Source organism: Agelaius phoeniceus, chromosome 6 (assembly GCF_051311805.1).
Source record: "Agelaius phoeniceus isolate bAgePho1 chromosome 6, bAgePho1.hap1, whole genome shotgun sequence".
Taxonomy (NCBI): domain Eukaryota; kingdom Metazoa; phylum Chordata; class Aves; order Passeriformes; family Icteridae; genus Agelaius; species Agelaius phoeniceus.
Window position 1 is genome coordinate 61,563,199 of NC_135270.1, and position 125,961 is coordinate 61,689,159.

General features: G+C 46.6%; 1 protein-coding gene across 2 annotated transcripts; it reads left to right on the top strand.

Moving 5' to 3' along the window:
• Positions 1–42,096: 42,096 nt before the first annotated feature.
• DDHD1 (DDHD domain containing 1) lies at positions 42,097–108,883 on the top strand. 2 transcript variants are annotated; one of them, XM_054634840.2, is made up of 13 exons: positions 42,097–42,916; positions 56,024–56,197; positions 61,197–61,298; positions 67,999–68,127; positions 70,083–70,230; positions 82,836–82,942; positions 83,213–83,319; positions 95,134–95,396; positions 96,728–96,803; positions 100,990–101,139; positions 102,822–103,074; positions 105,499–105,678; positions 107,788–108,883. In XM_054634840.2, exons 1-13 carry the CDS (start codon positions 42,226–42,228, stop codon positions 107,967–107,969), a joined length of 2,562 nt encoding a protein of 853 aa, XP_054490815.1. In that variant the 5' UTR covers positions 42,097–42,225; the 3' UTR covers positions 107,970–108,883. The 2 variants fall into 2 exon arrangements, with proteins under 2 accessions (XP_054490815.1, XP_077036982.1); XM_077180867.1 differs by lacking the exon at positions 61,197–61,298 and having other exon boundaries at positions 42,099–42,916.
• Positions 108,884–125,961: the final 17,078 nt, after the last annotated feature.

Sequence of the window (125,961 nt, forward strand, 5' to 3'; positions counted from 1 at the left end):
GGGTATGTGGAGTTTGGCACTCACCTGGTACATGAGATGGGCTCCAATCTACACATTTTGGCTTTTTTACCACAAAACTTCCTGACAGTAGTGCTGGGGGAAGGGAGAAAAAAGGTAGAGGGTGGAGGGGGTAAAACACATTTCTTCACGTTTAGGACTCAAACCTTTCAAATCACTGACATTATTAAATTTACTATCACATGCAGCCAGAGATCTTATTATTCATCAGCAAAAAAAAGACTGATATTTCATGGCTTTTGAGTTAGATCATTTTGGTTCATGCCAATGAAAACAAAGCATTAGTGTTTTGATGTTTTAATATAATGATTTAATTCTCTCATTGATATTAGAATCCAGAAACACAACAAACACGAAGACCCCTTCAAAATCCTTGAGTCAGAGCAAAGGCTCTTAAATCACTTCAGCACTCTGACCTCCTGTTTTACAGAGTGTATTTTATGCCAGGGCCTTGGAGAAGAAGGGGTCCTTCCCAAACATGCAGCATGACAGTGCTAACCTGCCTTCAGCGAGCTCGCCTGTGTAAATTGAAAAACATCTGGGCTCTTTTTGCTGGCAAAAGCAGCAGGTCCTTGACCTCAGAGCAGAGCCATCAACTTAAGCTGCAAACGGAGCCTTTTCAACAATTCATCCCCAATTTTCCACCCTCTGGGCAATGCTACCCAGGAGGAAACCCAGCACCCCTGGGGTGGGAGCAGGCATGGAGATACAAGCATGGGGACAAAGAAATTTTAATGGCATTAGTCCACCACCTATGTTTCAGTCCCCAGTTTACAGGGCTGGGGATGAAAAGTGCTCTCCATTTTCTCCAGCAGGAAATAAAAGACAGTTTTCCTCCAAGGAAGATGAAGGGAAGAAGCAGAGCAGGAACAGGCTTTCAGCACAGCAATAGGAAAATGCCCGCAAGTCTAATGGGGACATTTTGCTCTGTGCTACAATAGAAAATCATAAAATCTTAAGATCATAATGACAGAATAATTTGGGTTGGAAGGATCATCTCATTCCAACCCCTTACCATAGGCAGGAACACTTTCCACTGGACCAGGGTGCTCCAAGCCCCATCCAACCTGGCCTTGGACACTTCCAGGGATCCAGGGGCAGCCACAGCTCCTCTGGGCACCCTGTGCCAGGGCCTCCCCACCCTCACAGGGAAGAATTTCTTCCTAAAATCTAATCTAACCCTGCCCTCTGTCAGTGTGAAGCCAAAAATATGGGTAAAATAACACATGGGACTTACTAGAAACACCTTCCAGGAAGAGAAGCTCTCTGAGATGATGGGGACAGGCCCAGAGGTGGTGAAAATGGAAGATGCACGTGGTGCTGCAGGCCAAGAGCTGGGACATACAGTGGGTAGATGCAGAACCAGACCAGGCTGGCATCTTTGCACCAGCCTTGCCACATCCACCCCATTCCTGAGAGGCCACAGGGAACATCCCTTTCCTGATGCTTCTCTGCTGGGGCACAGCACAGGACACAGAGGTGTGGGTGCACGTAGGCCTTCCCATCTACTCATTTCATGTGTGAGGGAAGGGGCTATTTTTGGGTTGCAGCCTCTTTGCTGCAGCCAGGATCTGTCAGCGGGACGTGACGTACGGCGCTGTGGGACAGCTCTGCTCCCTGTGCTCCCCTCACACAGCAGGAATGTCTCTTGTTTTCTCTCCTCCAGACCATGTCAGAGCTGAGAGCATCCAGCCGGGACGGCTCAAGGCACAGGGAGATCAGGCAGCTGCCCAAAGCAGCCAGGGCCTCCCTGCCTGTGCTGGCTCCTGCCACTGGGGGAGGGCTGGGAATGAGCATCCATCACTTCCTGCACCCGCAGCCACCAGGGCAGCACACAAAGATCTTCTCCCACTCCCCTTCCTCACCCTGACTCTCCTCCTGAAGACTGACAGGCGTAGATTGAGAAGCTCTGAGCTGGATTTGTCCCTTGCCACACTGCTTAGACCTAAAGGTCTTGTGCTGCATGGTGGATTTTTTGGGTTTTCTCTCATGTCCATGTCCTTCATCCTCCATCCATAGGTCATTAATGGATGTAAAGCATAGAGTGTGTTTGTGATGATCAAGGTTTAATTCGTCCCACATCACACAGGCTGAGCCTGGGGTTGGACGCTATTCTTGGCCGGATACATCTGGGTTAGACAGAGCTGGGCTGAGCTGGTCCAAGACCTTGTCCAGCCCCAGCCTCTGGCTGTGCAAGGAGCAGGCACAGGTGAGGCTTTGCTGATCTCCTGGGCTCAGGGTGATACTGGAGTGAGCACCTGCAGCTTTGTAGTCCCTGGGATGCTCTTCTTGCTTGCCTCATCCCTGGGTTTCCACGGAAATTCCACTGACATCATCCAAGACCTGCAGAGGATGGCACTTGCTGGGGTTTATCCTCTGAGGTCTCCATTTTTTCTGTATTGACCATCTCAATCCAAATGATCAAAGTGTTCCCCAAAACTGGATTTGTTTCCATACTTGCCTTCACCCTCTTGCCACCACATTTTCCCAGCAGGACACAGATGATTCTCCCAGCACTGAGCTGCCCAGCAGGGCTGTCTCTGCCCAGGCCTCAAAACCAAACACTTCTGCTCCGAATTCCATTCGAGGTGGTGATGCCTCGTACAAAGCAGAGTTTTATCTGCTGAGGACCAGCATTGGTGCCTGAAGTCTGGAATGGTTGGAACATACTCATGGAAACAATCTGTCCCAGCCTGTATCAAATCAAAGGCAGACAACACAAGAGCACGGCTTTGCCTCATTTTGTGTTTTTAAAATCAAAACATGCACAAGCAGAGTTGCTTTTACCCAACAGGGAAACTCTGGCCATGACATCTGTCACCTTCTGTGTCTGTGCAATACCTGTCTCCCATCTCCTGCTCGTCACTAAAGAACCTGAGCCTGTGACTCCCACATCTTCAAAAAGAGATTCAGCATTTACATCTCATTGCAGGTGCGACACTCTGGTAACATCTAATGTTTCATGCTTCTCATGCAATGGGTGACAAGATGATTTAAAATGCTAATAAAATAAAATAAACAAGAAAGATTTAAAAATGCTAATAAAATAAACAAGAAAGGTCCTTTATGTTCCTCAATAATAATAATAATAATAATAATTGATGATGATGATGATGACGACGATGATGATGATGTTCTGGTTTAAGCCAGAAAGGTGGATTCTGTTGCTCTTTAGAGCAAAGATTCATAGCTGGAATAAAGAGTATTCAGCCCAGCTGTTTCTACTATGAGGCTGTATTTCAGTCTCATAGTAGAAACAGCCCCCCTGAAGGTCCTTCATGTTTTCACAGACAGCTGTCCTTGCACAGCCCAATAAATTCCATCAGTTCAGCTGGCCAAACAACCACAAGCTTCCAGGATACCAGCTAGCTTCAGGAGCTTTATTTTACACCTCCTCTTCTCCTAGTGAATATCCACCACCACCATAACTATGGATCTGTAACTGTGAATCACTGGCCTAATGTTTGTATCAGCCAGGAGGAGCTGCTCTGCCTGGCTGTCTGTCCCAGCCTCAGCACTGAGACTCCAAATGCCTCTACTTTGGCCCAATCCTTCCTGGGGCTGAGCATAAGAAGTTGTGCAGACAAAAGCAGGGATGGAATCTCGCCAGCCGTTTATCAACTCAGCAGCAAGACCTTGGTAACAGGTTGTTATCTTTAGCAGAAAGCAGCAGCAGAAAGGAGACACCAGATCACCAGCCCCAGGTCATGCCCCTGGTGGTGTCCTTACCAGTGATCAGTGTCTGCAGCTCTCCAGGAGCTCAGGGAGCAGGGATGCTCCTCACCACCTGCAGATCATCTTACCCATCCACCCAAGGCCACAGCCAGCTGTGTGCTCCTGCCCACCAGCACATGCCAAGGCACAGGGTGGGATTCCTGGGGAGGTGTCCTCTGCAGGGCCAGGAGCTGGACTTGGTGATCCTTGTGGGTCCTTTCCAGCCCGGGATATTTTGTGATTCTAAGGCTTTGGCCAGCCCAGGTTTCAGCTGCCTCCCTGATCCATGTGTGATTTAACCCAAAATAGATCTTCCCTCTGTCTACACTCCCAGTGCAAGGAACATGTTGCATCTACCCCAGCCCCCCTGCTTGTGTCTGATGGATCATGATGACCTTTTCAACATATTTCTTGGAGTATTATAAAACATTATCTGACAAAAAACAAAAAAAAAAGAAAAACAAACCAAAAAACAACAAACCAGTCCAAACTAAATCAATTTGGGTAATGATGGCCTTTTGTTCCAGTTTATCCTGCACCAAACTCCATAGATGGCAACTCTGAACATTTCCCAGACCTTCACAGTAGAGCTTGGAACTGTCTCTGTGATTTATTGGTTGTTTCATGACACATGCATTTCTCCTATATAATCCCAGTGTTTTGCTTATAAGCCATATTATAACTGTGAATCAATCTTCTTTATTTGAACATCTAGGACAGATTCACACATCATTTCACCATTAACTAGGATAGACTCAGCCTTGCAGATCTTTCAGGTTTCAAGCCTGGCTGTGTTGTTTCAGTTCTTTGCTGCTGCCTGTGTTTTGTGAAAAAAAAAAAAAATTAAATACCCAGACTTTGGGACTTTCTGTTTCGGCTTGAAGAAGAACACAGGTTGTTTCATCAGTGTTGTGAGACATGTGTTACCCGGCTCATTAATTCACAACAGTTCTTGTTTTCTCTGCCTTTTTCATGCTGATGTGATACATTTGTGAAGTCCAGGGTTGTACTGCAAGTGATTAATGCTGCAGTAAAGTCTAATAAACTGAGATTCCAACAAAAAAGTGTGAAAAATGTAATCTCTAAAGTTCTGAAAGCTCACATATGACAAAACCCATAAATCACCCCAGAAGCAGTCATTATGGTGAGTTACTAACTAGATTATACAGCTGCATTTGTCATAATTTCCCATTACGTAGAGAATAAACCTATCAGGCTGATTTATGGCAGAGGGCTCCACAATATGGGAACTGGGACCTGTGCTGTTCTGTGGAAAATGATGAGAAATGTTGTGTCTACTCAAGTGCTGAATGGAAAAGGAAGGAGGGGAGATAACTGTTATTTGAAGGCACTGATTCAGGGACAAAGATTCAGAGAGGAGTCATGCTTACACTCATGGGATGGCAGGAAGAGTATCCTGTCCCAACACCACCAGCAGCATCAGAATGTGCTCTCCACAGGTGGAGGGAAGAGAGGAGATAGGAGGTCTTTTGAGGGGAACAAAGTCAGTCATGGCGAAATCATGACTGGAATGACATAGAATCCTGAAATGGTTCGGGTCAGAAGGAATCTGAAAAACCATCTTGTTCCAACCCCTGACATGGGCCGTGACAAACTGAAGAACTGAATGCCTGGCTACTCAGGGGATACTCAAGGTTTTGGATTCCATGTCTGTGCATCTACCATGGAACAGCTGGACTGGGATCAGACGGCATCCACCTGACCTCAAAACAGGCAAAAAGATGGGCAGATGTGGGACACAGCAGGGCAAGGGACATCCCTGCACAGCAGCGCTCTGACAAGAGCAGCAGTGGCCTCCTCTCAGTGGCCTCCCAGTGCAGCAGCTGCTGAAGACCATCATGGCTACACAGATGCTTTTTGCTCTGCAATCCCTTTGTACTCAAAGGCCATGCTGGGCATTTCACCTGGGCTGGAAGGTCTGGGTGGGCATGGAACAGGCAAGAGGCACTGTGTGTGACCTCCATGTGTTCACTTCAATGCAATGAAGATTCTGTTCGTCCAAAGACCAACACAAGCAGCCAGGCCCTGCTAACACAGCAGTGCGGCTCTGTCCAAAGCAGCTCAAATTCTCTGCCAGAACCGTCCCCCTGCATCTTCTTGATCTGAAGGGGAACAGAAGTGGTTTCACTACAGATCTTTGTTTCTGATGTGTGATAATGGGAAAGTTTAACAGAGGTCTTCGATGGACTGGATCAGTCAAGCAAGAGAAACTGAGAAATCAACACCCAACCCCACTCACATAAGAAAAAGTCCCATTAGAAAAAGCAGCTCTGGTTTTTCATATATGATAATACGTATCCTACACAACATTATTGATTATAATATTTTCCCTATGGAAACTTATCAGTGGGAAAGGCTGCCTGCTTTGTGAAGGGAGCCCCTGGGCCCCATTCCCTCCCAGAGGGGCTGCACTTGCTGGGTGCCGGGGCTTTCATGTCTGGGCCCACTGGGAGCCCTTGAGCTGGGCTGGGGACCCATGTCAGGGCTGGCCCGGCTGTGATGCCTCTGGCCCCTGTGACATCAGGGCCAGCGTGTCACAATGGGGGCAGCTGGAAAAGGCCCCCGCAGGTAACGCTGGCCCAGCAATGCCTCGGCAAGCGGTGAGTGCGCACGTGGTGGGGCTGGGCTGGGCCAGGGCCGGGCCACAAGCACCAAACCCGGGCCTGCATTGTCCCCGTGCATCCAGGGCCAGCCCCTGGGGCCGGTGCTTTGGCCAGGGCACGGGGCTGCTGCTGGCCCACTGGCACAGGCCCGGCTGCCTGCCAGCTGCCTGGGGCCCTCTGCTTCCCACCCTCCCATCCCTGCGCCTCCGGGCCTCACTTCAGCCCCCACAAGCTCCCTTGGTAACCCCACTGAAACCCTTGTCTCTCTCCTCCTGCAGACCATGGCGAACAGACTCATCCTGGCCCTGGTTGTGCTGTGCATCTTCCCATTCCCACAATCACTGGTGAACAGATTTCATGGGGATGTGCAGAACCGTATGAAGGAAGTGAAACCGGCGCCCCCAGAACCGCCTGAGCCTGGCTGGGGATCCCGGCTCCTGGCTGCCTTCCAGTACCTTCCCCAGATCTGGCAAATTGCTCAGGCACTGCTCCTGCCTTTGGGGTGGTGGCTCCGGCGCAGAAGGGCAGCCGCCAGGCAGAGAGCAGCGGCCCAGAGAGCTGAAGAACAGGCCAGAAGGAGGAAGGTGAAAATCGAGCAGAGAAGGCGGCTCCTTAAAAAGAGAAACAAAGAAATGGAGCAAATGCGCCGGACCCTCAAAGTACTGGAAAAGCAAATGGCCAGGCTGATTCAAATGAATAGAGATACAAACAAGATGCTGAAGGTAGGCAGGGCAGGCTTTTGGAAGACCACAGGCAGTGGCCTGTGTGAAGAAAAGCTTCCTTGGGGCTGGCCAAGGCGAGCCGCACATCTTTGTGAGCAGCCAGCGCACAGAGCTGCGCTTGCTGCCCAGCACAGCCCTGCACCGGGGCACAGGCTCAGGCCTCCTGACACACCCTGCCCCTCTTCCCTCTATCTCTTCTCTGTATCTATAGTAACTGTATCTATATTCATGTCTCTCTTTCGCCTTTTCCCCGCAGAAGCTTTGCATTTGCTCGAGGATGGAGCCATTTGAAGGAAGATCCGGCCAAATGCCTCGAGATTGAGTCAAATAGTTAAATAGTTTAGGAATATTTAAAAACTTTAAAATATGTTATTTAAAAGATTTTTCAAAGTTGAAATAACTTTAAGGTAGAATAATTCTAGATAAATATTGTAATATTAAGTAATAATTCAGTAATGGCCCTTATTCTTTATATGATATAATTCCTATCATTCATCAAAACTAGTATGAATTATATTAATTAACAAAATTTAGGTATGCTATATTTTTATCTTAAGGAGTGAAATTTACATAACCTTCACTATTAAAATACTTAACTCTTTTATTAATTATCATATATAACAGTATATGAACTAGTTGCTTAGACAAGATTGACTGTAATCAGAATTTTTTATTTTCAATATTTAAAATATGTTTTTGTGATTTGAAAATGACACTGACTGCTCTCCTGTCTTGGGAGAGTGACTTCCCTCTGGGGGATGCAGTCAGTGCAAAGATGCAATAAAGGCAATGCCTAAACAAACGCTGTGTCTGTGAGTATTCGTGTTGGACTCAGGTGTCAGCTGTGGGGAATTCCTGACAGAGGGGCACCACAGCACCCCTGGGCCATGCAGAGGCTCCTTTCCTCCCCTCCGGCAGCTGATCCTGTGGTGCTGTGATCCAGCCTCTGCTCTGCGGGATGCCAAATGCAAGAGAACCAGGAGTGCCACCACTCAGACTGTCACTTAGGTCCCTGCAGAGCTCAGGAGACACCATGGCTCCTGTGTAGGCTGTGGAACGCTGCAGTAGGCCATGAGAGCAGGGACAGCAGGGACAGCAGGGACAGGGGGACACAGGGCAGGAATCACAGCCCCGCTGCCCTGGGACAGGCCCGACAGGCAGACAGGACACGGGGCAGGCAGGAGTCCCCATCCTCTCTGTGCCCTCCTGAACACAGGTACATAAGGGACAGGGGGAATGGGGACACAGCAGGCCCCTCTCCTCTGGGAATATCCCACCTGCCCAGGGCCCCTGACAGAACGCAGGGACTGAGGCACTGCAAGAGGAAACCAAGGATGAGCAGGAGGACCTCAAAGTTACATCTGCCCCCACTCTGCATGCAAACTGCTCCATGGAGGAGAAAACCAGAGGGGCCGGGCCCACAGCAGATCCCTTCAGAGGGAAGTTGTTCAATATTCGTGCACATGGTTGTCCCATGCAACAAGGAACACATGAATGCACTTTGACACCAGATTCTCACCCCTGCTCGAGCGTTCCCGCACAACAGCAGTGGCCATTCCCTAAAAACACATGGACACAACGCTTGTGCAAAGCAACACAAACTGTCTCTCTCCTCCTGCAGACCGTGGTGTCCAGATCAGTCCTTGCCCTGCTGCTGCTGCTTCTCTTCCACTGACCACGGCCCGTGGTGATCAGTTCACATGAGGATGCAGAGCTGAGCGAACAGGACATGCAGCAGGCTACCCCAGAGCCACCCGAGCTTGCCTGGGGACCACTGCCCTCGGCAGCCGTGCAGCAGGGGCCCTACTGGGCTGCTGCTGAGCTGCTCTTCCTGCCTTTCTTCCTCTGGCTCAGGCGCAGAAGGGCGGCCATGAAGCAGTGAGCAGCGGCTAGGAGAGCTGAAGAAGAGGCCAGAAGGCGCAGGATGGAAATGGAGCAGAGAAGGCTTTGCTTCAAGAGGACATTCAAAGCCTTGAAGGCCATGTGGAGGACCATGAAAATGATCAAGAAGAAAATGGCCTGGCAGATTTGAATGAATAGCAAGGTGTGCAGGATGCTCTTTGGGCTGGCCAAGGCGAGCCGCACATCTTTGTGAGCAGCCAGCGCACAGAGCTGCGCTTGCGGCCCAGCACAGCCCTGCACCGGGGCACAGGCTCAGGCCTCCTGACACACCCTGCCCCTCTTCGCTCTCTCTTACTCTATCTGAGTTAACTCTATCTATTTTCGCCTTTTCTCCGCAGAAGCTTTGCATTTGCTCCAGGATGGAGGCAATTGAAGGAGGCTCGGGCCGGATGGATGGATGTAGCAGGCACAGGGCCTGCAAGGCCTCCATGGTGTTCAGCAGCCTAAGACAGGAAATGCCGAGTCATGATGGCTGGGCCTAAGATGCCTCTCCACTGCTTTCGGACCCCTTGCTTATCTCTCTCTAGACTATAGGTCACTTTCACCTCGACCCTGAGTTTTGAACAATTGCTAAAACCCCTCTATGCCATAAAATCCTTCACTTTTGCCCAGTTTGGCAGAAGACGCTGTTCCTTGAAAACCTTCTCAGAAGACCCCAATAAAGACATCTCTGTGGAGCCTCACAAGCCTTCTCCTCTCTCTCCCTGCACCTGCCCAAGGCACTTAGCAAGCCAAAGAGCTGAAATCACAAATGAGCTGACAATCACTAAGGAGCTGATATCACCTAAGAGCTGAGCTCGCTAAGGTAGCCTGCAGCTGGAAGCTGCCTGGGAGTCCAGGCAGGCTCTGCTGGACAGGACTGTGCTATCCAGAGCAGCCACAGACCGCTGGGGATACCCTGAAAGGCGGCCGAGGCACGCATTAAATGGACATTGATTTACCTTGATGCTTCGATTAGAAATAATTTAGATATTTTATTTTGTTATCTACAAATCATTTCATTGTGTACTAATGCAATTGTCAATTTAGTCGGAATTATAATAGAAACAAATACTAATTCTCTTTATACAATTCTACATTCTCCTACATAGGCAATATCATTCATTGTATTAATCACTGCAAATTATGTGAATGAACCACAATTGATATATGTTAAATCATGTTTATACTAATTAGCTTTTCATATTCTTCAATGTCCAAACACCGTTGTCATTGTATTAACTCATAAATCTTTTATAACGCTATAGAAAAGAATTCTTAATGTAAGGATGAATATTTTTGTGATTTGATACTGAGGATGTTAAAAATATGTGATTGATTTTTTAAATTATACTGCCTGCCCTCACTTCTTGTGGGATTCCTTCCCTCTTAGAGCTGCACTCAGTGCAGAGTTTCAATAAAGGCGGTGCCTGAACAAACGCTGCGTCTGTGAGTGTCCAGAGTCACCTCCAAGGCCATCCAGTTCTACCCGTGCCATGGGCTGGGACACCTCTGGCTGGGCCAGGTTGCTCCAAGGCCCTTCCAGCCTGGACTGGAACACTTGCAGGGACGGGGCAGCCACAGCTGCTCTGAGCACCCTGTGCCAGGGCCTCACAGGCCTCACAGCCAAGGCTTCCTTGCCCACTGCCCTGCTCAGCCTGCCCTGTGGCAGGGGGAAGCCATTGGCCCTGGCGCCGGCCCTGCAGGCCCTTGCCAACAGCCCCTCTGCAGGTCTCTGCTGGGCCTGGTGCAGGCACTGAAAGGCCGCAGGAAGGTGCCCCTGGAGAAGCCCTTGGAGAGCGCTGGGGCCAGGAGTGCCACCGTGAGGGCAGCGAGCAGGGCCTGGCCTCTCCGTCCGTGCGCGAGGGCTCAGGGTGGGCCCTGAGGCCCTGCCAGCTGGAGCACGTGAATGGGCTCTGACCTGAGATTCCTGCACCTTGCTCAGCTGTTCCAGTACAGCACGAGGGGTCAATTTGGGCCACTCTTGTACAGAACAGCTGAAATTCGCTGCCAGACGCAGGCATGTGCTGCTTCTGGATCTAGAGTGGCCTGGAGGTGGTCTGGCTATTGTTCCATTTCAATGATGTCCAATAATGGGAACATTTCACAGCGGTGTTGGATGGACTGCATCTGGGAAGACTCAAGCAGGAAAAACCTAGCCAGCCACCCCTATTCCACTCAGAGAAAAACCAGTGCCATCACAAAAGCACCTCTGGTGCTTCCATACTTGATATTATGTATCCTATTCAACATTATCAGTTATATTCTTTTCCCTTGGACAAAATGTCCGGGCACTTCCGCCTGCTTTGTGAAGGGAGCCCCTGGGGCCCATTCCCTCCCAGAGGGGCTGCACTTGCTGGGTGCCGGGGCTTTCATGGCTGGGCCCACTGGGAGCCCTTGAACTGGGCTGGGGACCCATGTCAGGGCTGTCCCGGCTGTGATGCCTCTGGCCCCTGTGACATCAGGGGCAGCGTGTCACAATGGGGGCAGCTGGAAAAGGCCCCCGCAGGTAACGCTGGCCCAGCAATGCCTCGGCAAGCGGTGAGTGCGCACGTGGTGGGGCTGGGCTGGGCCAGGGCCGGGGCACAAGCACCAAACCCGGGCCTGCATTGTCCCCGTGCATCTAGGGCCAGCCCCTGGGGCTGGCGCCTTGGCCAGGGCACGGGGCTGCTGCTGGCCCACTGGCACAGGCCCTGCTGCCTGCCAGCTGCCTGGGGCCCTCTGCTTCCCGCCCTCCCATCCCTGCGCCTCCGGGCCTCACTTCAGCCCCCACAAGCTCCCTTGGTAACCCCACTGAAACCCTTGTCTCTCTCCTCCTGCAGACCATGGCGAACAGACTCGTCCTGGCCCTGGTTGTGCTGTGCATCTTCCCGTTCCCACAATCCGTGGTGAACAGATTTCATGGGGATGTGCAGCACCATGTGGAGGAAGTGAAACCGGCCCCCCCAGAACCGCCTGAGCCTGGCTGGGGATCCCGGCTCCTGGCTGCCTTCCGGTACCTGCCCCAGGTCTGGCAAATTGCTCAGGCACTGCTCCTGCCTTTGGGGTGGTGGCTCCGGCGCAGAAGGGCAGCCGCCAGGCAGAGAGCAGCGGCCCAGAGAGCTGAAGAACAGGCCAGAAGGAGGAAGGTGAAAATCGAGCAGAGAAGGCGGCTCCTTAAAAAGAGAAACAAAGAAATGGAGCAAATGCGCCGGACCCTCAAAGGATTGGAAAAGCAAATGGCCAGGCTGATTCAAATCAATATGGATACAAACAGGATGCTGAAGGTAGGCAGGGCAGGCTTTTGGAAGACCACAGGCAGTGGCCCTGTGTGAAGGAAAGCTTCCTGCTGGAGATGCTCTTTGGGCTGGCCAAGGCGAGCCGCACATCTTTGTGAGCAACCAGCGCACAGAGCTGCGCTTGCTGCCCAGCACAGCCCTGCACTGGGGCACAGGCTCAGGGCTCCTGACACTCCCTGCCCCTCTTCCCTCTATCTCTTCTCTGTATCTATAGTATCTATATTACTGTCTCTCTTTCCACTTTTCCATGCAGGAGCTTTGCATTTGCTCGAGGAGGGAGGCATTTGAAGGAAGATCCGGCCAAATGCCTCGAATTTGATTTAAATTGTTAAATAGTTTAGGAATATTTAAAAACTTTAAAATATGTTATTTAAAATATTTATCAAAGTTTTAATAACGTTAATGTAGTATAATTCTAGATTAATATTGTAATAATAAGTAATAATTAGGTAATGGCCCTTATCCTTTATATAATATAATTCCTATCATTCATCAAAACTAGTATGAATTATATTAATTAACAAAATTTAGGCATGCTGTATTTTTATCTTAAGCAGTGAAATTTACATAACCTTCACAATTAAAATACTTAACTCTTTTATTAATTATCATATATAACAGTATATGAACTAGTTGCTTAGATCAGATTGACTATAATCAGAATTTGTTATTTTCAATATTTAAAATATGTTTTTGTGATTTGAAAATGACACTGACTGCTCTCCTGTCTTGGGAGAGTGACTTCCCTCTGGGAGCTGCAGTCAGCGCAAAGATGCAATAAAGGCAATGCCTAAACAAACGCTGTGTCTGTGAGTGTCCATGTTGGACTCAGGTGTCAGCTGTGGGGAATTCCTGACAGAGGGGCACCACAGCACCCCTGGGCCATGCAGAGGCTCCTTTCCTCCCCTCCGGCAGCTGTTCCTGGGGTGCTGTGATCCAGCCTCTGCTCTGCGGGATGCCAAATGCAAGAGAACCAGGAGTGCCACCACTCAGACTGTCACTTAGGTCCCTGCAGAGCTCAGGAGACACCATGGCTCCTGTGTAGGCTGTGGAACGCTGCAGTAGGCCATGACAGCAGGGACAGCAGGGCCAGCAGAGACAGGGGAACACAGCACAGGAATCACAGCCCCGCTGCCCTGGGACAGGCCCGACAGGCAGACAGGACACGGGGCAGGCAGGAGTCCCCATCCTCTCTGTGCCCTCCTGAACACAGGCACATAAGGGACAGGGGGAATGGGGACACAGCAGGACCCTCTCCTCTGGGAATATCCCACCTGCCCAGGGCCCTGACAGAACACAGGGGCTGAGGCACTGCAAGGGGAACCCAAGGAGGAGGAGGAACAGGACATTGCCAAGGTTACATCTGGCCCTAATCTGCACACAAACAGCTCCATGGAGAATAAAAGCAGAGGGGTCCTTTCCACAGCAGATCCCTTCTGAGGGAAGGGATTCCTGCACAGAGGTGTCCTTTCTGAACTGCTGCTGAAGTGCTGGTCCTGCTCTCATCGCTGTGGAGTGTCTACACAACAGATGCAATGAGGCAGAGAGCAGAGTCCAGGAGAGTCGGTGCAGAAGACACAAGGCCTCAAGCAGAGGCTTACAGGAAGAAGTATGAAGGAGAAGCAAGAGGAATTTTGCTAAATAATAACTAACTCCACTGGGTGTAAATGTTTAGGTATAGGCCAGAAATTAAGCAGAAGGCCTAATTTCTAAAGCAAACTTTAGGCAAATTATCATGAAAAAGACCACAAAAAAGAAGAAAACCATTTTTCCTTGTCTTTCTCCAACATGTGCTCTTCCAGAATCTAGATTGTGCAAGTTCTTCCTGGACTCAACCACACCTACAGTTCTGAATTGGTTCTGATCCAAAGTTAAGCCAATTTGCACTCAGCCCTTCTGCTCCCTGAAGAGCAGAAAAGCAATTGGGCAAAGGGAAGTGGAAGTGGGACCATGCTGCCACTCTTCTGAAAACTAAGAGAAGGTTTTTCAAGAGCAATCCCTGAGGTGAGCACACTCTGTCTGTGCTTGCTCTAGTGACAGCAAACAAGCAACAGGCAAGTGTAACCTGAGCAAAGCACCTTATCTCTGTGACACCTGGAAGGCGACTTTCGAGACGTTATCACTGAGCAATACTTTGATCTACCAGGTGGGAGCAAAATGAAGTGATGCCACTTGTTTTTCAAGAGCCTTCTTCACTCCCAGCTCTCCTGGCCCACCCGAGCCCACCTGCGACATCCAGCTCTGTCTCAGATTCCTTTCCCAGCCAAACAGCTGTGGAGCTGAAATCTACCTTGAAAAACAGCTGAAATAAACTCAAGCTGAAGAAGAAACTTTCTTTTGTGGCAGACAGAGAGGTTTGGCCAGGCAGCAGAGCCCTCTTCAGTCCGGTGATGGGTAGTGAAGAGCTGTTTGAACCAACATGACCTTGCAGGCACTGGCAAGCTCCCAGCTGGGCCAAACTGGAGTTTATCTGCTATAAAATGGGTACAGCAGGCACCAGACAAATACACCCAGTCAGGCTGCTCTCACTGAAGGTAAAAGACAAGGATCAGTCAAAAGCAGAGGGTGCAAAATGCATCATATAATTACAGATAGCAATTTTTGGAAGAAGGATTTTTGCATGGAGAAATTTGGGGTGGAGAAGGAAAAAGAGGGAGGGAAGGGAGGGAACTCACACTCCAAAGCTAATAAATAATTTTTTTTAAGTGATTTGGCAAAACACGTCACCATGTGACAAGGTAGTTTCTCTTGCAAACAGGTGCATCACAGTTTTACAAATATTAAATCTTAAGAGGTTTGCATTGCACAATAGATGGCAGCCAGAAAGCATGTTGATGTTTTTTGGCAGTGTTTCAGATGTCATGGTATTTTTTTTTTCTTTAAAGCTTCCATCAGCAGGAGGCAAAGCCATGCCAAGGAAAAGGAATCAAATCTGGATGCAGCAAGTCTCACATTCAGACAGAGGCTCCCTGCCAGATGCTACGGGGCCAAATCGGAAACAACCACACTGAGTTCATTATGAAAACTGCATAATCAAAAGCCTGCAAAAAGGCAAAAAAAAATTAATCTATTTAATACTTAGCTAAATTCTCAACTGTTGAAACAGATTTGAAGAAAAATTCATCATAATCCCCTCTTCCTTTTGAGGAATTCCTCCCTGTTCATGAAATGTCCATGAGATGGCAGGAGTGCACTATCCTCTGGAGGTCGAAGGAACATCACAATGGTGACATTTCCACACCAAGAATTTTACTCTGCCCGTGGGCACTGCAGACAAAACACTGATTTATCTGTCTATTTATTGCTCATGGAAAGAGATAAGGAAGTGGCATCAATGGGCACATCTTCAGAGAAACAATTGACTGGCCCGATTTCCCGTGGGTGAGAATGACTCTGTTTCACAGAAAGATTTGAATATTGGGAGGGACCTTAAAGTTTATCTCATTCCAAGTTGAAGGGACATCTTCCACTAGCCCAGGTTGCTCCAAGCCCCATCCAGCCTGGCCTTTCACTCCTCTTGTTTTCAGCAGCCTCTTGCTTTGGTTGACAGAACCCTGCTCACTGCAGGCCCTGGGTCTAAAAACTCATCCCATGCTGTGCACAGGAATTTGTGAGCAGGCACTGCAAAAAGTGCACTGAAAGAGTGCAATGAGAAAAGAACCCAGACATCTGCCAGAAAGAAATCTGGAGGATGGGATATAGAAATCACAGACCTCATATTTATGTCTGGGGATGACTGTGGAAACAAACCCTCAGGGGTCTCCCAGTTTCCAGCTCTTTTTATGATCCCAAGTTCTCCACACAACTGGGGCACAGCTGTGAGCCCCTGGTCAGACAGGATCCATGGCAGCCCAAGCTCTGTGAGCTGGGCCAAGGGATGGGCTGGCAAGTTGTGCAAGTGCTTCCCTGAGCCAGGCTGCAGAAGCAACATCCCAACAAGAGACAGATGCTTGTGTCTGAAGAGATCTCAGCTGCCTCAGCAGCTTCAGGAGAGCAGGTTGCAGGATGGAGCTACTCTCTGCATGCTCCTGGTCTTAAGCCAGGACATCTTCCAAGTTTTTGTCTACACTACCCGAACAGGAAAGCAAAAATAATCAGAATGGTTTGGGTCAGAAGAGATGTTAAAGATCATTTAGTTCTGACCCCACTTCCATGAAGCACTCCCTCAGTCTCACACTGGATCATCTCTAGCAGAGGGTATAATTGTGATGTTACAGCCCACAGCTCTTCCCACTGATCCTCGCACTGCATCTGCTCTGGGCGAGCAGAACTGGAGCAGTTTTGCTGTTCTTGGAGCTCCCTGTGCACCTGTGAGCTCTCACCTACAGGCACTGCTGTGATGGAACAGGTCTGCCTCATACTGAGCAGGGGAGGAGGGCTTAGGAGCTGCTGAAGGACACCCCAAAGTGTCACTTGATCTGTTTGCTTTAGCACAGCAAAGGCTCATTCCCTTTCCAGTGTCCCATCCCACAGCAAGCCAGCCATTCCCAGTGACATCACTGGAGCCTGCAAACAGCTCTGCTGCAGGGAGACACTGCCCTCTGCAATGACCAAGGCATGATGTTGGTTAACTTTTCTCACTGCATACTTTCAATTTCTTGTAGATGTGGCACTTGGGGACATGGGTTAGTAGTGGCCTTGGCAGTGCTGGGGGAACCATGGGACTCAACAATCTTAGAGGGATTTTCAAACTTAAATTATTTTATGATTCCTTACTTTCAAATTTTCAAAGCTTTCCTGGCTTTCAGATTCTGTAGTTCACAATCCCTGATATGATCTATAAGGTCACTTTCCTGTTTTTTAATTCCCTCCTTCTCCTGCATGGGACATCAAGTGGTATCCCAGCTCCTGGCTGCAAAAGCACTTTCACATCAAGACACACAGACCCAATGCATTCCATTGCACAGGTGAACCATCTCCAGAAGCTGAGGTTTATCTGCAGCTGATGGTTATGGACAATGCTCTGAAAGCAGCAGGACAGGAACAGTATGAACCCATCAGTGTGAGACCTGATTAGGAAGAAATTCTTCCCTGTGAGGGTGGTGAGGCCCTGCCACAGGGTGCCCAGGGAAGCTGTGGCTGCCCCATCCCTGGAAATGTTCAATGCCAGGCTGGAGCCACCTGGGATAGTGGGAGGTGTCCCTGCCTATGGCAGAGGGTTGGAATGAGATGTTCTTTAAAGCCCCTTCCAACTCAAACCATTCCATGATTCTATGATCTGGCTCCTGAGAGCCCACAGAGCCCCAGGGACAGCAAGGGGATGTCACTGGGATACAAAAACTTTGAAGATGAGGGGAGAATTGGGTGGGAATTGTCCCTTTCTCCTGAGGACTGTACCATTCCCAAGGTTAGTGCCCCATTTCCAAAGTACATGCAAATCCACAGGTCTTGGCATTCCTCTTGAGTGCTAATCTTGAGCCCTCAGCCTGACTTGAATCACTGTTGCTCTCTCCAGTGTTTAAATAAATTATTAGAAAACCTCTCCCAAATGCATAAATCCCATCCTAATGCCCTCTGATGTCAGAGGGAAGGTGCCTGGTAACATAGCTGGTCCTTGGATCAGGCCTCAGAAAAGCAGCTGCAAAATATAAACCTGCAGGCTCCTAAATTCATCTTTGCTTTAACTTGGTCTAAACCTTTGTCAATGACTCACAATGGGGCAGGGGAGACAGAATTGAACAGCTCTGATCTGGCTGTGTTCCCCTATCCCATAAAATCAGCTTACACCCTTTGGAAGGAGGAAAACTCACTAAAATTCACCCACAGCAGTGGCAGCTCCCATCCCACAAACCAAGCTGTTTGAGAAGTGCAGAAATCATTGTGATGTTTCTCCACCTTTTTCCAGGGCCCATAACAATTTCCTCCTTGTTCTGCTCAGCATTCCCCCTGCAACTTCTTACCACTGCCTCCCAATTGCCAAGAAATCCCTCCTGCTGTTGTGAGAAACATGAGAGATCCTAGGAAATATGTCCTTGTTGCATGTGAAAGCAAAGGGGGAGAGGAGCAGGGATGTTTTCTTCTAGCAGGAGATATCATGGGCAGCATGGTCATCTTGGGGGGTACCAGGCTTTAGGGGTTGGGTCTGTCCTAGCTTGGGATGTGGGTAAATCATTCCATCTTCCTCTGGCTCCAGTAGTGCCAACCAGCACAATAAACAGGAATTACAAACTGAATACCATTTTCCTTTGTTCTTTAAGGTGGTTCTGAAGTGGCAGGTGCTGTTACCTGGCTCAGCTGAGAAATTGCTCAGCTTTTGTCATGATTATCTTCCCCCCCAGCTGGGAGAACAACAGCTCAGCAGGGAATTACAGAGCTGGAAGGGAGTAAAGATGGGCAGTGATGGCTGAACACCACGTGAAGATTTCCCACAGGCAGAAATATGGAAATTTTATCATGTTTTCCATTATGCAAAGGGCAGAATTCCTGTGCAGCATTGGCATATGCAGAACAGCTGGGGAAGGTGGGGATAGAGTGTACCAAGCTGTCACTTCTGGGGAAAGCAGCCAAGTGCATTGACATTTCTCACATAGGCTGACTCCAAACCAAATGGCTGCACAGCAGGATTTCCAAATTACTACCTTGACCACTCCACGTGCTTCTTCCACAGTCTTAAAATCCACCTATGGAAGGGATCATTCCTTCCTTCTTCCAGGATAATTAATTTCTGCCCTAAAGCACCACTTCCCAGTTCACATTTCTCTGGTCTCTGTGAGGATTTTAACAAGGCTGAGAAACCTCAGGCCTCACACTGCCTTCATCCAGGTGTTGTTCAACTGCTTGTGAATCCTCTCTCAAATCTTGGTGGGGCATCTCCCCCAGAGCTTTGCAGAGCCTGAGCCCAAGCAAATTGCACTGCAGGGATGAAGGGCATCCAAGGGCCTGCTTAAACTGCTGCTGAAATGTGGCCACACATAATCAGCCATTGAAAGTCCAGCTCCAGAAGAAATTGCAGGCAGGAGTGGTGGTGGCACGAGGTGGGCAGAGCATCAGGCTCCAGGTCTCTGTTGAATTAGGTGTCAGAGCAGACTGGAGCCTAACAGCAGTGTCAGACCAGATGTGCTGCTGTTTTCATATCAGCAGGGATTACTTTGCTTAAAACCATTTATTTGATACTGACTAATGGAGGAAGGCTCAGAGGAGCAGGGAAATGAAAGGGGTAATCAGATATTCCAGAGCACACATGCAAAATGTTCAAAGCCAACACGGTGCAGGTGCATATTCCCAAATGTGGGCTGGGTTGGCAAATGACTTGGTTTTCCAGAGGAGCTACTGTGTCTGCAAAGGACTTCCCAGGCTCCAGCTGCCATCTCGTGGTCATACAAGACATCTGCCTAATTTTTTCCCTCTGATTACCACCATTCAGGGCTCAAGAAGTACTTTTCCAAGATTGGTAACATCAAAAATTTCTGGGAAATGTTTTCCCCAGGAAAGCCCTGGTCGGAAGTATTATATTCCCAAATTGCATTGGGTTTGACCTTTTCACCACACATTAGAGAGGATTCTTTATTTTCCATTCTGTGGAAAATAGTGATGTTTGGAAAAGGGGGACTTTAGGATGTTTGACATCCCTCCTCATCCTTGAAATCTCCAGGGAATTTCAAGCAGTGCTCAGCAACACTCTCGGGTTTGAATTTTGCTGCTGTCTTCCCCTGCTTCCTGATGGATCCCCTCTTGGCCACCCCCCAGGCAGGGTGGATCTGGAGGGATTTAGGATCTGCAAAGCCAATGGGCAGCCCAGCAGCCCCTCTGAGCTGGACTCCCTGTTTGGTGGCTCCTTCCTCTGAGCACTTGCTCCAGCAGCAGATCCCAGAGCCATCTGCAGCCCCAGGAAAACCAGAGGAGCTTTGAAGAAGATCAGAGGTGCACCTGCATGGAACAGCTTGCAGTGTGGAGAGTCCCAGGGTAGCATCCTGGCTCTGAGGAAGATGATGGGAGCTTGGCTGTGTTTGCAGCAGGCAAGCTCCCATCCATTTTTTTTTTTCCAGCCTTATTCAGTGTGACTCAGAGTGTCAGCAGGACCTACAGCTGCTCTGGGCATAAAGCAGGGCACGTTCCAAAAGCTGCTCTGCTCCAGAAATTACCTAGTGTGAGTAAACACCACGTGGTACCCTGCTCTCGTGTCATGGAATCACAGAAAGGCTTGGATTGCAAGGAACCTTTAAAATCCATCCCATTGCACCCCTTGCCATGGCAGGGACACCTTCCACTACCCCAGGGTGCTCCAAAGCCCATCCAACCTGGCCTGGAGCACTTCCAGGGATCCAGGGGCAGCCACAGCTTCTCTGGGCAATCTGTGCCAAGGCCTCACCACCCTCAGAGCCAAGAATTCCTTCTCAAAAGCCAAGCCAGGATCATGTCCTGGCAGGACCCCTGGAGCAGCTGTTGTTACAAAATGTTCATGGCTTGTTGTGCAAGGTCCTCAGATCAGAAAAGGCCACTTTCTTTTTATACAGTGTTCTTGTTCAGAGTAGATTTTGGGTCAAACCTTCACAGCATATGATAACAATAAAATCCAATCATTTTCCCCTGTAAAACTGGGATCTGAAAACAATAAAATTAATGGGACCAACTGGTTGAAATAAGGAAGTAAATGTGTAAGGAGAGAAGAGGTCACTTAAACTGACTTCTAATGCCCCAGAGAGCTGGACTGGGTGAGATGTCATCAGAATTGGGTCAAATTTCTTCACTCAGAGGGTGATTGGGCACTGACCAGGCTCCCCAGGGAAGTGGTCACAGCCCCAAAGCTGCCAGAGCTCCAGAAACATTTGGACAACACTCTCAGGCACATGATGTGGCACTTGAGTGCCCTGTGCAGGGCCAGGAGTTGGACTCGATGATCCTTGAGTGTCCCTTCCAAGTCAGGACATTCCGTCATTCTGTGATTCTCAGAAATTTCATTGTCCAGCTCATGGGGACTGGAACAGGGCAAATAATGGGGCATTTTTTATTCATTTTATTTTGGTATTTTGTGTGTAATCAAAACATACACCAAAAAAAAAAAAAAAAAAAAAAAAAAGAAAAAAAAAAAAAAGGACAAGCCAGGGACTTGGTCCCATCAAAATTCACATCAGGTGCACCAGATAGATATTCTGGGGTGAGCCCTGATCATTGATTGCTTCTCACAGGCTTCATCAGCCACCTTGTTTGTGCAGGAGTGATGCAAAGTTCCTGTAATCTCCTTTGCATCTCACTGGCCAACCAGTTCCTTCTTATCTCTTCTTATCCTTCTTACCTGCTTCCCAAGCAGATGAAATCATATTCCATGTGCTTTGCTCAACTCAGAGATAAGAATCGCCAGTAAGAAAGGAGGTCAGATGCCAGGTAAGCAAGGTTTGCTGCAGAAATGGCTGAAAAAACTCTCATACAACACCAGTGAATTTGAATTCAGGAAAATACCTGCAGGGGTGAGCTCCAAAACACAAAATATCAGCAAAAAGATTTTGCAGGGCATTTCTGCCCTTTGGGTTTTTTGTTCTGCCATTGGTCTTGGCCATGAGACCTCATCCTCTCCTGGTGATTTCCAGCCACTAAAACAGCTCCAAGAATTCCTGAGATACCCTCCTGCAGAGCTGAGGGGCTGGTGAGCTGTGAGGAATCTCTTGGAAAACAGAATCGTGGACTCATTAGGGTTGGAAAAGCCCTCTAACATTATGGAGTCCAACCATTCCCCCAGCACTGCCCAGGCCACCATTGACTCATGTCCCAAGGTGCCACATCCACACAGCTTTTAAATCCCTCCAGGGATGGGAACTCCACCCCTGCCCTGCACATCCCCTTCCAATGCCTGACCACTCTTTCCATGAGGAAATTTTCCTTAATACCCAATCTAAACCTCCCCTGGTGCAATCTAGGGTCATTTCCCCTGTCCTGTCCCTGTTCCCTGGGAGAAGAGGCTGAAGCTCCCCCTGGCTGTCCCCTTCTGTCAGGAGCTGTGCAGAGCCACAAGGTCCCCCTGAGCCTCCTTTGCTCCAGGCTGAGCCCCTTCCCAGCTCCCTCAGCCTCTCCTGGGGCTCCAGACCCTTCCCCAGCTCCATTCCCTTCCTTGGACAGGCTCCAGCCCCTCAATGTCTCATCATGAGGGACCCAAAACTGCCCCTAGGGCTGGAGGTGCCTCAGCAGTGCCAGCACAGTGGGAATATGTGGGTGCACATCCCATCAGCATGTTTGGCTTTGTGCATCTTGACTTTGGAGCTTAAACAGGTGGCAGAAGGAAAATCTGCCTTTTTCCATTCTCTGTCTGGACTTGGTGGGAAGGTTTAACCAAGCTCAACTCTCTTGCAGAGCTCTCCAGGTCAATGCCAAGGCTGGGCATTGCTGGGGACCTCTGCCCATTTCCCAGCAGGGTTGTGCAAAGACACTGATGTTTTCCAGCACCACTGGTGGGGAATCTCCTCCTTTCTCTGGGCAAAATAGACTTTCCTGAGACACTGTAGTGTCGGGATCTTTGGCTTGTCACAGTGACCCCAAGAAAAGTTAGAAAGTCTCTTTTCCCAGCCCAGCGCCCGAAGAATGAGTCAGGGTTCTTCATTTCTCAGCCTCAAGGTTGTTTATTGTATCTTATCTGTAAAAAATTTTCTCCTGCCCTGCTGAGGTCCATCCAGCAGGACAGTTCCAGGCACTCTGCCTGCCCCCAGGGTGGTGTTATGTCTTTATACTCAAAACTTTATACTAAAAACTACGTGTACAATGTTTACAATTACTTCCCAATACCCATCACCTATGTTAGACAGTGAGCTTCTACTCTAAACCAATCTGGGAGTGCCACCATCACAGTAGGAGATGGAGGCCAAGAAGAAGAAGAAGGAGAAAGGCTGGACACACCCAGTTCCCTCCATCTTGCCTCCTGAACCCCCATATCAAAAACCCCAAAATCTACTTTTCCACCCCATGATAACTTCACTGTTATTCTGCCTAAACTGTTGTGGCTTGCTGCTCTTCATCCAAGGTTGGTGATTTGCTCCACAGGTCATAATCAAACCCACAGGTGTTCTGGGCTCTGTGCCAGGGCTTCTGAGCCCCCTGGCAGGGGTCTGGGCTGCTCAGGACAGCCAGAGGGATGTGCTGGGTTCCCACACTGTAGTATTCAGCACGAGCCCTGTGGCGGGGAGAAATGATGAGGAGGGCTCCATTGATATCAGAAGGCTAATTAATTACTTTATGATACTATATTATTCTATATTACATTACATCTAAACTGAATCTGCACAAGCACCCAACTCACTCAACTGCCCAGAATCTCGTGACTGTCAGCTGACAGTCCTGACACACACACACACACACACCTGGATTCAATTGGTCACTGAATCCAAACACTCCCAGCAGAATCCAATTACCAATTCCCTTCAGGTAAACAACCTTCCACGATGCATTCCACTTGTGAACAACACAGGGGCAGCAAATGAGATGAGAATTGTTTTGATCATTCTTTTCTCTGCTTCTCTCAGGTTCAGAGAATGTGAATCCCACAAGACACAACCCAAGGTTTTATTGTAAAACCATGGGTTTTACCATTTTATGGTAAACCCATGTGATGGGGGCTGCATGAATGAAATTCCAGCCTGGAAAAGCTCAGGCTGCACGCTCCCCATGCTGCTTTATGAGTTCCCCACACCATGATCCCAGTGCTGGCTCCTGCTGGCCAAGGCCACAGCCAATTTACTGCACCAGCCCCTGGTATGCAATTCCCTTCCTTTCCAAAGAGGTTTTTACAGCAAGCTTCATCTTGCCAGGTGCCACACTCCCAGTTCCCATGAATTTCAGAGGCAGCTCTTGGCAGCCTGCAGGGCTTGGCTCATGCTGGATGAAGGAATGTTTCAGCATCTCTGGCACTCGGATTAACAGGCTCTGTGCTGCCAAAGCCAACTCCTCACACCTTTGATTAGAGCAGTCTCAGTCTGATTAGTGTTGCCTAATAAAATAATTTCTATCTGTGGTCATTGACCTTCAAGAAATTCCAATTTTTGCACTGAAATATGTCTACGTGCCCTTTGCAGAGCAAGGATTCAGGTGCAATTCCAATTCCTCAGGACTACAATGTATTTAAATTTTCAATGTATTTTATTTTACATTTTCAATGTATTTTATGCTGTACATGATGTCTTTAGGATCGATTACTTTAGGAAAAAACCTCCACAAAAAGAAGGGTTCTAATTGCTTGTATATTTATTTTCTTTCACTAAGGATTCAGACTCCTGCAGAGACAAAAGGCACATGTAAAAAGCTCAGATTTGTATGTGAGGCCCAGAAAAGTGACCATTTTTTCTCATTAGCCCTACTACTACAATTTCTGTATGGATTTCTAAAGGCTGTAATATTTCCTGTTTCATTTAAGCTTCATGGCATGAAAAAAATCAGCATTTTACCAACAGTGATGCAGGACTGTCTTTCCATGAGCACTTCTTTCTGCCAAAGGGCAGATGTGGAAATGAAAATGTGGAGATTGGATGGGAAAAAAAGCAGTGTCTCATCATCAGAGGATAAGTTTGAAAAGCCTGCTTTTAATGACTCTTGTAAAGAGCCACAGGGGATAGGAAGTTTAAATCTCTGATCCCTCCATCACATCCCTTTGGACAATGTTGGATGTGCAGTGGCTGCAGATGGGTTCCAAATGCTTGGGATGGTCTTGCTGCAGAAAAACTAGCAAACTCCAGTAACAAAAAAAAAACAAAACAAAAAAAAAATCCAACAAAAAAAAAAGAAATTGAATCAAACAAAAATAAAATTACTCCTATGGCAGTCATTTAAACAGTTGGCAGCTTTTTATCAATCATTATTTATCTACCATGGAAGAGCAGCCAGCTCAGCTGTACTGACACAGGTCTGAGCTTGCTTTTCATGGGGCAAGGACACAGTTCCAAGCAAAACCAACCAAAGCTCCAGCCTGAGCTGCTTGGAAGGTCTGTGCATGCATCTCCTGCCTCCCCAGCATTAATGTTCTCCTCCTGCCTTTCCCTCAGCCCTTTCTTGCAGTGGTGTTTCCACCACGGTGATTTTTCCCTAATCCTTCTCTAAGAGGGGTCCTGAAGACAGATGTGAGAGAGAGCAGCTGTTATTTGGCTTGGGGATACCTTCTGATCTGGGTTTACATCCAGACTCTGTCCCCATGTGCCCTCCCACAGACCATTTGATCATTCCGTGTTTCACTTTATTCTCTGCATACATTTCCTTTTTCTTGATTTTTTTCAGTTTCTCCTTGAAGTTTGCACATTTTGGGGGGCAAACATGGTTACACTTCTTTATTTGGCCAGAGATTCTCTGTCTTGGTTAAGGCCTTTAAATCATACATAAGCATATTTATTCAGAGCTGTTAAAACATTCTGAACATTCTAGATATGTTATCATTTGAGCAGGTATATCTGGATCACCAGCTATGCTGTTGCCAAAAACGGGGGGAAAGAATGATGTGAAATAAATAAACACCACCTGTACAAATCAAATTTGACACAAAAGCTATTTCAGATCTTAAGGAAGAGTTAACCCAGGCTGAAATCAAGCCAGAAGGAAACTGAATTTCCAAAATTTACTGCCTTGAGCCATCCTTGTGGTTGTGGTGGGTTGCTGGTGGGGTTAAGGAGGAGGGGGAGCTGTATGGAGATGGTTTGGGTGATCTGTGCTGCTCTGCTTGTTTTCAGGGTGGCTTGCTCTTTGCACTTCCCTGTCCTTCTGGTCCCTGACTCCAAGGATGGTCCCTGCCAGCTCCCAGGGGAGCCCTCCTTCCTCCAGGAGAGGGGGTGGGAGAGGGCTGGGTGCTCATGGGGCAATCCTTCCAATCCTTCCTCCAGCAGGGGAGAGGGCTGGGTGCTCGTGGGGCAATCAATCCTTCCTCCATCAGGGGAGAGGGCTGGGTGCTCGTGGGGCAATCCTTCCAATCCATCCTCCATCAGGGGAGAGGGCTGGGTGCTCGTGGGGCAATCCCTCCTCCATCAGGGGAGAGGGCTGGGTGCTCATGGGGCAATCCTTCCAATCCTTCCTCCATCAGAGGAGAGGGCTGGGTGCTCGTGGGGCAATCCTTCCAATCCCTCCTCCATCAGAGGAGAGGGCTGGGTGCTCGTGGGGCAATCAATCCTTCCTCCATCAGGGGAGAGGGCTGGGTGCTCGTGGGGCAATCAATCCTTCCTCCATCAGGGGAGAGGGCTGGGTGCTCGTGGGGCAATCAATCCTTCCTCCATCAGGGGAGAGGGCTGGGTGCTCGTGGGGCAATCAATCCTTCCTCCATCAGGGGAGAGGGCTGGGTGCTCGTGGGGCAATCAATCCTTCCTCCAGCAGGGGAGAGGGCTGGGTGCTCATGGGGCAATCCCTCCTCCATCAGGGGAGAGGGCTGGGTGCTCGTGGGGCAATCAATCCTTCCTCCATCAGGGGAGAGGGCTGGGTGCTCATGGGGCAATCAATCCTTCCTCCAGCAGGGGAGAGGGCTGGGTGCTCATGGGGCAATCCCTCCTCCATCAGGGGAGAGGGCTGGGTGCTCGTGGGGCAATCAATCCTTCCTCCATCAGTTTCATGCCTCCAGGGCACTGGGTGGGGGATGGCTGCAAAGGGCCAGCTCTGACTTTTGCAGTGGGTGTGGAGGGAAACCCACAGCAAGCTTGGATGATGGCAAAAGAAAAGACCCCCATGTCATCTTCTCACCTTTGGAAGTGTCCCAGGCCAGGTTGGATGGGGCTTGGAGCAGCCTGGGGTAGTGGAAGTTGTCCCTGCCTGTGGCAGGGGTTGGAATGAGATGGTTTTTAAGGTCCCTTCCAGCCCAAACCATTCTGTGGTTCTGTGATTCTGTAATTCCAGGATTCTGTGATTCTCTCTTCAGGGTGCCTTAGGTACCAACAGCTGAGTAAAATAAAATAAAGCAAGAGCACACAGAAGCTCCTGGAGAGCCGTGACTGAATCAAACCCTCAGAGAAGCTCAGTGTTGGATCCACCTCAAGCCAAAGCATCTTTCCACTCGAGCTCTAGCAGCTGATTCATGACAGGCACAGGTGGTGCCAAGGAACTTCTCCTGTCTGCTGTGAGCAAAATGTTTCAAACTGAGCCAATGGAGTGACCCCAGAGGGGACGAGCTTCTTGTCAGAGGATGAGGCCACCCCCAAAAGCAGGAGCAGCAGAGCTGTGGGGAGCATTTTGTGGATGACAAGCAGACACAGAGATGGTTTTTGTTCCCCAGGACATCCGTGAGGTGAAAAATCCACAGGCCACATAGAGAGGAAAAGCTGGATGTGAGGGAAAGGGAGGCAGCATGGCCCTTGGGGAAGGTCACAAGGCAGAGGGATTTTTCCCCTAGGCATAGTGTTTAGTTTGGTTGAAATAAATGAGCTTGAGCAGACCAAGAAAATGACAAAAAATTAATTGTCAAAGGCCTTTTGGACTCGTGTTTGCCATGAAAAGACCAATAAAGGAGGAGGGATAATGTGTTTGCAGTTTCCTTGTGTAACTGACAGAGGATCCATGGAAAAAAGCCCAGATCCCTGCCTTTCCCCAGACAGTCCTTGCAATGGCCAAGAATTCCTTCCCAATCTCCCATCCATCCCTGCCCTCTGGCAGTGGGAAGCCATTCCCTGTGTCCTGTTACTCCAGGCTCTTGGCCCCAGTCCCTCTCCAGCTCTCCTGGAGCCCCTTCAGGCACTGGAAGAGGCTCTAAGATCTCCCTGGAGCCTTCTCCTCTCCAGGCTGAACAATCTTCCTTTCTTTCTACAAAAAGATTTGGTGAAAGCAACGTAAAGTAAAGAGTAAAGATGAATAAAAATAGAAATCACTTCTTGATTTCAACTGTCATTTATGATTTGGCTGCTGGGGAAACAGATCCTTTCCCCATCTTATCAGCAGTCCTGAAACCTGACATATTTTTGCTAGCTTTGGCCTCTTTCCTGGGGTATTGCTTTTCCAGCATACAAAACAGTTACAAGAGCTACAACAGTTACAAAATGTGGTTTCTTGGCTGGCTTTGCCTGGGCCTTCAGAAAGGAGAGAAGGGAAGCATATGGAATTGATGGAGAATTTTAAAAAATTCACAAGACTAGTAGCAATCCCAGAATTTGACAATGGTGGGGCTCAGAGGAGACCTTAAAGCCTGTCTTGTTCCACCCCCCCACCATGGCAGGGACACCTTCCACTGTCCCAAGTGGCTCTAATCCCTGTCCAGCCTGGCCTTGGGCACTTCCAGGGATCCAGGGGCAGCCACAGCTGCTCTGGGCATCTGTGCCAGGGCCTCACCACCCTCACAGCCAGGAATTCCCAGTTCCCAATCTCCCACCCATCCCTGCCCTCTGGCACTGGGAGCCATTCCCTGGCTCCTGTCCCTCCATCCCTTGTCCCCAGTCCCTCTCCAGCTCTCCTGGAGCCCCTTCAGGCCCTGCCAGGGGCTCTGAGCTCTCCCTGGAGCCTTCTCCTCTCCAGGATGAACAATCCCAGTTCTCCCAGCATTTCCTCTGTGGGAGAGGTGCTCCATCCTATTGTATTTGGATTGCCCCCAGATGAAGGAAGGAATGATGAATGTGACTCCATATTCTCAGAAGCTAATTTATTATTTTATGATACTATATTATATTAAAGAATGCTATACTACAGAATACAGAAAGGATACTTACACACTGCTAAAAAGACCATAATGAAAACTCATTACTCTTTTCAGAGTCCCAATCAGGTCAAGCCAGCTTGACCCTGATTGGCTATTGAGTCAAAACAATTCACAGAAAACCAATGAAACAATCACCTGTGGGTAAACAATTTCCAAATATATTCCACACGTGAGCACAACACAGGAGAAGCAAATGAGATAAGAATTTGTTTTCCTTTTTCTCTGAGGCTCCTCAGCTTCCCAGGAGAAAACTCCTGGGTGAAGGGATTTTTTCAGAAAATGTGACACCATCCCTTTGGTCTGCCCATGAGGAGGGGAAGGGCTCTCCTTGAGCAAGACAAGTTGTGCCTCTCACTTTCAGGCACGTTCAGGACACAGAAAAGCAGCAGAAAGGGCAGAACCTTGTGCTGGGTGACCCTTACTGGGCTCTGGTTCAGGCACGAGGCAGTGAAAGGTCAAATCTTCTCTCCATTCTCTTGAGGACCTGAGCAGAAGGTGGTGGATAAACAGACCCTCTGCTCAGGGTTTTGTCTGCCCACAGAGCTCTACCTGCCCCATATCCACCTTGGCTGACTCTGCTTTTCCTCCCCAAGCCACAGCCTGTGACCCTGGCTGCCCACTCAGGCCAGGAGGGAATACACAATGTAATTTTGGTTTTATTCTCTCCCCACGCAGAACTGCTGACTTAAAATCAGTGTGAAAATAGAGAGAGGCACAGGACACCATGGCTTGATGTCCATTTTTAGTTTTTTCTTACAGAAAAGTCTCCATAACATTAACAAAAAAACCTTCTCTCCCTAAGTAAACTAAAAACCAAATTATTTTAAAAGTAACAAACTGACTAGAAATTTTAAGTTTTGTTTCTTTACATTGTCAGTTAAATAGAAAAGCTTATATAGAGAAAAAAAAGTGTTCTAAAGAGTTTGTTTTAATTGCTATTACTTCGTTCTTGTAGTTGCTGTTAATAAAATTTTCTTTATACCCTTTTAAAATTTTAAACCTACTTTACCTTTCTCCTAATCCTATCTCACAACAAGGAGTACACTAATATTAAACTCACCACACTAATTAGTGCATTAACTAGAAAATAAAACAATAAAATCTTTAATTAACAGACCAAAACCACTACACCTGGGTAGGGATGTTCACTTCACTGACTCTGCCATTGCTGGTGCTGCTATCAGGCCGATGGCAGTGCTGACACCAGCTCTGGATGTGGTCCTGTGTCACCAGAACCTCCCTCCTGAAACACAAATCCCAGGTAACCACCCAGGGGTAGAAGTCCCGTGGCACAAACAAAGGCTCAGATCAGGGTGTGAGATCAGGTGCAGTGAGAGTGACACCAAACACGTGCTCCTCCCTCGCCCACCTGAAATTCCACACCTGCCCTGAGCCAATCTGAGAGGGCTGCTGCCTGTTTTCCTGAGCAAGCAGCTCTTTGGGGAGCAGGGCGATGGTCCTGGTTTGCAGCCCCACCCTGCTGTGCAAACATCATCCATTGCCCTGGAGGGAGAGGGCCACTGTGACCTGGGACTTAAATAAACAGCCAGCCTTTCCTTGGGAGCCTTTGGGATGCTTTGGGGTATGATTCAACCCGCTGAAGAATGGAAAATACTCGGAAAGGTTTTGGTTACTGCATTTGTGCCAGCTCAGGGACAGAAGCAGGAGGAACTCTGTCCTCTGAGTGGTCACAAGTGTCCCCAGCGCTGGCACTCGGACAGGAGGTGCTGGAAATGCTCTTGTATGTCACTGTTCATTATAGAAATGAGAAATTCTGAGACTGTACGTGGATGGAAGCGAATGCAAGTTGATGGGAAGCAAAAGGTCTGTTTCATGGTGAGATGATTGTCTGCCTCTGCAAAGAAACAGGGAGGAAATCTCCTCAAGTGACCTTTTCCACAATCCAGGTCCTTGGAAGTTTTCCACCACAGTCAGGTTTCCTACCAGAGTCATATTTTCTACACAGGAGGATTTTCCACATCAGATGTTTGTTCTTTCTCTCTCTTTTTATTTTTTTTTTCCCTCTTTTGATCCCTCTGTGCCATATGAGCACAGACTGCCCCAATTCAGCCCATAGGATCTTGGAAAATGTGAAAGTTAAATAAGTTTAACTGGAAGGAGCTTGCCTCTCCTGACTTTCCTTGCCAGGCTCTTCACTCCTTGCTAAAATAGAACTTCCACTATAAATAGAAAGGAGATCTCCTGCCTGCCCCACTGGCCTGGCTGAAGGAACACTTGGCCTTTAGTCCCTCTCAAAACTACAGCTCAATCCACCTTCCAGCTATGACATAAAAGAGGGAACCTCTTAACAGTGGAAGAAAATTAAATAAACTGGCACTGGAGGCAGAACAAAGCAGCTGGAATATTCATCAAAGAGCAAGACTGTAGTGTCCTGTTGGAGTTGGAGGCTTTTGATGGAAGCGTTTCCATGTAACAAGTGAAATATTTATAGCTGGAATGTGGTCCCAGCCAGCACCTGACAGTCCAGCAGCTCAGGACAGATGACAGCACTGTGGCTTTGGCTGCACAGCCCTCCTGCACAGCGGCACACAGGCAGCAAAGGTCCCCTCTAAAGCAGGAGTCACGAGGCCATTCCCTCGGGGTGACAGCGTCAGACGATCCAGGGTCACTCACCTGCTGTCTGACACCTCCCAGACACTGCAACCTCTTCATCTGCAGATTTGTACAGCCCTAAAGGTCTCCCCAATCAGGGGCTATTTCAGGCAGTATTTAAGGGATACCTGGCTGTATGTGAGGATTTCCAGGGCTGGGCTCATGCTGGGAGACATTTCCCTCAGGGCCTCCCTCCATGGAGGATGGGATGATGAGCATTGCTACCATGCTTTCCTAGAACAGAGTGCCATGAGGGGTGGGTAATACATTTAATATCTCTTATGATTCATTGTGCATAACAGTCATGGCAGGTTTGAGCCAGAAATACATCCAGTGCATTGGGATTGACAATAATAAACCTTTGGGAAGGGAAAGGATGAACCCCAGAGAGCAGGTGAATTTTTAACCCTGCTGAAATCAGTGGAAAGTCTCACTCCAGGGGTAGCAAAGCCAGGATTTCACACATGATCACACTGACAGTGACCTCAAAGTCACTTCAATGCCAAGTGTTCCCAGGGTCCTGCAGCTCCAGCACCACTTTGGGGTGTTACTGTGGGACAAACCATTCGTGTGTAACCTTCCAGGCCTTGTGACTCTGGCCCTGAGGGCATTAAAATGTCATTTTTCCTCATCTGGCCCCACTCTCATGATCCCCAGCTGTGAACTCTGGCACAGCCCCACACCCCTACAAAACCCTCCTCACCCTGTCCCTGTGTATTCCAGCCCTGTTCCAAGGGAATGAGGGAGGGATTTTCATTTGTTCCTTTTTTAATCTCTGTGTGCAGGAGCTTTTCACAACTTGTAACCATGTCTTGTTCTTGGCTTCTCAGTCACTCATCAGACAGAGGGTTTTGTGCAGAATAAAAGGGGTTTTATTTTCCCTTTAGGTGCTTCCAGCTCTTGCTCTGTGGGTTGTGTCCTTTCCGATGCCCAACAAGCAACGTGTGTGGGAGAGACAGTGACCTCTTACTCTTTACTTCAGCATCTCCAGAAAGGAGCCAGCTTCCCATTTTCCCAAAGGTCTGGGATGGTTTTCTCTGGAGGATCTCAGTGCTTTGTCTCCTGGCTTAGTGGTTGGCACTGTGAAAATGCAGAGCCTTTGATTCCAGTCTTGATCCCTTCAAGTCCACAGGCAACACTGACTGGAACACAACACCCCTCCCTTTGTCCCTAAAAAGCATCTGTGTCACCTTCATTTATTGTTCTTGGACCTAGAAAATTAATTATTTGCCCCCTTTGTGCCCAAAGTCTCAGTATCTCCTCTGAAAATAAAAATAGCCAAAAGAAAGACAAAATGCAAAGAAATAAATTTACTCTCAGATTATATTTTAAGGGCTTTGGCTAAATGAAAGACCTGAAGAAAGTGAAGTTTTGAGGAATTTCTGCATCTGTTTCAACTGGTTGAAAACACCAGAACCACCTTTTCTTCATTATTTTCATCCATCTATTCACCACCTCCAGCAAGGAAAATGAATCAGTGATAACAACACCTCTAACACTGGCAAGTGCCCCAGTCCCAGGGCCAAGAGCAGGTGACAAAGCTCTCCTGGAAGAGCAGTTTGCAAAGCAGGGACTTAGCTTGGGAGTGAGATGGCATCACCTGACCCTGCTCACAGAGTTGGTATCCTTGGACATGGGACACCTCAATGTTCTGTGAGAAGTGGAGAGGTTCCTGGGCTTGAAGGGTTTGAAGGGCTTGAAGGGCTTTCAGAACCTGAAGGAGGGGCCCAGAGATGGACCAGGCTCTTCTCAGTGGTGCTGAACAGCAGGACAAGAGGCAACACCCAGAGAATGGAACACAAAAAATTCCATCTGAATATGAGGAAGAATTTTATTGTGCAGGGACCCAGCACTGAACAGGCTGCCCAAAAAGGCTCTGGAGTCTCCCTCACCGCAGATATCCAGGAGCCACCTGGACACAATCCTGACCAAGAGGCTCTGGGGGACTCTGCTTGAGCAGGGGGCTTGGGCCAGGTGATTTCCAGTGGTCCCTTCCAACTTGAACCAGTCTGGGATTCTGTGACATTCTGTGACCCCAGACATGCATCTGTCACTGTCATATTTTCTGGAAAAATCCCTTTGCCGGGATTTCTTCTCCTGGGAAGCTGAAAAGCTCCAGAGAAAAATGAAACCAATAATTATCTGATTGCTTCTCCTGTGTTTTGCTGCTTTGGAATGTGGTTGGAGATTGTTTATCCAACATGTGCATTGTTTTTATTTAATGACCAATCACTGTCCAGGTGTGTCGGGATCTGGAGAGACTCATAGGTTTTTCATTATTGTCTTGTCAAGCCTTCTGTAAGTGCCCTTTCTCTATTCTTTAGTATAGTTTAGTACAGCATTCTTTAATATAATATAAGTCCATAAAATAATAAATTAGCCTTCTAAGAACATGGAGTAGGGTTCATCATTTCCTTCCTGCCACAGGGGACCCTGAAAATGCCACATGCATCTGGATTGCAATCCCATTTATGGGAGAGGTATTTTAACCACCTCTGTGAGCCTGCCTTGCAACCAACTTTTCAGTAGCAATCCTTAGAAAAATATTCAAGGGGTTTTGGCTGGAAGATTGAGTGCAGCCCAACATTTGAAGCTTTTCTACCTTTCATGTTTTGTCCCCTTCTTTTTAGGGGGACAATGCAGGACCTTTTTTTTTTTTAGAAAAAGAGGGAGCAATAATTCATGTCCCACATCTCTCTCACATTATTATTTTCCAGGCTCATGGTCAGAAATTCTTCCTCTACCCCACCAACTTTGTCATGTTGGCCAGGTTACCTTACTCCAAGGACAAAATCCACAATCCTGGAGATCCAGGATGAGGTGAGGAGGAGTCTGGAGTGGTGGCTGAGCCCACAGCAGCAGCAGCATCACATCTCCAGCTCCTTTGCCAGGAATCTCTCTGTGCCTGACTTTCCATGAGCCTCACCTGCACAAAGGTGAGCTCAACACCAGGTTTTCTCCAGATCAAAGCCTGAAAAAGCAAATATTCCTGTCAGGGATTGTTGCTTTCTTCCTTTGTTTGCCCTGGAACAATGGAGGGGGGAAAAGAAGGAAGAAAAAGGCTGCACAATTGAACAAAGCTGCATTGAGAGAGACAGGATTTGATATCCCAGGAATGACCTCTCCCTGCCTCCTAATCCTTGTCTTTTGGAGAAAGGGGGATATCCTGCTGCTGCTTGGAATAGGAGTAAAGGAATGTGGATCGGTGGCTTTGGAAGAACATTTCAGATCCAGCAAAAGGCACTTTGACCTTGGCATAAGAGCAGTGCCAATAGTGCTGGTGTTCAAGGAAAAAAAATTGTAAACAGACAAGCCTCACATGTCTGGCAGCAGAGAAAAACACTCACAAAGGGGATTTTAAAACCAGTTGACCAACATCCCTTCTAAACCAGCCACACAGTTAATGCTCCCTGTGCAGAAATTATCACATTGTACTCAAAGATTTCTTGGAACTCTGCTTAATTTGATGAACAATATTTTAGCAGAGTCCAGTTACCAATACTCTCTGTGTATCCAAATATATTTGGATAGCTGTGAAACAAAACAAAACAAGAGCAGAAGTGTTTGATAAATATTTCCTGCCTGTATTTGGGACAAAGTTGAATGCCATTTCCCTGTTATTTAATGATGATGAAATGCTTCCTACCCAAGCAACTTTAAAAAAAACATCAAAAGCACAACTAACATTTTGAGTCTAGAGGACATGTGTGTCATCATTTGCAGAGCTGGCTCTTCAGATGGCTGTTCTCACACTAGGTGGGAATGTGAGAGCTTTTGAACAGCCCAGGAGAGCTTTTCCAAGAAGAAAAACAGCACTGAGCCAATATTTGAAGAGTGTGACTCAGGTAAGTCCACAAAGTTTCAGGCTGGCCTGTCCAGCATCTCTCCTGCTGTGATGAAGTGGTTTGGAGCAGCTGAGAGGGAGATGGAGAGTGGGATGTGATGGGACAGCAATCAGCAGTTTTCATGGCAAATGGTTCCTGTCACAGAACAAACTTCATCTTTTTCTTTAATAAAATCACAAGCACAGTTGTTACCAGGAGTGCTCTTGGCTCAGTGCTGTGCAATACCCAGATTTGAAGGGGGAAAAAAAATAGCCAAAATCAATGTGAGTGCATAACAAATGGTTTAAAAATAGCTAATGGAAAGGTCTTAAAGTGGCTTGGAAATGAAGGATTCATCAATGAATAAAGGCTGTTTCTAATGGACCCTTGCAAGCACTTCCACTTGTGCCATTCATTGTGCTCTGTGTAGGAGCTGCAGGAAAATAAATGTTCCCATCATGAGAGAGTTTCCAAACTGTAAATATTTCACTACTTAAAATTGCACTGGTCAGAGCAGTTTATTTGTAAATAAAATGCTGCAAAAATGAGGAAAATTAGAAGAATGTGGTAAAATGAGTTCAGAGTCATGGAATCATTAAATTTGGAAAAGTCCTCTGGGATCACAGAGTCCAACCATTCCCCCAGCACTGCCAAGGCCACCACCCCTGTCCCCAAGTGCCACATCCACATGGATTTGAAATCCTCCCAGGGAGGAGTCCACTTCTTGTACAAACTTTTTTTTTAAGGTAACATTAAAAAATCAGTGGACATTCAGAGATTATTTGCAGTGCATTACTCTTTCAATTATACACATTCTCACTACTTTTCCTTTTCCTCTTGGACAAAGGGAGATCCTTAGGAGCTTCTCATGGAGTTCTTCCTTACCTCTTTCCCAGGAAATTCCCAACTGTATTAACTCTGCAGAGAGAAAAGATTGAAAAATAAAAATAAAAATAAAAATAAAAATAAAAATAAAATAAAAATACAATTACTATAAATATGACTATAAATATAGAATTAAATATAAATATAGATGTAGATATAAATAGAAGTATAAATAACTAAATCTAAATATAAAAATTATAACTAAAATATCATACATTATAAATATAAATTTATAAAATTAATTATATTTATCATTACCACTATAATGATATAGTGGTAATGATAAATGATAAATATATGTATAATTTATGGGTATAAATATAAATATAAGTATAAATATAAATATATGTTGAAGTCTTCTATGAAGGTCTCATTATAAAAGGATTCCAGGATCCACCACTCTTTATCTTAGGATAGAATATCCTGAGTTGGAAGGGACCTGTATGGAAATTCACAGTGCTCTACAAATGACTTTTCAAAATAAAAGTAACTTGGCTTTAAGACTTCCAGATTTATTCCACTCAAAGGAAAACTTCCCCTTCTGATGGTAAATGAAATTTATACTTCTGGTCTTATTTTTCATTTCATGTAACTCTGTGCTGATGGAGCCCAATCCCATGTCATGCCAGAAAGTTTCAAGCTCTTCCACATCTGTGTGCTCAGAGCTGCCAGAAGTAAAAATGGGGAAATAATCCATTTTTGAGCTCAAATGAGAGAAGTCTGGGATTCCAACATCATTCATAACAGCTCAGCCCAGACAAGACCTCCCAAAATCAAAGTGAAATCCATCAGAAATCCTTCAGGAGGGGCTCCTGGCTCTGGAATTCCCTTAATTTTGCCTTTGATAAACTGGTTTTGAGGCCATGTGTCCCCATGGGTCTGCAAGGAAGAAAAGTCACATCACAACTCTCTGTGCTGTGGTTCAGCTTGATGATGATGATGATGATGAGGAATGTCTGGTGCTCAATAAAGTCTATGATTGTTCATCCTGGAGGGGAGAAGGCTCCAGGGAGAGCTCAGATCCCCTGGCAGGGCCTGAAGGGGCTCCAGGAGAGCTGGAGAGGGACTGGGGACAAGGGATGGAGGGACAGGAGCCAGGGAATGGCTCCCACTGCCAGAGGGCAGGGATGGGTGGATGGATGGATAGATAGATAGATAGATAGATAGATAGATAGATAGATAGATAGATAGATAGATAGATAGATAGATAGATAGATGGATGGGATATTGGGAAGGAATTCCTGGCTGGGAGGATGGTGGGACCCTGGCACAGGGTGCCCAGAGCAGCTGTGGCTGCCCCTGGATCCCTGGAAGTGTTCAAGGCCAGGCTGGATGGGGCTTGGAACACTCTGGGATGGTGGAAGGTGCCCCTGCCTGTGGCAGGAGGTGGAACAAAATGATTTTGAATTTCCCTCCCAAACCATTCCATGATCTGAAAGAATACATGAGACAGGTAAAGACCATTTGGAGAGCCCCTTGTTCATTTGGAAAATCTTCCCTTGATCTCAGACAAGGAGAAAAAGGAAGGAGAATGTGAGCAGGATGACATGAAGGGTGAAACACTTGTCAGAGGAGAAAAGATGTTGAAATCACACTGGCATTGATGGAAATGGGGATAAAAAGTGAGAGTCCCACAGTCTGTGTCTAAAAATCAACCCACAACATAATGAAACATTCCCTTCTTCTTCCCCACTGTGGAGAAAAATCTGGGACAAGGCTTCAGGGTGAGGTTACCTCGTGCAGCTCATTAGAAATGCAAAAGATAAGTTAAACAAACAGATCATGTCCCAGTTGCTAAAACAATGGGGCCAAACAGCCTGGCACAGCCTCCTCCCCTGGCTTCTGGCCTGTTCCATGTTTGTCTCCTCTCTTTTCCCTCTTTCTCCATTTGGTAAGGTAGCAGAGGCATGCTCAGAGCTCCTTCAGCTGAATTCTTCACAATGTTCTTGGAGCTTTTAGGGTTGGAAAGAGCTGCTGATGCGCCCAAGGATCCGTGTGCAGCATTTCAGCAGGATTTCGATGACTCAGGGAAACACCACGCCAGCAGTGAACATTTTTAAAAGCTTCACCTCCCCCTCCAGCCTGAACTCAGTCTGGCCTCTCTCTGGGTTTTAACACACTCCATTAACAGGATTCCCCAGCTGAAAGAGAACGTAGGAGGTGGAGCACAAGCCTATTTTGGGACACCCAGCACCAGGCAATGCACAGAAGTCCCCTTGTCACTGCAGGCTGGAGGATGGAGACGAGCAGGATGTGTGGGAGAAGGGGGAATTAGGGAACACATGCTCTGTACCCTGCTTTCCCCCCCACCACCACAACTGACAGTGGGGCTGTGGGAGAGGTTTTGCTGAAAATTCAGGAGAATCACACACACAGGTTTGAGGGGTGGGAGCACGAGGATGTACAGGACACTCACACACACATTAGCTGTCTTTATTTTTATGTCTTTTCCACCACAAGCCAGCACAGGGAGATTCACAGGCAGAGGTGAATTCCAGCCATCCCCTTTCCCCTGTTCTTGCCCTAGAAAAGGTGTGCAGGTGTGGGAAGGTGGGGCTGGGGGTACAATCAGTGCAATCAGCTACAGCCCCTGCCAGGCTGTTGGTCACAACAACCCCATGGACTGCTCGAGGCTGGAGAACTGTCCTCTGGAAAAGGATCTGGAGGTGCTGCTTGAACATGAGCCAGAGGGTGCCCAGGTGGGCAAGGAGGCCAAGGGCACCTGGATTGTACCAGCCACAGAGTGGCCACAGGAGCAGGGCAGTGCCTGTCCCCTGTGCTGGCACTGCTGAGGCACCTCCAGCCCTGGGGACACCTCTGGGTCTCTTGGAACAAGACATTGAGAGGCTGGATCATCTCTGGAGAAGGGAATGGAGCTGGGGAAGGGTCTGGAGCCCCAGGAGAGGCTGAGGGAGCTGGAAAGGGGCTCAGCCTGGAGCAAAGGAGGCTCAGGGGGACCCTGTGGCTCTGCACAGCTCCTGACAGGAGGGGACAGCCAGGGGGTCAGGCTCTGCTCCAGGGAACAGGGACAAGACAAGGAGAAACGGCCTCAAGTTGTGCCAGAGAAGGTTTAGTTTGGATATTAGGAGGAATTTCTTCACAAAGGCTTGTCAGGCATTGGAATGGTCTCTCCATCCCTGGAAATGTCCAAGGAAGGTCTGGACATGGCTCTGGGCTGGGTGACAAGGTGGGGACTCAACATCTTGGAGGCCTTTTCCATCCTAAAGGATTCCATGGTTCTGTAGGGTGTGTCTGGCTCATGGGCACAGAGCAGCAGCCTGGCCTGGCTGTGATGTGTGTGTGTGGACATGTCACCATCATATTTCCTGAAAAATCCCTTTTGCCCAGGATGTTTCTCCTGGGAAGCTGAGAAGCCTCAGAGAAAAATGAAAACAATAATGATCTGATTTGCTTCTCCTGTGTTTTGCTGCTTTGGAATGTGGTTGGACATTTTTTACCAACAGGTGGTAAACAATGATTACAATTGTTTACAATTGTAAACATACCATGTAAATATGTACATGTTCAAAGGTGCAAATGTTTACAATTGTTTTAAACCAATTGTTTCATTGGTTTCTGCTGTGAATTGTTTTGATTCAATGGCCAATTGGGGCCAAGCTGTGTCAGACTCTGAAGAGAGAGTCACGAGTTTTTCATTAGTATCTTTCTAACCTTCTGTCTGTATCCTTTCTGTATGCTTTTGTATAGTTTAGTACAGTGTTCTTTTATATAATATAGATAAAAATAATAATAAATTAGCCTTCTGAGAACATGGAGTCAGATTCATCATTCCTTCCCTCATCAATTGTCCCTGAAAATACCACAGGGACACTGCACACCCAGGGGGGACAGAGGTGCAGCTATCAGCTCCCTGCCCATCCAGATGTCCCCAAGACAGCAGTATCACTCTGCCCTCCTCCCTCCTGGGCATGTTGCAAAAAGTGGGGGGTGTCTCATCAACAGGTGACCCCACCCCAGTAAGCCAGGGTGTGTTTCTGGGAGTCTCTCCTTCCCACACCAGCCCTCAGCCCATGGGAAAGGTGCTGGGGCACCTGGAGCTGATCCATGGCTGCCCCTCATCAGCTGTGGGGTGTGTGTTGGGGTGGGGAGCTGTCCCACACAGGTGTAAATCCTGGGAACCCTCCCTCGTCCTTTAGGGCTGCCAGGTGTTTTATCACACAGATAAGCATTTCAACACCCCCTTGCACTGATTACCAGGTGTGGATTGGGGGTGGAAGCAACTTTCTCTCTCTCACACACACAAACAAGCACAGGTGAACCCCACCTCCTTCACTTTTGGGGGGCATGGTGAGAATTTGGAGGAGTGGGGTTTCTCTCCCACCAGTGTGACTGCAGGTTGTTGACCCTGTGCTCCTAGGCAGGGTGACAGCAGGAGGAGTGCTGGGGTGTCAGGAACCCCAAAAGGCAGCAGGATGAGTTTCAGGGGTATCAGGAGCCCCACAAGGCAGCAGGATGAGTTTTGGGGGTATCAGGATGAGTGCTGGAGGTGTTTGATATCCCCCCCAAGGCAGCAGGATGAGTTTCAGGGGTATCAGGAGCCCACAAGGCAGCAGGATGAGTTTCAGGGGTATCAGGAGCCCCACAAGGCAACAGGATGAGTTTTGGGGGTGTCTCACCCCCCTCCTCAATCGCCCATGGGGCTGTGGGTTGTCACACAGGGACAGGGACACAGGCTGTGTCTGAGGGTGTCACACAGTTTTACACTCTCTGAGCACGTCACAGTGTCTGTCACACGCTATGTCACGCACATGGTGTGACGTTCTGTGTCTGAAGATGTCACACACTCAGTGTTACACATTGGTTTGTGGGTGTCACACAGTGTCACACTCCGTGCCACACTGTCACACACAGTGTCACACATGCGCCATGTTACATGCTATGTCACATGGCATCTCTGTCACATGCTGTCACACTGTTCTGTCACACTTTTTGTTACATGCTATGTCACACACTCAGTGTCACTGTCACACTCTCAGTGTCACATACTGTGTCTGAGCATGTCACACAGTGTCACACACTGTCTCTGTCACACTCACTGTTCACACACACTCGGTGTCACCTGCAGTGTGTGCCACACACTCCCAATGTCACACTCTGTCACATACAGTGTCACGTGCTGTGTCACACAGTCAGTGTCATATGCTGCGTCACACTCTTGGTGTCACATGCTGTCTCTGTCACACACTCACAGTGTCACACTCCATGTCACACTCTCAGTGTCACATGCTATATCTCACAGTGTCACGTGCTATGTCACACACTCACTGTTACACTCTGTGTCACATGGTCTCAGTGTGCCACACTCACTGACACTCTCGGTGTCCCTGCCATGTGTCCGTGTCACACACTCAGTGTCACACTCAGTGTCACACTGTGTCACACACTCTTAGTGTCACACACTATGTCCCACTCACATTGTCCCACACTATGTTCCACAGTCTTCATGTCACCAAGTCTGTGTCACACACTCTCACTGTCCCACACACTGTCACCCGCTGTCCATGTCACACACTCTGTGTCACACGCTCTCACTGTCCTACACTGTGTCCCACACTCTCAGTGCCACACACTACGTCACACTCACATTGTCCCACATTCTGTGTGTCACTCGCTGTCCGTGTCCCACACTCAGTGTCACATACTGTCCATGTCACACGGTTTCAGTGTCACATGCTCTCAGTGTCCCACACCGTGTCCCACACTCTCAGTGTCACCCGCTGTCCGTGTCACACACTCGCAGTGTCCCACACTGTGTCCCACACGCTCTGTGTCCCCTGCTGTCCGTGTCACTCTCAGTGTCCCGCGCAGTGTCGCCTACTCCCGCTGTCCCCGCCGTGTCCCCGTTCCGTTCCGTTCCGTTCCGTTCCGTTCCGTGCCCGCCCCGCCGCCGCTCCGCCCCCGCCCGCGTCGCGCCGCGCGTGACGAGGCGGCGCCGCCCCCGCCCGCTCGGAGCCGGCGGCGGCTGCGGCAGCGCGGCCGGGCCGGGGCGCGGAGCGGGAGCGGAGCGGGGCGGAGCCGGGGCGGGAGCGGGGGCGGGCGGGGCGAGGCCAGGCGGCCCCGCCGGGCAGGGCGCGCTGCGGCATGGATTACCCCGAGCCCGGCTCGCCGCAGGGCGCTCGGCACCTGCCCGGCCAAGCCGGCGGTTTCGGCAGCGGCGGTTACGAGCGGCCGAGCCGCGGCGAGGAGGAGGAAGCGGCGGAGGAGGAGGAGGAGGCGGCTGCCCGCGCCCGCCCGCTCCGCCGCCCGCAGCCGCCGCTCCGCGCCGCGCTCTCCACCTCCTCCTCCGAGGGCGACCCCGAGCCGGCGGCGCCGCCGCGGGAGCGCAGCCTCAGCGACGAGGCCGCCGCCGGAGACTTCGACTCGGCCGAGTCCGGCGCGTCGCTGCGGTACTCGACGGGCACGGGCGGCGAGGGCAGCGAGGGCGAGGGCGCGGGGCTGGGCAGCAGCGACAGCGGCGGCAGCGGCTTCTCGCTGGCGGCCACCGCGCTGCCCGAGAGGCGGCGGCCGGGCGGCGGCCGGCCCCGCTATGAGGTGGTGCGGGAGCTGGGCGCCGAGGAGGTGCGCTGGTTCTACCGCGAGGACCGCAAGACCTGGAAGCCCTTCATCGGCTACGACTCGCTGCGCATCGAGCTGGCCTTCCGCGCCCTGGGCGGCAGCGGCGGCGGCGGCGGCGGCGCGGGAGAGCCGGCGGCCGTGGAGCCGGTGTGCGTGAGGAGCGGGCTCTACGAGGTGGACGTGGCCAGCGCCGAGAGCTACCCCGTCTATTGGAACCGTGAGTGCCGCCGTGCCGGCCGCGGGGAGGCGGAGGGAGGGCGGTCGTGGTGCCCCGTGGTCCCCAGGAGGGATTCTGGGCATCCCCCGTGAGCACGGAGCCTGCGCGGGGTGACCCCGCCGCGGGGACAGCGGGTGACACACCGGGTGACACACCGGGTGAGACACCGGGTGGCCTTTGGTGCCCCGGCCGCGCTCGCTGCCGGTGTGTTCCTGTATAAGGGATTTAGGGTAAATTATCCAGGGAGAGAAGACTCGCGGTGCTCATCTCCAGCAGGTCCCTCAGCGAGGAGGGAGTGGGAATTCCCCTTCCGAGGCTCGGGGACACTTGTGAGGGAAAAGACTTGGGCATCCCTGAGAGAGGGGACTCTGAGCCATCCCCCTCCCCGAGGATGAGCGGTACCCCCCTCTCAGGGTGTTCCGAGCTCATCAGCCATTCCAGCAGCACGGGGAACTGAGCATCTTCCCCCTTCTCAGCTCCCCCTGCGCACAAACATGAAGGACACGATCTGGGGCATGCACACCTGGCACCAGAGACTTGGAAAAGGGAGGTCTGGGCATCTGCTCGGTTCTTGGCATGTGTGGAAGAAAGTGGGAGGGAAGGTGGCAGAGAACCTTCTCATGCTCTGGTTTTCCCAAGCAGAGGGTGAGTGAGGGTGGATATTTGCCTTCAGCACTCTCCCAGTTCCCTCCCTGCACATCTTTCCTTCAGAAGGAGCAGAGTGGAAACATCAGTTGTTTGTTCACTCCCTCCTCCCCACAGATGTGTCTTTGATCCCTCATCTTCAGTGAGGAATGGTGGAGGCAAGGGCTGTCCCTGTGTGACCCTTGTCCTCTGCACTAGGGAAATGATGATCTTGTGCTTTCTATGTCCTTTCTCATCACCTGCCCTCTGGGAGGAGGCATGAAGTGGGATTTCTCCTCCTTTCTCTTGGAGGAATTGCAACAGGCATCTCATACACACATAATCCTTAATTCCTACCCTTCCAATAAAGGGAAATTTCTTTCACCCCCTCAACTTTAAAACGAGGTGGGAACACACCCCCTGTGCCACCCTTCCCCTTGCATTTGTGTGTCCTTGTGGAGCAGCAGTGAAAGGGGGGCAGAGACCCCATTTCCCTGCAGTTTTCCCCTGGTGGGAAGGGCTCAGGGGTCTTGCTGGACAAGGGAACCCCTGTTTTCCTGAGGGTGACAAGCTGTGCTCACCTGCTGGTCCCGAGGATTTGCTTTCCAACTGCATTCCCTCAAGGACAAGGGGGATGTGGTGGAGTAGAGTGAGCTGCAGAGGAGCTGAGCATGTCCTGGCATGGGCTTGGCAGAGGGGCAGGCAGGTTTCTCTCATCTTGAGACTCAAGTGAGGGTCTCAGGGGAACAGCAGAGCTGTTTCAGAGATGAAAACCAGGGCTTTCTGTTGTTTTCCCTCTTGATTTATCAGCCTCTCTACAGGAGGGAGCTCCATAAATGACAATACAGTTCACTTGTGGGACAATTTGTCTTTCAAATCATCATCACCCCAGCAGACAGACACTGAGCCCCAGGAGTGAGCAGAGCTCTCAGCCCACACAAATTCTGACTTAGAGGAGCCTGGGCACAGCTTCTTGAGCAGAAACTGGAGCTGCTTCTCCCTGTCACCATGCTGAAGCCCCTTGCTGTTGGCACTGGCTGCAGCTGCCACACGGTTCCTGGGAAGAGAAGATGCACGGCAGCCAGGGGAGGAGGAATCTGCTGTAACTGTGCCCCTGGAGAGAGGGGAAGGAGTGAGCAGAGCTGTCAGGTGAGGCAGGATTGCTCCTGGTAATGGGAGCAAGAGGCTGCACTCGTCAGCAGCTTAAAGGTTTAATTTCTTGACACCGTGCCTTGTCCATTTTGGAAGCTGATTCAGTCTCATTAAGCCTGAGGAGCAGATGTTTCAGATGACAGCATGGGCTGTGCAGAGACGATTTCTGGTGCTGGGAAGGAGAGATTCCCAGAGGTTAGCACCAGAGGCAGGGAGGAATAAACTCCTGGGCCTGAGCAGACTAATGCCGGGGATGATTTCTAGCCCTCAGAAAGCTGATTAAGGGGAGTGCTCAAGCCTTTTCTTATTAGCAGGTCCAGTCCTTTGCAAGGCTGAGATCAACTTTTGGTCTTTCAAGGGGCTTCTGGTGTCTTCTGGTTTAACTTTCTCACTGCACATTTCCTTGCCTCTGTTCCCTGTGAGTGCCTTTCTCCCATTTTTCCTGACTGCTGCATGCAGATCTGAGAAAACAGCAAGGTCAGATCTCAGGATTCAGTCTTACCTGTGCCTTTGAAGGCCTTGCTGGAGCCATAATTCCCATATTATTCCCCTTTGGTAGCATGTGTGTAATTCTGGATCCAAAGGGTGGCTGCTGCCCTGACGTGGATGTGTCAAACCAGCTGTGAGTAAGGCAGGAGAATTCTCCTCTCTGACCACACAGGCATGAGGTATGATGAGTACAACTGCCTTAAAATGTGCTGAGGTGCCTGTTGGAGAGTACAGAAACTACTGGCTGGTTTTGCTGATTCATAGTTCAGCTCAGAGCAAAGGTCAAAAGCTTTTCTCTTTGTTTTTTTGCCCTTTTTCCTGTGTGTGCTGGACTCTCTCACAGCCACCACACTGAGCAGTTGGTTCCTCATCTGGCAGTTCCTGGGGCATCACAGCACCAGGGAAATGTTGGTTATAGCTTGGCATGTGCTGGAATATTTATTTTTATATCTGCATTTTAAGCTGGCTGCAGGATTCGTTGGTAACATGAGGAATACCAGCCTGAGTTACAATTTGAGCAGATTAATTACTGAGAATTTCATCCTTACCTTGTGACCTCTGGGATTTATTTAATTAGTGCTGTAGAACCAGTAAAAATGGTTCAAGAGGATGAAAATTATTAATGTAGGCTTTCAGATAAGTCAGTAATTTGGAGCAGGGCTGTTTTTTGTTTTCTGTGGAGATGAAGAGAGTGATATTTTATACAAGGGTCTTCTGTTTAAATCTTCAATTATCCAGCCCTTTTCAGCCCTCCCAGTTGAAGAGGGCTGCTTTACAACCATTTTGCTGTGGAGTTAGTCAGTGGAGTTTTCAAAGTCCTTTGTGAGTATGTTAAATCCATGGTCTGTGAATTTTTGGGTGACTCTCTCCTGTTTTCTGGCATGTGGGTTTGTCCCATGCAACCCTTGTTCTGTCAGGTATTTGCTTTTTCCAGGCTTTTTGAAATGGGTACTTTGTAAAGTTGCCTGTATTTATTTAAATTATTCCTCTCCAAGACAAAGGTTTGGTAAGGTTGGAATTTTTTTGTTTGCTTTTGTAATGTATATTATTTTCCTACCTAACAGTTGCTAAGTCTATTAAGTAAAAAGCCTATTTTTGTATTTAAAAACAAATTTGTTTAGTAGAACCATCCCTGAGTGAAGATGTACTGATATAATAGATATTTTACTGACTTTAATCTGGAAATACCTGTGAATAGAGAGTGGACCACTGGGTCTTAAAATTAAGATTTTTCTGCTCAGACTGGATTTGGGCTGCTTTAAAAAACCATTTTAGCTGCCTTCTTGATCAAGATGAAAATTAAGGGAATGAAATCAAGAGTTTATCATTGTTTGTGACTTTATTTGGTTTAGTCTTGTTTTAGCAGTGTTTTTTGTCATTTTACAGCACACTTAGAACGTTGGGTTTTGTGTGTTGGACGGTCTTTGAACTTGGTTGATAACAATTTCCATTCTATAAAAAACCTTTTGATTGAAGGCTGAAGTCCTGAATAGAATTTTATGGCTTTTTTTTTATCTCTAGATGTGTAATCCTTTGGCAAATAAAACACTGACAGTTCACTTTGTAAAGGTGAAATGTTGCTTTCACTACTCAAAATCTTTCTGGGTTCTTTTTTGTGCTGTTTTTACTGTGCCATCATTTCAAAAACATCTTGTAGCTTAATTTTTGGCCAATTCCTTCCTGACCAAAAGGCCTGGAAGTGTTCCAGGCCAGGCTGGACAGGCTTTGGAGCACCCTGGCATAGTGGAAGGTGTCCCTGCCATGGCAGGGATGGGATTTTAGGTTCTTTCCAACCCAAACCACTTTGGGATCCTGTGACCTAACACACCTAGATGAAATAACTTTCAGATTTGCAGAGTTCCATGTATTAAATCACATTTGTTTGTGTGTATTTTCAGGGTTTTTTTGTGGCCTCTCAGCAGAGAGAGCTTGAGACTTTTGAGATGCTTTCACTAGGCCAGGGTTGAGGTGGCAGCACTGGGGATGTGTCTCTGAGGTCAAGTTTCTTCCCTGAGCTCAGCTTTTATGTTTTATTTAAGCATATTTAATCAAAATTAATCTGTTGTCTTTCTCCTTTAAATGGGACCAAAATAATTTCCAATGGATGATTCAGCTACAGCAGAGTAGCTAAGGAAGGACATGGCTTGGGAAGTTGTGCTTGTCCTTTGATGTGGTCCAGCACTTCTCCTGCTGGATTTGGTCCACAAGGATGAAGGCAGAGGTGTAGGGAACATTTGGATTCCAAACTGTGGGTGAGAGGGGTGTTTTCTGCTGTAACTGTGGCAGCAGGAAATGTTTGTGGCATGAGAAGGATGAGGAGTTCTGCTCTGACTTCATTCAGGCCTCAAAATGGGTTGGGCAGTGCTGAGATCAAAGGAATAGGGTGGGATTGAATTGGAGGTGACAGAGTTGAATTAAGGACCAGTGACAGGTGAATTTTTGTGTGTGTGATGCTCTTTTAGGGAAAAACAACACTGAAAGCACCAACCAACACCTTGTCCAGAGCTCTTGGAGGAGCACAGGGATGTGTGAGAGCTGTGCCAGTTAGTGAGCAGAAGGCCTAGGTGGAAAAAAATCTGCAAAAGGGCAAGAAATTAAAATAAGCAGGAGCAAGAAATTAAAATAAGCAGGAGCAGTTCTCAGAGAATCTGTAAGGTTGAAAACAGTGAGGGTGAGGGATTGGTTTGAGAAAAGGTCACTGGTGTGGTGGGATCTGTGTGAGGGGCTGGGGAGGAGAAACTCCACAGATAATAAATGTAAATAGCAGGATTAGTGAACACATAAACACGAGGTTCAAGTGGGATCCCAGGCAGTGAAATTTACAATGAAAGAAACTAAAAGTGTTGCCCAGAGAAGCTGTGGCTGCCCCTGGAAGTGTCCCAGGCCAGGCTGGACAGGGCTTGGAGCCACCTGGGACAGTGGAAGTGTCCCTGACGTGGCGGGGGAGGTCTTCAAGGTCCCTCCCAAACAAAACCATTCTAGGTTTCTGTGAAAATCCTACTGGTTTTCTGGAAGGGGACACCCTACAGGGGTTGAAAATGAAGGAAAATTTCAACATGGGGATGAAGGGCTAGGGAATTCTGGAGTTGGCTTAGAGAAGATGGAGGAAGTGAATACAGGAGGAGAGCACAGAAAAAAAAGAATCCCTGTGGTGGAGAAGGGAGAAGTTGAAGCCATCCAAGGGCATAATAACCTTTGCTGTCATCTTGTTCATTAGTGGCAGGTCTGAGGTGTGCACTGAGACAATCTTGCTGTTCTTTATTTTGGAAGATATTCCAGGAACCTCTTGTTCCAAGTGTGCTGGTGGAACTGGGGAGCACAGCAGGGTTTTCAGGAGAGCACACTCAGAGTGTGAGGGTAGGATTGTGCAAAACCCCCTGGCTTTTTGGGGATGGGCTGGGAGCACACACTCACTTTTGGGAGGTGCTCATGTGTTGGTCATGTGGCTCAGGAGTTGTTCTTTTGTGGTTTTTAAAAAATGCAGGTGGCCCTGGGGGGTAAAAAGCTGATAAAGGACAAACTCAGTGGTTCCAGCAGCAAATGCCAGTGGTGGAAGTGCTTCAGAGCAATAGGATTGAAGTTTAGGGAACTGTTTTAATGGATAAGAATTCAATAAAAATACAATTTTAAGTTTAAAACTGCAGCCCATTTCATGTTTTGACAGTCTAAGGGGTTTTTTAATGAGTTCTTCCTGCTTGACATGGCCTGTAAAGTGAGCTTTAGGATTTTGGCTTGGACCATCAGGATCAGGTCTGTGGAAAGAGCAATTGTGGATATGGTAATTAAACTGTTACCTTAAAGCAGGAAAATCCTTCCTGACAAAATTATGTCCTGGAGCCAGGCTGGGAGAGCTGGGAATGTTCATCCTGGAGAGGAGAAGGCTCCAGGGAGAGCTCAGAGCCCCTGGCAGGGCCTGAAGGGGCTCCAGGAGAGCTGGAGAGGGACTGGGGACAAGGGATGGAGGGACAGGAGCCAGGGAATGGCTCCCAGTGCCAGAGGGCAGGGATGGGTGGGAGATTGGGAATTGGGAATTCCTGGCTGGGATGGAATTGCCAGAGCAGCTGTGGCTGCCCCTGGATCCCTGGAAGTGTCCCAGGCCAGGCTGGACAGGGCTGGGAGCACCCTGGGGTAGTGGAAGGGTCCCTGCCATGGCAGGGGGTGGAACAAAATGATCTTGGGTTTCCCTCCCAACCCAAAGCATTCTGTGATTCTGTGTTTTGGGATGATTTGCAGTTGATGACTTGGAGCACATTGATGACTTTTTGTGGGGTTCCTTCTGTGTTTGACTGGAACCAGCCCCACAGAGCAGCTTTTCATTGCTGGATTCATAGTGTGAAGCAATTAAAAACAGTTCAGGGAAAACACTTTTAGGCTGTTGCTGGAATACTTCATGCAGTCTTGGTAAATCAGAGGCAGTTCCATGTTTGCAGCAGAGAAAAAACATCAATTCCTGGCTCTGGGATCCAGCAGTGGAGCAGACACTGAGGCTCACAGGTTGAGCTGCTCTGGAAGGAAAATCCCACCTGTGCCAGTGGGACTGAAACTCAAATGTAATTTGCACTTGGGATTTACAAATTGCTTCAATGGAACAACTGGGAGTTACTGGATGAACCAGCAAAATGATGATTTTTTACTGCTCAGTGAGTGAAATCTCTGTTCAGCTCAGGCTCTGTGTCCCTCTGAAGCTTCCTGAGGTTTCACCCTTGAACTCCTCTGCAGGACTTTTCCTTCTGGCAGAGCAGGACAGGTCACACGTGGTTGTGGTTGGACAAAGGGAGGTCACCAGGCTGGCAGCAAACAAATGGTTCCATTTATTTAAGAGTCAGTCACCTGCTGTGTTCTGAAATAAAGTGGAGGAGAGCTGGAAAGGTGTGCAATGTTAAGGTTTTTTTTAAAAAAAAAGAAAAAGTTTAAGTGTGTTATGTTAGGTAGTGAACATGAAATAATGCAGTTTTAGTTTGGGGCTGTTTTACAACATCACCATCCTCACAGACAAGAATTTCTTGTACATATCTAACCTAAATTCCAGTTCCTTTCTGTTTGAACTCTTATCTCTTTGTCCTGTCCCTAAAGTTCCTGATGAAATAACCCAGAACATGATTTTAGGCTTGATATAATAGGAATGGATAACCAACTTTTAAAAAATTCTCTAACAGCACCCTTGGTATTATTCTGGAATATATTTTTATGTATTTGTTTATTTATTTAGGCACTGCCACAGGTTGCCTAGAGAAGTGTGGGTGCCCCATCTCTAGAAGTGTTTCAGGCCAGGTCCTTGGTAAATGTATGAGCACTTCATTATTTAACCAACTTTCATTTTTAGATGTCACATTTTCAGCCTCCAAGTTGCCTTCAGCTTGTGCAGATATTATTGTTTGTCACTGTAGTAAGAAGGAAATGAAACTTAAGGAAATGTTACAGCACCAAAAAGCAGCAATCTGAAATTACTACACTGCAAAACTTCTCAACCTGGTGGTGTTTTATAAGCTTGTGTTTCTTGCCTCACTTCTTGGTTTGGGGCTTGGAGAGCTGGGAGTTGTCAATTTGAGCAAAGCACCAGCTTTAATTTAAACTTCTGAGCCTCTGAATATTCTATTAACCTTTTAGATCTCATTTGTGGGTAAATCATCATAAGTGTCTTGGGGCTGATGGCTGCAGAGTGCCAGGAGTGCCTGGGCTTGGCCAGCAGTGAGTTCTTATCTCTGAACTGAATTATCTCACTTCTGTCACAGTTTTGTGCTCCTGAATCATGGCAGGCTGAAAAAGGCTCCTTTGAGCTGTGCAAAATTGAAATTTAAGGCTATGCCCTGTCCAGCAATGCGTTGGCAGGAAATGAATGATGGAATTGATGTGTTAGAAGGGAAATTAAGGCAAATTCTGCTCAGTTATGACTTCATTATGATGGATTAGCCAGGTTTTTATTCCAATTTATATTAGATGTGAGTAGCTGGGTTATACACATACACTACACACACATGCAGTCGTTTCTGTGTTGCCTACAGTTTTTATTTAACATAATTCTTGTTATTCAGAGGGTTTTAGTGATTATCATAATGCAAATCACTCATGTTCTTATCACACCATTAATTACAGCACTTGTATTCTTTTATTCTTTGGATTTTCAGGAGGAAAAAAAAGACCCATTTGTGCAAAAATAAATAAATCTTTTGTTGCAGAGTAAATCTCTTAAACTGATTTCCTCTAGAAGTGGTAAAATACGTGTGACTAATTAAAATTAAGTGGTTTTCATCTGCTTTAAATCTCCACCATTCAGATTTATTTAGAAATTCTTTTATAAATAAACCATGGAAGTGTATAACCAGTTAAATATGCTGATATCTTTCAGTCTGAAGCACTGCCAGGTGCAGATTATATGGTGTAAGACTTAAGGCAGTAAAGAAATCAAGGCAAATCCTTTCCTAGGGATTGAGATTGGAGGGATAAGGATAAATAACACTTCATTTTATAGACTTGGAATTCTGTATTGACAAAAAATAAATTAAATTACAACATGATGTAATTCCAGTGTCTTTAACTCTTCCATAAAACAAAAGTAACAAAGAGTTTAGCTGAAGCTTTGTGAAATATCTGAGTGTGCAAGACATGAATGAATTTATTGAAGGTGGATAAGTGAGGGCTAAAAAAATTGGTGAAATTGGGTGCTGAGATGGCAATTCTGGTCCATCCCTTTGTAATGCTCTTCACTGCCATGAGTTTGCATTGAGTCTTCTGGCCTAAACCTGGGGGTTTTCAGTGACAGCCCCCGTGCAGGGTTAACCAGAGGAGCTGTGGTTAGGAGCCTCTTTGCCAGTGTCACAGATTTCACTGAAAAATCTTTTGTGTGAAATTATTTCCCCACCCCATCCAGAGTATTCCATGGAATTGCCAGTGATACCAGCACTTCCCTGTCTTCATTAACTGAAGTCTCACTTGCTTTTGGAGCTGGTGACCTTTAGAAATTTGGTTGTTGTTAATTTTCTCAGCTTTTACAGAGATGGGGTAACTGAGAGGTGTTTTAAAAGATTTTATTCTGTTATTAGACTTTATGAGTAGTGAAACACAAGAGATGTGAAACTTGAAGCTGTTTTGTCAAAAGCTCACTTATTTCTTGGTTACAATACCTTATAAATGTTTTTTAGCCTATTAGCTTTTGCTCCACAATGTTGTTACTACTTCTTATCCCATGTGGTCCTCCTACAATGAATCTTCCACAGTTCTAATTCTCTAAATTCTAATTCTCTGGTCTTTTTGCAAGGCCATTATTTTGAAACTTGTTGAAATTTGTTTCTAGTTCAATCTCTCAACAAGTTGTCCTAGAATTGGAGGTTGTCAGAGAGTCTTGGGATGGTTTGGGTTGGAGACACCTGAAATCCCATCCAGTTCCAGCCCTGCCATGGCAGGGACACCTTCCACCATCCCAGGGAGCTCCAATTCCCATCCAACCTGGCCTTGGGCACCTCCAGGGATCCAGGGGCAGCCTCCCCACCCTCATTTCTCCCCAATATTCCCTCCTAATCTCTCCTCTTTTAGTTTGAAGCCATTCCCTGGCTCCTGTCCCTCCATCCCTTGTCCCCAGTCCCTCTCCAGCTCTCCTGGAGCCCCTGCCAGGGGCTCTGAGCTCTCCCTGGATTTTCTCTTCTCCAGGTGAACATTCCCAGCTCTCTCCCAGCCTGGCTCCAAAAATGTGGTTTTGTGTGCTGTGATCCCAGATTTGATGCTCTCATTTCTGCAGGGCTCTGTGTTCAGGTTTCTGAGAGCCAAACTGTGCTGCTGGTGGCAGGAATTGTCATTTCTGGCTTCCTCCTCCCCTTCCAGGTGGTTTTCCCTTGAGGTTTTCCTGTAGCTCAGGGTTCACACCTGCCCCCCCAGCTTGTGATGGGAAATAAAAGCAGTTTGTGGTTCAGGCTGCTTTGGCTGCTCTGAGAGTGTGCAACTGCTTAAAGGAGAGAATGGGAAAAACGAAAAAAAAAAGGCAATTCCTTGTTCCCCCCAAAATCCCACAGAGCTGGAAAACAGAACTGCCCTCACTCTGTTTTTTAAACCTCCTTAATTGTCTTTGCATCTAAAAATAATTTATATTTGCATATGAACACCCTTTCCAGAGCCAGATATATTAATTTATTCCCAAACTCAAGTGTTCTGCAGAGATTTCATGTGAAAATTTTTCTAATTTCAAACAGTTTTTTCCTGGCTGAGCCTTTCTGGGAAGGGCTCAAGCTCTGTTTGAGAGCTGCTGTTGAGTGCTCTGGACTGCTCTTGTAAGGAACCACTCTGGGAAAATTTCTCTCAGGCAAAAAGAGCCTGAAAATATTTACTTTAATACTTGATGGTTCGAATTTTAGCAATCTGTAGGTGGAAATTCCCATGTGAAAAACGTGAAGCCCTTCAAAACTGAAAGAGAGGTGTCTTGTATTCACTTAGTTTGGAGTACAAAATATTATTCATATGATTATTATTTAAAAAAAAAAAAACAACCTATTTCTGCCTGTGGATTCAGTGAATGGAGCCTCATCAGGCTGCTTAGTCAAGAATTAAGGAATTGCTCCCAGATTTTCCCAGTGAGGATTAACATCTGACAGAGCCCTGTCACTGCTGCAGCCACAATGGGAGCCTTTATTTCCCCTCCCATTTCATTTCTTCCTACAGACAGAGCTTTGTTTGGCAGGGCAGCCTGGCTGGATCTGTGTGCACTGAGAAATGTGGATTTCTGACAGGTGTAAAATGTCTGGGAATACAGCAAAGGTTGAGGAAAGAGACTGGTGTGGTTAACTTTCAGTTCATGAAAAATAAATATTCATCTTTCACCCTGCATTGATGGGATGATCCAAAATTAATCTAAATTTTCATGAAATACTGAATTTTCTGTGCAACTTGCAGGCACTGCTGACTTGGGCATTTTACAGCCACTCAGAACTTTGGTTTCTCTGATATTTTCAAGGATTCATTTCCTCGAAATTAATTTGAAATTTCCTTGCCCCATGGGGAGATGATTTCCAGGTGATTTTCCTTTTGATTCAGTGGTCTGAGGGATGAAAAATTCGGAGGAGTTGCGAGGTTCTGAGTGAATTTTGGAGCTGTTTGCAGTTCTCTGGCACGTTCTCACCTGGCACAGTTGGTGTGGAAGTGACTTTGGGCACAGCCAGCACCTGTGGTGTGTCTGTACTGGAGGCAGCACAGAACCTGGAGCTTTTGGGACCTGGGCTTGTGCTCACAGAGCTTTGGGACCAGACCAAAAATCACTGCCCGTGCCTGGGTCACCCCATCCAGCTCTGCTGAGAGATCAGAGAGATCCCTCCTGTGCTCAGTCACTCTGAAATCCATTGTTTCATGTTTAATTTGCACCTGAATTTCCTTTACTGTGTGTTTGCATCTATTGTTTCTTTTCCAATTTGTCCTTACCAGCTTTTTTCCTACCCTGTTCCAGGTCAGAGCAGATCTTGGAGCAGTGAAGCCTGCTTTTTCCCCTTCTTCTCTTTTGGTTTTTTTTTCCTTAAGCCTTTTTTTGTGGTTGAGTTCTTATTTGCTTTGTAGAGCTAAATCATTGTGGTCAGTGTAGCACACACAGGATATTTGGTTTTGGCTGAGTCAGTCTATACAAACGTATATATGTATGTGTATATATATATATATATACATACATATATACACACATATATACATATATATATACACATATATACATACATATATATACATATACACATATATACACATATATACATATATATGTATATATAAGTAGAAATGTACATATATTTTATATATATTTTATATATAAATGTATATGTGTGTATATATTAACATATGTGTGTATATGTATATAAATATATACATATTTATACATATATATGTATAAATATTAAATATTTATTTAGTATTATTAAATATGTGTATATATATTAAATATATACACATATATATTTAATAATAATATAATATCGAATATATTTATAAAATATCTATTTATATACATACATATATGTGTATATATAAATATATATATTTATATATATATTTTTATATGTATATTTATATATATATGTATATTTATATATTTTTATATATATATATATATACATGTACACTCCCTGTGTGCACTGGAGGTCACTGGTCCCACTGCTCTGTGCTCTCAGCAGACCCAAATCTGTGTTAATGCCATAAAAACCTGGATTTGGGATTTTTGAGGCTTGTGGGTCACTGAATTTCTCCTTGATTTTCCAGATGTAGGAGGAGGGACTCAAAGCTGAGTTACAATGGGTGTCACTGTCCTGGTTATAAGTGGGGAATTTTTGCTCCCTGTGGTAAATGTGGGTAACAATGCAGCACAGTTTGATATAGAATAAGCACCAAGTTATATTTTTTTAAAGAGATTTCTCTTCTGCCACGTGCACAGCAAATGCTGAGCCCCCACTTTGCTCGTTTGGAGAACTGAAACTGAAACGAGAACAGCAGTAACCAAAACCAGCCCTCAGTAAAACACTGATTTTAATTAAAAACAAACAACTTGCATTTTTAAATACCCCCATTTATGCTAATTGATGTGTAATTTGGGTTGTTGGAAGTGCCCTGGAAGTGTCCAAGGCCAGGTGGGACGGGGCTTTGAGCAACCTGGGGTAGTGGAAGGTGTCCCTGCCATGGCAGGGGTGGCACTGTATCCATTTTAAGGCCTCTTCCAAGCTAGAACATTCTGGAATTCTGTTTTTCTGTCCATCTCTTACATCCTCACACACAGCTGGGAAACCTCATTAGCTCAGGTTTGCAGATTACACTCCATTTCCTGCTCTCAGTTTGTGATTTCTTGCTTTAAAAAACCCTCTTTTTTTTGTATTTTTATTTTTTTAGAGTCTGAAAAGATCCCTGTCATGCGTGGGCAGTGGTTTATTGATGGGACTTGGCAACCTCTGGAAGAGGAGGAAAGTAATTTAATAGAGCAGGAGCATCTCAACCGCTTCAGAGGCCAGCAGCTGCAGGAGAGCTTTGATATGGAAATATCCAAACCTGTTGATGGGAAGGAGGGTAAGATTGTTTAGATCACTATAATACATTTTTTTGGACACTTGAGGTCTGCTTTTCCTAAGTAAGAATGTGATCTGCTTTGGTTTTTCATCCTGTAAATTGGGGAATATCAGTTTGTTCTCCTATTTTCCAGTGTGGGATTTCCTGCTGCAGCTGGTTTGGGGAAATTAAAAATTAAAAATTAAGTAAGTAAATTAAGAAAGTAAAAATTAAAGTTATGGAGAAACATCTTGTTCCCATTGTGTTTCATATCTTCTAATTGTGTTTGAGATCTTGTTTCAAACTAAAATCTCTCAATGGGACAAGAGGAGTCAGTGTCCAAAGGCAAACTGGCTGATTGCTCTCTGCAATCCCTAATTCTGCCCTGAAGGGAGTGGGATCATTTTTACAAATCACATTCCACTTTCCATTTTGATTCAGGCTGGATTTATTTGTTTTCAGCTGCAGTAAATCTTGGGCGTGCATTCTGTTGGGGAAATCCTTACATTTTAATGAGCAGGCTGAGGATGTTCAGGTGGTGTTGCTGAGGATCTTGGTCTGCTGCATGGAACATTTGCAAGATTACTGAAATTACTGGTCTGTTATTTAATGTACACAGTTAAATTGATTGCTCAGAGCAGGTGTTGCACAGCAAATAATCAGAATTTTTGCCCTTCACACTTTTTGGCTGTCTCTTGCTTGAACAATCTACAAAGCACAAGCTTCAAGTACAGAGGGCCCTCAACATATTTCAGCAGGGATTTGGTTGTGTTATTCTTTACAAAGAAACTTTATTTTTGAAGTGGAGCTTTGTGCAGAGCAGTTACACAGTGTGGGAATGGCTGTATTTTGGCCATGACTTCTTATGTGTGACCACACAAGTAAAGCCTTGTTCATAAATTGGAAGCCCAGCAATAAATTCTGTAATCACTGTAAAGAAAACCAAAGTGTCATTTCTTGATTTAGGGAGTTTTTTCAGCATTACTGAGAGTTTTTAACTCCCCTTTAAAACTAGTGAGGACTTTATGAATATTTTTTTTTCCTTTTTTGTCCTACTTTAAATGATCTTTTCACCTGGACAAGGCTGCAGAACAATTTTCTGCTAAAACAGCTCTGTCCAAAAGGTGCATGAGGTGGTGTGAGCCCTGAGCCACAGCTCTGTGCCTGTGCAAACATCCTTCTGGAAGGCCCTTTACCTGTATTCCTGATTTCTTGTCCCAGAGGCACAAAGCTCAGGGTTGTTAGTGGCAGGGATTTATGGTTTTTTACATGGAAAGCAAATCTTTGTGGTTCCTGAGTGCTCCCAGCCTTTTGGTAGTTTAATTGTTGAGGGAAGGCTGCAGTGGTACTTGGATTCTTCTTACAGAGTAAATAAGAGAGATCAGGGTTGGGATTATTTCAGATACAGTCTGGACTGTGGAACAGAAATTTTCAGATTTGATGCTGGATGGACTGGGGAGAGTGATCAGAAAGATACGACCACTGGTATTTATGAAAATGTAAAAGATCAGGAAAAGAAACTCCAAATTCAGGTGCCAGTGCCTTTTCTAAAACCAAAGTCAGAAAAGGAAAAAGGCAAAACCAAAATAACCAAAAGCAAACCCCCAAAAAACCAAACAAAACCCCCAAGCTATGTATGGCATCACTTCAGTGGTATGTATGTCAAGTCACCAGTCGGTTTCAACGGGGTTTTTTGGTAATAATAGCAGAGTTGCAGGACAATTGCAGCTGGCAGCGTGTGAAAAGTGGTTTTGTCATTTTAATTTGCCTCTCAGTACCTCTTGGATCCTCTGGCATGCATGAATGCCATCTGCAGTGGCACTGGGAGAAGCTGTGCAACTGGTGAAATAAACAAAATTAGCTGAATTCAGTTTATCAATTTCTTAAATGCTCCATTTAGCTGTAATTGCATCCTGGATGAAGCAGTTTTTGGTGCCATCAAGGTTTGCAGGTACTTGTTGTTTATGATCAGTGGAAGTTGAGATAAATCTGGAAATATCCATTGGGAAGCAGTGGCTGTTCCCAGTGCTGTGATAAAACCTTGTGAGGGATGAAAAACTGGCCATGCCCTCTGATTCCTCAGCAAAATTAATACAAACTGCTGTAAAAGCCCCTTTTACCAAGGATTACTCCAGTAATTAAATTTATTAATTCTATTAATTGTATTAAATTTATTAATTCTGATTCATTTATTAATCCTGGATTGCAGCTGGTTAACAACCAGCTATTGGAAAATATTGGAAAATATTATTGGAAAATAACCAAGCTTCATCCAGGGCTTTTGGGGGTGATAGGAGGGATAAATGTCCCATTATTAAACTGTTAATCCCAGCAAACCTTCCTCTGAAGGTGCAGAATTATTCAGGAGGGTCTGCAACCTGCAGCCAACAAATAACCTGATGCCCATGCTGATATTTGGGTTATTCTTTACAAATAAAAGTTTGCTGTGTTTTTTTGGAAGCACAAGGAGCTTTAAATGCAGCAGGGAACAGAAAAGCACAGATGACAAGAAGTGATTCTGCAGGCTCTGTTTCCCATGGGGCAGCCTGGAGATCACTCCTTTGCTGAGCAATCTGTAGTTTTGCATTTTGATTTTCATCCTCACAAACCATTTCATTCCATGCCTTGCAAAATGAGCTTGGTTTATGGTGCCTGATGCCAGGGACTCCTCTTGGTGCCTGATCCCTTTCAGTGCATCAGATAAAGTATTGTTTTAATGGCAGGGTGCAAAAATGGGGCATTTTTTGATCAAAAGGAGCTTGGCCAGCAGGTCAAGGGAGGGGATTGTCCCCCCCTGCTCTGCTGAGACCCCTCTGGAATTCTGTTCCTGCTCTGGAGCCAGGCTGGGAGAGCTGGGGCTGCTGCTCCTGGAGAGGAGAAGCCCCAGGAGAGCTCAGAGCCCTTTCCAGAGCCTCAAGGGGCTCCAGGAGAGCTGGAGGGGGACATGTGTGTGACAGAAAGTTATTTTAAAATTTACAGAATGACAGAAGATCTAGGAACTGCCTTTTCTTCATGCTTAGGCAGGCAGTGAGTTCAGCACCTATCTGAAGTAGCCCATCAAAGGAAAAGCATTTTCCAGAGATTTCTGACATATCCAGGCTGTTGTCAGATAAAACAAGACCAGTTGGGTTCCTATCATCCATTGCTCCATGACCTTTTTCAGGTATATTCATTTAGTGATGATGGAGTGAAGCTGAAAGCTTGATTTATGGGATAGGGAGGTATAGGAATGGGGCTTTTGTTGACAGAATCACAAAACTTATTTTTTGTTCCCTTAAAAAGGAAGTAAACTTAGAAGTTTCTTTCTTCAATGAGGTGAAAAGGCATCTCATAGGATCTGGGGGACTTCACCTCAAATTTAAGGATGGCTAATGGGACAGAAGCCAAAAAGTCCCACCTGGGCAATTTACTAGAAAAAGAAGAGAACAAAGAAACCAATCACTTCTGTGAGGTGTTTTACCAGGGGCAAGAGGACCTCTTGCACCTGGCTCGGTTTTTCTCTTTACAGAGTTTGGTTATTTTGCCTTTTTTTAAAACCTTTTTGTTTCCAACACTCCCACAGAAGCCATCCTGCTGATTTTATGCTTTAGTCTAAGGTAGCTGAGCTATCTTGGGTGTGAAATATATCTCCAAAAGCTGATGAGACCTGGCTTGAGGAGACCCATATTTCAGGAAGGTGGGATAGGAACAGATACAGCTCTTTGTATTTGCACAGAGAGATGCTCAAAATTCAGCTGGAAATCACCCAAGTGACCTGATTCAAACCTGAAATTGGATCTGACTTTGAAGTTGATCCTGATCTGTGCAGAGGATTGGAGCAGATGAACCCCAGCAGTGCCTCTGCCAAAAAATAGTCTGAGATTCCATGATAGACATACAGAAATAAAAAAACCTGTCAGTTAGAATTAATATTCCAATGCATTGATTTTGAGACAGCAGAACTTTGTTGGGTTTTTTCTTACAGAATTTCAGTGTGTGGTCAAGGCCACAAAACCTCTAAAAATTGCATTTGGAAGAGCTGATTTTCTTTTTTTGTCTTAGCTTTCAAATAGTATTTTCTCACTGTATAAAAAATTCATATGGGTTTTTGGCACAGCTAAGTTAACCTTTAGATGGGAAATTCCTGTTCATAGAATTGGAGACTTGTGCAGGTCAGGAGGGATCTCTGGGGATGCTCAAACCCAAGCTCCCTGCTCTGATGAGAGCAGCTTGCTCAGGATGTTTCCTGTGGGATTTTCAGTATCTCCAGCAACAGACTCCACAACCTCTCTGAGCAGCCTGTTCAGTGTTTTACCACCCTCACCATGAAAAGCAATTTTTCTTCTACTTTCCTTGAGTTTCCTGTGTCGATGCTTCCTGAGGGAAGTAAAAAAGCCAGTGCAATATTGCAAATTAAATTATTCTGTGGAATCCCCAGTGCTGTAGCTCTGAGAATTTATTTTGATTTTCCTTCCCCCCAGAGAAGTGATGTGCAACAATAAACACATTTCACTTGCACCTGCACTGAGAGCTGTGGGGACACCTGGGGCAGGTGACACAGGTGTGGAATGTCATTCCTTTGCTGCACCAGGGAGTGCTGAGACCTTGCAGAACAGGGCAAGAGCAGGAGATTTTGTCTAATCTAACTTTTAACCATCCTCTTACACTCTTTGGAGGGGAAAAAAAGTCAAGAGCTGTGCCTAAATTTGAGGTTTTTAGTGCACATTTAGGAAGGGTCAGTGTATTTCACCCTGTACCAAGGAGGGGGATGATGCTTTAGGTGCCTCTTACTGATGCCTTTAGCTCTGCTGTCATGTCATAACTGCTTATGAAGAGTGAAAAAATTGAGTTTGGAACCTGACACTTCTGCTACAAAATCTGTTTGTTTTTTGGTTTTTTTTAATATATATGTACATTTTAGTTCTTTTTAGAAAATGTGCCTTTTTCTTTTTTTTTTTTCTAAAAATGGTGATACTAATGAAAAAAAAAATGACACCCCTTTTAAAAATTTTACTTTGAAGCTCAGTGTTTTTACTTTTAGTTCTCTACTACCTCCCTCCCTTCTCCCTCCCTTCTTTGTTCAAATGGAGAGGATATAAGGAGAAATCAGATGCTGCATGTCTTAAGAGAAAGCATTCTCAAGGTACAGTAATTGGAGATTTCTTTTTTTTTAATTTTTTTTTTGGTAGTGCTTCTGGCTCAGGAAGCTTTAAATTCTAGTTTGCTTGTCTCAGTCAAATGTTAGATTTACATGCTTCAGTTTTTTGAGCTGTATCCATGCAATTTCTTTCCAAGGGGAAGGAAAAAGCATCCTAAAGCTTAGAGGAAAAGTAGAAGTGTTGTGAGTCCTAGAGAGAAGTAGATGCTCATAGTGTCATGCAGTAATTCTTATTAGAATTGTTTGTGGCTGATGAAAACTCTGAACATTTGTTTCTTGCAGTCTTTGGTGTGATTTGGCTTTTTCAATAAAATAAAAGGGAATTTTTTTTAGGATTGCTGCAGGCCTGGGTTGAGATTAATTCTGTCAGAGAAGGAACAGAGGGTTCCTTCCAGATAATGTTTTGTTTGCTGCTTTCTTTTGGATAATAATCTTTAATTTTAAGTTATAATTCATCTTTGCTGCAGCTTTGGAATGGAATGAGTCCCTGGCCATGGGCTGGAAAAGGGGAAGCTGTGTGGATTATAGCTCAAGGCTGCTGAGCTGCAGAAAACAGCCCTGACCTTTGCAGCAGCTGATGTCCTGCAAATTTATTTCAGAAAGTGGGGGAGATCTTACAGGAGCCATTAATGATTGCAGAAGGCTCCAAAGTTCTTGTCACTGGGCTCTCTCTGCCACCTCTAAAGCCAGGAGTGATTAAACTTCCACTGACTTCTAAAACCTTTCATTTAAAATGGAAATGCACGTGGTAGGTTTAGAGTTGTTCTTGTCATACCTTGTGTTCTTGTAGCTCCTGGGGATGTTGTGAACTCTTGAGAATTTATTTTGACATGCATAAATGTTTGCCTCTTGACTTCCTTTAATTATTTTTTTAATGTGATTTGGTCCAAATGGAAAATGCCAGAAATCAAAATGTTTTTCCTGCCTCTTCTCACACAGTGAACCCAAGTCTGTTAAAGGTGAATCAGTGTAATTCAAGCAATAAGAAAGGACTTCTGCCTTTTCTTTTGTAAATTGAAATTCTAAAATTGTGTTGTGCATTTGATTTCCTCTCAAATCATGCTAGCTGTGGTAATGAATGTGCTCAAATTAAAAAAAAATTGAAATTAGGTGGTTGTGTGACAAATAGTGACAGTGATAAATTGAGAGGTGATGAAGTACAATGTATAAATGACAGCAATGTGAGACATTTTTAATTAAGAGCAATGGCCTTTTTAATGGCTCTTAAAAAAAAAAAGAAAAGGTTTTTAAATCTACAGGTTTCTGTAGCAGAACCTGAGATTCATTTCAGAAGGAACAACAGCAGCCAAATTATGTTCTCAGCTCCCTGTACCATGTGTCAGGCTTTTGTGTGGCACCTGCTGCTTGCAAGACAGACTAATTTAAAAATCCTTGGGGGGAAAAAAATAAAAAAGAAGGCAGGAGAGGTTTTGAGACAGTCTGTATCCCTGCTCTGGTCTCTGTCCTGGCTGGAATGACAGTGCCTTTGTCCTTGGAGGCAGTGGCAGCCCTGAGCACTCCAAAGATGCTTTTCCCTGGGTTGATTTTGACTTGAGCACCATCAGACTCTGGGGAGAGAGGATCCACGCCGTGCTTTGCTCTTGGCAGGTGGATGAAAGCACCAAGGAGAGAAGCAGATATTTAGCTAAAAAAGGGGTTCAGGTGTGAGCAGTTGGCCCCAGGAGGTGCTCAGCTCCTCAGGCTGGGAGGATGTTTCCATGTGCAAAACACAGTGCAAGGTTTCTGCTCCTCTGTTATTCTCCATTTCTTTGACTCAAGGCGAGTCAAAAGCCTCATGGAGATCAGGTTCTGCAAGGCTTTAGGAATATCTGGTCTGTGTTTTAAGGTTCGTTTTTCAGGTTTCAACTTCTTGGGGGGATTTTTTTCCCTCAGGGTTCATCTCTCTTGGTGAAACTGGAGTTTGTGTGATAGCAACCACTGATTTCTTCAGCTGAAAAAAATCCTTTTTTGATTCTTTCCATCTTCCTTCTCCAGCAGGGCTGAGCTTTTCACATGCTCATACTGTAGGTGTCTGTCTTGATTGGTGCTCCTGAAAAATGTTTCATTTCTAAGTTCCGGCAAAAAAAGAACCCAAAATTTGGCCTCATCTCCAAGGACTTCAATCCCTGAGGAAAATTCCAGAAGAGCTTGGGCTGGAAAGGACCTTAAATCCCATCTCATTCCACATCTTCCCAGATTGCTCCAAGCCCCAATGTCCAACTTGGCCTTGGACACTTCAGGGGTTCAGGGGCAGCCATGGCTTCTTGGGCAACCTCAGAGCCTCCCCACCCTGAGTAAGGAATTTCTTCCTTAAATATAATCCAAATCTCTCTTCCTTTAGTTTTAAACCCTTCCCTCTTCTCCTCTATCTCCCCATGTACAAGGTTGTTCCCCCTCTTTTAAAATCCCCCTCCAGGTTCTTGGAGTGTGGTATTTTCAGGGTCCCCCATGGCAGGAAGGAAATGATGAATCTGACTCCATGTTCTTAGGAAGCTAATTTATTATTTTATGATATTATATTAAATAAAAGAATGCTATACTAAACTATACTAAAGAATAGAGAAAGGATACAGACAGAAGGCTTAACAAGACAATAATGAAAAACCTGTGACTCTCGCCAGAGCCTTGACACAGCTAGACTGTGATTGGTCATTAAGTTAAAACAATTCACATGAAACCAATCACACAATCTCCAAACCACATTCCAAAGCAGCAAAACACAGGAGAAGCAAATGAGATAATTCTTGTTTTCATTTTTCTCTGAGGCTTCTCAGCTTCACAGGAGAAGAAATCCTGGGATTTTTCCCGAAAATATGACAGTGACATTGGAGGCTGCTGCAAGGTTTTCCCAGAGCCTTCTCTTCTCCAGAATAGTGTGCAGGGGTTTTCTGCAGGCTTTTTCTGCATCTGAGGAAGATGCACCTACAGAGGGATGTCTGTGAGAATGCTGTCAGTGCCAGGTGGGAGCAAATCCATGAGAAGTCAGGGCCAGAGGAGTTTTCTGTCCGTGTGTATTTATGCAGATCTCAGTGAAGCTCAGCACCATCCCAGCCTGGTACCCTGCAGAGACTCCTCAGGTGTGGAATTTATGCTCCTGGAGGATGCAGAGGGATCCAGGGGCAGCCACAGCTTCTCTGGGCAACCTCAGAGCCTCCCCACTCTGAGTGAAGAATTTCTTCCTTGAATCTAATCTAAATCTCTCTTCCTTTAGTTTAAAACCTTTCCCTCTTGTCCTCTCTCTATCTCCCCATGTAAAAAGTTGTTCTCCCTCTTTTAAAATCCCCTCCAAGTTCTTGGAGTCGGGTCCAGAGGGAGATTTCTATCCCCATGGATTTATGGACAGTCAGATCTCAGTGAAGCTCAGCACCATCCCAGCCTGGTACCCTGGAGAGCCCCCTCAGGTGTGGAGTTTGTGCTCCTGGAGGATGAGCAAGAAGAGATTCATTCCCCTGTGCATCTGAATTCTGCCCCTGGGCTCCCTCAGCCAGGCTGTGACACGCCCTGGTGGCTCCCTGGCACCTGGGACACCCCGAGCTGCCACTCTGAGCCCCTCAGGACAGTCCCACTGTCAATCCTGTCCTCATCCTCAAGAAACATCACTTCCCCTTCCTCAGGCTCAGCTCCAAACCAGCAGTGTCAGTCTGTAAAATCCCATGCCTGCAAAGCACACTTGGAATATTTTAGGTTTTTTTTAGGATGTTTCTTTTCAGACTGCTGACAAACCCTCCCCAAAGACATATTTTAGTGTTCCCTGTCTCACTGTAAACACCCCCTGGGGCTGTCAGCAGCAGAAACTCCTTTTGGTTGAACTCTCAAGGGTTTTAATAATCCCTTCACTGTCAAATTATCACAGAATCAAATCCCAGAAAGATTTCAGTTGGAAGGGACCTTAAAGCTCATCCAGTGCTGCCCTTGCCATGGCAGGGACACCTTCCAGACTGCTCCAAGCCCCATCCAACCTGGCCTTGGACACTTCCAGGGATCCAGGGGCAGCCACAGCTGCTCTGGGCACCCTGTGCCAGGGCCTCCCCCCCCCCTTACAGGCAGAATTTCTTCCCAATATCCAACCTAAACCTACTCTTTTCCAGTTTAAATCCATGCCCTGGCTCCTGTCCTTCCATCCCTTGTCCCCAGTTCCTCTCCAGCTCTCCTGGAGCCCCTTCAGGCCTTGGAAGGGGCTCTGTGTTGAGTTTTATCTTCTTTTTTTCTCCAGGATGGGGATTAAATACTCAAGATGATATTTCTTGTTGGGACTCAGATGTTTATCAGTTCTTATCTCTGTCACAGCCTCACAAACCCTGAGTTCTGCAGCACTTCTCTCTAACAAACTAAAAATGGAGCCCATCTCTTTCTCTCCAAGGCCTTTTAAGGATAAACTGTCCAATTAAGAAATGATACCTCAATTATTTTCACTTTTAACCCAATAACCAACCACCCATGCCCACAATGGGGACTTTTTATCCAATTACACAAAACCACCCAAACCCATGGAGAAGAAGGAGCAGCCTCCACCCTGAAACCTCCATCTTGCTCCATACATATTACTATATTTTAAAACCTTAAACTCTAAGTTTTCCACCCTGTGATATCACACATTTTCTATTCAAACCCCACACCCACAATCCCAGTTCTGTCATTCCATTTTGGGAGCTTCTCCAGGGCCTCAGGTCAGTGCAGTGTTCTCTTGGGGGCCAGAGCCTGGCAGCACAGAAAGTCTGAAATTCTCAGCAATTCCCAGGGTTCCAACAGCTCTAAGCTCTCCCTGGATCCTTTTCTTCTCCAGCCTGAGCCCCCCCAGCTTTGTGCTGGTGACATTTCTCTGGATGCAGCCCAGGGCACATTTGGCCTGCAGACGACGCGGCTGGGTCCCGTTGATCTTCTCATCCACCTCACCCTCAAACCTTCCTCCCTGGGGCTGCTCTCCATCCATTCTCCCTCCAGCCTCAATTTGTGCTTGGGATTGCCCTGACCCAGGTGCAGAACCTCACATTTGGCCTTGGGAACTTCATTTCAAATGCTTTGGTTCTTCCCCATCTTGTAATTGATGTTGATGTTCCTTCCACGTCCATGAACAGCACAAAAGTGAGGAATTTGTTCTTCCCAAGTGGGAATAATTAACACAGGGTGGGGAAAAGCTACTTGTTCCTTTATGTTCCTTCCAGTAGAGAGGCTGGACTGGACTCCAGGAGGAATTTGAGGATCACTGCTCCACAAACTGCTGTTTTTCCAGAGATTCAACCACATCTCTTCCTCTTTTTTTTTTGGATGTTGAACACAACACCCTCCAAAGGCACCAAACTTCCACCCTTCCTCTGCAACTTCCCCAGGATCATTCTCTCAGAGGGGTTTTGCAGAATGCAGGTGGAACAATTCCTGAGCACCTCCTGGACAGACCATCTCTGCTCTTCAAAGCCAGGCTTATTTCTTCTTCCTGCTCTTCTAGTGGAAAACAAGGATGTAATTCCAGTTATTTTGGTGAATCAGTTGTTTACCACAACACAAGGGGTAATCCTCTGTTAATCCCCATGCTCCTTACAGATTTTGTTTAGTTTTTCATCAGTCTGTGTCAAGTCTGTCTGCTTTGGCAAAGAAACAAAAAATTTTGCTGGAGAAAGGTCACAACATCTGGCTGAGCCTGGCTGCTTTGTGCTGTAGCAGAGTTAAAATTGGAAATTGTGATGGCTCAGGCTTTCTCAGAATGTTTTTAGAAGAGTATAAAAAATTCATTTGGGTGATTCAAGGAGGAGACAGGTTAGAGCTCTGCTTGCTGTGGAAAAAGCAACCCCAAAACAGCCCCTCTGGGTGTTTTCCATGACTTTGGACTTCCCAGCAAGAGCAGTGACAGATAAATCACCATTTCTTTGGTCACAGTGCTATTGCTGTTGTCAGCTCTGCAAATTCTGTGCACCCCACGTTCAGTGAGACCTCAGCAGCGAATTTTGGTGAAATCCAAGTTATTGTAACCCAGCTGTCTGCACTGCTTGGCTCCTGCAGGCTCCAAGCCTGAGATGATTTTGATTTGCATAACAACGTGCCTGTTGTTTAATCCTGACAGTCAGGCTGTGTGTCATGAGGTCGGGCTCAGAGCTCAATCAGTTCCAAATCTGGAAAAACACAATCATTGCACAGAAAAAAAAAACCCCAACCACCAGAGCTCTTAGTGGCTTTTCAAAGAGCTACATTCTGTTCTGTGCCAGAAATTGCCCATTCAGAGGCTCATTGAGCTGCATTTCCAGCTCTGAGATATTTCTGAAAGGGGAGAAATGCAGGGGAGCCGTGGGAGCCTCTGTGTTAGAGCAGAGCAGCTCTCATGGGAGACAGGGCTGAAATTCCACTTTTTAGTGATGAAAATACCTGGGGCTCATCACACCCACCTCTAGTATTTCAGGATCCATTACCCTGCCCCCTTTAAAGAGAATATTTTGGGTACTTCCCACCCCAAAATGAGGGTGGGAGGGGAGTGATGTGAATTGTCCTCACAGGTGGTCTTCAAACTGCTGCTTGTCCTGCTCAGGTTAAACCCAGCTGTAAAAATTCCTCAAGGTAAGAAATAACACAAATTCAGGCATAATGGAGCTCTAGATTTTAACCTGTGTGTAAATCACCCTTCTCTCTCTCTGTCTTTGGGGTTTTTTTTTCCCTCTTCCCCACCTAAATTCAATTTATTTATTCCTTTTTGCTGCAGCCATTCACAGTCTAAAGCTGAGCCGTAACCATGTGGACTGGCACAGTGTGGATGAGGTGTATCTGTACAGTGATGCCACAACATCCAAAATTGCAAGGACTGTCACACAAAAGTTGGGGTTTTCCAAAGGTAAATCTTTCCCAAACTTTTGTAAAGAATATTGTAAATGCCAGCATTTGAAGTTTAACTCCAAAAGGTTTTAATGTGAGTAACCCACTTTGGCCATTGCATTTTTTACTTTATATGAGTATTCAGAATCCTTAGCTTGTGTAAATAATGGTAACTAGATGTGAATATTTTTAAATCTTATTCTATTTGGATGTGAATATTTTAAAATTTTATTTAGATTACATATTTATTATATTTTAATTTTATACTTATTTTTATTTAATTTTAAATTTAAAAATTATAATTTTGTTATAGTTTAATTTTATTTTGATGGGTTTGGATGCAGCAGTTAGCACTACGTAACAAATACATGAAAATATTACAGTGGCAGAGTCCAGAAGCTAAAATTAGAATTAAATGTAAAATTAGGATTATTCCTGTAATAATATAAGGATTACAGTTCCTTTTGCAACCTTGATTTTACTGCTGGGTACTTAGATATTGTGATGCATTCCTTAAATACATGACCATACCTTCCCTCTCCCCACCTCCATCCAGCCTTTACTTCTGTTCATAAAACAGAAGTATGAAGTGACAGGAAAGGGCATTTAGACAGAAATTATTTCCAGTAGAAATTCAGGCTCATTTAAACTCAACACTCCCAGTCAGGCAGCAAAGCTGAGATGGTTGGAAGAGAGGGGGGAGTCTCTCAAGGAAAAAGCAGGTTATTTCCATTCTAGAAAATGGGAACTTGTCCTGTGCAGGACACCAGAACAAGAACCTGCACATTTGGTTTGTTCCTTGAAGAGACAAGGTCAGGTCACAGCTCTGACTTTATTCAGCATCCTCTGCCCTGTAATTAATGCCCTCTTACCCCCCAGGACTCCTGGGTGAACACTTAATTAATGTTTCCTTAAAAAAATAATATAATTCAGTGCTTCAGTTCCAGAAGAAATGATGTCATTTATCCAGAACACCGTGGGGATAATGTGTAATAAATAATGAGATCTGGCCCAAACAATTTGTGGAGGAGAAATATCAAAGAGAAACTCACTTGATAAACAAAACCTGTCTTGGGTAAAAAATGCCCTCAGTGGGTTTGGGGTGTTTTCCTCCTGTTTAAAACCAAAATAAGCTGTTAGTTCCAGTTTTGGAGGCCAGCACTGGTGCCTGGTGTGGTCCCCTGAGTGTCACTAGAGGGGGATGGAGGCACATTGTGCCCATGGGTTTGTCAGCACAGCAGGGAGAAAATGCCCACATTTACCCTGGGGAATTGGGTTTGGGTTTGGTCACTGGGCTGAAGAACAAGAGGGGAAATTTCAGGTTGGATCAGCTCAAAATAAAGCAAGTTTTCCCTATCAAAATGATGAATTTTAAAGGTTTTCAACATACTCTTTTAATTGGGGTGGATAAAGTGACAACATTTATGTGGACAGGTCATTTCCATGATCTTTCCATGCTGTGGGAGTAAGGGGGAGACAGAAGGAATTTCATTGATTGAGACACCCAGGAGAAGGATTTTGTGTTGTAGAAGTGAGTGCACAGTTACACAACTGTTTTCTGAAGAGTTGGTCTCCAAAACATGCCTGAAATTAATTCCCTTTCCAGTGGAGGTGGCTGCTGATATCACCTGGCTGCTCAAATCTTTCAGGGCTTTAAAAGTGCCTATAATTAAAAATATAGGCACTTTTATTGTGGCAGAACATACTTAATTGGAGGGGGTTTTATTTGCCATCAGGTGCAGAATCCTGGAATTCCTTGGTTTGTGATAAGGCAGAATGTTAGCTTTAAAATTCATCTCTTTGGGATGTCTTTGTGCTGTACACACATATTTAAAACTAGATGCTAATCCTTTAATTTTATGATTCTCTATTATATGATCTGATTTTCAACGTGCTGGCCTGAGAAAAGCCAAGCAGAGGAGAGCAGTGCAGCTGGCAGAATGCCACTGATGTGGGATAATGTTCTTTCTGCAGCTTCAAGCAGTGGGACAAGGCTACACAGAGGCTATGTAGAAGAAGCCACATTAGAAGACAAGCCACCCCAGACCAGCCACATTGTGTTTGTTGTGCATGGCATTGGGCAGAAAATGGACCAAGGAAGGATCATCAAAAACACAGCCATGTGAGTGCCTTGGAGTGTTTGAAACAGCCTTAATGTGAGTGACAGCAGAGCCTTTGGTTTGGGCTGAATCTTTGCCTGTTTTCCTCATCCTCCTCTTCTCCTGAGTCATTAATCTTTGTGTTGTGGGTGCACTGGTTTTGATGTTAATTGGAATGTATGAATTTAGGGAGAGCCGTGAGCTAAAGAGCAAAGATTTATTCTGATTTTATCACCAGCACTTGTGACTTCTGGGGAAATGGTGAAGAGGATGTAGCCTCAAGTTGCAGCAGGGGAGGTTCAGCTTGGATTTCAGCAGGAATTTCTCCATGGAATGGTTGTTAAGCTTTGGAAGGGGCTGTCCAGGGAGGTTTGTATTTGCTGGGAATGTCCCCACAAAGGCAGGAATGATGAATCTGACTCCATGTTCTCAGAAGGCTGATTTATTACTGTATAATACTATATTATAATAAAGAATACTACAGTAAACTATACTAAAGAACACAGAAAAGATATTATTAGCTAAAAAGCTAATAATAAAAACTTGTGACTCTTTCCAGAGCCCTGACACAACTTGGCCCCAATTGGCCAAAGAGTCAAAACAATTCAGAACCCAAGGAAACAATCACCTGTGGCTAAACAATCTCCAAACACATTCCACACAGGAGAAGCAAATGAGATAAGAATTGTTTCCCTTTTCTCTGAGGCTTCTCAGCTTCCCAGGAGAAAAATCCTGGGCGAGGGGATTTTTCCAGAGAATGTGAGTGCCACACAGGGAGGTTTGGAGCCCCCATCCCTGGAGGTGTCCAAGGAGGTGGCACTCAGTGCTCTGGGCTGGAGACTGTTAGGAAAATTAATCCACAAACACCAGAGGTTTATGTCCAAAAAGGAGACAGAGGAGTCCTTTGGCTTTATTTGAATAAAGGGAGAGGCCATGGGGCATCTCCTGGGATCTCTCACATTTTTGGAGGATGCAGCCTCCTTTTTATCCCAATTTCCCAGCCACATTTCCCTTCTCTCTTTCCCCATTGGCTGAGGTCCTTGAGAGGTTCAGACTCCCCAAAACACCTGATACCAGAGATTTCCCTCTAATGTATAACCCTCCCTTTCAATTTTTAATTGATATGGAATTTAGGGGTTTTTCTTCCCCATTCTTTCTTTCATCTTTCAATGCCTAATTTCATTTATCAGCAAACCTAAAGTTTATTTGTAAAAGCAAATATATTTTTCCATTCATCAATCAGTGGAATCCTTCCCATTGTTTCTCCCAGTGCTGGTTTTATCAACCAGCAGACTCAGAGCTTGTTTGGAAAGACAAATCCACTCTTCCTCTCAGGACAAGGAGGGGATTGGACTTGCTGACTTTTGAGGTTTTTTCCAGCCTGAAGGATTTTGTGTGCAATTCTGGCTCCCGTGGTTGGTGGCTTTGCTGAGCAGGGAGAGGTTCCTCATTTGGGGAATGTTGTTCCTGGGTGAATTGAGTGAATTCAGCAACAGCTGGGAAGGAATTGAGCAGAACATTTTTGGTTAAGTGGTATGGGAAAGTTAATCTTTGAATGGAGTCTCTCAGAGCTGGGTGTTGAGATAGTGGGCAAGCAAATTGCATCCTGTAAGAGAGGGGGAATGGGGAGACACAGGAATGTTGTCATTCCTAGCAGGACAGGGGCCCTCCATGGATGGAGCTGTTGCTGTGAGACTGCTCGTGGTGTTCTGTGTACAGAGCCTGGCTGAACAGCAAAATGGGACCAAAAAGGCTGTGGAGTCTCTTCACTGAATGTCTTTTGCTTTGCAAGTGGCTCTTGGGAATGATTCCCAGAGCTGTGGCTGCTCCATTCCTGGCAGTGTTGAAGGCCAGGTTGGGGCCCTGGTTTAGTGGGTGGCATCCTCACTCATGCCAGGGCTTGGAACTTCATGACTTTTAAGTCCTTTACAAGCCAAAGCAATCTCTGATTTTATGCACCTGAAAAGATGGTTTTGAATCCTAGAAGCAGAATTATCAAGTCCTGATGGCAGCTGTGTGGGGGACGAGGTGGCGCTGAGAATCCCTCATTAGCCTGAAAAGGTGTTAATTACAGCTCTGGATGGTGCTGTAGGTGTGTCCCAAATAGCTCCAGGTTCCTTCAGCGCTGACAAACCCAGCGGCTCCCGTGGGAAGAGCTGGGATTGCTGGGATTTTGTGGTGGGAGCTTTGTCACCCTCCCTCTGTCACTCTGGGTCAGTGCCTGTGTGCTCTGTGCCATCCTGTCATCGGCCTCTTGTGTCCCCACAGCTCCTGGTGCCACTCCAGCCTCCTCTGGGGTGCCAGGGTAAACCTTTTGATGTCACTTGTGTGTCACTTGTCACCTCAAAGCACCAACCTGCAGCTCCCCACCCCTTTTCCTGCCACTTCCTGCTCTGTTATTCACTTTGTTTAAGAGCCAGCAATCCAAAGCAGAGAGAAAAAAAGGATCCGCAGCCCTTGGCTCAAAGTTAGTCACCAAAATCAATGTAAAAACTTCCATTTTTGTGGGATGGAATCACACAGAATGCAGATAGCCTCAGTATAAGCTGCTGTTTTAACAGTGGCCAGAAATAAAGCTTCAGCCTTGGAATCATTAAATTTTTCTGTTTTATCTTTCTCCCTCTTCCATTCTCCATAGATACAGGCATATGTGGGTGGATTAGCTCAGCTCAGGTCACAGTGCAGAGATGTTCATTCATTCCATAAGTCCTGCTCTAATTGGCAGCCCCAGCATATGAAATACTTTCTCAAAAAGGGACACAAGACTTTATGTGCTTCAGTAAATCTCACTCAAGTCCTCAAGAAATACCAGACAGCATTGCATAGCCTTTTAAAATGCTAATTATTGGCATAAATTGTGCATTCTGCACAAAATTTGCAAATTAAAGCATCATTTTAGATTGAAGTATCTTTATTTTTTCTCTTCCTTTTTTTTTTTTTTTTTCAAATAACAGTTTAAAACTTATCAGTGAGGAACATCCCATATGTTGCAGGGAGAGATTTCAGAAGGAATGTCTGCCAAGCTCTCACAAGCCATGCTGGCACTTTCTGTTAGCACCTTCATCCATGATATTTATGTGCTGCTTGGTTCTTGGGGTGGTTTTTTACAAGCTTTTCCATTAGGGACAACACTGGTGCCTTTTGAAAAAGAAAATTAATAAGAAAAAGTATTTTTTGACCATTCACTCTTTTAAATCAAAGCTAAGGAGAGATGATGTCAGTGGGATTTTTTTTTTGCCTTTTAAATGCACATTTTTCAGTAGGAAACCTGCAGCTGGACCCCACCAGAGCTCATTTGACACATTCTGTCCTCAGGTTAGCACCTTGAGAAGAAGCTGGTGCAGCTCCCAGGGTGCTGCTGCATCATTAGGCAGATCCTGCTGGTTACAGAGCTGAAAACAGAGACCCCTTGTCCAGGGAAATTCCAAATTATCTGTGCTAATTTCATTAAGGACTGCAGCTCAACCTCCTCATTAGCCTGGCTGGATGCTGTGGTTGCAGGGTGTCCTGTGAGTAGGTAAATGGAAAAGATGCCATCTTAGGGATGCTTGGATGAGCAGGTCTGTGGTGGATGTGACATAATTTTGTTTTTTTCTCTGTGTAGTTAAACACATTTATTATCTAAATGTAGCACAGCAGCTGGTGCAACAAGCTGCTCCTGTCAGCACTGATATTCCCTGGGACTTTCTGGGGAGAGACAGCCCCTCCTCCAGGCTGGAGCAGAGATTCAGCTGCCCCAGCAGGAGCTCTGAGCTCTGTTGGTACCACAGGGATGCTTCTTTAAGGGTTTATAATCTGTATTTCTGCCTAATGCAAAGCAAGGTTTTATGGCAGAATGTATTGGAGGGAGTTTTATTTGCCATCAGAATCCTGGAATTCCTTGGTTTGTGATAAGGCAGAGTGTTGGCTTTCAAATAAATCTCTTTGGGATGTCTTTGTACTGTACACACCCACATGCTGTTATTTGGAATGTATTTTTTTCCATGGAAGTTGATCTGTGGTTTTGTTGAATTTGTGGGTGAATGGGAGGGAGAGATGTTGTTACACTTATTGAGTATTGGCTCTGCCACCCAAACCCATGAAGAGGAAGGTGAAGAGGAAGGTAAAGAAGGACTAGCTTCTGTCTTTAAACTTAAACTTAAAACTTCTGTCTTGTTTTATACATTTTATTATATTCTAAAACTTTAAACTCTTTAAGTTTTTCACCTTGTGATATTACACACTTCTGTTCAAACTGCAAACTCGTCATTTTAGTGCTATTAATTAATTTTGGAAGCCTTTTCCACAGCTCAGGTCAGTGCAGTGTTCTCTTGGGGAGGTCAGAGTCTGTCAGCACAGAAAGTCTGAAATTCTCAGCATCCAGGACTCCAACATCTGAGTATAATTTAGAATCATGGCATGGTTTAGGTTGGAAGGGAGCTTAAAACTCATCTCATTCCTTTGGCAGGGACACTCCCACTGTCCCAGGCTGCTCCAAGCCCTGTCCAGCCTGGCCTGGGACATTCCAGGGATCCAGGGGCAGCCACAGCTGCTCTGGGAATTCCATCCCAGCCCCTCCCCACCCTCCCAGCCAGGAATTCCCAATTCCCAATCTCCCACCCATCCCTGCCCTCTGGCACTGGCAGCCATTCCCTGGCTCCTGTCCCTCCATCCCTTGTCCCCAGTCCCTCTCCAGCTCTCCTGAAAGTTCCCCTCAATGTCACATTTTTCACCCCAAACCTTCTCTTCTCCAGGCTGAGCAATCCCAGCTCTCCCAGCCTTTCCTCACAGGAGAGCTGCTCCATCCCTCTTGGGATCATCCTGGTGGCCTCCTCTGCCCATCTAGGAATGTTCTTCTCCATGTTCCCACCCTCCTTTTCAGATCTCCTGTTGTTTCACCTGACCCAGGTGCAGGTCAGACCTTTCACCTGCCTTAGGCAGGGTTCAAAGCTTTAGGCTGGACTAAATTTCATCATCTCCTGTGCTTGGGGAATGAGTGAAGTGACTCTGCTGTGCTTTTCCAGAGCAGCTGCAGTTTTGGGTCACTTCTGGGCTGCTCTCAGCCTGAGGCTGGGCTCTGCCTCTGTCTGAATCTCCTGTTTGGATTCCAAATTCACATTTGTCTGTGCTGCTCCTCACAGCCCAAAAATTGCTGTCTGCACAAGCACCAGCATCTTGGCCTAATCACCAATTACATTTTTATTGCAAGTCCCATTAGAAAGCATTTTAATTGTGGATTATCATTAGGATAATTACTTTGGAATAGCTATTTTGGTACATTTCCATTGCTATGCAAGCCTGGGCAGAGCCTCTCAGAAGCCTTTCACTGCATTAATGTGTGCTGCTAGAATCTCAAATGAAGATTTTCCTGTAAAATCTTTTCTATAATTTTAGCTCTTCAGGTATTTGGTAGCTTCATGTTCCATTTAAATCCTTGCATTGCATTAAATACATATTAAATGCTTGTTTTTCATCATTTGGTGCAGGAATTAAGCACCCAGCTGGTAAATACTGCCTTACAGGTTTCAACTTGAGCCTGTCTTGCCAGAGAAGTTCAGGCCAGGAGGTAAAAGGTGACAGTTAGGGCATGAGATGCTTTTGGAACAGCTTGTTTTGTGTGTATCTATTACCTAACACATGGCTGGGTGTTGGGCAGGAGCTGTAGCAGCCTGCTCAGGATTTGGGTGGATCCCCAGGGCTGTTCCTATTCTCAGCCTCCTTCCATCCTTTGTTTCTGCCCTTTCCCTGCTCACACCATCCCATCTGTAAGCTGGTGTAAAAAAGTGGGATTGTATGTGGATGCTAGTCCTTCTTTACCTTCTTCTTCATGGGTTTGGGTGGTAGAACCAACACTCACCATCTGGAAGATGCATGGAGTGGGTGCAGTGGAGTTGGGAGGGGACAGGGAGTGCAGTGCTCTGTGCCAGAGCAGGGCAAAGCCTTCCTGCCCTTTGGAAAGCAGTGCTGGAGGGGATTCTGGAGCACCTGGATCTCCCAGGATTGTCCCAGGATCCTGTGATCAACCAGCAAAGCACCTTCAGTGCCTCTGATGGTGCAAAATCCTGTTACTCTTCAAAAGGATGGAGTGTGGGTCCCAGTTGTGCTTCCTTTGTTTGCATGCTGGAGTTTCCATCTCTCCTCTGGAGCAGGATGAGTCTGTGTGTGTTGTGGAGCAGCAATTTTCACAGCCATTTTCACAGCAGTTTTCAGAGAGCAGCAGTGGCAGAACATGACTTGAGTCTTGAGCTGCTCTTTGAAACCTGCCTGTAGGGAGAGTGGAGTTGGCATTTCTGCAGCTGAGCTTTGGGAAAAGCCTCTCCCTCCCATTTCCTCATCTCTCAGCACAGCTCCACTTCCATTGCTCACTTCAGCTCAGCAAACTGAGCCCAGGCCAGCCCTGAGTTTCCTCAATAAAGTGCTATTATTTCCTCAAGGAGGCAGTGAGTGCTGCCTGCCACTGACACATTTTCTGAAAAATACTTTTGCCAGGATTTTTTCTCCTGAGAAGCTGAGAAGCCTCAGAAAAGAAATGTAAACAATAATAATCTGATGGGTGTGGAATGTGGTCTGGAGATGGTTTACCAACAGGTGCATCTCAGATTGGTCTCATGTGGTTGTTTTTACTTCATGATCAATCACAGCCAGCTGTGTAGCCCTTCTGATGAAATCCTTTCTTCTATTTTTTTAGTATAGTTTTAGTATAGCATTTTTCATATAATATATCTCATAAAATAATAAATCAGCCTTCTGAAACATGGAGTCAAGATTCTCATCTCTTCCCTTGTCCTGGTGACCCACAAACAGCACAAGAGCTGCCCTCCCTTTGAGGGAGCTCCAGGGGGGTGAGAGCAGTTGGGGAATGGTTCAGAGCATCATTCCCCAGTTCTGTGACCAAAATCCAGGGATGGATCCACATGGCTTTGCAGGGAGGAGTCAGAATTGAAGTGGTTTTCTTCAGGGAACATCCCATAGCTCTGTTTCTTGGAATCAGGGTGATGGGATAAAGGGTTGTGACTTTAAACTGACACAAAGGGGAGGTTTAGATGAAATATTAGGAAGAAATTTCTCACTGTGAGGATGGTGAGGCCCTGGGACTGAGGAAGAGGTTGCCCAGGTGGCTGCAACCATCCCTGGAATGTCCCAGGCCAGGCTGGACAGGGCTTGGAGCAGCCTGGGATGGTGGAAAGGTCCCTGCCCATGGCAGGAGGTGGAGCTGGATGGGCTTTAAGGTCCCTTCCAACCCAAACCACTCTGGAATTCAATGATTTTATGAAATCAGAGTGAGAAGCTGGCACATTTGAGGCTTAAAGATCATTCCCTATTTCTCTCTCATGGATCATCTGACTGAAGAAAGTCTGCAAAGATAACTTGACATTAAAATGAATAGTTTCTTCAAGCTTTCAGCATTTTGCTCTGTTAACATCAGCATCATTCTGCCAAATTTGGGAAGCAGCTGAAGCTAACTCAGTTTGCAGCTCCCCTGTTTTTAATGGAGTATTTGTAAATCCTACACAGAACTAGTGGCATGAGATTAAAAACAGCCCCTCAGTAATAATTCTAAATATGTTAACATACCTGTGGAATATACTCAATTTAAGCAAGGATGTATATCTGGGAAAATATGGGTTTGTTATTTATTATTTTAATCAGGGAAAGGCAGCCAGGCACATTTTATTCATGGTGTATCTCAAAGTACCTATTTTCAGGCCATTACTTCTTGCATGGAAAATAGCAATATGTCAGAATTCTTTCAAGGTGTGCATTGAATCTGTGCACGAGTGGGTTTTCTTCTTAGAAAAACCAGAAATTAGAGTTGTTTCCTTGTGTTTCAATGTATGGCTTCAAGTAATTGTTGCTCTGGGGTCAGTATTTCAACATGCATTTGTATCAGGTGAATTCTCTGCCTGTTTAGATGAGGATTTATGGCTTCAGTTGGTGTTAATTTAACAAGTGAGTAGAGGGATTTGCCATCTAATAAAATTTTTAAAAGAAATTTATTTTGAAGAGCCAGAAGAAGGAAAAAAGAAAAATAACCTCATCTTTATAGCAGAACAGATGAGCAGGTGTGTGTGGTGGGGGTTTGCATATGTCTGTGGCTGCATTGCCTGGAAATTACAGCCAATTTTCTCCAGAATTTCTGTCAAAATCAGTGGGGGATGTGGTGCAGTGCCCCTGGATGTGTTGCACTGGGAATTTCAAGGATTGCTGGGAGATAATGAGAGGGTGTAAGTGCAGCTCTGACAGCCTGTGACACCCGTGGGGTGACAGGTGATAAAAATGGCTCCAAACAGAACTTTTGTGCACTTGGACCAGGATGAGGATGTCTAAGGAAAAAAAAAACATTTCCTTAGAGCTTGGAGTTTGGTGTTCTCGTGGAGCTGAGTGGTTCTGTTTGGGCAGGATTATTCCAGCAGGAGAAAAGGATCCAGGGAGAGCTCAGAGCCTAAAGGGGCTCCAGGAGAGCTGGAGAGGGACTGGGAACAAGGGATGGAGGGCAGGAGCCAGGGAATGGATGGGATTTTGGGAATTGGGAATTGTGCCCTGTGAAGGTTGAAGGCTGCCCAGAGCAGCTGGGGCTGCCCCTGGATCCCTGGCAGTGCCCAAGGCCAGGCTGGATGGGGTTTGGAGCCACCTGGGACAGTGGGAGGTGTCCCTGCCATGGCAGGGGTGACACTGGATGATTTTTAAAGTCCTTTCCTAATCAAACCCTTCTGGGATTTTACAAATTTGGGACTGTTGTGCTGGACCACAGCTGGACAACCTCAGCTTCCCTGAGGTGAGCCCACATCTGAGTAAAATCAGCCTTTGCATTTCCTGGATGAGGATACAAAGCCAGCTCAGTTTTTAGGAGGGGAAACCTGAAGCTTTCCCCAAAAGGTTTGGCAGAATTGTAAGGCCACATTATTTTCTCCAAACTCCTGTTTCTTGTTTTGGCTTTTATTTTAAAAATCTCTCTGAGTCAGTTTGTGAACAGCTTTAGTAAGAACTGGACCCTTTCAAACAGCAAAAAGCTCTGTAGTTGTTGGATTTAAAGATTTAGAGGTTTAGAGATGTCCAATAGCTGTTCCTCCACAATATTTCCAGCTTCTACTGATAATAATAAATAATGTGGATGGTTTTTCTTGCTCTAATAGGACCAGGTTATTTACCATTTCTTTCACCTCAAGTAGGTTTTGCTGTGTAAAATTCTGTGCTTTGTTCAGACAATATTTCTGTGCTTTTACTGCTTTTAATCTGAGCCACTTTATTTTGCTGCTTGGCTAATTTCCTTCTAAATTTTACTGGTTTTGAATTCCTCTTTGCTAGTGTCAAAACTTAACCCCAGCCTGCAGCTGCAGTGGGATGGGGAGGAGAGCTGGGAAAAGGTAAAACCCATGGGTTGAGATGAGAATAGTTTAATAATAATAATAATAATAATAATAATAATAATAATAATAATAATAATAATAATAATAATAATAATAATAATAATAATAATAATAATAATAAATAGGAAGTCTGGGTCTGGCCATATTCCCCCCCAGCTTCTTGTGCAGCTCCTTGTTGGCAGAGCATGAGACACTGAAAAATCCCTGATTTAGGGGGAGCACCACCAAAACAACCAAAATATCAACATTATCCTCATCCTAGATCCAAATTGTGCTGTACCAACTACCAGGAAAGAAATTACCTTCATCCCAGCCAAAACCACCTCCTTCAGGCAGAAAAAGTGAAGCTGGCTTGGCAATACCAAGGAGCTGGGGGCATTTTCAAAAATCTCCTTTATTTTGCTCACTCAGGGACTCCAGGAATGTTCATCTGTTCACTGGAATTTTATCTTCTTTATAATCTAAGATTTTCATGCTGCACTTGGACTCTCTCATGTCCTGTTGTGTGTGGGGGTGGCAGGGAGGGTTCTGTGCCAGGCAAGGATGGCTCAGCTCAGGCCTTAAATCAACCCTGATTTAAGCAGATCCTCCTGCTGAATTATTTTCCCCCCTATCATGGGAAGGATATTCTGCTTTATTTAAACCTTTGCCATCTCTTTGGACAAGAATCCAGGAGATTAGGAGTGCAATCACACCAGGCTTTAAAAATAGAGATGCTGAGCAGTTGCATTTCTGGGCTGTTTGCACAGGCCTGCAGTGACAGCTTTGGAAAAAAGGATGTACAGGATGCTGCTTCCCTTCTCTGCTTTTTTCCTTCCTTTCCCCCTTTTTTTTCTTCCTTTCCCCCTTTTTTTTCTCCCTTTCCCCCTTTTTTTTCTCCCTTTCCCCCTTTTTTTTCTCCCTTTCCCCCTTTTTTTTCTCCCTTTCCCCTTTTTTCCTTCCCCCTTTTCTCCCCCTTTTTTTTCTCACTTTCTCCTTTTTCTCCCTTCTCCTCTTTCCCTTTTTTCTTCCCCCTTTCTCCCTCACTTTCCCCTTTTTCCCTTCCTCCTTTTTTCTCCCCCTTTTCTTTCCCTTTCTCTTTTCTCCCCCTTTTCTCCCCTTTTTCTCCCCCTTTCCTCCTCCTTTCCTCCCCCTTTTCCCCTTCACCCTTTTATTCCTTTCTCCTTTTTCCCACTTTCCCCAACTTTTCTTTCCTCTTTTCCTCATTTCATTTCCCTCCCCCCATTCCTCCTTTTTTTTTTTCTTTTCTTTCATCAGAAAATTAATGTCAGTGATGGAAAAATGTTGTCACTGCCTCTCTCAAAAATGTGGTACATGATTAATCTGCTTTTTTAGTAGCAGAAAGAACTTTTCCTGGGGGAGGGGGGGAAATTTAAAAATAAATTAAAAAAAAAAAAAATAAGGGAAATGAGAAGAGATAATTCTAGAAAATGTTTTGGTTTTTTTTTTTGGTTTTTTCCAAACCATTTCATTCCCTTTCCTACCTTCTCAGAACAGGGTTTGGGCAGAGTTATCCATGTAGGATTTTTGGGTAGCTCAGGATTGCTCAGCACATGGGGCAGCTGAAGCAATTCCTGTCCCAGGTGCTGGCAGTGATTTATCCTCACCTGTCTCACTTCTCCTGAAGAACAGAGGAGCATTAATACACCCAAGGAAAGTGCCTCAGCTCAGGGATTAAACTCACTAAAAAGCATTTGGACAGGTGGAAGTGCAGGTGGATGATTAATGTCATTGTGCCTTTGGTTGTAGAATCAATTAAAAGGGGGTTGCTTTGAAAATAGGGGGGAAAATGCATTGAAACACTGAAATAAATAAAAATTTGATGCTTGGAACTGGGAACTTGGGTTTGGTTTTTTGTGCTCATCTTCAAAAATAGGAATACTCTTGGGGCCAGGATTCAGGTAAAGGAAAGAAAGGAAATTAAAAAATTGCCTTGCTTTGGATGCTGAGTGACTGTGGTGGTTTTGGTTTCTTAATTGGAGATTTTTGGGTTAATGTACTAATGAGTGTGGTGGGTTTAGTGTTGGTTAATTAGCAGTGTGCTTACCAGAATGCACTCATTTACTTCTTGCTGGGAGGTAGGACTAGGAGACAAGTGAAGTAGGTTTAAAACTCTAAAAGGGTATAAATAAAATTTTATTAATAGGAATTAAAAGAAAGAGTAATAATAAGAATTTTAAAAAAACCTTTAGGATACTTCTCCTCCTACAACCATTTCTTTTTTAATGATGATGTAAAGAAATAAAATTTTACTCAGTTTACTACCTCTAAAATAGTCTTTCTTTAGTTAGGGAGAGAAGTCCCTCATGTTAATGTCATGGAGATTTCTCTACAAGAAAATAGTTCTTTTGTGGCTCTTAATTTTTACAAATAGCAGCTGCCTGGGGAAATCTTTTATTGGGAAATCTTTCCTCTTTTTCACAAGGTTTTTTTGCAGTTGTGTCTATGGGTTCTGTTAACTTTAGGGGTGTTGTTCTAAAGATGAGGTGTTCAAAGGTAAAGGTTCTCATTATTTATAGAATGCCTGGATGTTTCATATTCTGTCTGATTTCTTGCTGCTTTTCCTTTTTCAATGATGGGTTTTTCACACAACACAAATAAAGTAATATTTTTTAAATAACATAACTTATCATTATTCCCATTTCCCCCCCCAAACAGAGAGGGTCAGAGACACTTTGGGGTTGAGGTATTTTAAGTTTTTCTCATCCCTTGAGAGGGGTGCAGCAATGTTCATGTTCAGATATGCTGTAAAAATGTAAAGTCTTTTAAAAGCCTCTCCATCTGCTCCTGCAAGTTAAAACACTCACAAGTGATCCTGTTTCTCACCCTTGCAGCTCTCAAGCCTTCCAATTCACTATGTAAAATTAAAATAAAATTCTGCTCTTTCAAGCCATATTTTAAAGAGTTTTCTTTGTGTTTAAAAGCACTGAATTGGTTTCCCTCTATACTGATCACCTGCTTGATTTCAGTGGATTCTAGATTTCAACGCAGAAGTGAAAATCTTAATTTTCTATTTTCTGATTTTCTAATTCTCTTCTAATTTTCTAATCCTTACCTTTCCCATTCAGCCCCAAACCCACCAGAATGAACAGAAACCTTTGAACTGAATTTAGGTGGATTATGTTGAGCCCATACTGTGACACATTCAGGCTCTTTTGAGCATGCAATGCACAGAATTTTTTTCATTATATGAGAATTTAAGCATTTCATAAAAAAAGCTTGAAATTGAAGGGAATTACAAGAGTGGTCTGTACAGGAAAACATTCATCTCTTTGTTGTAGGATGCGAGATACAGCAAGAAAAGTGGAAGAAAAATATTTTTCCAACCTTGCAACACACGTGGAATTCCTTCCAGTGGAGTGGAGATCAAAGCTGACCCTCGATGGAGGTACAGGACTCAGGTCTAATTCTCCCCAGAAATCTCATCTGTGCTCTCTGCTTGTGCTTTTTCTTTGGTTTTGTTTGCACAACTTTGAACATTCCCATCCCTGGCAGTGCCCAAGGCCACGTTGGACATTGGGGCTTGGAGCAGCCTGGGGTAGAGGAAGGTGTCCCTGCCCATGAATGATCTTTAAGGTCCCTTCCAACCCAAATCACCCCATTATTCTGTTTTATCATTCTCCTGGATGTAATTTCATTCCCTTTTTTATATCCCCAGACACTGTGGACTCCATAACCCCGGATAAGGTGCGGGGTTTGAGGGACATGCTCAACAGCAGTGCCATGGACATCATGTACTACACCAGCCCTCTCTACAGGGATGAGGTGAGTGTGGGAAACTGCTTTCTATGTGAATTCACTAGAGCAGGGCAGAGAGGCTGAAAAAAATCTGGAATTGGGAGTGGCAGGGAAGCTCCTCTCTAAGGAAAACCTTTGTAAAAGGTGTTAACACTTTGTAGGTGTGTCATAAGGGAAAGGAGAGAAGATAATTGTAGAAAATGTTTTGGGTTTTTGGTTTCTTTTCAAACCATTGACTTTCATACCATTTCCTACCTTCTCAGAACAGAGTTATCCATATAGGATTTTTGGATAGCTCAGGATTGCTCAGCACATGGAGCAGCTGAAGCAATTCCTGTCCCAGGTGTTGGCAGTGATTTATCCTCACCTGTCTCACTTCTCCTGAAGAACAGTGGAGAAGAAAGACAGCAAAAAGCACAATCCATGTCATTTATTCAGAACAGAAATGTCTAAAATGGTTCTGTATCAACAGCTGAGAAATGGGAAGGGCTTTAATGCTGTTCTCCTTAATTTCTGCATATCTAGAAGTCCACAGAGCTGAGGTTCTTTTTATGTCTGACAAAATCCATGGGTATTTGTCACTTCATTTCTGCTCTTTCTGGGGACAGATGGGATGGCAAACATGGCCAGTCTGATTGCATTTGTGTGCATTGCCTTGCAGGGACACCAAAATGATCCCATTGCTCACTTTATCAGGGGGCTGTTCATATCCTGGATGCTCCCATCCCACCTTGACCCACCTGTGTAGCTCTTGAGTGACCCCATTAATCAGAGGAGAAAAGCCAGGAATAGGATCATAAATTATAGTGGCCTTTAAATAGTGATAAGCCTTGAATAAGTGATAATAACCTCAATAAATGAAGCAGCCCATAAAAAATGGACAGTGCTTCACCTCAGTAGCACCCTTGTGTTTCACACTTACTGGAAAAGCCCTCTGGGGCTGTTTTAGGATTAATTTCTGTAGGAGCTGTAGCTTTTTCCTGTATTGGCTGTGTTATGGATGGAGCAGTGTTAATCCTTTTGCAGCCTTGGTGCCCTGAGCATGGTTAGACTGGGATAAGGTGAGACTTTTAAGATATTTAATGTCAAATTAGGTGTGTTTAAGTCCTTTAGACTGGCAACACAATTTTCAAACCAAAATCTGCGCCTCCCTTCCTGCTCAGTGATGCAGAATTCATTGATCAGGGCTCTCCACTGTCTCTCAGGTTTCCCTGCCTGTTGTGTACCTGAAGCCAACACAAATTTTTGTGGCAAGCCATGGAAATTTCTCTGGCAGTTTGAAAACAGATATTTTTTTAACTGCATTAGAGGCTTGGCATGCCTGTAGACATCTTATGGGAAATGGATTAGTGAGTAAAGTTCAGGTGTGCTGGCCAGCAGTGCATGAAAATTTAATTCATTGCTCAGTAGAATTGCAGTTTTACAGGTTTATCACCATCCCCTGGGTGTGAGAACTGACACAGGAGGAGCATGATTAGATCTGATTACAAAATACCAAGTTGGCTTTATTCATCAAATCAAATTAATTTCCTTGAAATGTTTGCAGCAGTACAGTCAAGTTGCTCTTATCCCATTTTATTCTCTGTGACCTGACTTTGAAGAGTTTAACACAGCAGTGTCAGATGGAGCATTCTTCTGGATGGTTTTCCCAGCTTCAGTGTGTTTTTCTTGTGGCACTCCATTCCTTCCAGCTCAGAAATGAGCCTTGGCTTTGAGGATTCACACATTGCTCAGAATTCATGTCCCTGCTCACTGCTTTATCACCCCACACAATTCTTTGTGTAGCCTGGGCACTTCCAGTGCTTTCCAGCCAGAAATCCTCAAAGGATCTCAAAAGGGGATTATTTTATTAAACTTTCCTTTGCCTCTGGGAAATAAGCTGAGGAATGTGGTGAAGAGTGAAGCTGCCATTCAGCTGATGGCTCTCAGAATCCCAGCCTGGTTTGGGTTGGAAGGGATCTGAAAAATCAACTCATTCCAGCCCCTGCCATGGGCAGGGACACCTTCCACTGTCCCAGGGTGCTCCAAGCTCCATCCAACCTGACCTGGGACACTGCCAGGGATCCAGGGGCAGCCACAGCTGCTCTGGCAATCCCAGCCCAGCCAGGAATTCCCAGTTCCCAATCTCCCACCCATCCCTGCCCTCTGGCACTGGGAGCCATTCCCTGGCTCCTGTCCCTCCATCCCTTGTCCCCAGTCCCTCTCCAGCTCTCCTGGAGCCCCTTCAGGCCCTGCCAGGGGCTCTGAGCTCTCCCTGGGGCCTTCTCCTCTCCAGGGGAGCATTCCCAGCTCTCCCAGCCTGGCTCCAGCGCCCTTGGAGCAGCTCCGTGGCTCCTCTGGACTCTCTCCAGCAGCTTCTCCTGCTGCTGGGAGCCCCAGAGCTGGCAGAGCATCCCTGGTGACCTCCAGTGACCAGGTCACTCCCTGAATCCCCTCCCTGCTCCCCTCAGTGCCAGGGGGACAGCTCAGGACCCTGTGAGCACCCAGGGCACAGTGCTGGCATGAGGCATTTTCAGGGTCCCCTGTTGTGGGGAGGAATGATGGATCTGACTCCATGTTCTTAGAAGGCTAATTCATTATTTTATGGTATTATATTATATTAAAGAATGCTATACTGAAACTATACTAAAGAGTAGAGAAAGGATACAGACAGAAGGTTTAACAAGATAATAATGAAAAACCTGTGACTCTCTCCAGAGTCCTGACACAGCTGGACTATGATTGGTCATTAAGTTAAAACAATTCACATGTTGGATAAACAATCTCCAACCACATTCCAAAGCAGCAAAACACAGGAGAAGCAAATGAGATAAGAATTGTTTTCCTTTTTCTCTGAGCCTTCTCAGCTTCCCAGGAGAGGAATCCTGGGCAAAGAGGATTTTCCAGAAAATATGATGGTGACACTTGGATGGGAATTTTCTTTCCCCTTTCAAGGATTTTCCCCACTTGGAGCTATCACAGCTGCTTCTTTAAAGCTCCTGAGCACTCTTGGAGCAGCTCATGAAAGGGTTGGCAAGTGGCAGCCCCTCTGTGCTCCCAGGGGAAGGTGTCACTGTCACTTGGTGTCCCAGGAGAGCACAGAGCTGTCCCAGGGCACTGCATTGCCCATTGGAGCCCCCCCAGAGCGTGGTGGGTCACCCCCTCTCTGATTTCAGGAATTGTTTTTTCTCCAGTGTGGCAGGAGAATTTCCAAAAGGTGCCTCTGACTGCTGGCATGTGATGTGATGTGATACCAGGCAGGCATTAATAATTCAGCACAGCCCCCTGAACATCCCAGTCAGATTCAGCTGGGCTGGTTTTGTGGCAGAGAATTCTTCTGTATCCTCCTCTCTACCAAATCCCTCTTTAAACATTACCCAGATGTAAGAAAAAGCAATAAATTGATATTCTGATGTACACAGGCCTATTTCTAAAGGAAGAGTCATTTCACATTCTGCCCTGGCCTTGCTGGTCCATCTGTGGTAACACAATCTTGGGTTTTAGTGTCCTCAGTGGGGGACTTGCTTTCACATCTGTGTCACTGTAGCTTCATATTTCTTTAATAATAAATGCTTGCAGCAGAGATTAGAAAGACTAATTGTTGCATAGTAAATGCAGAGTTGTCACCTTCATTTTACTGTTAAGTGCCTTTTTTTTTTACTGATCTTCCCTGTGCTTACTTGCAGGCTAATTGTAATTCTGTGAATTATTGATATATGGCTAGGCAGAAAATGCCTTTAGTGTGGGATAAATACAATTTACATTCATCATTCCAAGATTTCTAAGGATTTAGTGCAAATATTGCACTGTAAAAGGGGAGAAACTTCACTGTCTACCTTAGAATCATGGAATAGTTTATGTTGAAAGGGAAATTAGGGATAATCTCATTCCACTAGAACAGCTTGCTCAGAGTCCTGACCTTGGACTGGCTTCATGGTTTGCCCTTATACACATATTTAAAAGGAGAATTAATGTCTAACCTCTTCAAATTTGGGGCAAGTATTAACTTTTAGCAGAGCTTTCATCCCTTTGGGTTGTTTTGCAATGGAAATACCATTCTCTTGTGCACTCTAAAAGGCAACTGGTTCAGGTGTGTTTGAAAACAAGATGGGAAGCAGGGAATTTTAAGCTGGGACTATTTCAGGACTGGTTTTGCATATCCTGTTAAGCCTAATAGTGAAGGAGCTACTTGGCTGCTTTAATTAATTTCATTGCCCTTGAATGTGTTCTCAGCTTTATAAAGTCATTGGTTAGTGGCTGTGTCTGAACCTAAACTTCATCTTGAGCACAGTGACTTGTTAGAAATGGGTTGGACTCAGCTTTTCAGCAGCAAGAGGGGTCCTGGGAGAGATGCTCAGGCTGCTCCACAGATCCTTTTTCTGTGCCATCCCTCAGACAGAGCCCTTCCCATCTGTTCCCACAGCCACAGCTCATTCTGGCCTCTCATCTGTTGTTGTGACACTCCTCTGGCATCCACCAGTGATTCCATCAGGGAATGTGACAACTGTTGTCCCCTTGGGGGTCAGCAGCCTCACCAGCTCTGCTGGCACCTTCTCCTGGGCCACGTGGAGCAAAACCTCCTCAGCTTTGCTTTCCCAACCCTTCCCAATCCCCCCTTGGCTTTCAAGGAGCCTCTTCCCCCTCCAGCTGGCTCACACTCCTGCTGGCTGAATTTCAAAGGACTTTGCACTTTCTCCTGAGGTTCTCTTGACATGTGGGAAGAGCTGCTTGCAGAGCTCACTGTTCCTCAGATCTCCTTCACATTCCTTCCCCACAAAGCCTGCAGAAACAGTCCTGCTCTTCAGGCTGCAGAGGGTGCACAGGTCAGGTGTCCTGCACTACCTGTCTCTTGTTTTTATTTTTCTTCAGACTGTTCGTGTGGGAAGATTGTTTGGTGGGTGAGGATCCTGTGGAGACAGCACAGAGAAAGGAGCAGCACTCAAGCTGCTGTGTTACTGCTGTGCTCAGGTGCCAGCAGGGGTTTTCTGCTCCCTGTTTTCTTGGAAAAAAACTCATTTCTTGGATATTGAGAGGAAAATGTCATTTTCTACGCTGGTAATTTTGGTGTGCATTAAAAACCCCCTTCAATTCCAATAATCTGCCCCTAAAATGGAGCAGGGGATGGAGCTCTGGATCTTCTTGGTGTGTGTCCAGGGGTTATTTGTCCACACACAAATCCCAATTTCCTTCTGCTTTGCCAGGAACATGCTATCCATGCTTAAATTATGCTGGTGTCTTCAAGGCTGCTTTTCCTCAGAGGAGGGTGAACAGCAGCTTGGGATGCTGGTGCTGGAATTCAGAGGTTGAACAGCTCTTTGGGATGTTGGTGCTGGAGTTTAGAGGTTGAACAGCTGTTTGGGGTGCTGGTGCTGGAATTTAGAGGTTAAGCCAGCTGTTTGGGATGTTGGTGCTGGAATTCAGAGGTTGAACATCTCTTTGGGATGCTGGTGCTGGAATTCAGAGGTTGAACATCTGTTTGGGATGTTGGTACTGGAATTCAGATGTTTGGGGTGCTGGTGCTGGAATTCAGAGGTTGAACAGCTCCTTGGGATGTTGGTGCTGGAATTCAGAGGTTGAACAGCTCCTTGGGATGTTGGTGCTGGAATTCAGAGGTTGAACAGCTCCTTGGGATGTTGGTGCTGGAATTCAGAGGTTGAACAGCTCCTTGGGATGTTGGTACTGGAATTCAGATGTTTGGGGTGCTGGTGCTGGAATTTAGAGGTTAAGCAGCTGTTTGGGATGCTGGTGCTGGAATTCAGAGGTTGAACATCTGTTTGGGATGTTGGTGCTGGAATTCAGAGGTTGAACAGCTCCTTGGGATGTTGGTGCTGGAATTCAGATGTTTGGGGTGCTGGTGCTGGAATTTAGAGGTTAAGCAGCTGTTTGGGATGTTGGTGCTGGAATTTAGAGGTTTGGATTTTTCCAGCCCAGCACAGGATGCTGTTTGTGCTCTGCACAAAAGGGCAGCAGCTCTGGATGCCTCACTGCTTCCACAGTATTTTGTTCCCATCATGATCCAGCAGTTCAGGCTTGCCCAACACCCAGGAGGTGATAAAGGACATGATTCTGCTGCCCTTTTTATCAGTGTTCCTCAGCCTGAGGTGACAGGGACATGTCACCTGGCTCAGACTCCCCAGCTGTACAAAAGCCAGGCCTGTGCCAATTCAGGATTCCTGAATGGATGGGTTGGGTTTTATTTTTTGATTTCTTGGAAGCCATGTGGCAGCCAGACACACAACTGGGAAAGGAAAGGGCATTTTTGGCCCCATCAAGTCCTGCCTCCTGCTCCTTGGTCAGTTTTTGGCTTCCCCCTGGAATTGTATGGCCCTCAAGGCAGCTCCCCATGGATGTGCATTCCTTACTCTGCCTTTAATTTGGTTTCTGAAGGGCAGAGAGCTTCTAACCTCAGTTCATCTGAATATGAGCTGCTGCCTTCTGAGCAACTCGATCCTGCAGGCTTGAGTTTCCTGCAAGGAGGATTTATTGGCAAAACTTCAGCTGATAGAGAGAGATAATCCCAGAATGGGTTGGTTTGGAAGGAATCTTAAAGCCCATCTCATTCCAAACCCCAATCCATGGGCAGGGACACCTTCCACTAGCCCAGGTTGCTCCTGCCTGGCCTTGGACACTGCCAGGGATCCAGGGGCAGCCCCAGCTGCTCTGGGCACCTGTGCCAGGGCCTGCCCACCCTCACAGCCAGGAATTCCTTCCCAATATCCCATCTATATTCCCCTCTCTCAGTGGGAAGCCATTCCCCCTTGTCCTTTCACTCCAGGCCCTTTCTTTGAAATATTTCAATGTCCTCAGGCTGATGCTAAATGAGGGCCAGCTGGGAGGATGGGATTTGGTGCAGCTTTTCTGGAAGAAATAGGAATTGTTCCCTTTGTTACAGTGTTTGATCTGCTCAGAAACAGACAGGGAAAGGTGCTGCATCTCCCTGCTCCCTCTGGAGGAGCAGAGCAGCTGACAGGGAAATATCAGCTCAATCCACTGCTGCCTCATTGATTCTTCTGGGAGGTATTTGAGCTTGTTTAGTCTGTGGGAGAAGCCTTGGGAGGTGGTGAAATGGGTTGGGCTGATGCCTCAGGTTTTAGGTTTTCTATTTTTCACATTCTGTGCTGCTTTAGTGTGAGGGTCTGGGCTCCATGTCAGGGGATGGTTCTGATGCTGTGCAGTTCTGAGCTCTGTGCACAGAGCAGGGAGACAAAACAATTCCTGCTCCAGCTGGGCACCAAGGACAAATGATCCAAACCTCAGCCCCAGAGCACAAACCCCGTGGGCTGGAGAGAGAAAAACAAGCAGGGTGGGACTGCAGGGGCTAAAGCTGGAATGGGACAATGAACTGCAAGGTGCAAATGGAGCAGAACTGATCCCAGGGAGAGACCCCGTGCCCGGCCGTGCATTTTGGGGCCATTTTGGTTCATCTTGGGTGCAGGCCTGGCTGGGCTCTGGTGCTGCCCAAGGTGGATGCATGGAGGAGATGCTTTGAATCAATCCCTGCTTTATTCTGGAACTCCATCCAGCCTCTGCTCTAGGGCAGCCTGCACAAGGCATCAGTTTCAGATGACCCCAATGGGACCAAACCCACAATCCCTGGCTTAGGGAACTCAAGGAATCTCCAGGCTTTTTGTAAGGAAAGCCCTATGGAGACCTGGGATGGAAAAACAGCTCCCACTGTCCCCAAAATGAGCTGGGAACTGGGAGGGAGGATGGGAGCTGCAAAGAGAGAGAGGAGTCTGGTCCTGCTGCATTCCACTGTTCCCACCATTCCTGAGATTTTTGGGTAATTCCTGCAGAACCAGCAGGATAAGATCCCATGGATTAGCAGGTGCTGAGGTTTGGGGCTGGCAGGGAAATAAGTGAGAAAAGGGCTGATTTCAGCAGGAATTCCTTGGATGGAGCTGCAGTGGGAGCAGGAGAAGCTGTCAGCAAGCTCAGGATGAGGCACCCATTACCTGTAACCCAACCATGAGGTGCAGACATGGAGCAGCCACTTGGAAGTCCTGGGTTTGGGAAGCTGGGAAGGGAGTTGTTTCATTTTTTGGGTTGTCTTTTTTTAAATTTTATTTTATTTAACATTGAATCTTTAATTAAGACCCTTTAGAGGGAATAGAAAGGCAAGCTGTGCATAAAAAGATCACCTCTTAAAAATTTTATTGCAGTGATGCCATTTAGGAGAGAAAATTTGATAGGCAGTCATATTTTTCATGTTTAAATCCAACCAAAAGATTTTAGGGAATGTAAAGTGGTTTTAGAAGTATTTTTACATGGATTTTTAGGACACATCAAGCTGTAACTACAAAAGATTTGAAAGCAGTTCAGGTGTCATTTACTGGACTAAAACCCTGTTCAAACTTTTCTTTCACAAGTTGGAATATTTTATGCTTTTTAAGACTAAGAAAGCAAATGAGGATTAAATCATAGACTGGCTTGGATTGGAAGGGACCTTAAACATCATCCCTCAATAAGTATTGCCTCAGCTTCATATACTGCTTAACCAAGCAGGTTTTAAGCTGGGACTTTAAATGAATATTCATTTTTGTTTCAGTTCCTTTTATTTTTCTCTTTTTTTTTTTTTTTTCCTTGCTCTGCACCACAAAGGTTCAGTTTCTAATCTTAGGACTGGCACAGGACTGTTGGCAGGACACCAACCTGCATAAGTGCTCACTGCAGGTGGAGGGCTTCTGGTTTTGGCAGAGCAACAAACCAGACCATTCCCAGTGCCTGGAATTCTGGAGCCTTTCCCAGAGCAGATCTGCCACTCCACAGTTACCTGGGGGATCTGGAGTTTAGGAATTATCTTCATCAGATCATTTGGTCGAATTCAGTGCTTGGATTCTGGTCTGCAAAATTGCAAATGTGCATGTTTGGAAATCCTTTTCTTAGTTCTGTCCGTGTTTGTGCTGAACTTCCCAGTAACAGCAAGTTTTTAAGGAGGAGGAGGAGGATTAAAAACAGGGCTGGACTCAGTTTCCAACCAGGGATTTCCAAGAAATATTCTTTTTTATGTTTGCAAGATCAGATCCTTATAATGGAAATGCCACGATGCCAGAAGATTATTTACCTATTCCTGGCAGGAATCCCCAAACACTTTGATTTCAACTGATTCTTGCTGTTTTGTTCTGGGTTTTAATCAAAACCTTTTTAAATGGAGACAGTACCAGCCAGCCACAGCTCATCCTGACTGACATTTCCAGCTCCAGCTCTGCCTGTTCATGTGTGGAAGTTCGTGCCCAGACTCTGTGTAGACCCAAATGGAAGAAGAGGCAGCATCACAGTCAAAACTACTTGAAAATGGCTGTTCTGAGACTCCTTTCTGCAAGCTGCTGCAGGGCTCTGTTAATCATCTCCCAGTGCTTCAGGCACAGGGTTTGTTGTGTGGCTTCTCACTCAGTAAAATGTGTATCAAACACTGGCACTTCTGGTGCCATTCATATTTATATTCTGTAATGACTCAGGCTCTTGAAAAATCATGCTGAAATTATATGTTCCATAGCTTTAATTTCCTCTTGCTAACAAGGGAATGATTTGCACTCCCTTGTTTGTCCTCCTCCCTGCCACAGCCTGGAAGCATTGCTCAGTTTCCATGCTGGGTTTCACAGGCAAAGCTGATTTTTTTTTTGTTTGTTTTTGTTTGGTTTGGGGGTGTTGGGTTTTTTTTGGATTTTTGTTTTGGTTTTTTTTGTCTTGATTTTTTTGTTGTTGTTTGGGTTTTTTGTGGTTTTTTCGTTGGTTGGTTTTTTTGGGGTTTTTGTTGTTGGTTTTATTGTTGTTTGTTTGTTTTTTGTTGGCCAGTTCCCAAATCTCATGGTTTCCAGTGTTTCTCTCTAAAATACTTTTTGGGAAGCTGTACCTTTTTATCCTACAATGTAGGGTCTGGAGCAGATAAGCTTCTCAGAGACTCCATGAACATAGGACCAACATTTGTATATTTATTTATTCCTGTAGTACTATAGGATTGGTCTGTGATGTTTAAGGACCATGTTGCACTCCTGCTTTTCCCCAAAAATCCCTCTAAGAAACCTATAACCAGAAAACTGGTTTTTTTAAGCATTGTTTATATCAAATGTTCAAATTCTGCCTCCGTTTGTCTCTTTTTTGCCTTTTTTTCCTCCTGTATCATCCTCTTACCTGAGATGAGGCTTTTCATTTTTGTAGCAGCATCATTTCATTCTCATTCCTTGGGAATAATTTCCAGCAGGTGCAGGTGTAGGAAGGGAAGGAGGACAGGAAGCTGCCTCTCCTTTCAGCCAGGCACTGGGGAGGAGAATGAAAAGCTTGATGAGTTCAAGCCTGTTTTACTGAGACCCAAAAGCAATTTGAGGATATTTTCCCAGAACCCATCCAGGTTCTCACTGCAGTGTCTGACCACATCCCTTTGAGTGGATTTCTCTCTTCCCAGTCCCCTGTTGCTCACAGGGATGAAGGGAGAAGGGGGTATGAGCTGTTTAGTAAAGTGATGCCAAGGTAATGGCAGAGATGTGAGTCTGATGCCTCAGATTTTAGTTTTTATATTTTTTCAGGCTCTGTGCTGCTTTAGTTTGTGGGTCTGGGCTTCATATGAGGGGATGGTGAGCTCTGTGCACAGAGGCAGCTGGGAGGATGGGATTTGGTGCAGCTTTTCTGGAAGAAATAGGAATTGTTCCCTTTGTTACAGTGTTTGATCTGCTCAGAAACAGACAGGGAAAGGTGCTGCATCTCCCTGCTCCCTCTGGAGGAGCAGAGCAGCTGACAGGGAAAATATCAGCTCAATCCACTGCTGCCTCATTGATTCTTCTGGGAGGTATTTGAGCTTGTTTAGTCTGTGGGAGAAGCCTTGGGAGATGGTGAAATGGGTTGGGCTGATGCCTCAGGTTTTAGTTTTTCTATTTTTCACATTCTGTGCTGCCTTAGTGTGAGGGTCTGGGCTCCATATCAGGGGATGGTTCTGATGCTGTGCAGTTCTGAGCTCTGTGCACAGAGCAGGGAGACAAAACAATTCCTGCTCCAGCTGGGCACCAAGGACAAATGATCCAAACCTCAGCCCCAGAGCACAAACCCCGTGGGCTGGAGAGAGAAAAACAAGCAGGGTGGGACTGCAGGGGCTAAAGCTGGAATGGGACAATGAACTGCAAGGTGCAAATGGAGCAGAACTGATCCCAGGGAGAGACCCCGTGCCCGGCCGTGCATTTTGGGGCCATTTTGGTTCATCTTGGGTGCAGGCCTGGCTGGGCTCTGGTGCTGCCCAAGGTGGATGCATGGAGGAGATGCTTTGAATCAATCCCTGCTTTATTCTGGAACTCCATCCAGCCTCTGCTCTAGGGCAGCCTGCACAAGGCATCAAGTTGATTCCAGGTCATGTGTGGTTCAGGCTCCTTCCATCCTCCTTAAATTAAAAAAAGAGCTGAACCTTGATACAAGAGGAATGCTCTTGTGCTCAGTGCTGCAGAAAATGGAATAGAATCCAGCAAGAGGGGAAATACCACCGTGCCAACAATCACTGGTGTGCCAGTGAAAACCACGTGTTGCTCACCTCAGAGTGTTCTGTTCAGTGCTTCAAGCACAGCTTGAAGTGTTTGAACTGTTGAAGTGTTTCATTTATTGAAGTGTTTATTTCAATTTGGTGCCTTGGGCAGTGCACTGCAGCAGTTTTAGGGTCCCCACATGTCCTGTGTGGTGGCTCCTGGTGGCTCTGGAGGGAGGGATGAGCCTCTGGAGCCAGTGACCATCAGCCAGGCAGTTGCTGCTGGCCATGGGATTGAGCTCATCTTCCCAGCCTGATTTAACAGCAGTGGGTCAGTGTGGGGTGGGAACATTCCTGAACATCAACAGGAGCAACAGGATGTGGATACTGAACCCTCTGTCCTCACCCTCTGGCCACAGCTGGTGAAGGGGCTGCAGCAGGAGCTGAACCGCCTCTACTCCCTCTTCTGCTCCCGGAATCCCGAGTTCGAGGAGAAGGGAGGGAAGGTCTCCATCGTGTCCCACTCCCTGGGCTGTGTCATCACCTACGACATCATGACTGGCTGGAATCCAGTCAGGCTCTATGAGCAGCTGCTGCAGAAGGAGGAGGAGGAGCTGGAGGAGAGTTGGATGAGCTACGAGGAGCGGCGCCTGCTCGAGGAACTTTACCTAACCAAACAACGGTAATGCCCCCACTCCCAGGGATCAGGGGAGATAACCACAGCCCTGGAGATACCCTCTGGCTGTTTCCAGAACCCTCCAGGGCTGTTATCTTTGGTGTTCTTCTGCCAGGGCTGGGTGATAATGCTAAACACAGCAGTGGGAGCTCTCAGTCCACCCAGGCGCATGGAGCAGTTTGGGTTGGAAGGGACCTTCAAGATCATCCAGCTCCATCCCCCTGCCATGGGCAGGGACACCTTCCACTATCCCAGGTTGCTCCCAAGTCTCATCCAACCTGGCCTTGGGCATTTCCAGGGCTGGGGATACTGTGGTGCTGTGAGACACCCATTGGAGAATCTAAAATTAGCATCTTCAGTCGTTGCAGTGGGAGATGACAAATCATGAATCACAGGCTTTGCTTCCTGCCTGAAACCAATCTGAGTATTGGTGGTACTTGGGAAGCATTAATTTAGCAGCAGCCCTGCTGTGGTGGCAATTAGGATGTGTCTCACCAGGGATGGGTGCAGGATGTCTCTGTCAGCTGCAGGGCTGGACTCAGTGCAGGATTTCTGAGAAAAGGGAAGTTCAGAAACCTAATGAAGTGTTGCAGTGATAAGATGACCCTTCAGGCATGTCACAAACATATAATCAGGGAGAAGTGGCCATTTTCACACTCTGCTCCAGCTCCTTAGGCATCCCCTGAAGTGCTTCCACAGAATCCCAAGTGTCATTTGACACTGGCACTTGTGCACAGAGTGAGTGGCTGTCCCTTCAAGTGATGGAAAATAGACTGCTGACATCCTGTAACCTCTGGAATTCACTGGGACTGGGAACAGTTTTACCCATCCATATGTGTGCTGTACATTGTAGCTGCTTTTTTAATTCAGGCCAACTAGAAAAGCAGGTGAACAACCTTTTTTTCATGGCAGTTGAAAGGGTGGGACACCATCCTCCAGAAATTCCACTTTCATACAGAACTCCATAATGCCCAGACCATTTCCTGTGGCTTTGTTGTGTTTTGGGGGGTTTAAAACAAAATAAAGCAGGTGATTTGGCTGCAAAATCACCAAGGAAACAGGTGAGTCAGCTACTCCTGAGGAAGGAGGGTGGGCAGATGCTTGGGGTGGTGAGCAGGGGAATTGTCATGTGTGGATTGATTCCTTCTGTGTGGCCAGAGAAACAGGATTTGACAGACATTGATTCTTAATCAGTTGGGCTGCTCCAGGAAATACTGACACCATCCCTCTCTCTTCCCAGCAGACAAAACTGTTGGACCCCACAGGAATGCCTGTTTGGATCAGAGAGGTTAAAGCTGCATTTTTTATTGGATCTCAGAAAGATCTCTATTTTCTAGGTTGAGAGATATAGAAGAGAGATTACATGAGTTAAAGGCATCCACCATATCAAAACCACCTGTCTTAAAATTTAAGGTATGTATGTTTTAAGAGGTTTCTACTGAATTTTTCTGCTTACTGTAAAAATACACCTGCAGTGTGAGTCATTCTGCTTACTTTTATTTTTTCTCATGTCCCTAGACGTGGTTTTGGCAGAATAATTTGGATGCTGGATGAAGTGTGTGTACATATATGTAAAAATGTTGTTGTATTCATAGATTATGGTTATTTATTGCAATTCTGTATTTGTAATAAATTTTGAGCAACCTGGTTTAGTAGTGGGAGGTGTCCCTGCCCATGGCAGGGGGTTGGAATGAGCTGAGCTTTAAAAGGTCCCTTCCAACCCAAACCATTCTGGGATTCTGATATATATGTTTATATTAAATGATATGTAAACATATATGTGACTATGTAGATTATAAATAATTTTGATACATAAACATAGTTATTATACACCCACAATTCTGTGGGAAGGTAAAAACCATTTGGCAGGTTACATCAATCACATATTTTAAACAGTTTTACTTCTACTCCATTGAATAATCCATCTTCCTTGGGGACTCCTTCTAACATGTCACATCTCTGAGCAAATCTGATTGAATTTCCTCCAGGAGTGGATTTTCCTTCCAAATGATTCTGCTCTGACAGTTAGCACACTTTCAATCTCATGAAGCAGACTGCTTGCTAATCAGCTGTACAAATTGCTAGAATTCCTTATCTTTGGGAAAAGGCATTTTCCAGCTCCTGGGTGGGATGTGCAACACTTTCTAGTTGCTCAACTCCATCCTGAAGTATTAAACTATAAAAATGTGACATGATAGATGAGAATAAAATGGATTATTGTTTCTTAATTTGCCATTTTTCTTTCCTTATGAGTTCAGAAGGGCTCCTGGAAGCCAAGGTCAATGTTGAGCCATAAAAAAAGAGGAAACCAGCCATAATTCATGTTGTCACAGCCTTCTCCTTTTCATCAGTGCTTGAAAGCATGTGTCAGGCTATTATCTCTCCCATCAAGGAAGCTGAAGTCAGGCTGGTCCTCCCCCAGCTCTAGGAAAGAATATTCTTCACTCACTTGGTTTGAAACTGAAGGGTTTTTGGACAGTTGCTTTTTAGGTGGAGAGGGAGAAAGAAAGGGGGCAGAAACTTTAGATAAAGAGGACTTTATCTACCTAAACTGATGAGATAATCTTCAGGCAGCATTTCCACTGCAGTTCATCCTTTTTCTTGCCCTTCCTGACAGGGAGATTTTTTGTTTCTGTGGAGCCTCACACTGGTGACTCCCATGGCTTGAGGCAAAGCTCCAGAGGGAGAAGCTTTCCATGGAAATGATGGCAAGGGAGGATTTCAGCAGAGTGGCTGGAACAGGATTGCTCATCAGCAGAGCAGTCCAGCTCACTGAGGGTGACTGGCTTGTTGAAAGAGAACAGCCTTGCTCAGAAACCACCCACCCATCCCTTGGCTCTTCATGTCAGTCCTTCCATGCACTGAAAAAAAATCAGGGTTCTCAGGATGGGACAGGGTCACTGGTGCCACATGAGGGAGAGTTGTGCTTGATGCTGAGCAAGCACAGAGTTGCTTTTTGTAAGACAAATGCAAGAAGAAATACAGCAGTTTGCTTGGTTCATGCTTAATATTAAAGAAAATGAAATTATTGACTCCACAGGGAGGAAAAACCCCACAAAACATGAAGATATGGGGTGTGTTGTGCTCTAATAAAATATTGTAAGAGCCACCAGCGTGGGAACTTGAGGGAGAGGGATCTTTGTCTTTACCTCTGCTTCTCCTCAGATGGGATAATAGAATTACCTGCTGGAGCAACAGGAGCACTGGGAGTTAAAAGCAGAGCCAACACCTTGTTGTAATTTGAAGATTTAGAATCACAGCCTTCTCCCCACCAGCCTTGGAAGAGGAGTTGAAGGGTGAGGGGTTGAAGATCATAGGGACATGGGGAATGGTGTGACACCACCCCCTGCATGCCCCTGCTGTATGAAAATTGGGAATTTTTTTATTGCAGGATGAATTTCAGTCATGGTAGGGAAGAGGAGAGCAGGATGTACCTCAGCTGCTCCTTAGGGCTGACATGGAAATCCATTTAAATCTGGCCTGGCAATGTCCTGGCCCAAAAGACTGCAGGGTTCCTCAGCAATTCTCACTCAGCCAAGGCTGCAGAAACTCCTCTGCAGGAAGGTCCAGCCTGTGCCTCGTGTTCTTTGTGCCCAGCACAAAAGGGCTCTGCTGCCTCACTTCTCTTGACTCATTCAGCTTTTTTTTCCTTCACTTAATTATGAAAATACTGCAGTGCTAACTTGAATGGATGATTGCTTGGCTCAGCTTCTGCTTAAAATACAAATAAATTCATTAAGTCTTCTGTTTATGAATCATAACCAGGAGAGTTCTCTCAAAGGTCATTTCATAAACACATCTCCTGTGTTGTTAACATTTACAGGAAAATGCCCCACTTCTGATTACAGGAGAAACAACCAAAATTAACAAATATTTTCTAGAAAGATTTTGATCTTCTATTCCCACTGGGTTTTATAATACAGCAGCCTGATCTTCAGCCACCTTGCAACAGCACTGACAGTCTAATGGCTGTAGATTAAAGGATTTGGGGTTAAGAATCATAGAATGAAGGTTGGAAAAGACCTGTCCACCACTAAACCATGCCCCCAAGTGCCACATCCACATTAAATCCCTACAGGGATGGGGACCCCAGCACTGTTTATCAATAGAAATGGTGGGACAGCAGTGAGACAAAAGCCACACACCTTGTAACCACTGAAACCAGTCACCTTCTGAGGGCTTTCCCAGTCTCTTGAGAGTGTCCTCTGCTAAGTGCAACCTGGCAGGCACTGTCTGATTCCTCCCTAAAGCAGAAAAACCATAATTGTGCCTTTCAGGTGCTTGACACAGGATTATCAGATGGACAGGGTTAGAGGTTACTTATTAATGTAAAGGATTGCACTGGGAATGTCTCTTTCTGTTGTGTTTAAAGATGAAAAAGCTTTTTGTCCAAACTGCCAAAACACTGTGTGAAACTTGGGCTGGGGGAAGGAAAGGAGCTTTGCACCAAGTGACAATTTTAATGACAGAGCAGTGCTGTGCTACATGTGACATGGAATAACCATGCTGAAGGTCTGGCTTTTTGTTTTCCATCAAGCTGGGACTTGTTTGGGAAGGAAGAGGGGTGGTACCAGTGCCAAGACAGAGGAGGAGGAATGTTTTGTGCAGCACTGGAATCCAAGAGATGAAAGGGACCATTATTCCTCTGCCCTCATTCCATGTGCTGACATACAGGGAAGGCACATGGCATTCCAAGGATCCTCCACGTGCATTTAGCAAGAATTCAGCAATTTCTCTTGCTGGCTGAGCATTCGACAATGGTAAAATTAAATTTTCAAGTAAGAAAATAAAGGTTGAAAGGTCATTTTGACTTAGGGAAATGTCTTTTGCTGCTGAGTTTTCCGTTTGGTGGTTTTAGGAGGTGATGTCTGAGGGTTGGTAGAGGGGTAAGAGTTGAATCCTGACCTCAGGTTGGTTGTAATGACCCCAAAATGCAGGTTCAGTGACTTCTCAGATGTGGCAGCTCAGATTTACTCAGTTGGTGCTGGAGGCAGGACTTGAGAGCAAGGTCACAGCAGCTTTGGGTGACATCAGAGTGTCCCAGTGGGCTGTGCCTGCTCCTGGGACATGGTGGCCCTGGGGACAAGCACCATTCTGTTCACTTAACACCAGCTGTGTGTAGCAAGAAAATCATGGGGAGCTTGGTTAGGATGGGAATGAGGAGGTCTGGCAGTTTTGGGAAGCTCCAGGAGAAATCAGACTCATTTCACAGAATTCACAGAATGACTGGGTTGGGAGAGACCTTCAAGATCATCGAGTCCAACCCAACCCCAACACCTCAGCTAAACTCTGGCACCCAGTGCCACATCCAGGCTTTGTTTTTGCTTTAGTGTCTCCCAAACTATTCTTGCTCCATCCTTTCCAGTGCTGGTGGACCTCTCTGAGTTCAAATATCCAACTTGATTTTTGCTTTTAGCACCCCCACAGGCAGCCAAGGGCAGTTTAACCCTCATTTATTGATGTTATGTTGTTCTTCCCTGTTTGGACCAACCAAGACTTTGAGTCCCTCCGCTGAAACCAAGAAATGGAGAGAGAAACCAAATCCAATGTTAGGAAACATCAATTCCATCCTTATAACATGGCTGAAATCTCTCCCCAGGTTGAGAATTTCTTCTGTATGGGATCCCCCCTGGCCGTGTTCCTGGCCCTGCGTGGGATCCGTCCGGGCACCAGCGGCAGCCAGGACCACATCCTGCCCAGAGCCATCTGCAACCGCCTGTTGAACATTTTCCATCCTACAGATCCTGTGGTGAGTCTCTCACTGCCCTCTCAAGCTTCTGTCCTGCCTGGTTTTGAGCTCTGGGTATCCCACGTGGGATCTTCAAAGTGTGTGACTCAACACGAGTGTGTTCCAGCACAGGATTATTTGTTGATGGTTATTATACAATGGCTTGGGGTTTGGAACTGTAGAATTACATTTCCTACAAATAATTGCCATAAATAACATATATTTTGCTTCTCTTTTCTTATTAATAAGCAAAAGATTTGGGATTATTCTGATTTTTTTTTTTCCCAAAGAAATAATCCTTTTTCAGACAAGGATTTTGTTTTTCACTTCCTGGCTTCCATTAAAATATCATCTGTCCAAAGACATTTTTGCTGTTTAAAAAGGCTTCACAAGCAGTTTACAAGATTATACAGAAAAGCAAAGACTGATTTCTTTTTTCCCAGAGGATCCTACAAGTAAAACTAAAAAACAGTATTTGGGAGAGGATTATTGGTGTAGCTTTGTCTTTTTCCTTATTCCACAGCAGCCGGTGTTGGCTGTTACCAAATCAGTTACTGGACCTTTGATCTGCATCCCCTTGGTAACTTCTCTGATGCAAATTGGATTGGGAATTCCATCTCCAACAGCAATTTGGGGATGCTTTCCTATTTAAACTAGCTGAATTTAAGTATATTCTGACTTCAATCCAAACATGATCACGTTCAGCTCCAGCTACTCCAGAATTTTCCTGGATTATCAGGGACAATTGGTTCCACTCTGCAAATAGTAACTTCACTTAGTTTTTAAAATAAAGAAATGCAAGATGCCTTTCTGAGTGGACAAAGATAAATAAATAATCTATAGGAAAATATTTTTAAAATAAACATAACTCATGGTTTGCACAGGGATCAACAAAGAGCCATCAAACAAAATGTTTACGTAGCCAATTCCTGTTTATTGTGTCAGAATCAGCTTAACTTTACATGAAGTTTGTTCTCTCAGTGAAACCATCTGTTAGTAACCTGTGTGTTGGTAACAACATGTAGTACAAGTGTTGTAATAGAGGTGTTGCAGAGATGTGCAAAAGTGAGCTCACAGGCAACTGTGCAGCTGATAAATCGTCCAGGCTGTGAAACTGTGGTGGTTTCTGGGGTCCCCATTGAGGGAAGGAAATTGATGAATCTGACCCCATGTTCTTGGAAGGCTAATTTATTATTTTATGATTTTATATTATATTAAAGAATGCTATACTAAAGAATAGAGAAAGGATACAGACCAAAGGCTACAAAGAATGATAATGAAAACGCATGACTCCTTGCAGAGTCCCGACACAGCCTGACTGTGATTGGTCATTAAGTCAAAACAATTCACATGAAACCAATCAAACATGCACCTGTTGATAAACAATCTCCAAACACATTCCAAAGTAGCAAAACACAGGAGAAGCAGATGAGAGAATTCTTGTTTTCATTTTTCTCCGAGGCTTCTCAGCTTCCCAGGAGAGAAATCCTGGCGAAGGGATTTTTCCAGAAAATATGACAGTGAGAGTGGAACTAAAAGTGAATTACACTGTAACCCCACCACTGTGTCACCCCCTAGGCATTGTTTAGGAGAGATATTCTGGATTTGAGGTTGGAGGGAGCTCTGGATGGAAAAAAAACCCAATTTTTTTTCCCCAGTCTGGCCTCCCGAGCATTGATCTTCACTCCGAATTCCCTTTCCAGGCCTACAGATTAGAACCCTTAATCCTGAAACACTACAGCAACATCTCACCTGTGCAGATCCACTGGTACAACACAGCCAACCCCCTCCCCTACGAGCACATGAAGCCAAGTTTCCTCAACCCCAGCAAAGAAGCTACCTCAGCCCCGGAGAGCGAGAGCGCCTCGGCGGCGCCCAGCCCCACCACGTCCCCGGTGATGGTGCGGCGCCACTACGGGGAGTCCATCACCAACATTGGCAAAGCCAGCATCCTGGGTAATGAATGCCCCTGTGCCCCTGGCCTGCAGGGGGAGAGGCAGCGTTCTGGGTAGCTGCTTTTTTTTGGGTAGCTGCTTTTTTTTGGGTAGCTGCTTTTTTTTTGGGTAGCTGCTTGTTTTTTGGGTAGCTGCTTTTTCTGCCTCTGTTTATGTCAGGGCGGAAGGGGCTTGGGATGGTATTTCGTGTTCAGGCTTGGGTGTTTGTTATTTCTTATCTCTGTTACAAGTTCTGCAGCATCCTGCTAACAAGCTGCAGAATGGCTAAATGTCTTTCTATACAAGGTCTTTTAAGGCTAAACTAGCCAGTTAAGAAATGACACCTGAATTATTTTCATTTTTAACCCAATAACTAATCACTCGATTAGTCTGCATTGTGGACTTTTCTGTCCAATTGCCAAATACCACCCAAACTCATTGAGAAGAAGGTGAAGAGGAAGGACCAACCTCCACCCTAAAACCTCCATCTTGCTTTATATATATTACTCTTCCAAAACCCCAAACTCTCCCTGTGATATCACCCACTTCTATCCAAACCCCACACCCACAATCCCAGTTCTGTCATTCCATTTTGGAAGCTTCTCCAGGCCCCAGGTCAGTGCAGTGTTCTCTTGGGGGTCAGAGCCTGGCAGCACAGAAAGTTTGAAATTCTCAGCATCCAGAGCTCCAACAGATCATGTCCCCTCTGTCCCTGGGTTGGGATGGACCTTGGGGAGCTTTGCTGCTCCCTGGGGTTGGGGTGCAGTCCTAAGGAAACAGCTCTGGAGATGGGATGGGAGCTGGGGGTGCTCACCTGGAGAAGAGAAGGATCCAGGGAGACCTTGGAGCTCCTTCCAGTGCCTCAAGGGGCTCCAGGAGAGCTGGAGAAGGACTTGGGAGTGATGGGACACAGGGAATGGCTTCCACTGCCAGAGGGCAGGGATGGATGGGAGATTGGGAACTGGGAATTCTCTGTGAGGATGGGGAGGCCCTGAGAGCGGCTGTGGCTGCCCCTGGATCCCTGGCAGTGCCCAAGGCCAGGCTGGACAGGGCTTGGAGCAGCCTGGGATAGTGGAAGGTGTCCCTGCCATGGCAGGGAATTGAAACTGGATGAGCTTTAGGATCCCTTCCAACCCAAACCATTCCATGATTCTATTCCTATCCCTTGCACAGAATCAGAGAGTGGCTGAGGTTGGAAGTGACCTCTGGAGATCTTCTCCAACCCCCAAAATCCCTGCTGGCAGAGGATGGGTTCACTGAGTTCTGTAGGTGTCTGGCTTGGTTTAATCCCAGCTGACTTTTACTTTGAAATAAAAAACAGTTTATGTGCATTGGAGTGAAAGCTTGGGGGAGATGATTTAGTTCAGGCTATTGCTGCCTTATTTTTGTCTGCCTTATTGAAGTAACATCCAGGTGATTTAACAATTTCCACTCTGCTTCATGCGGAAAAAATTAGATTAAAGCTTGACTTCTGATTCCATTTTCTGGTATTGGCCAATAGCAGAAAAATCACACCATGTAACCTGTTACAGTTACCTTTAACTGATGATTCTACAATAGGAAGTTCAGGCTGGTTTAATATAAAGTCTGCCCCTTTCTGGCTTTTAGAGTCAAAATAAACCCTGGTTTAAATGAGCTTAAATTCCCTTCACTGGAGCTTACACTTGATCATGCATTTGCAGTTTTTGTTGACTCAAGGCTTTTCTTCAGCTCTCTGTGTGGGATTTGGGAGAATCCTAGTGCCAGGAGTCTTCCCAATCAAATAAGAATATAAAAGCAGTTTTTCCTCTAGTAGAGATATGTGGTATTTCAGAGCTGAGTGCCTTTTTTGGGGGCTTCTATGGTAACTTCAATGTCTTGTCCATGAGATGGCAGCAGAGTCAGGATAAAACAGGACAAAACTACTCTTAACTTTTATATCCCTGAACAACCAAAATAGTCCTTTTAAAGGATGATGTAACATTTTTAAAGGTCTGTTAGGGCAGTGGACCTAAGGGAAATAATAAGAATATAAGAAATAATAAGAATATAATAATAATAAGAGAAATGCCTTAAATGTGCTGCTGGGATTTTTAAGTGCAGAAGGCACCAATGTTGTTAGAAAGCATTTTTGTCTTAGTCTTAGAATTTATGAAAGAGGAATCACAACACATCTTTCAAAGTGCCAGATTTCTCTCTGCAGATGTATTTCATGCATCTTTTTTCCCCCCTAAACACAGCTTCCAAATTACAGCTTTGGCTGTAATGAGATGAGTTTGGGGATAAACAGAGCCCACTCCAGTCAGATGTTCCCACCCTAGGAAAGCACCAGGAGTGTTTCCCATCCCTCAGCTCCAAGGGGTGCTGCAGTGACTTTAATTTGCAGTGGCTTTAATTAGTAAGTGATGTTAATTTTCAGTTTGATTGATGCATCCTGGGTGTTTTTTTCCCTCTGTGCTGGATGCAGGAGCTGCGAGCATCGGGAAGGGCCTCGGTGGGATGCTCTTCTCCAGGTTTGGCAGGTCCAGTGCCACCCCCCAGACCATGGAGACAGGAAAAGATGGACCTGAGGGGGATGAGAAGAAGGCCACGACTGTTGGGACCCCACCTCTGCCACACAGCAGCTCGGGATTCCTCGAACCCACAGGTGAGGGGTGCCCACCCTGTGGATCCAAGGAAACAAGAGTGGGGTGGGGGGCTGGAAATGCCATAACTGCACATGAGAGGGTTTGCTCTTGTGGGTTTGCCATAAAGTAAGAAATGTTGAGTATCAAGGCCAGCTTGGACAGGGCTTGGAGCAGCCTGGGACAGTGGAAGGTGTTCCTGCCATGGCAGGGGTGGAATGGGATGGGCTTTGAGGTCCTTTCCAACCCAAACCATTCTGGGATTCTGTGACTCTGTTCCTGAGTTGGATTGGAAAGGACCTTAAAGCTCATCCCATCCCACCCCTGCCATGGCAGGGACACCTTCCACCATCCCAGGCTGCTCCAAGCCCTGTCCAGCCTGGCCTTGGGCACTGCCAGGGATCCAGGGGCAGCCACAGCTGCTCTGGGCACCCTGTGCCAGGGCCTGCCCACCCTCCCAGCCAGGAATTTCTGCCCAATATCTAATTTAACTTTGCCCTCTGACATTTTAAACCCTTTTTTTCCACCTAAACTCCCAATTCCCCCATATATTTCCCATTCTGAGGCAATCTGGCTTTTAGGACACGTATGACTGGGAACAGAAGCTGCCCTTGTCCTGATCTGAACTGCTCAGGACAGAAAGTGCAATTTTAGCAGCTGGGTTTTTTGAAAAGCATAGGTCCTTCCTCTCAGGAAATTCATCCTTGGATTTATTTCTGAGCTCCCCCTTGGCACTGCTGCAGGACACAGGGGTTTGGGTTTTTTTTGCACTTGAGGGAGTCACAAGTGTCCTGTGACAGCATTCACATGATGGATTGCTGTCTGTCCATACTAATTGCACCAGATAACCTGTCTGAGTCAGTGTTTGAGGGCAGGAAACTTGGGGTTAGACGTGAGGGAAGTAGAGAAGCAGGACAGGGAACATGACAGAGCTGCCAAGGGGGTCATTTCAGGGGGGGCTGGCACACTGAGAGCTTCCTGCATGGATCCCACATCCCTCCCTGCTGGAAAGCCATCCCTGCTCCATAGAAGGAGAACGTGGAGCAGGGCTGGGAGCTGAATGATGCAATCCCCACCAAGGCTCTGCTCTCAGAGGGCTGTGCTGGGGCTTGGCTCCCGCCCAAGCTCCCGTAACGGCCTCTCCGAGTGGCCTTCCTGCACAGCCACTGGGGCTTTTTTGGATAAACTCTCCTTCTTGGAAATGACTCTGCTTGTCTGCTGCTGTTCCAAGGCTCTGGCTCCCTGTGCTTGCTGCAGAGTGGGGAGATGCTCCTGGGGAATCAGGGAGATCTGGGCCGTGTCTGCCGGCGCTCGTGCGATGCTCCCCTGTCTCTGCTCCTCCAGCCAAGAATCCAAATTCCTTCAAACTGCCTTTGATAAATGGCTGCATTTTTGACTCAGTCTGAGGCTTTGGCTTTTGTAGCTCAGCAGGCTTTTAGATTTTTTTTGTCTTTTTTATTTCATTTTATTTCTGATGGCCAAAGTGCCTTAGCAATAGGTTAACGTTGGCCCAGTTCAAGTGCAGTGGTAATTGCTTTGAATGTGGCATTAATCAAAGCAGCCATTGAAGTAAAAGGGTAACTGCTGAAATATACTTGGAATTATCAGGATATTAAAAGGGCAGAGCTGTGAAGGGGTGACTTTGCAGGAAGGGCTTGTAGTATTGAGTGTAGTCTCCTTATATAGACACTAAAAATGCAAGAAATTCATTTATTTCCAAGTTTCCTAGTGGGGCCTCAGCATTTGCTGGATATTTCTCTGAAGTTATCATAACAAGTATAAATAAATATATTTATAGAGTTACTATAAGGAAAACAGCTGCTTAAAAAAAAACCCCTGTTTTTTCCCAACTCGAGAATCACAGAAGCATTCAGAAAAGACATCTAAGAGCAGGATTAGTTTCCTTTTTTTTGCCTTTTTTTTTTTTTAACTGAACACAGCACCACTCTTAGGCTTGTGCTAAATGTAGGAGGTGGATTAAAATGTATTTCTATATTATTAAATCTTGGTTTGAGTGCCCTGTAAACACAGAGAGGTTGAGTGTGTTGTTTGTCCAGAATGAGAACCCCAAACACTCCGGTGTTCTTGCAGCTCTGACGTCCCTCCTGTTCCTTTTCTTGTTGATTTCCCAGTGGAACTGGAGCACAGGATCGACTTTGAGCTCAGGGAAGGCCTCGTGGAGAGCAGATACTGGTCTGCAGTCACATCCCACACTGCTTACTGGTCATCTCTGGATATTGCCCTCTTCCTCCTCACCTTCATGTACAAGCAAGACCAAGAAGAGACTGACAAATCCAATTTAGACACGATTTGAATTCTGGACTGAGGATGGGAGAGGAAACTTTAAAAACCAATGGCACAAAGCGGATGTTTGACTGCAGAGCTGCAGGACCTGTGGCATGGAGGTTTCAGGTTTAAGTGCATGTTTGGGGGGTTTTCCTATTTCTAAAGAGGAGAAGTTATTTGTATTTCAAAGCACTTTATAGTTTTCAACGTTTTGCAGTGCTGAATTAGACCTGTAAGGGTTCCAAATTCCTGTCAACATGGGCTGTACAAAGAGCCAGGACAGCATTGTAGCATCCCATGAGCAGTTGTGCTTGGGTGACATCCTTGTTAATGACCATAATTGCTGTTTAGTTCATTAAAATATTTTTAAAAAATTAGTAGGTTAAAAAAACAAACAAACAAAAAAAAAAACCCAACAACAAACCAAACTTAAATTGATTTCCATTAACCAAAAAAAAAAAAAAAAAAATGTTCAGTACAAACCTAAACCTGCCATGTGCTGATGTTTTATGTACCTGTGAATTACAAGCAGTGGTGTCATTTTTCCAGGACTTTATTCAGCTCCACATCAAATTTTCCCCACATTGGAAGCCCATTCTGACTGCTGGCTTCTGAGGTCCTATCCTATGTGACACATTTAGAAACTAATGCTGAACAGAAAAAAAAAGAAAAAAAAAAAAAAAGCATGAGGCAAATATTTGAAATACTGTAATTATAATTTATTATTCTCTCTAATTGTTTCATTTTATTCCAGTGTATAAAACATTACTTTTTTACTGATTTCTTTTGACATAATTTAAGAACCACATTTATTTTCTACAGCGTTAAGACTTTTTCTCAGAAATACATATCTTTGTACTACTATTCAAATGAATATATGGACACTGTGGCACACTTTAAGTATTTTTTCATTAAAAATAAATATTTGTGGTTTCACACAAATGGCATCAGTCACCTTCTTCTCAGAGGTAAGTGCCTTTGCTTTTTCAGGTTCCAAGGGAGATTGGTTTGCAGAGGACCCAGCTGTCCTTTGTTTACCATAATTAAATCCATACATGTGTGTGTTTGTATAAAAACATATGGATGTGTATATTTATGTGCAGGGGGAGGGAGGCACCATAAAATAAACTTGGTGAGGCCTGAGAATACCAACATTTAGATTAAGTTTGTATCTGAAACTAATTCAGAAGTCAAGAGGGAAGTGTTGGGATGAAAGGGAACAATCTCCAAATAAAACACCGGAGGGTCATTGCTGAGATTTCAGAACAAGGCTCTGGAGCAGGAGTGTTGGATATTTGCCCTCAGAGCTGCCTCTCCCTGAGGTATTTATGATCTGGATGGCACATGTGGGAGCTGCAGAGCCTAAACTTCAGTTAAAATAGCAAAATACTGTAAAATAGCAAAAAGCTTGGGCTGTGTTGTGTTCTCAGTGTAAACAGATGTGGCAGCATCAGCCCAGAACAGTGGCTGGAGCTGTGGAAAGCCCAGAGTTCCCTGCCTGGGGGGAGAGGGTGGCTCTTCTCCCAAATTCTGTTTACTTGGGCTGCTCCTTACGTGAAAGAATTGGGAGTTTGGATTCTCTGCTGCAGTCAGGGATTTGGGAACAATTCTGCAGGGGGAAAAACAAAGAAAAAGGGAAGGGAGGAGTGGAGGGGAATGACACAAACAGCACTGCAGTGAACCAATATCCACCACTCAGCTGGTGGAAAGGACCTTGCTTCAGTGTGGATCTGTGAAAAATTCCATCTGGCCTCGGAGAACTGGAGCTCTCCTGCCTGACCTGTTTACCCTGGTGGAGGAGCAATCCTAGGAAAGGAAAATGACCCCCTGAGAGGAGGAAGCCTCTGCTCCAGCAAACAGCCTGGTGTTTACAGGACTGGCCTCTCCAGATAAGTTGTTTAATCGACTCCTCCTAATGAGGACAACTTAAAACACAAAAAGGAGAATCTCCTTTTATATTTAGAACGTGCAAAACGTTTCCAAATGTGCACGGTTGGTGTTTCAGGGCTCTGAGCTGGGTTGTGGTGCTGCTGCCTTCTCCCTTTCCACCACTGGATCCACCCTGGATCCTTTTTTAAGGGCTGTAAACAAAAGGGGTTAATTCCTGCAATTCTTGTGGTCTGTGGAAACCCTGCTGTAGTCCAGGACATGTTTCAGATTTATGGAATAGCTGTTCCCCTGGCCTCAGGACGTGCTGGGACTTGCTGCCTGCTCTCCATATAAGGGAGGAGATCCGACTTTTAGGTGCATGCCCCTTGGAAAATCAGGGAGAAGGCAGAGCTGAGGAGAGAATCTCACTGCTGGAAGGGGAAGGGATAGTGAGAGCCAATACCTGATCACCCCTTTGTGTTTTTCCTGACTTGATGGGTGTGTTTATTTGTGATTCTGCCCTAATTAGCAACTTCCTGGACCACCAACTAATCTCCCAAGCTGAATTCTGAATATGAAACACACCTTGAAAGAATCAATGGAGACTCATTCGAAATTGTATGCAGAGATGTTAAACGGCCTTTCATCTTTTTAATCCTCCAAAAATACCCCTCATCCTGCTGCAGAGGTGAAATCCTGTTTGCAGAGCAGATGCTGAAGGTGGTGGAAGGGTTGCCCCGTTCCTGTTGTGTGGTGCAGCACAGAATTCAAGTAGGGTCACGTCTGCTGCTTCAGACTCCTCTGCTCAGATGCTCTGTGTCATAATATGGAGCTGGAATGTCCTGGCTCCCAGTTACTGACTTGTTTTCTTCTGCAAGGATGATGTTGAGCTTCCCAAGCTGTGTTGACTGGTGGTTTTTCTTGAGAAACCAAGATAAGGGCAATGTTCCTCACTGCTCTCAGTCCTCTGCCTGATACCGACCTGTTTGCCAGACTTGGCCTTGAGGTCTCTGTCCAACTTCGTTGCTTACAATGGTTTTGCTACAAGGTCATTTTTGCAGATAATGAGCATGAATTTTATTCTTTTTCTTAATTCTGTCCCTTTGCTCCTAATTATTCTGTCCTGGTTCTGCTGCAGCTTCCTCTCCATTTGCATTCCCTCCCTGCTTCAGTGCCAGAGTCTCTGGAGTCAGACACCCTTTGCTTTATTTCACCATGGAAATAAAGTCTGGCTGGCCAGCTTCAATTATTTTATCTCCTGTCCTAATTAGTATTATCAGGCTGAGCTGAAACATATTTCACATATTTAAATAAGGAAACAGTTCCCATATTTATATTTTGCCACCTGTTTTGCCTGGTTTCCTGCTCTCCTGGTGCTCCTTTCCCACGGGCTTGGCTCTTGAGCTGACTCTGCTGTACCTGAACCGTTGGGAATTGATTTTTATTTTCCCAAGCTGAGTTCATGAATCTCTGTGTCAACTGTTTGCACTGAGTTAGTTCATGTATATTTGTGTGCCCTCTGCCAGGTGAGTTTATTTGGAATTATTCCTTGTTCCCTGTTTTTCTGTTATTAGCTTGGAGATGAGATTTCTGCTTCCACACATCTTTTTTCTGTTGAATTGGGACTGCAGGTGTTTGACCTGTACAGGGCCACCTCCCCAGGCTCTGCCAAACCTCTTCAGTCACCATCAGAAAGCTTTTACACACCATGGCCCAGTTTGAGCTGTATTTAATAATAATTTTCCTCCAAAAAAAAAATCCCCACCATTTCTCTCGGTTTGGCTTTTCCCTCCCTTTTCCATGGGTGATTTTTGTGCCTTTGTCTCTTCCCCACTGCACTCCAGCCTGTTCTGCAGTGCTGGGATTTCATTCCTGCTGGATTCCTGCCTGCTGGAATCACCATTTGTTTCGTGCTTGTCTGAGCATCCTCAGGACTTTTAGGGGAAATCTTGGAACCTGTTTGACCCCCAAGAGGCCCATCCTGCTGTTGTGATCCCCAAGAGTTCTGCAGAAAGCCCAGCACCAGCAGGTCCCCTCTGGATGTGTTCACTCCCAGGGTGGCTTTGCAATGTTCTCTCTCTGTGTTTGTGCTGCTCTGGCTGCTGCTCTCAGCTCAGCCCCAGCACTGACAAAGCACTTTCTGTCCTTGTCAATGAATTTTGGCACTTCAGCCAGCACTGGGGCTGGGCTGGGCTCTCCCAGGGCTGATCCTTGCTCCTCATGTTTCTCCTGCATCCCTGGGGATCCATTTGACCCCCACTTTGCTATAGAAATCCAGAGTTTTGTGTTTCCCTGCGTGCCTTTGCAGAAGCTCCAGCACTGCCAGCACAGCTCAGAGCGTGTCAACACTTCTGCTCTTCCAAGAGAAGTCCCCAACCAGGGAGAGAAATACCTGGAAAAGTTTCAGGTCACTCTGGGGGTCAGTGCTCTGGTGCCACTGGGAAGCAAATTCCAGCATCAGCCTTTTCCCCTCTCTCCCTCTGCAGCTCTCCCTGCAAAAATGAGCTGGCCCAGGAGGCCTCTCTGGTGGTTTGGAAATCCTTGATGATTTATCCAAAAAGAGAGGGGCTTCATTTGATGGTTCTGTGAGCATCTGCCACGGATTAACTCCTCTCTTTGTTTCCTAAATAAAATACCAGTTCTTGCTGCCCATTCCCTGGGGCCTCACTGATTGTGGGTATGGACAGAGAATCCCAGAATGGTTTGGGAAGGGACCTTGAAGATGATCTGATTCCAGCCCCCAGTGGGGCTGAGATGGGAGAGGGGAAGTCCAAATTTCTCGAGCTCCAAGGGCCCCACATCCAGTTTGTTTTCTTGCTCATTTTATGGCTCTTCCAGTATCTCCAGAAAGTCAGGATCTCATCTCAGTCCCAGACTGTGCTCTCAAAGGGCAGCTCTGTCTCCCCATTTCAGGGCTCCATCCTGGTTTTCTGTTCCTGTTCCTCTGCCTGCCAAGCTCAGACTGGCTGGAAACCAAAGCCATGGGAGGAGGGAAAGGAGAGCAACTCTGCTCAGCTGGGATTTGGGCTCTCTTTCCCCTGCTGGTGTCTCTCACACCTTCCCAAAGCTAAAAATGAGGTTGTGCTGCCACCAGAGAATCCCAGGATGGTTTGGGCTGGAAGGGACCTTAAATCCCATCCCATCCCACCCCTGCCTTGGGCAGGGACACCTTCCACCATCCCAGGCTGCTCCAAGCCCTGTCCAGCCTGGCCTGGGACATTCCAGGGATCCAGGGGCAGCCCCAGCTGCTCTGGGCACCTGTGCCAGGGCCTGCCCACCCTCCCAGCTGAGGATTTCTCCCCAATATCTGAACCAAACCCCTCTTGTGGCTTGGAGCGGGGCTGCCCCAACCCCTGCCCTCTGTCCCTGTGAGTCCAGCTGGGCAGGAACAGCCCCCCTGCTCTCAGGACAGGGGTTTCCTGTTGGAAATGCAAAATGGCAAAAAAAAAATAACTCTGAAAGATGAGAAGAGCCAAAACACGCACAGATGTTTTATCTTCCCACCTTTCCATCCCACTCCTGCTGTGCTGAGCTGAAAGTCCAAATGAGGAACATCCATACTTTGAGCCTTATAATGCCAATGTCCTGCTCTGATGACTTTCCAGGATGTTTGTGACTGCAGGATTTGTCAGAAATCTTCACATTCCTAATTACTTTTAAGTGACCAGTACTGAAGTTTAAAAATAACTTTGATGTACTTTCAGCTTTGCTAGAAGCACTTTCAGTATGGAAATTTAAGTTAGAGTAATTTGCAAAGAGGGACAGTCCATTTCCAAAACAAACTCCACTTTCTAGGACATAGGGGAAGGGTTTTAAACTAAAAGAGGAGAGATTTAGATTGGATGTTGGGAAGGAATTCTTGGCTGGGAGGGTGGGCAGGCCCTTGCACAGGGTGCCCAGAGCAGCTGTGGCTGCCCCTGGATCCCTGGCAGTGCCCAAGGCCAGGCTGGACAGGGCTTGGAGCAGCCTGGGATGGTGGAAGGTGTCCCTGCCATGGCAGGGCTGGCACTGGATGGTTTTTAGGGTCCCTTCCAACCCAAATCATTCTGCAATTCTGTGATTCCATTTTCCAGTTGCTTCCTTACAGCCCTTTGTTCCAGCAATCTCCCCACTCCATTCCAGCAGCATTTTCCCAAATAGTTTCACAGCTTCTGGGCTCTGTGCTTTGGACAAGGTGAGATCCTGCTGGAACAGCAATCCTTAAGGATCTGGGACGTGGCCCTGAGTGCTCTGCAGGGAGGGCTCACACTGAGACAGCAGCTGAATATTTTGTGTTTCCAATGCCCCTTCAGATGGGATGGTTCTGTCTCTTGGCAAACTCCTTGGGAATTCTCCTTTTTGCCTTCCAGCATGCAACTGAGTGTGAGGGGGGTTATTTTTGTACAAAACCGAGGTATTAAAAACCAGCAGGAGCTGGGGAGGGAGGTGAGGCTGCTCTGTGGTGGCTGCAGGAAAGGGAAGAGGGCAGAAATGTTCCCTGCAGCGCTGTCACGGACCCACCTTTGCCTTGGAGACACCACATCTGCCCAGGGAGGGAGGAGGGGAGCTGATTAAATCAAGGAGAAGTTTGGCAGCACTGATGGGGATCAGCCTGATGGGGATCAGCCTGATGGGGATCAGCCAGCACAGCACGTGTGCAGCACATGTCAGAGCTTGATGCTCCCAGCCAGAGCCCTGGGCAGGAGCAGGGTGGGAGCTCAGCTGTGCCCACAGCACCTCTCACTCACTGAATCCCTGCATGGTTTGGCCTGGAATGCACCTTAAAGCCCATCCAGTGCCACCCCTGCCATGGCAGGGACACTTCCACCATCCCAGGCTGCTCCAAGCCCTGTCCAGCCTGGCCTTGGACATTCCAGGGATCCAGGGACAGCCACAGCTGCTCTGGGCACCCTGTGCCAGGGCCTGCCCACCCTGCCAGGGGAGAATCCCTTCTCAATGTCCAATCTAAACCACTCTCTTTTTGTCCAAAACTATCAACCTTTGTCCCACCAATTATTCTTCTGTTATTCTACTCACCCTGAGCACATCTGAACTCTCCCAAATCGTGGCTCTCTCAGGGCTTGTCCTGGTGGGATTTAACTCCTCAGTGACCACACTCAGGCCAAGCAGAGTTCTGTGTGTCCTGTGTGCTTGGATGGGATCTCCCAGAGCCCACAGCACGATCTGGGAACTGCTGGGCTCTGCTCCCAGGGAACAGGGACAGGACAAGAGGAAACAGCCTCAAGTTGCACCAGGGGAGGTTTAGATTGGATATTGGGAAAATTTCTCCATGGGAAGGTTTGTCCAGCACTGGCACAGCTGCCCAGGGCAGTGGTGGTGTCACCATCCCTGGAGGGATTGAAAAGCCACGTGGATGTGGCCCTTGGGGACAGGGGACAGCGGTGGCCTTGGCACTGCTGGGGGAATGGTTGCACTTGGCCTTAGAGGGGTTTTCCAGCCTAAACAATTCCATGATTCTGAGCCTGTCCCAGCCCTGCTGCACCATCTCTGGCCCATTTTCAGGAGCAGCTGATTCCTGTCCCAAACCCAGGCACTGATGGATGGCTGAGGTCAGGAGGGGCTGATGTGGCAGCTCCCACCCAGCATCCCCAGGCTGCTTTCTAGGGATTATTCACTTCCCTTCCCAAGTCCTGGGGCTCCCTGAGAGTTACAGCTCTGACATCTGCAGCCACAAGGGAAAAAAAAAAAAAAAAAAAAAAGAGTTGAGGTTTCACTGCTTCTTCCTGCAGTGAATTCCAATTCTGAGTGGCCTCAGCCTGGGAATGCCTGGGAAATCTGCAGCCCTGAGCCCTGCAATGCATCCCCAAAGGAAAGCAGAGTCATATGGATTTTGCAGCAAACATTTGGCCAGTTTCTCGTTCTCCTTCATAATCCTGATGGCATTCTTGGCCTCCCTGGGTTCAGGATTTATGGGGACACGTTCCCAGCCTGGTGGGGGGAGCAGGAGCTCTGGCTGCAAGCTGTTCCTGGGTCTGGATCAGGCTGCTCCTGGGTTTATGCTGTGCCCTCAGGAGAGGCTGTGTGTGAATCAGAGCAGGGATGGATTCATTTTGTGCATCAGTCACATCTGCAGCGCTCACTTGTTACTCCACAGCCAAAGCTGTGTTTCAATCAGGCCTTTTAAAGCCTAAAACCTGCTGCAAAATCCCCCCCGCCTCCAAACAGTTTAGTTAATTAACCAGCTAACTCAGCTCTGGCTGGCTCTCCCTGCAAATACCCCATCCTCAACAAGATTTTTCCTTAGATTTGGATGAAATGCAATGATTGAGTCATGATTTCTTTCCCTGGCTCAGTTGCTGGAGCAGGGAATGTTGTTCACAATACTGGCTGTTGCCATATGCTTTTTTCATCAACTTAAAGGGTGCAACTTTCTTTTTGCTTCCCCCTGCACTGACTCACTCCCAAAATATGTTTCTGGTTAGGATGCCTTGCGACTTCTTCCTGACATAAGGTTTTCTAGTTTGCAGGCAGCTTTGGGAATCGCCTCTGTGAGCTCTGAAAGGTCCCAGCTCCTGGGAGAAGTGTCCTGGAGAGAAGGAGCAGCAGGATGCTCACCTGGAGCCTCTGGGGGCTCTCCTGCCACAGAAATGCTTTTCCAGAAGCCTGGAAGTCCAACTCTGCTGCATTTTGTGTGAGGATTGCTTTGCTGGGAAATGCCTGGGGGAATTTTGAAGAGATCTCTCTCCTGGATGCTGTGCAGAGCCAGGAGCTGGACTGGATGATCCTCATATATATGTGTGTTTCTTCAAGGGTAGTTTTCAATATCTGAGGCATAACATACTCCAAGGAATTTTTTTTCTTTTAATTCAGGAGAGGATTTTTGGATAAAACAATCTTAACCAGTGTTTATGATGTGGCATGAATGTAGTGTGGTATCTGAGCTAATCTTGGGGTCTATTTTAGAAATTTGAGGCTATTTAAAACAATTCTTGGCATAGTAGTTGCATTTCTAAGCAGCTCAGGATATTCTGTGACTCTGTGATGAGGTGAACTTGGCCTTTTGTCTGTTTGCTTCCAGGAATGCTGTGAGTGAAGGACGGGAGATGCTGCCTGAGAAGGATCCTGGACAGACAGACAGACAGACAGACAGACTTGTCCCTCCTGGAATTCCTTTGCAGGCCACCTGGTGCTGACCCCAGACCTTCCCCACTGATGCCAAATTCCCCTGGACAAGGTGAGTGAGGAGCCACCCCAGTGCTCCCAACATCCCAGTGGGCAAGGGAAGGAAACAGCTCCCCAAAAAAAGCAGGGAAAAATCAGGCTAAGATCATTCCAGGGGCCCTCCCTGGGAGTGACTCTCTGAACACCAGAGTCCCCCCACCCTCATGGATGTGCATCCCAAAGTCCTCCCAGGCCAGGAGATGCCAGAGGCTGGGAAGAAAGCCCTGCCTCTCTCTCCTCCAGCTGCAGGAGCTGAGATGCTGAGAGTTAAGGGACTGGCCTGACGCCAGAGTGCCTGGAAATGAGCCCAAATCTTCCCTGTATTAGCTGGGGTCTGACCCTGCAGCATTCCTTGCCCTGCTGGAAATGTCACCCATGATCTCTGGAGCAGCTATCCTGCAAAGAACACCTCCTGCCTTTTTTTTTTTTTCCTGCTCTTGAAATTGCTTTTCCTCACAGGACACCCCCATCTCTTTGATCCTGTGGGATGCAGGAGGGCAGGAACACGCCAGCCTCTCTCTTGCAGCATTTCTCATTTCCTACAACCCTGCCTGGAAAGTTGACTCTGGGCTTCTCCACACTGGGAATGTTCCAGAGAAAGTTGTTCCAGCTGAGTGACTCTCCAGCAGCACAGCCCTGGTGGTGGGTTGGTGGCAGAGGACACGTGAGGACACAGCAAGGTGGCCCTGCCTGACAGGGAAAAATAAATTGGGATTCTGGCACCTCTCCCAGAGGAAAAAAATTGGGATTCTCATTCTCCCTGCACCTCCTCAAAACATGGAATCTGCTCTTCCCTGTGCCACCTGGGATGTCACCTGCCACGAGCACAGGTTGGGTATGGAGGGTGGCAGCTGTGCTGTCACTGCCAAAGCCACCTGAGGTGCCTGAGATGCTGCTCCCAGGATTTGGGCTCTCCTCAGGAGGGGCTGGCTCTGCTGGGCAGCAGCTGCCCCCTTTCCACTGGGGTCTCTTCCAGGAAGGACAGGTCACTTATGGCCACCCTCCACATGGGGACCTCTCCTTGGAGATCCAGGAGTGAACCCTGCAAGATTCACTGCCTAAATTCCATTGTGCCTAATTTCCATGGTGATTTGATGAAACTTTGGGGTTTTTTGCTGTGGGTTTTTTCCCTTATTCTTTCCAGTGCTGCTCTCACAGTTCTTGTCTTGTCCTGGCTCTGTCACCATCCGGTGTCATCACTGGGAGATGGAGGAGGAGGAGGCAGAGGTGTTTCCTTGCAAGGAACAAATGTTGGAATAACCCATCCCTTGTTCAGCTGGCAGCATCTCCAGGGTCCCAAACACACTGGAGAGCTGGAAGCACTGGCCACTCCACAGCCCTTGGAAAAAATACCCTGGCAGCACAACCTCATGGATTTTCCCTTTAAGAAAAAAAAAAAAAAAAAAGATGTGTCAGGATTGTGGTTGTTGGATGGGGATGGGGTTTCCCTAAAGCAGCCAGGGCTTGGTGCAGAGAGCTCTGGGAGCCAAGCAAGGTGGTAAATCCCTGACTGTCCATCACTTGACATCCCAAGGTGGGAGAGCAGCAGGGGCCTGGGTTGGGATGCCAAATCTGCCCCATCCATCCCTGAGAAGGTGGCACTGAATTTCCCAATTGTTCCTTCAGTTCCTGGTCCCCAGGGCTCTCACTTGCAGATCCCAGCTGAAGCTGTGACATCCATCATGGGGAATAACCACCATCACTCTGATGGGTTTACACTGCCAGAGGGCAGGGATAGATGGGAGATTGGGAAGGAGATTTTCCCTGTGAGGGTGGGCAGGCCCTGGCACAGGGTGCCCAGAGAAGCTGTGGCTGCCCCTGGATCACAGAAGAGTGTTCCACACCATGGTGGTCATGGCTTGGAGCCACTTGGGGCAGTGGAAGGTGTCACCCATGACAGGTGTGCAACAAGATGGGATTTAGGGTCCCTTCCAACCCAAACCATTCCAAGATCCTACATTTTCATGATCTCTGCCCTCAGAGAATCCCAGAAAGGATTGGGTTGGAAAGAACAATAAAGTCCATCCCATCCCAACCCTGCCATGGCAGGGACACCTTTCACTGTCCCAGGTGGCTCCAAGCCCTGTCCAGCCTGGCCTTGGACACTTCCAGGGATCCAGGGGCAGCCACAGCTGCTCTGGGCACCCTGTGCCAGGGCCTCCCCACCCTCACAGCTCAGAATTTCTCCCCAATATCCAAACTAAACCTCCCCTTGTGAAACCTCACCATGGTTTGGAGCGGGGCTGCCCCAATCCCTCAGTGGGACCCCACAGTGACCTCACCTGAACCCATTCCCCCCTCTGTGCCATTCCCCTTCCCAAGAGCTTCCTGCTGGCCTCTTGAGGCACTCCAGAGCATTGACCTGATTTTCTCCTTGTCTCCAGGATGTTTCCTACCCTGCTGCCATGGGCCTTGGCTTCTCCTCGCAGCCTCCCACGGCTGCAGGGCCGCGTCTGGCGGCGCATTCCTCCCCCTCGGAATCTCCGCCTTGCTATCTAAGGAGCTGAAGGATATTTCCAACCCAGGCCTGCCAGAAAACATTGGCATGCCCCTCCATCTCCTGTCCTCCTGCACACACATCCAGCTCCTCGAGCGCTCTGACTCTCTGCCATGTTCAAACAGCCATCACTGACAGGCAGCTCTGCATCCTGCAGGTTATTTTCTTTCCTGGCTGGAGGGGTTTTTTCCCCCTTTTCCAAGCCCCAGCTGGTTCCTGCAGTTTCCTCTCCTAGTGACTGGGTTGGACTCTTCCTGCTGAGTGGCCATGCTGAGATTTACCTGCAAGGCTGTGCCTGGCATTAACTCCAACCCACCTTTGTGGATAATCACAGAATGGTTTAGGAGGGACCTTAAAGATCAGCTGGTTCCAACCCTGCTGCCATGGACAGGGCTGCCACATGAAGCTGGAATGAAGCTGTTGCAGCTCCAGCATCCTCCAGTTCAAGCAATGAGCTGTCAGAAGGTTTTTCTGGCCAGAGAAGGTGGGAGAGCCCTGCTGGCACAGAATGGGCACAGCGACCACCCAGGACTCCTTTTTCTGGGTTTTAAAACCCTCTGATGGTGACTCCTTCACTCCCTCCAATCTGAACAGCCTCCCCAAAGAGCCAGTCTGAGTCTTTCTCCAGGTGATTGGTCCATTGCTTTTTACCCATCCCTTTTGGAAAGGCAGAAGAGGGCATTTCCTCCCTCTTCCATTCCTCCCTCCTTTCACAAACCCTCTTTTCTCTGCCTGAAGATGTTTATCACCATTCTTTCTTTCTCTAGGGTAAACAGCCTGAACTCTTTCAACCTTTCCTCACTGGTCACTCTCTTGTCCCACCAGGATCTCTTCCACCACTCTCTTGTCCCTTCTCCTCTCTTCCTCCTCCTCTCCCTCCTCCTCTCCCTCCTCCTCTTCCTCCTCCTCCAGCCTCACAGCTCCCACAGCAGGGGTGGGATTTATCCCAAGGGTGTGATTTACAGGGCAGCTGTGATTTTTGGGACTGCTGCCATACTCAGGGTAGGTTTTGCAGCCTTGGAGAGCTCCCTGCACCTCGCCTCACCTTATTCCCAAGGTTTTGGATGTTTCTGGGATCAGGCAATGGGAATATTGCCTGTGGGGTTTCTGCTGCCAGCCTCTCCTTCCTTCTGGCTGGGCCTGGGGGCAGTGAACCCCATCCTTAGGGAGCTCATGGATCATTCTCAGGATGCCACAGGAAAGGGAGGTGTGGGATTTTGGGGGATAATTGGTCCACCAGTGTGTCCCACCTGCTCTCCCCATCTGGGTGTTCCCATTCCCCTCCCTGAGGAACTGAGATTGGGGGTCCTCAGTGGGGCCCTCCATGAGCCCACCTGACCCTTGTTTTGCAGGGAATGTGGGGCTGCACCAGGAGCACCACAGGACCCTTGGCTGCAGGTACTGTGTGTCTTCCAGGAGCTCCCAAATCACCTCCATTCCATGGGGTTTGGGGGATTCCCAACACCACTGCCCATTCCCAGCCAGCTGGGAGCCCACCTCCCTTTGCTAGGAGAGCTCTGATCTCTTCAGAGCGCTCTGCTGGGAGATGGAGTTCATCCCACCCAGCTGATTCAATAACACTGAGCTGATTCAAGCACTCTGCCCTGCTCTGTCTCTATTTTTCCAGCTCTAACTGCATTACCAGCCTGCTCCATCCCATCCTTCCGGGGAAGGCTGGAAAAGCACAAAGCCATGCAGCTGTCTGGGCATCATCCATCTCCCCTTCCCCCAGAACAACAGGTTCCCAAATGTGCTGCAGCTTCTCACGGCATCTCAGGTGTCTGAGGGGAAAATAAAAGGTATCAACCCCTTCAATAGATGGATTTTTCTGGTTGTGTTCCCCAAATCTCTTTTTTCAGCTCAGAACAGCTCTCTGAGAGCTGCAGTGATCCATGGTGGAGAGATGTGGATGTGACCAGGAAATCTGAGCTTGGTGCCCATCAGGGCACAACCCCCCCTGTTTCCCTGCAGCCTCCCAGTGTTAATTCCCCTTCAAAAGGAAGCAATTTGGGGTTATTTTTTAACCAATGCTGCACATTTTTTAACCAATTCTGCTTTTCCAGCCCAGCCATCCTGGACAGAGTGATCCCTGCTCCAGTCAGGATCTGCATCCTCAGGGGTTGTAAGTCACTGCTGTGTGTCCAGCCTGGACTTCTCCATCTGGAAAATGGGGAGAAAATGGCTGTGATTCCCTTGGATGCAGCCATTCATTGTGGGATATGATCAGGGAATTTGGGTGACCTGTGCTTACACACACCCCCAACACAGCAAGAAGAGCCAGGATATAGAATCCCAAAATCCCAGAATGGTTTGGGCTGGAGGGGACCTTGAAGATCATCTCACTCCAACCCCCTTGCTACGGGCAGACATCATTGGTTTTGGTTAAAAACAAGACAGCAAAGATTCTGGGGGGCTGAAAAGATCACAGGGGATGATGCTGAGTTGCTCCCCCTGGACCTGTGACCGGGGTCTGGTGCCTCACACAGGGTGAAAGTGCCCTTCTCCATCAGGGCCATGTCCCCAAACACCCCACAGAGCCCTGTGGAGTCGGTGCTTTGCTCAGGGACCTGTTATCAGCCAGCTCTCACAGAGCTCTGACGTGGGAATCGATAAAAACTCTCCTTCAGTGCTTTTCAGTCTCTGGCAGCACATGAGCAAAGGCAGCCAAAGCCCAGTGGCTCTGTCCTTGATGCCCTCCTCCACCACCTCCTCTCCTCTCCTCTCCTCTCCTCTCCTCTCCTCTCCTCTCCTCTCCTCTCCTCTCCTCTCCTCTCCTCTCCTCTCCTCTCCTCTCCTCTCCTCTCCTCTCCTCTCCTCTCCTCTCCTCTCCTCTCCTCTCCTCTCCTCTCCTCTCCTCTCCTCTCCTCTCCTCTCCTCGGGTTGGGATTTATCCCAAGGGTGTGATTTACAGGGCAGCTGTGATTTTTGGGACTGCTGCTATACTCAGGGTAGGTTTTGCAGCCTTGAAGAGCTCCCTGCACCTCGCCTCAAGTCCCTTATTCCCAAGGTTTTGGATGTTTCTGGGATCAGGCAATGGGAATATTGCCTATGGGGTTTCTGCTGCTGGCCTCTCCTTCCTTCTGGCTGGGCCTGGGGGCAGTGAACCCCATCCTTAGGGAGCTCATGGATCATTCTCAGGATGCCACAGGAAAGGGAGGTGTGGGATTTTAGGGGATAATTGGTCCACAAGTGTGTCCCACCTGCTCTCCCATCTGGGTGTTCCCATTCCCCACCCTGAGCTGCTGCTGTCATACACCCCTGGTCATGGGGATGAAGAATAAACCCCCCCTCAGAGCATTTCTGGGGCTATGGGGTGGGAACAGGACTCTGGAACCACATGGGTTGGTGGTGGAGCATCCCAGTGCCATCCAGAGGGGATGGGTGGCCCAGGCTGGAGCTTCTGGGGGTTCCACAGTAGGAAAACCCATCCCCATCCTCACACCCCTTGAGCACCACGGGCCAGCCCCATCCCCAGGGCAGCATTTCCTTCTCCACTCCACAATTTGGGGATTTTTGCCAAGCTCCAGAGCACATCCATAGAGTGGGAGTTGTCCAGCGTGTCTCAGGGATACCCCAGGTCCTTAGAAAAGCCTGTCAGAGCAGCTTCTCCTCCCCCTGAGAGAGGGAGAACTGATGGGCTGGGAGCCAATTTCCCGAGGAGCCGTTGGGGAGGGAAGGGCTGGGGCAGGGGAGATAACGGGATGTGCCAGGGCTGGGCTGATGCTGCAGCACTCCCTGCCCCTCTGGAATCTCACAGCGTGCTGGGGACAGTTTTCCTCCCCTCCTTCACCACCTGGGAGAGCTGCAGGGTGCCAGCACAGGGTGAGATCCCACAGCTCCACTTCCCATCAAGTGGCTTCCCCCCAAAAGGGCCTGAAGAGCAGCTGTGAGTCATTGATGGTGGAATTTGGGGATTTTTTTTTTTTTCCCCTCCAGTAAATGATTCCCAAATAGATGTTTCCCACTATCTGGCCAGAGAAATGTCAGATCCATCAGAAGAATTATTTGGGATTTTTGGTGTTTCTTCATGCTGACTAAATAAATGATAAATGATAAATGATTCAGGGTGTTACTTCTGACACCCCAGAGTCACCAGCCCCAGGGATGGTGATTGAGTGTTGCCTGACATTTGAATTTTCTTTGAGCCTCAGCTCCATGGGAGAAATCCAGCCTTCCAGGCTGGACTTGGTATTTGTAAAGGCAGAAGAATAGGAGGCCTTCTGGAGGTGGAGAAAAGCCAGAGCGGGAGTGGCAAAGGCTCAAAAAATCTGCTGGACAATAGAAAGTGGTTTAATATGTTGCATGCTGTGGGAGAAGAGGGGGTGTGGGAGATGTTTGAGCCTTTGGGCTGGATGGAGGCGATGATCCAACATCCCTGAGGGTTCTGGAGATGTCTGAAAGATGGATGTGGACAGCAGCACCTGAGAGGGACAAATTCCTGCATCCCTGTGCAGCATTTACCACGAGAAGTCACAAGCTGAGGATGATGAGTGGTCCCAAAACCATCAGTCAGGCACAGGTGATGCAGAGGAAGATGAGCAGTGGGAGGGATTCCTGGGCATGGCTCTTGGAGACACTCAGGCACCAGGCTGGAAGGTGCAGGGATATTTTGCAGCCCTGGAGATGAATCAGCTTTTAGGAGAATTTACCTGGGATTTATCCAAATTCTCCATCACATGGATTCAAGTGTTCAGCTAACAACTCCCTTTGGCTCCCAGTGATGTTTTAGGATGCTCTAGAACCCACCAGCCCTTCCAGAAGGACACAAAATTCAAGGACACTCCTGACACCGGGGACAACCAGCCAGAAAATTATTTGGGGCACGTGGCTTCCTATGTGGGCCAAAGCAAGAGTCACACTCAGGGGAGGTCACTCCTGGCAGCTGGAAACATCAGAAGGACACAGAAAAAGGCTAAAAGATAAATGACAGCACAGGAATTAATGTCAGCAGGAAACCAGTGGCTGACACGGGCCCAGCCAGAGAACCAGGGCAGTGCTGTGTTATACAGAGCTGACTGCAGAGGAGAAAACCTCCCAGCCTGAGGCTTTGAGAGCTCAATTGACCCAAATGCCTGGAAAGAAGGTGAAGAGGGGACAGAGAAGAGCCCTGCAGGGAGGTTTGTCCTGCAGCACAAGCCTGGCAGGCTCCAGTGCACCGTGGCTGATTTCAGGAATTAGAGGCAGGGAAATGAGAGGGGAATTTGTAGCTGTAGGGCCTTGAAACCTCAGCTTGACTTGCCAAGGAGGAGGCACCTCAATCCAGCTCTGTGCCTCTCATCTCAGTGTAGCTATCTCTTACAGCCTAGGATTTATTCCAGATGCTGCCAGGAGAAGCTGTGGATGCCCTGGAAGTGTTCCAGGCCTGGTTGGACAGGGCTTGGAGTCACCTGGTCTATGGAAGGTGTCCCTGCCATGGCAAGGGGGGGATAGAGATTATTTTTAAGGTCCTTTCCAACCCAAACTATTCCAGGATTCTGTTCTATGATTTTGTAACCTTTGGGCATGGAGGACCAGGCTGGAAGGTTGTGACAGTGTTGAATCTTGGTCCCTGGCTTCATCCCATGTGGCATTGGCCACTAGAAAAGGGACATGGATAAGGGATAGAGGGATAGGATGAGGGGGGAATGGCTTCCCACTGCCAGAGGGCAGGGATGGATGGATCTTGGGAAGGAATTCTTGGCTGGGAGGGTGGGCAGGCCCTGGCACAGGGTGCCAAGAGCAGCTGTGGCTGCCCCTGGATCCCTGGAAGTGTCCAAGGCCAGGCTGGACAGGGCTTGGAGCAACCAAATCACAATCACAGCCTAAAAAACCTAAACCTCCCCATCTCCTGTGCCTCTTCAAGATCCTCATCACAAATATCCTTCACCCTTTCATGATGGGAATACTGGATTAACTCCATGCACCACCCCAGGTGGTGGCACATTTCTAGGACACGTAACCACCACAGCATCACTGCTCTGCCTTTACATCCAGAAAAACAGAAGAAATCCACGTCATGTGGATGTTTCTGAAATGACAAAACCAGGGAAGAGCGAATGTGGCCAGGAATAAACAAGGAAGCAGAGTTACCCAGCATGTTTCCTTTGCCAGAAGTGTGACCTTGTCCCTGCTGAGAAATGGTCATTTGTGAAAAGGGAGCCTTGGCTGCGTCCAAAAGAGGCGGAAGGGGATGAAGAGGAGGGGGATTGGAGTGAAATGGTCTTTAAGGTCTCTTCCAACCCGAAATATTCTGCAATTCTATGATTTTGTGAAGTAAAGAGCTTGCAAACCCCATGTGAACAGTGGTACCTGTGGCAGCGGTTTGGAAGGGAGCATATGGGCTGGGAAGTGCTGGAGACACAAAAAGTGGAGGGAATAACAAGCATCTGCATTTTTGGCTGGTTTTTTTTTCCTCAAACTTCATCTTTTTCCTCAAACTTCATCTTTTTCAAGAAAGAAGCTGCAGACAGGGAATATCAAGACCTAGGTGAATATCAAGACCCAGGAACATGAA

What these genes read in the sequence shown, in the direction of transcription:
- DDHD1 (XM_054634840.2), top strand. Translation starts at nt 42,226, where the DNA reads ATGGATTACCCCGAGCCCGGCTCGCCGCAGGGCGCTCGGCACCTGCCC. An exon ending in TAAGAGAAAGCATTCTCAAG is followed by an intron (nt 61,299 to 67,998) that starts GTACAGTAATTG and finishes TTTTTGCTGCAG; the next exon opens with CCATTCACAGTCTAAAGCTG. An exon ending in TGGCAAAGCCAGCATCCTGG is followed by an intron (nt 103,075 to 105,498) that starts GTAATGAATGCC and finishes TGCTGGATGCAG; the next exon opens with GAGCTGCGAGCATCGGGAAG.